This window comes from Cataglyphis hispanica, chromosome 7 (genome assembly GCF_021464435.1).
Source record: "Cataglyphis hispanica isolate Lineage 1 chromosome 7, ULB_Chis1_1.0, whole genome shotgun sequence".
In the NCBI taxonomy this organism is placed as follows: Eukaryota; Metazoa; Arthropoda; class Insecta; order Hymenoptera; family Formicidae; genus Cataglyphis; species Cataglyphis hispanica.
In genome coordinates, this window is record NC_065960.1 from 6332033 (window position 1) to 6475061 (window position 143029).

The 143029-nt window shown below is 37.8% G+C and overlaps 9 protein-coding genes across 16 annotated transcripts; 5 read left to right on the forward strand and 4 right to left on the reverse strand.

Annotated features, from left to right (window-relative positions):
• Window positions 1-572: 572 nt before the first annotated feature.
• On the forward strand, window positions 573-9323 carry LOC126850822 (alkaline phosphatase 4). 2 transcript variants are annotated; one of them, XM_050594186.1, is made up of 8 exons: window positions 573-1001; window positions 2692-2794; window positions 3722-3922; window positions 4424-4616; window positions 6500-6666; window positions 6903-7214; window positions 7655-8078; window positions 8454-9323. In XM_050594186.1, exons 3-8 carry the CDS (start codon window positions 3809-3811, stop codon window positions 8672-8674), a joined length of 1431 nt encoding a protein of 476 aa, XP_050450143.1. In that variant the 5' UTR covers window positions 573-1001; window positions 2692-2794; window positions 3722-3808; the 3' UTR covers window positions 8675-9323. The 2 variants fall into 2 exon arrangements, with proteins under 2 accessions (XP_050450143.1, XP_050450142.1); XM_050594185.1 differs by having other exon boundaries at window positions 574-1001; window positions 3702-3922; window positions 8454-9322.
• A 328-nt stretch (window positions 9324-9651) lies between these two features.
• Window positions 9652-12238, reverse strand: LOC126850831 (uncharacterized). Its single transcript, XM_050594203.1, has 2 exons — window positions 12004-12238; window positions 9652-11384 (listed from the first exon to the last, which is right to left on the reverse strand). Exon 2 carries the CDS (start codon window positions 11369-11371, stop codon window positions 9869-9871), a length of 1503 nt encoding a protein of 500 aa, XP_050450160.1. The 5' UTR covers window positions 11372-11384; window positions 12004-12238; the 3' UTR covers window positions 9652-9868.
• Window positions 12239-14213: 1975 nt separating this feature from the next.
• LOC126850826 (solute carrier family 41 member 1-like) lies at window positions 14214-19026 on the forward strand. Its single transcript, XM_050594191.1, has 7 exons — window positions 14214-14436; window positions 16150-16582; window positions 16845-17316; window positions 17410-17557; window positions 17646-17848; window positions 17918-18066; window positions 18249-19026. Exons 2-7 carry the CDS (start codon window positions 16187-16189, stop codon window positions 18432-18434), a joined length of 1554 nt encoding a protein of 517 aa, XP_050450148.1. The 5' UTR covers window positions 14214-14436; window positions 16150-16186; the 3' UTR covers window positions 18435-19026.
• Window positions 19027-20275: 1249 nt separating this feature from the next.
• On the forward strand, window positions 20276-39940 carry LOC126850821 (solute carrier family 41 member 1-like). 4 transcript variants are annotated; one of them, XM_050594182.1, is made up of 9 exons: window positions 20276-20803; window positions 21323-21784; window positions 30962-31365; window positions 32074-32434; window positions 33124-33303; window positions 34827-35266; window positions 35415-35635; window positions 35700-36036; window positions 36475-39940. In XM_050594182.1, exons 3-8 carry the CDS (start codon window positions 31271-31273, stop codon window positions 36029-36031), a joined length of 1629 nt encoding a protein of 542 aa, XP_050450139.1. In that variant the 5' UTR covers window positions 20276-20803; window positions 21323-21784; window positions 30962-31270; the 3' UTR covers window positions 36032-36036; window positions 36475-39940. The 4 variants fall into 4 exon arrangements, with proteins under 4 accessions (XP_050450139.1, XP_050450140.1, XP_050450141.1 ...); XM_050594183.1 differs by lacking the exons at window positions 20276-20803; window positions 21323-21784 and adding an exon at window positions 25098-25435; XM_050594181.1 differs by lacking the exons at window positions 20276-20803; window positions 21323-21784 and adding an exon at window positions 28062-28533.
• Window positions 39941-40702: 762 nt separating this feature from the next.
• On the reverse strand, window positions 40703-46448 carry LOC126850796 (RNA exonuclease 1 homolog). The gene is made up of 9 exons (XM_050594134.1): window positions 46029-46448; window positions 43868-45546; window positions 43179-43542; window positions 42916-43079; window positions 42349-42813; window positions 41884-42181; window positions 41611-41773; window positions 41243-41502; window positions 40703-41145 (listed from the first exon to the last, which is right to left on the reverse strand). Exons 1-9 carry the CDS (start codon window positions 46126-46128, stop codon window positions 41060-41062), a joined length of 3579 nt encoding a protein of 1192 aa, XP_050450091.1. The 5' UTR covers window positions 46129-46448; the 3' UTR covers window positions 40703-41059.
• An 807-nt stretch (window positions 46449-47255) lies between these two features.
• Window positions 47256-52761, reverse strand: LOC126850804 (uncharacterized). Of its 2 annotated transcripts, XM_050594150.1 has the most exons (11): window positions 52024-52761; window positions 51024-51305; window positions 50740-50943; window positions 50100-50654; window positions 49832-50007; window positions 49675-49753; window positions 49289-49612; window positions 48712-49205; window positions 48399-48631; window positions 47948-48213; window positions 47256-47846 (listed from the first exon to the last, which is right to left on the reverse strand). In XM_050594150.1, exons 2-10 carry the CDS (start codon window positions 51228-51230, stop codon window positions 47948-47950), a joined length of 2538 nt encoding a protein of 845 aa, XP_050450107.1. In that variant the 5' UTR covers window positions 51231-51305; window positions 52024-52761; the 3' UTR covers window positions 47256-47846. The 2 variants fall into 2 exon arrangements, with proteins under 2 accessions (XP_050450107.1, XP_050450106.1); XM_050594149.1 differs by having other exon boundaries at window positions 47256-48213.
• A 124-nt stretch (window positions 52762-52885) lies between these two features.
• LOC126850838 (mannose-1-phosphate guanyltransferase alpha) lies at window positions 52886-55525 on the reverse strand. Its single transcript, XM_050594224.1, has 5 exons — window positions 54881-55525; window positions 54082-54658; window positions 53707-53983; window positions 53360-53624; window positions 52886-53278 (listed from the first exon to the last, which is right to left on the reverse strand). The coding sequence occupies exons 1-5, from the start codon at window positions 54918-54920 to the stop codon at window positions 53178-53180; spliced, it is 1260 nt and encodes a 419-aa protein (XP_050450181.1). The 5' UTR covers window positions 54921-55525; the 3' UTR covers window positions 52886-53177.
• Window positions 55526-56756: 1231 nt separating this feature from the next.
• LOC126850798 (uncharacterized) lies at window positions 56757-70305 on the forward strand. The gene is given in 9 exon segments (XM_050594137.1): window positions 56757-57831; window positions 60811-60843; window positions 61504-61569; window positions 62985-63229; window positions 63331-63598; window positions 63840-64224; window positions 64333-64536; window positions 66996-68823; window positions 68825-70305. Coding segments are annotated over 9 exon segments (3141 nt in total). The 5' UTR covers window positions 56757-57753; the 3' UTR covers window positions 68859-70305.
• An 18856-nt stretch (window positions 70306-89161) lies between these two features.
• LOC126850854 (LIM domain only protein 3-like) lies at window positions 89162-142200 on the forward strand. 3 transcript variants are annotated; one of them, XM_050594256.1, is made up of 6 exons: window positions 89162-89367; window positions 91277-91662; window positions 132668-132779; window positions 133064-133327; window positions 139109-139349; window positions 139618-142200. In XM_050594256.1, exons 3-6 carry the CDS (start codon window positions 132691-132693, stop codon window positions 139771-139773), a joined length of 750 nt encoding a protein of 249 aa, XP_050450213.1. In that variant the 5' UTR covers window positions 89162-89367; window positions 91277-91662; window positions 132668-132690; the 3' UTR covers window positions 139774-142200. The 3 variants fall into 3 exon arrangements, with proteins under 3 accessions (XP_050450213.1, XP_050450212.1, XP_050450214.1); XM_050594255.1 differs by lacking the exon at window positions 89162-89367 and having other exon boundaries at window positions 91174-91662; XM_050594257.1 differs by lacking the exons at window positions 89162-89367; window positions 91277-91662 and adding an exon at window positions 120653-121007.
• Window positions 142201-143029: the final 829 nt, after the last annotated feature.

Sequence of the window (143029 nt, forward strand, 5' to 3'; positions counted from 1 at the left end):
TTAGTTACGATAATATATTTCTAAAGACATCTTATCTTATTTTAAAGAACAAAAATGCAACTCTGAAGAAATAGACGTAATAAATAACGAAGATAAATCACTATTTTGTATTAACACACGTGCCGGCAACAAAACTGCGCATTTTGTAAACTAACAATGGAATGTCAATTATAATAATTTTCGCGGAGAAAACTAATTTTAGATTTAATCTTCCGCATTTCAATTATTAAAAAAATGTATTGTTATATTAAAAATTATTAATAAACAATGATTCATTTCAAATTTTCCTTAAAGAAAACTATATTTGCATATCAAAAAAAATTTCAAATGAACAAAATTGATATATTATGCAAATTGAAATTTGTCCAATTAAAATTGAGATAAAAATGAAAAGACTACTACTTTCTCTGCATTTGCGTTACTTCGAGATAGAGGAAGATCTCGCGATAAGGTGTCTCGTGCTCACGAATTAATCCGTATCGCGGACATAAGACAAAATAGCACGGAGCCTGTCAATTACGGTCGGATTAGCAGCACACGAGGGGGATCTCTCTGCCCCCTCCCTTTCCGCATATAGAATCCGCGTACTCAGTGTCCCTTGCACGCTTCGCCACCTCGTGCACACATAATCTGCCACGGCCTTTGAAACGCTATATAAAGTGACAAAGCTGGCTCGCTCCGGTATCTCGCTTCGACTTTAAACTCGCGTTTTCCGGCCGCGTCGCGCAATTCAAAAAGAACCCAGGCAGCTTTTGTCACAATTCTATCGACAGCCAATCGACCCAGAGAGGCAGCACGAGGTGATTAAGCGACGAGACTTAAAGGACGCTGCCAGCAGTATCGCGCGCTTCATTCCCGAGAATGTCACTTCAAGTCGCGCATCGCCGAGGCGTTGTTGAATTGATGTATCGGCAATCCTAATCCGGATTGATTTCACACCGTCGAGAAGTGCCATAGCACATTAAATACATCGTATCCATATATTTCTTCCCAAGACTCAGGTATGTATAACTTTCCTGTTTGTCACACGTAAGATTAAAACCGCATTTTGGGGTGTGAGAAACACGTGTAAAGAGCCAAACGGTCAGTTTTCAGATGTCGAGAAGATGGGAGATAAAAACTAGGTCGACGAGCGACTCTATCCGCATATACACACAGATATTATAGATGCTTGTCATGTATCATTCGAGCGACATTCTGATAGATTAATAAATTATTAAGAATTAATTTAATAAAACTTTTTAATTGATTTTAGATTTAAAAAATATGAAAAAAAGAAAACTGACTCAAAAAGCAAATAATTAATAGAAATGAAAGTAAAAATGATTGAAAATTATTACAAATATTATAATATAATAATATAATATTTTACTGTAGGAATATCTAATATATCGTCAAACATATGTATTTAATATGTACTTTGGCACAAAAATAATAAACTTGTCTCGACTTGTTAGTAAACATACAACTTTTCGAGATCTTCAAGCTGTCGCGTATAACAATACCGTATGTAACCGTCACCGTAACCGCGTAATTACATCCAATTATTATGCACAGTAATCAACCAAGTTTCGAATCTATCTATAATAATAAGCGTAAAGAAATTATAGAGTTATACAATAATTGTTTTGTTTCAAAACAGAGACATAGAAAAGAGTCATACACATAAGTATTTAAATAGCTTATATAAACGTGAAGAAATTATGTGAAACAGATATCGACTTAAAATTCCTTGATGTAAGCAGGATACACATTTGGTGAAATAGTAATTTTATTAACTTGGTAATTGACCCCTGTATAGTTCCCCTTGTCACGTCATAATCGCAAAGCTAATGGCAAATTAGGAACAGCTGATCGCATCGGATGAACCGCGATTTATACCGACTACAATATCAGTAAACGCGAATCAGTAACGGCGAACATTGAAGAAAACGAAACTGACGGACTAATTTATTATTTAGCACAGACGATGTGCTGCACGTAAAAAATGCCAGAAGCAAAAAATAGAGCTATTATAGAACATTTTTTTCCGAGATATTTCCCAGAACTAATTATACACTATTTACTTAAAACAAGGAACATCAACAAAACTTACACTAGCATAATAAATAATAGAGCAATAATTATCAAAGTTTACAAAATATCATGTTTTTTTGCTTGAAGTTATTTTCAAATATTTCATATTAGTATTAAATATTATAGTATAGTATTAAATATTATATTAATTATTCATTTTGCATTATTTTTTTGCAAAATATTCGACTAAATAATACAAAATAAAAATAAATTTTAAATAAAATGAGTAATACATCGCGATAATCGATATTATTATTGAAACAAGAAAGGTAACGTTACAATGTATGTTAAAATAAGTATTAGTAAATTAACATTTATGTTTGAAATTTAATTCGACGAGTTTTTCACAAACCTATTAACCGATAATAATAAATACTATTCGATCTGTAATTAAGCGGATAAGAAAAATTAAATTGTTTCTCAAATAAAGATAAAAAAGAAATTACTATATGATAAATTTTAATAATAGATATTTTGATCCCATTTTGGGTCATCTTCAGTGCACTGTAATACAAATTATTATACAAACAATAAATATATATCTCGTACAAAACATTTTTACTATTGAATTGTTTCTCTACAGAAAGTAATGGCGAATTATTTATCTGGTTGCAGAAAGAAAAAACATACATAATGAAGCAATACATCTTGTTACTATGCATCATAGCAGTTTTTCAAGATTCTAAAGCATTACGAAAAGGATCTACGGACTACGAAGGTTTGTTATAATTCATATTTTATAAAATAATTGTTATCTAAATTAAATCCCAAAGATTTTGAATAAATATTAAAATCATGAGTGATTTTCAGTTAGTGTATATTGTAAATGGATGTGTAGAAACGTGCTTAAGATTTCATATTTTTCTAATTTTTTTTCACGATTACATTAATATTTAATTAATAGGCAAGTGCGCCACAAATTCTAAATATATAATAAACACAAAGAAAGAAAGAATTATGAACATTATGTGTGAAATTTGTCTTAAGAAATTAAAAAAAAAAAAGAGCAGATTATTTTCTTAATGCTTAAATCAAACTTGCGCAAAAAATGATAAAACACTGATAAAATGACAATCATACAAAGTTCACTTTTTATTAATCATTGTCAATATATAAACCGATAACTTTGAAATTTTTTCACGTCGATGTTCCACTAGATAATAAGTTATTTATATGTTCATAAAAATTAATCAAAATATTGAAATGCACTTTGTATAAAATAGCTTTTGTTAATACAAGATTGTTCTCAACGAATTTTGTCAAAAATGCATAAATATTTTATTTCTTAAATTTTCCTCTGATATTTTAGAGAATCAATATTCAAATAAAATAAATGTTTAAAGTCCGTTCAAAATTTTTACTTATTACCATTAATTTTGGTTGCGTAAATCATTGTATATGTATCACAGATAAGATTACAATCTTAAAAAGTAAATCTCACTTGTAAGATATTGTTTGTTCAACCGTTATTAATACACAGCCAAGGCTAAAAATATTTTACCCTAATGATCCTGTGAGATATTTTCTTTGATGCTTCTTTTTTGAGTTTTGGTTGCTTACGAATATCACGATCAACCGATTAGTATTAGTCTTCGCAACGAGGCGAAACTTTGATCTCTCATCAGATATGTCCTTCTGGATGAAGTCTGGCCAAGCGACCCTACACAAGATCCTGACACACCAAAACAACGAGAACCGTGCCAAGAATGTGATCATCTTTATCGGGGACGGCATGGGTTTGTCCACCATCACGTCTGGTCGAATCTACGTAGGTCAGCTCAATGGTCAGACCGGTGAGGAATATCAACTCGAGTTCGAAAAGTTCCCCAACACCGGTTTCGCCAAGGTAGATATTTAAATTGCATCGATCATTCTTTTAATCTCGAGCTCATGAGACGATATTTGAAAATCCTGTCACGTTAAGCCGTTTAATTCCGTCGCCGCGTTTGATAAGGACATGCCACGTTTATCCGTGTCGAGAAAATATAAGAAACGCGGTGTTCGCATTACAATTATTTCTCATTTCTAATTACTCACTAATAATAAATGTGAAAGTTTTATATCAATTTATCTCATGCATTAACATCAACGATGTGATTAATACATTTTATCTTACCGGAAATGATAATGTAATGTTGATTTTAATATATCGATAAAAGATTGTACTTTGAAAATTTCAACAGATTAATTGTCAATAATATCGAAACATAATAATATCGAGACACAATAATAATGAGACGTAAAATCTGCTTACTTAAACGTTACATTATTGATTATCAGAACCACATTAAATAATAAATATAAATATAGTTCGCATAATTGTCTCATGATTATTATGCATTTGTAGACTTATAATGTGGATAAACAAGTGCCTGATTCCGCTGGAACAGCTACTGCAATATTTTCCGGTGTAAAAACTCGATATCACGTTATCGGATTGGATGGCAGAGCCGATAGCAAAAAATGCGATAAGAAGATCAATGAAATTAGCAAACTATCCACCATAGCCAATTGGGCACAACAATCCGGCATGGATACAGGTGAGAACTTTGATTCTGACTACAACATTTTATTAATCCTAAAAGATCTTAAAACTTATATTTTACATAAATGATTTCTTAAAACATTTTGCAATTTATGCAAATAAATTTTGCTCATGCTTTCAATTTGCTTATAAATTTTAATTCTTTATATATTATGTAATATATATTATATAATAACAAATACTTATAAATATAATAACTGCATTGAGAGTACTTTAATGAAAGCTAATTTAATGGCACAATGCTAATGAAAGCTTAAGATAATAATTCGATTAAAAAGTTACGACATAGCGTAAAAATACCATTTTCTATATCTCTGTTAATTTAAAATTATTTATAAAGTTATAAGGAATTAGTTTTAAATGAGAGACTTATAATTTAATATATATTTGTTTAAGTTAAAAACAACTCTATTGAGAAAGAAAATATCTAATAGAGTTAATTGAGAATTAATTAAAAGTTATCACTCAGTGATAACAGACCTGTCCTTCGATTGCCATTTAAAACTTTAATCGACCGACGAATAAAATAGAAAATTCTATATCATATGCTATAATGCAATCAGGCCTTGACATAAATTTGCACTTGAGATTTAAATATCTCAAAAATTCTTAGGACTGAAAAAACAGATTTAAATTTTTCTTATATCGTCGATTATTGTCAGTTAATTAAATATTTGACTCAGCACGATATATATATATATATATATATATATATATATATATATATACATATATATTTTGCGAGATAGTAAATCTATCAAACATTTCTTTTTTTCATGATACGCAATAAGCTTACGTGATAAAATTAAATTTTATATATGATTATACAGAAACACACATAAATTTAATAATATACATATATTAACAATATTTTGTCAAAATTGTAATAAATTTTTCTGTATCAATACACACGTACATAATGTTTATATTATATCATGTTTTAGACACAGTAAATTTATACGGTCGTTTGATAATATGTATTTTATATTTAATTACAATTTACATTATACAAACAAATTCAAATCGGAATATTATTAATGATTCCAAATTAATTTAATAGTAAAAATATAATTTACATTTTTTATATTAAAATTTGGAGATTTAGTGAGTTAAAAACATTATTTTTTTATTTTTTTATTTAATGATTTATTTTTCAAATGAAAGCTTAAAAATTCATTTCAAAAATGCCACATTTAATATGAAAAAATTTTGATCTTTTTAGTGATTATTAGACATTTTTAAAATTTCCTTTTGAATATGAATATTTTACCCACATAGTGTACGAATATGGTATCAATTCTGTAGAGAACACATGTCACGCGTGATCGGCTATTCCATTAGCGTAAGGTTGGTACTGAATGGATCTTGTTGAAGTTATATACAGTGAAAGTCTTCTCAATAAACGAAAAGGTCATGTGCCGACCTTCTATCTTGTCGAGGACAATCGGTCGCCCATGACTGATTTCTACTTTGGTGAAATAATGAAAGTTTTTTATGACAATCTGATTCGCCGATTAGTCTATATAACACGTTTATTTCTCATTGCACCTTGGCACCTCGCCAATAGCTATTTTATGCAAATATATATAAATTAGTATTAAATATCTTTTACAGACAATAAACGTAATAAAACATACACATTTTTAAATATATATTATATATTTTCTTTTATTCTCTCTTTATTGTAATGTTAAAAACTTTATTATTAATATTCAAAATAATTAATTTTAAATTTAATAATTTTTAGAAGTAATCTCTTAATATATCAAACCTAAATAAGTCATTTTTAAATTAATAAAATTTTAATTTTGCTTTCTGCTATCATTATTACTATAATAAAAAAATTTTTTAGATAATTCATATTTGATTGCTTAACAGGATTTGTTACCACCACTCGTATCACCCACGCTACTCCCGCGGGACTTTACGCGCATACTAATCATCGTGACTGGGAGTGCGATACCCTCGTACCAACGAAACAGCAAAATTGTATCAAAGATATCGCCAGACAACTTATTGAGGATGAACCGGGAAATCAATTTAAGGTAATTTATCGTATCCGCATTTTTGCATGCGTATAAATCAAAATATAATCTCAAAGTTAACAGATTTATAGTAAATTGAATCTTACATATCTAAAAATTTTGAATTAAAATTATAATTGATTATAAAATAAATAATGATATATAAATATATCACAATTTTGTCTATTTCATATTTTGAACTTGAAATAATCTAAAATCGTGCGATTTGCATCTAATATTGCCGATATCTTTTAAAGGTTATTATGGGTGGCGGTGCGCAATACTTGGGCATGAACGTGGAACCAATTGATTTCAATTCTTGTGTGCGATCCGATGGTAGAAATTTAATAAAAGAATGGCAAGCAAATCATGCCAAAGGAAGAGTCGTCAACAATACGCAAGACCTCATGTCTATCGACATCAACGACACGTCGCACATCCTTGGCGTTTTTTCGCCTAATCACATGCCCTACCATGCTGTAAAAAGCGCCGAGACTCCTTCGCTAGTAAATATGACGACGCAAGCAATAAAATTGCTGAAGAAGAACAAAAATGGATTCTTGCTAATGGTCAGTAATCGTCACTGAACGACAGTGAATATTTATATCAAACACAAGTTAGATTACGACGCGAAACCGAGCATTATAAGAACAACGCTCGATAAATATTAAAATGTCATTAATAAGATAAAAACGTTAATCGAGACTATACACTAAAAATTTGATGAATTGATGATGATGCGATTCTTATTCGTAAATTACACGATGATGAGCATTTTCGCATAATAAGCTCCTAAATACACGTTCTTAGGGTTTCGTCTTCTCGGATGTTTGTCGAGGTCGTATTACTTGAACGCATTATTCCATGCGTAATTTGAGAGCGGTGCAATCTTTGCCTAAGTTTAAAATTTTAGAAGATCATAATTCCGAACTTGAATATTAACAGAATTAATATAGAAAAAAAATTAATGCTTTTTTTTCTTTAACAATTTTTTTACATGATTTTCTAGGTTGAGAGCGGCAAGATCGATATAGCTCATCATAGCAATTGGGCGCAACTAGCACTGCGCGAACTGTACGAACTTGAAGAAGCGGTCAAGGCAGCTCTTCGATTAGTAAACTTGGAAGAGACATTAATCATTGTCACAGCTGATCATTCACATTCGTTCACATTAAATGGATATCCTGTAAGAGGCAACGACATTCTCGGTTTTGCCAACAAGACTGATCAACAACCTTATGAAACGCTCTCTTATGCTAATGGTCCTGGATTCTTTTATCATCGGAGAAACGATAGCAATAACGTTAATGAGACGTGGAGAAACATCGCTGAGGATCCGACTCGATCGAATGATCCTTTTTATATGCATTTTGCTGGCAAATACCTTAAGGATGAAAGTCATGGCGGGGAAGATGTCGGAGTTTATGCTATCGGTAAGAAAAACAATTTTTTTCTTAACAAAGTTTTCATTCGCTAACAATAAGATTTCTATATTGTTAAAAGTTATACCATATTTTTAAAACAGTTTACTTGTTATTTACTTTTCTTGTTATTAACAGTTTACTAGTTATTTTTTTTTTAAGGAAGCAGTTTTATTCTATAGCTAAAAAATAAAAAAAGGCTTTGCGTCATTTCATGAATATAAATTTTGATTTTCTCTATGCAACATGCTACGTTTTAATTGTTCGGATCAATAAAATTAACTTGAGTAAAATAAAATAGCAATTATTCATTTTTATGAATAATTTTAAAACAATCTTGGATAAATAATCCAATAATAAAATAATAAAATAATAAAATCTTTACAGGTCCTTACGCGCACTTGTTCCGAGGTACTTTTGAGCAGAATTACATTGCTCACGCCGTGGCATACGCGGCTTGCTTTAAAGATTGGCCGTCTCATTGCGACAACGCTTATCGCCATCGTTATTTTTACGGTGTCAATGAACTAAGCAGGTTCAATTCGGCAGCACAAAATATTATACCGTTTATAATTCTGATAATCTTTTCCTTAATAATGGTTATATGACTCGGATAAAAAACGATAATACATTTTATTTAAATGATAATACATTTTTTTAGCCAAAATGAATGATTATACCACTGCAAATGATTATATCACTGCGAAAAAAAAATCATTTTGATAAATTAGTACAAATTATATTTATTTTACGGATCTTTTTCTTGCACCTACCGAAGAATATTTTAACTGTAAATTTTATTAATAACGCGACGTTTGTGCTTTTTTTGAAACACAAATGTATAACATTTTGATAAGCTAAACTAATAATGAGTCGCAATCGCGAATATCGTATACGATGTTTTCATAATTTACCTCGCTTATTTCTCGTAGATGTAATTATATTATGATGTAATCATATTATGAGGATATATTAATTTTCTAATAATTTTATTTATTGTGATAATATTTAAGGTGTAAAGAATGATTTGATTGAATGATGCAGATTACGAGTAACGCGATAATTATTTGTAAGACAATATTAGTTTCACGCAAAAATACCATTTAATACTATAAGAGAATCTTTGGAAGAAATTTTTAATAATTTTGTACAGTTTACTTTTACGAAAAGATATATAGATAATATGATATAGATGTATAAATAATATGATATGTATAGATGAAATTATATAAAATAAAGAACAAATATAATAAAAAAATTATAAATATTGTTTTCTAAAATGTAAAAAAATAGTATACTTTAACACGTTACTTCTATAAAATAAATACAAATCAATGTAAATATTAGTACATTATAAAAATATATATTATGTTTTAAATTGATAAAACAACTTTTGACCTAGATGCTTTAATTATAACTATGCAATTATACATAAATTATTACTGAAATAAAGTTCCTTATTATGTCATTTTGTAAATATTTTATGGTGTAATAATTACATAACAGTACACAATATCTTATCTTAGTTATTCTATAAATAATAATATAATTTAGCTAGAAATAGAAACACTATATAATTTGATAACAAAAAATATTTTTATATTACCACATACATATTGAAATTGACAATTTGCCAACTTTAGTTATTATATTACATATTTTTTTATTAAATTTTGCAGACATTGATTTATTCAAGCCATGATGAAAAATTTATAGATAAATAAATTTAAAATATCCGAAAAATATTTATGTTGAATTAAATATAAAAGAAATTCGAGAAAAGAGATCTTACATAAATCTATTTATGATTTTCCTTTAATAATAGTGAGATAATAATTTTTGTAGATAAGTGGTGCCGCATCATCGCTAACGAAGTTTCTATCGGGTTTGATCGAAGCAAATGGATTTCTTCTTGGCTCCAGAATTGTCTCCACATCAATAATCGATTTTATTCTGATTATTTCTCGAGGAATTTCATGTTTCGTGTAAGACGTCACGCAAACGGGAACTTTTGTTTTGCAGAATTCCTTTATTGTCTCTGACCACGTATCTCTACCTTCAAATCCAGTTTCCCGATAAAGACCCGGATTAAAAAGACATACTAGATGCGGTTTTATAAATTGTTTAGAATGACAAAAATTGTGATAGAATTTTCCGGGATGAAATGAAACATTCACTCGTCGACCGAATGATTTGCAAGTCAAACAAATCTTCACAGCGGTCAAAAGATCTAATGGCACTGCTGGTAATCTCAATTCCGGGCCAATAAATATTAATCTGAGATGCTTTAAATTCGGAAGAAGATGTAGAAAGAGTTTTTCCCACACGTGCAAATTTATGCACTCGAACTGAAACTCGGCGCCTATCACGTGGACCACAAAGGTATCGATAGTTTCCCAATCCTGACAAGAAATTTGCATGGAATACAGAGCTGTCAATGGAATAGTCGATATATGAGAAAGACTACAATATGTGTAACAATCCATGTTGCAATAATATGTTGAACGATTGTAAAGTTGTGCCATTAACGAGTCAAAATTATCTGGTAGATAAAGCGGACTATTTTGAAAAGTATTCGGAATCTCGGGATCCACGTGACCATTTCTATACTGCATAAATAACACTCTTCGAAACACTTGCAAGTCTCGACACCATTTTTCATGTTTATCATCATGATTCTCGCAGAATAACTCGATTTCGCACGTCGGACAGTATCTCAGAGTCTTCGAAAAATAACGGCAGCTGCAACAAACGCGAGGATAAAGAAGAATCTCTTTCTCCCAGAGGTCGAGAGGTCTTTTCAAACGGCATTCCACAATCTCGATAAGTTTTAACCGATAAACGCGATAATTGTCCGCGGTGAGATCCGGCAAGAATGACAAGCCTTCTTCGTTCGTGCAAACTTCGGTAAGAACTTTGCACAGTTCGCGATGTTTCAGCCACCCTTGCTTCTTGTGTTTAACGGTGCAGTAAGAAACCATATTGCAAGATTCGCAGACTTCCTCCGATCGTTCCATGCAGATCAAGCACAGGTTCGACACAAAGACAAAACGTGGCCAGAAATTTAGCTCGACGGCGTCCTCCTCTTCATCGCTATCATCCGGCGATCGATGCTGCATCGAGTGTACAAGTGGCAATTTCAAACGTTGATAAACATCAATTGCATCTTCAAGAATAGAAAAATCTCCTTCTCTTTTTTTCATTTCCTCTTTTTCAGCGGAATTCAATTTTTCCGATATTTTACTCTCGCAGATTTTCTGAGTAACGTCCGCAAACTTTTTTGAATTTTTTTTTCTCCGACCCATCTCGTCAAAGAATCTAAAATAATTAAATGGAATAAGAAACGTGAATTCTAAAACATTTTTATGAGAAAAATATTAATTTGTTTTAATTAAATAAATAATTGTAATTTTATTAAGTTAAATTCATATAATAACAATACTTCAAAACATACGAAATAAAATGAAGACTTGTAATTTAAAATAATTTCATTTGTTCAAAAGCTGCTGTGTATTACATAATGTACTGTATAAATACGAGTATTTCAGTATACGTAACGGTTCAGTATACGTAACGCAGACACGATTGATTACATAAGCGCATCTCGCCAAAGAATATGTATATGGATTATCGTTTTAGAATACAGTAACATGGAAATCACGTGCGCGCATTCTGTAATTGACACAAATCGCAATCGCTAATAATTAAATCCGACCGCGACAAACTTTACTTGCGTTTGACTTATTCTATTTCTATTAAAAAAAAAAAAGCAATTATCTCCCAATTTAGCATGTCACATGTTACATTATTAATTACAAAAAATTTATTTGCAATCTTAAAATATTAACATTATTATTTTAAAAACATATATATTTAAAAAAATTAAATTAAATTAATGTCTATATAATTAAATATTGTTAAAAATTTGAGTACTTACCTCAACAAATTCTTCAAAAAAATATTTTTTATTCTTTATTTATCCTTAATTAAAAATTCTTATATACACACAACACGCGAAAAATATTGTATTAAAAATGATATCACTATACAATATATTGCTCCAAAATTATTTTAATCTCGATAAATTCTCTCGTGATTTAGAGCGATTTAACGTTATATTAATTTTATGACGATTAAAAATCAACCTTCGACGCCTCGACTGTTCAAGGCGTTGTGCGGTATTGTCAATGTGAGTACGTAACGGGCACTATGCCTAGTCTTGCCCAGACATAAAGTATTTCAAGCACTGAACAGTGGCAATGGGATTCAAAGATAGTAGATAGACGGATAGTCAAACTCAAGTGACGATTCTCTCGAGTTTTTTTCTCGAAAAGGCCATATTTTGAAGCAACTGATACGTCAACTAATACATCATAAGTAATAAAATAATTCTAACATAATATTTGTAAGTATAATACGTTTTATACAATTATATTTACGCAATTAATATAAATATTAAAGTTTATTTAGTAAATATATATATATATATATATATATATATATATATATATATATATATTTATTTTAATTTAACTATTAATTATACACATAATAATATTGTGTCGATTGATATATATAATAGATGTGCGCGCCCTACGTCTACAAATTATTATTAGAAATAATATTTTATAACGAGATAAATATATTCAATGCAAAATTTATTGTTAATAGTCGCGAAACACATATTGCGCAAATAATCGGTATAAGAAAATAATATGTGTGAACAAGATAACTTGGCTATACCGGTAGTAAAATATTTTTAAATTTTTGGCACATTATTTTTGAGTGTAATAAATTTCTGTCGCAACTTTATAAACTTTGGTTATCCGTTACAGCTAATACAAAATTTTATATTACCACAGAATTTTTATTTTTATTTTCTCCTCTCTTTGAAAATTAATAAAAAATGCAATAGCAACTCACCAATCGCAGTAACGTTTTAGTAGATGTAAAAACATGATGAGAAGTAGATGTAAAAGCCTTGAATTTTGACATACCTAAAAACACAGATACATATATTTTTAATTTTATTATCTATTATATATATTTAACAATATAATTTCTAATTTAATATTATTTTTATATTATAATTTTATATAATTTTATATATATATGTATATATATATATATATATATATATATATTTTAAAATTTAATTATTAATTATATATAATAATATTTTTATATATAGTATTAATTTTACATTTAACTTTATTATACATATATTTAAAAATTTTAAATTATTAAATACTTATTCTTATTAAAAATTTTAAATATTTTTTTCTTTTTCCATAACTTTATCTATTTATAATAACATTAATAATATAGAAAAAATATATATTCAAATATCTTTTATGTAATTCAATTTACAGAATCGCAAACGCCGACGCAAGATATTTGTTTTATTTCCTGAAATATGTAAAACATTTTTTATTTCTTTATATAAGAGTAATAAATAAAATATTCGTTGTTTAAAGAGAGAACATTCTATATTAAATTGTAGAAAGAAAGAGATAAATAGAGAGGAGGAGAGGGGGGGAGAGAGAAAAAGAGAGTAAGAGAAGGAAAGAGAGAGAAAGAGAGAAAGAAAGAGAGAGAAAGAAAGAGAGAGAAGGAGAGAGAGAGAGAGAAGGAGAGAAGGAGAGAGAGAGAGAGAAGGAGAGAGAAAGAGAGAGAGAGAACACGCGTGTGTCTCTCTCTCTTTTTGTCTCTGTGTAGTAATTACTATTCTGTTTATCATATATTATATAGCCTTCTCAACTATTAAATCTCAATTACATAAATTTGGCTTATATTGCTCTCAATCTCTGATTTTATACTCGCTTTATCTCATATAACGTATAATTCATAATGTACGCACCTGCGAACGAAATCGCACATCGTTCATCCACAATTTACGTTACAATATTCGCATTATTACACTCGACCGTATTTGCCTGATTTATCGCAATGTTTGTTTCATCAAAAACATTGTACTTGAGCACATTGACACGAATTTACACAACAAAAAACAGAAAAAGGTACTGTATGAAACGAGAGCGGTTGTGACGAGTAAACGGACGCGCAACGGTTGCAACTTCGAATATCGCAAGCGACGTGACGTCACAGTGACGTTCGATAGTCTCGAAACTCGAAGCCTCGAAGCTGCCTCAGCTGCCTGTGATACGCGATGATTCACACACATAAATGCGATAGTATTGCGCTGCGCGTAAATACTGATGCGGTTATTGAAGGGTTAGAGGGAACACGAAGGACTATTTTTGAGGAATACATGTGACTAATCCTGAAAATTACATATCTTGCACGCGGAAGCCGCGCTTATTATCGGCCGATGGACCCGAACGCGAAAAAAGACCGCTGCATATTCGAGGTACGTGGCACATTTTAAGGTTATTTCGGCCGGGCTGTCAAATACTCTTGAAGGGGCAAGAAAATTCGCTTTTTTGCTTTAAAAATTATTTAATAAGGATTATTTCAAAAATATGATATGCATTTATGCTTAGAACGTATGTGCGTTTGTACGATATAATCGCAATTTTATTGTGAAGGTTATAGTATTTTGAAGGTTGAAAAATGGACTTCGTTTCAATATGTATGATGGAAATAAATTAAAATATTTTATTTAAAGAAATTTTTTAGGAATTTGTAAAAAAAATATGAAAAATTGAATCTTGAAGAAACTTTAAGATTATAGTATGGCAAGTGTCAATTTAGAGAATACGAAATAAGATATAATAATTTAGAGATTATTATATACATTTTAAAATATTTCAGATATCTGATAAAATGTGGTGATGGAAATTTCGCATTGGTCGAATTTATTTTGCATTTTGCAAAATATTGTAATATTTCTTAAAAACTAATTACGTTTTTATTAATCATTTTATTTATATACATTTTGTTTTTATATCATTTTATTTACATACATTTTGTTTATATATCTGTTTTAAAGCATAATCATAATTGTTATCTATTTTTCTCATGATGAAATATAAAATTGTAATAAGATTTATATACATATATTGAGCAAGAATTTTTTATGCAAATGATTATGATTATCAATCAATCAATATAAATTTATGCAAAGCATATTTGGGTATAAAGATAATATGATATACTCTTTACTTTTTACATATATATATTAAACTTTAATGATGAGTCATGTGTAACACATACATACATACATATCATACTATGATCTATAATAAAAGATCATTATATTATATAGATTATCATCATTATTAATTTTTTAATTATTACATTTCAATTATTTTTTATTATTTCTATATAATTTAAAATTTATAAAAATTATCAGCAAGATTTTTAATAAATAGATAGAATTATTATAAAAGTAATAGAATAATTAAATTTTATTATTCATAACTGTTTTGTTATCAATTGACGAATTCATATATGATTTATAAAAATTGTTTAATACGAGTACATTATTATAAAACCTTTACACAAATATCGGGATGTATTATGGCTAAAAAACGGAATTTTTCTGTGATATTAAATTATTTATAGTATTAAATCGATGTACTATAATATAAGTTTGTGTACAGCATTGATATCTATACAATTTGTTTCTGAGTAGTAGCATACATATACAAGATTCCATAATACGACCAAATAAAAAAAAGGAAAAGAAAAGGAAAGAAACAGCTTGCTGCAAAATTAACACCATCTAATGGATCTAAATTAGAATGGATCTAAATTAGAATTAGCTCTAGAACAGAGCCAAGAGAACGAAACATATCTGTCGTTTATACAACGGTCTAGTTAAATACTCACGTTATCAGCAGCGTTAGACTAATAATACTATCAATATCATAGAAAAAAAATCGATTTTTTACAAATTCTGATAATTGATACAAATGTTATAAAACAATCATATTAATTTTTGTAATCTTATTTATAATATTAATTACTATTTACACACATAACATTTCAATAATTCTTCATTTTATTTTCGAAGAAGTCTCTTAATATAATATATATTAATTTTTTTGTATAAATATTAATTTTTATTAATAGTAAATTAAAATTCATAAAAGCGGGACGATTTTATTTTTGATTGTAGGATTCGCCGGTGATTTACAAAAAGAAAGCTAACGAGGATGAGCCATGCGAGAATACAAGAAGATTACTATGAATACAATAAAATCCGTCATAGAAAACTACGAAAGAGTAGTGCACCGTTAAATAAAATGGTAGGATTGGGCAGTGACGAGCTATTCGTTTCGAATATCGCCGATATCAACAACATGGAATTGGAGATCAGTTCCGAGGATGAAAGTGATGACAGCGAAAACGGCGATATACAACGATTGATACCATCGGTAGTGAACAGCGATAGCATCATTTACAGTAGTGGAAAAAGGGACAGTCAAAGAGGCGAGGTGAAGAATGCAGACGACGAAAGCGTTTGGTCTATATCCATCCAAATGTTCATACCCTTTCTACTTGCCGGTTTCGGTATGGTCGCTGCTAGTTTGCTGCTAGATGTAGTACAGGTATTGAAAAAAATATCTCTGAAATTATTATAAATATATAATAAGTTATACACACACATATATTAACTTCATTTCATAACTTCATATATATTTTTCAATAATGTTAAAACAAAATATAAAATACAATATTAATAATCTACAGTTTATTAAAAGTTCTTTTATTTTATTTCTACCAAGAATTAAGGATGAATTTATGGGCTGATTTAATATGAATCAAAGAATAACTAATTTGATTTTTCATAAATATCATATTAAATTTTAGCATTGGCCAGTATATCAGGTTGTATCTGAGGTGTACATATTAGTTCCTGCGTTATTGGGCCTAAAAGGAAACCTGGAGATGACATTAGCCTCCAGATTATCAACCCAGGCTAATCTAGGTCAAATGGATACAAAGAAACAGCAATGGACATTAATTGTCGGAAATTTGGCTTTAATTCAATGTCAGGCTATGGTGGTGGGTCTGCTGGCATCTTTAGCCGCCGTGATTCTTGGTTGGGTCCCGGAAGCTCACTTCGACATCCACCATGGACTTTTACTGTGCGCCAGTGCCTTGGTCACTGCTTCTGTAGCCAGTTTCCTGCTAGGTCTTGTGATGGTTGCAGTCATACTATTGTCGCGGCAAATGAACATCAATCCCGACAATGTCGCTACCCCGATCGCGGCCTCCTTAGGAGATCTAACTACTTTAGCACTTTTATCCTGGATTGCTTCTTTGTTATATAACGCAATAGGTATATAAATAATAAATCAATTTATCTTCTCTTACTTTTATTATACTCGAATATTCCTTGAATATTATAAGGAACATATATAATTTTCTTCAGGTTACGCTCCATGGATAGCTCCAATGCTAATAGCATTTTGTGTATTTGTGACTCCTGTGTGGGGTTATATAGCAGCCAGAAATCCATTTACTAAAGAAGTATTGGATTACGGCTGGACTCCTGTGATATCTGCAATGTTAATAAGCAGGTGATTTTTCATATGCGCTTTCGCATGCGCATTTGACATAAAAATTCAAGAGACGAACGCGCAATTCAATGAATAACATTGATTTCAGTCTCGGTGGACTAATCTTGGATTACACCATATCGAGTTACAAAGGTATAGCGGTTTTTCAATTAGTAATTAATGGCGTTGGAGGGAACTTAGCCGCCGTCCAGGCCAGTAGAATATCGACGTCCCTGCACAAAGACTGTCACACGGGTGTTCAAAGAACTCTCAATGTTTGCATCAGTCCGTTTCACGCATTTTTTACAAAAGGTAAGTTTTTTATAAAGATCCATATAAGATTCAAGTGTTGTGAGTTACAATAAGGAATTTTTGTTATAGGAGGGCACGCGAGAACGGCTAGGGTGTTATTAATGATGGTAATACCAGGGCACTTGATCTTTAGTTATACCATTAGTTACCTTCAGGCAGGACATACCTCATTTACACCTATATTTATTACGATATATTTAATCGCTGCAATGTTGCAGGTACAATAAATTCAAATCTGTATAAACTGTGATATATAAAAACTGTTTTATAGTTATATAAAACAGTTATATATATATATATGTGTGTGTGTGTGTGTGTGTGTGTGTGTGTGTGTGTGTGTGTGTGTGTGTGTGTGTGTGTGTGTGTGTGTGTAAATAAATGTTTCATTTTATTTCTCTAGGTTATTCTATTGTTATATATCGCACAATTGATGGTCGTTTGGATGTGGACGAGGGGTATGGATCCGGATAGTTCTGCGATACCATATCTAACGGCAGTTGGCGATCTTATAGGAACTGCGCTTCTTGGAATTGCTTTTCATATCCTTTATGCCATAGGCGACGGCGATTCCGATGTAGGAGATTGATCGGTCCAAATATTATATAATGTTTTGAAAGAAATATTCTTCATAATATTTCAGGTTATAATCTTCGAAAGTATTCTTCAAAAGACCACAATGGAAAGTTTGACTTAAATTCGTAGAGTTCGCGACGGGTGGCACCGATTGATTCAAGATTATCAGTGACATTTTCATTACTGTGAGTTTTGTTTTTTCAAAACAAAATATATTTTACTCTCAAACTATTCGGCATCTCTTTATGTAGAAAGAGTATGTTAAAAGTACAAATTAAATTAAGCATATATTTAGTAAAGATATACTGGATGCGAAAAAAAAATTAATAATGAAGATCACAGTATTATGATCAGTTGGAAATAAGTACACATATATTATTATTTTATGCCATATTTTGTTTGAGGGTAAAATGCCATAAGGAATTATTTTTTTAAGATTGATTAATTAAGTCATAAAATAACTATACAATTGAATTATAATAATTTGATTTGATTGTATAAAGTATAGATATATACAGAGATGTAAATCTACATATTCATTTACAAATAAATGAAAATTTCGTACTGTTTTTTTATATTACTTGTACGAAATCATATTTATCTTACATCATATTACATTTGATACAATGTTGAAATGAATTTGGGACATTTAAAATTTTTGAGATTTTTTCAATACTCACTGCATTTTATAAAACTCTTGCCAAAAAAAAACTTTTTAGAATATTTATTCTACAAACGTTATATTCACAAATGTTCAATAGAAATAATGCAAGAAATAAATTTATTTTATATCTAATAATTCTTTCTTACACATGGTTGAATAGTGTGTAATTTCTGTTTCACTTTTTTTATTGATAAATATAAAAAAAGTGTTACAATGTTTTGTATTAGAAAATTCATTTTTGTGGTATTTAATATTATCTCAAAGCATCATGTATATGTATATATGATAGTTATATATAAATATATCGAATTTTTTTTCTTTTTTTTCTTGTTATTGCAAAGAAGAGGAATCACTATGTATAAATGAATTCTTTTGTTATAGAATTATTATATATTCTAATTAAATAATGTTAGATTTTAAATGATATTTATTCATCATTTGAATTTGCCATGAAATTGAGAGAAAATTCTAATATATAGAATTAACATATAGAATATTTTGCAATATATTATTAATAATATTTTATTGGTATACAGTATATTACACAAATAAAAAGGAGTTCATTTTTAAAAGTTATTGCTATAGAAAGATTAAGTAATAAAACTTTATTAAATTTACTTTTTAGTGCCTAAAATGCGTATGGACTATAGAAATCCGAAATAACAATGAAAACATATATATATATATATATATATATATATATATATATATATATCACAATGTACAATATATAAATAATAGATTTTAACATAATTTGTTACGTTTGTATGAGAGAATAAAATCTCTTCTTGATGGATGATTTATTATATTATATTATTATTTATCTTAAGAGTAAAATATGTGGATATATGAAAAATTAGATAATTATTTTTAATTAAATAATGATATTGCATAAATATCCTCAGTATCAAAATTAATATTTAAGTATGCAGTAGTATTGTAAAATATTAAAAAATAATTTGTTACAGATAATTTCTCTTTTTCTCTCTTTATTTATATAGTAAGAATCTATATATCATATTATTTAACTGGTGCGTGTCGAATAATTTAATTGATATTTATACTTACATTCTATTGTATATGAATTTTATCATATTTAAAATCTTATTCATTGAAATATTATAATTTGCAGACAATATGGATAGTTTTCGCGAATTTCACAGATCCAAATAATTTATTTCCAATTCACGCATCGATGCGTGTCATCCACGCATACATATACTATATGTACACATATAAGCGTACTTAAGTGCGTGTGCACCGGTCACGACGCAACAGGATCCGTGTCTTCTCGGCTGCAGTTTAGAGCCCCGTCGCACACATCTCGCTCGTTCTCGCTTCGTAACCACCTACACCGTAATCGCACCGCTCGCGCTCTTCGTTTCTCTCGTGTGCATCGGTTCATTCATCTACGTCGCCATGTCATGCGTAACGCATCTACACGCACACGTACACGACGCTTCGCGCGGTCAAGCCCGACGACGACGACGACGACGATTTACGCGGTCAAGCCCGACGACGACGATTGTGAATGAAATAGTTAGGTCTGTCAGTACCAACTATCACGTCGTTCCCGGCGTACACGGTGCCTCATTCTTAGATTTTATCTAAATCGTCGTGCACGTTATGCGTAAGGCATAGTAAGTGGCCGCGAAAAGCGATATTAGTCCGACCTAAAGGTCGCGGATCATTCAAGGCTTGAAATCGTTCCAATCTTGGTGAGTTCGATTCTCGATGCTGTGATGTGTAAAGAAGCTCGACAGTGTTTGCAAAATTGATCAACAGAGAACATAATTTAAAAAAGGATATCTATTTCCGAGCACACAAAGTGTTATTAAAAAATTGAGAACAATATTCAATTATAGTACAAAAACTACAAAATACGTAACTCAATTGAATAAGCGAGAACGGCAACTTCTTTACAATCTTTGTTTTCCCATTATTTTTATGTAAAATTTGAAATATATGCTTTTCTATTTTATTTTAAATAGAAGATTTTTTTTATTATTTTAAGTGCGGCAAAAGGATGTTAAAAACAAAATAACTCAACATATGTGTGTTCTAATTCAATTCGACCCTGAACTACTTTTATAATCGCTGATTTATAAAAGTGACAAGGGGGCTACTGTTTCTAGGGACTCATTGATAAATCAGTTTCAATTCTCGTGCGATCCCTTCTATTTTTTTATGTAATTCTTCTTGTAACTTATTAATATTCTGGAAAATTTTCTGTCAAGTGATAGCGTGGAGAGACGACCGATAACGAATATGAAGTAATCGACCTTGCGATAACAGTAATGAACGAAAGATGCGCTGTGATCTAAATATAATTACAATATATGAAATGCTGGATTGAAGAATGATTCCAGTTACTGCAAAGTTTCGTCACTTCGCGAGCGTCGAATTTATTGCGCCAACTAGTTTTGGACGCTCGATGTAATTTATATCTGCATTCCAATCGTTCGAGGATTCTTCTTTCAAGATACCCGGATAAAAGCGGAGTGGTCGTTCCATTTCGCTACGTCCACTTCGGCGAGTAAAAAGACATAACAAGCAAGTTTATCGCAGCATCGCATGAATCATCGAGTGAAAATCGAATGAGTGCTCCACGTGCGCGATTGTCAAAATGCAAAACAGCACCGCGGACTCTACGACCGCGACGAACGAGCGCGTCATCGTCCGGTGCAGCTGACCATCGTGTAAGTATATAATAGCTAACATATCAGAGAAAGAGACCACCCGCGCGCAAAATGTTGCACCTCGCATGCGATCTTCATCCGGCGACGAAAATAAAATAATCGTACAGCGCGCGCGAGCGAGCGACAGCCTAGTGAATAAGATACACGGGAGAGGCGAGGTATCAGAGCGGTATGTTAAGTTATTGCCCGTCATGGTCGAACTTAAACACGTGGAGTAATTTATCAATCTGCGAATATGTTACGGAAGCGCTTAGGCGCTCGTGTCGCCCAGAGAAGCAGGCTTGTCGATGGAAAAGCGTCCCGATGTAAAACGCGAAAATGGGCTCTGGAAAAATTCGCATTCTAATAATAAACTAATTGGGAAGCTGTGATAAGAAGTAGAAATTTTACGTAAAATGTTGAATGCATTTGTACATGTATAATGTCTGTGATATCCAAAGATACGGAGAGGTGTCACAATATTGGACGGTAGGAATACAAAAAAATATTTACGGTCAATCATGAAATGTTCAATCTTTATTCGAAGAGATTGAATTAATTAAGCGATAGTGTAAAATTGAAGGTTCGTAGGGTTTTCGCAACGCGAAAAATTTGCACGTAAAAATTATCTTATATGTACCATCCGCGGCATATAAGACTGAATATAATCGACTTATACATGAGTTCCTGCATTTTGATATGGTTTTCTCGCGGAAAAATGAGAATTTATTTTCTACCACAGTGTGTAGAATGACGATGAGGAACGTGGCCGAGACGAGTGTAAAAATATCACAATGAAGATGGCAGTGCCAAATCGCGTGTGGTCCATCCCGTCGAGAGTTCCTCTTGAATTTCACGCGATAAGATTTTGTGTAAACTAATCGCGAGTTTCATCAAAAAGACACCGACCTACTCGCAATTGATATCTGTTGTTACTGGTCTAGTTACTACCTATCGTGTTATGATATGCTCTCGAGAAAGCAATTAGAAAACAAAAGCGTGAAACGGGCTCGATTAATCGGTATTTATTAAATACTTCAACTTCATTTTTTACTGAAATTTTGATTAAACTTTTAAGTGAAATCACAATCGAATGATTTTGCATTATCCATAGCTATATCTTTAGATTTGCACTTGTCTTATATCTGTAAAAAACTGATTGAGTATTTACAATGATACTGTTACTTAACGGAACAATCATATTTCTCGTTTAGTTGCTCGATCGTGTGTTATTATACGGTATAAGGGTCCGTAATTGAAGAAGCAAGTATAAGGTAGCACTTGCGTAATGCTCTCTCAGTGATGCTTTTATTGTTGTCCGCTAACATGTTTAAGATACGTAGGTAGTGCATATCAGAGCAATAAAAAATACACCTATTATACAATAAAAGAATTCAATATCGCTATAATCTTCTCCGCATTACATATTGAAAATATAATTAAAAAAGTCTCAATATAAAAGAATTAAACGAGCTGTCGGCGTTAAATATTTGTCTCCACGTTTCTTGGAATAAATCATTTATTGCCGTATAAATTTTTCAAAATAAATTTTAATTGCAAACACATTTTAATTTGTCTACAAGTAGATTAATTTCTTATAAATTTCATCAAATTATTATTAGCACATTATTTTGTTGTATCATAAAAAAATTCGAAATAAAATAAATATAACTCTGCATAAAATAAATATAATCCGGATAAATTACAAAATAATTAATGACAATTTAATTCAAGTTGCGAGACCGAACATGTGATCAATTAATTGATATTGATAATGATGCTCCGTTAAAAATAAATAATTTTTGTCATGACAAATCTCAAGTGAAAAACATACGCGATTCATCGATGCTCGGGAACAGCCTCATGAATTCAGTAAATTAGTATGTCAATTATATTATAAAGTCAACGCAAAATGCACTAGCGTCAATATATGTACTTGGCATTTAACTCGTCGCCATCGTTTATTCGAATTGCACAATAGCAGATTTTTTCAAGGCATATTATGTCATATTGTTTCTCACTTTTTATCTTTCTTTTGCGATTTTATTAGAATTTGCACATGTTTACGCGTATCATCACAGTATATATGCAATAGTTATTAGCAAATTAGTTACTTTTTAAATTAATTTTTTATTTAATTATTTATTTAATATGATGTATGAGAAGATTTATAATTGTAAATAACATTGTAACATTAATGTGTACACTATTTTTTCATATCTATAACGCACGTTGATAACGAATGAGAAGCGAGTGACATACTGACCTAACGAGACAGATCAGGTGTCGGGATAAAATCTCATATATCTATACAGACAGGAGAATCTATGCGCGCAACTAAATTACACGTGGGTATACGCTGTTTTATTGAAATTGCCGGGGAAAATCGTCGCGTATTTGAATGCGTTCTAGTTACACGGTTCATTCAGGTCCGGTTTCAATGTCGACCTTTGCCGAGTCAAGAGCGGATCTTACGTAATCGGCGCTTCAAAAGGAACCACGAAAGGAATGCATGTGCGAGCAGATTATATATCGCTTTAGTCTAATATAAGTCTAAACCTACACTTACAAAACAACTAGAGATTGCGTTAAAGAATAATGTCTTCTGCGAAATAACCCAATAAAAATTTGGCAAAGGGCATGATAGTAACGTACATAAATAGAATATCTCTCTCAAATTGCCTCAAGATTATCTTTATTCTCCTTTTTTTTCTTTGACTGTTTAATTAATTTGAACTCGAAATATTCTCCACAAGAAAAGAAAACATTTTTAAAAAATTACAAAGAAAAAAATATATCGAAAAAAGGTCTTAAAATTATAAATGATTAAAAATGAAAAGCCTTTAGGGCAAACTGATTGTAAGATAGAAATATATGATTAAAGCCGATTGGATCAATTGTAAATTAACTTCAATAAAACATGAACTTGGCTTGTGCATCATACTCGGAACAAATCGTTGAATTAAAAATAGTACAAATTAAAGTTTTATTTTAAATTTTAAATAATTTAAATTGTAAAGAGAATGGAATTTCTTGATTATTTTATTTAATTTTACTTTTACTTTTTCATTTAAATATATGTCTACGCCTATTAGGATATATATGGTTTATAATGAAAAAATTAGCCGAACAATTTCAATGACGGCGCATTAAATTGTGCGACAAATGGACAATAGAATAATCGATAACGATCGGACGCAGTGCGTCATAAAAATGTTATCAATAATGTTTCTCTGCTGTCCTTGCAACGCATTATCAACTTCACCATTGTCGGATATAAGATATCACGCTCAAATCGTGCCTATAATAAGTACACGGAAGCGCGATTGTCCACTACATTGCTCGATAAGGCATTGACATACGCTATCAATTCAATTGCAAATTTCAGTGTGAGACAAGATCGCGAGGAGAAATAATGGTCCCATTGAACGAATTTTTTTTTATATAAGATGAAGTTATGGGGACCATGTATGTGATTTAACTAAACAGATATAGAGTCAAAAATAGCCAGAGAGCGATATCTGATCACGAGAAGGAAACTTGATCGAAATTGTAAGGCGATATCTCGAAGAATAATTGTATCATTAACAGCACCGATCGTGTCAATTGCTGGATTTTGACGATGTACATCCTCACCTTGTTGATCGAAGCGATCACGAATCGACACTTCAAGTGAGTAGTATTCTGCAAGCTTATCACTACTCGATACCGTATACGTTAGCTGGAATTGGCGTAATTAGACGAGCAAACACATTAATCCGTCATGTTCTCCGCAGAATGATCGACTGTTATTTAGCAAGGTGCGAATTGCAAACATTGTGTATCGTTAATGGTGTCGTTAGAGATGCAGTTAGCAAGCTTTTAGCATTCATCGATTTTATCGTAATTTTTATGTTATTATCTTAAACGGTGTAATTAGTCTTTGCGTCAATCTTAAGCACGCGAGTTTAAATTCAAATTGAAAACATTGATATTTTTTGCAATTTTATTTTTTTATTACATTATTATTATACAGTTTTAATGTTTTTTCCTTATATTTTCTCAAAGATTTTACTCGCACTCTAATAATTAGCCATTGATTAATCAGGATCGCTTCCGATAATTCTTTTTATTCATTCATGATACCGACGTGCATCTTTGATGTCAAGAGCTTGTACGAACAGGAAATACACAAACATTTCAGCGGAGAATTAATTAGAAAAATGAGACCGCATAAGTGTGACCTAATCCTCAAGTTACCAGAATACAAATTGTCGTGTCACGAACTGTCGGAGTGCTGCTCCTACACAGGATACGGTCATAGACGGGCCAGTGAATCCTATTCGCGCGTCATTGACCGACTGACTGTTATAAGCGAATTTTTCCGCTCCACTTTAAATAAGGATTACGTTGAATGACAGATGCAGCGCTTAAATCGATAAAGACTGTAATTTCAACCTTTTCGTGGAACCCAAGAAGAAAAATGTATCATATTTTTTTCTTAAAAAAGAAAGAAATTAAATTGATTCAATTTATAAATGTGCATACGTGTATCTTTTTTTCAATATAAATTCATTCAAATCTATTGCACTATCTAGTTGAATTGAATCGGTGATTTCCTTTGAATTCAAGTTGTTTACATAAATTATCAAGCACAATCAATTGTATTTAATTATGCATCGCGCAATTATGTATATGCTTTTTTTCCCATAGTGTTCATGGTCAACACATTTTATCGACGTAATATTAACACGATACTGCGTATATAAAATCGAAATTAGAAGGAAAAAAAAAGATATGATGAAACAAGGATATTATAAAGCGCAATAAAAATATAGAGCACACTAATTTGACAGTTATGGTTCTCGAAAATAGAATCTAATTTAAAATGATGTAATCGCGAGCAAAAGAATCAATCTAACCCTATAGAAAACATAAAAAATATATATATTTAAGCGAAAGATAAAACACTATATGATTAATGCATCTATATATATGATGCCTATCGTTTCTTTTAAAATACTGCTGCCTTACAATTAAAGATAAAATGGGAAAAAAAATATATAAATCGTGTGTCGCGTGTAAAAGTATATTACGTAAAAGTATACTTAACGAGCTATCTTTGCTCTCTAAGGAGTAGTATCGGATAAATTTAGAAAATCAATATCAATCTCCTTGCATTGATGGAAGTTACCGTGCATAAACGCATTGAATACGAGCGTTTCTGACAACTTAAAAATAGTCTTCGACAACTTATGCATTTGTATCACGGTAACTGGACCTTGATATGCGACATTTATAATCTGTATAACTGATGTGTATTAAATTAAAAAAATCATTGATTATCATGTTGGCTTATAAAATTAAATTAAAAAACAAAAAATGCATAAAATGAATAAAATAACAACAAATAATTAAAGAAATTATCAATTGTAATAATCATTTAAAAAAATTTATTGAATTTATTCATCAGTTATAATTGAAAAATTTGCTGCAGCAAATGTAAAAAAATAAGTTTGTTCAATATTGCTTCGCAGTCTACGTGATATTAATCGATAGCTTAATTAGTATATAATTATGTCTTACGTAACACTTTAAAGAAGTGTAAGAGAAAATTCACGGACTGTTGTTGCTGAGATTAATTAATGTTATCATCGGAAGCAAATCGCTAAATCGCGGAAATTATGCAAAATGAATGTGATTGTGCAACTCGCGCGTAATGCGTCGTGTATTTCATGAATGAACCAGAATTTTCCACGTGTATCAGCTGGTGATTGATGACATAACCGATGCTTGTATGACCGCCACATGTGTGACGTCACTCGCAAAGGAAGATATCGAACAATGCTCATCACATTGTGTATCACCCACATTTAAGAAATTTTCAGAAATAATTAAAAAAAAAAAAATCAAGCCTGTATATCCTAAATATATGCAAAAAAGATAATAAAAAAGAAAGTATTAACCAGTTTAAGTCGATTTCCAACAATATCATTGTCATTTAAAAGAGAAAATGATTTTGAATAAATGTTTTTTTAAAATCGAATCTTTCAGATTATTAAAAAAAATAAGAACAAACCATAGCAAAAGAATGAGAGTACAAATTAAATGCATCGAAACGATAAGATAATTACTCGCGATGGAGCATTTCTAGACGACATCACTAGGATTTTCAACGCGAAGACGGTCCTTTCTGATTCATAGAAAATGATAAAAAATATTGACAAAGCCACACAAAAAGCGTAAGAAAATCATTGATAACACAACGCGATTCGAATGTACTGGAACTATGACGCAACCATCGACGATAGGTCGTCCCAAGTGACCTCACGTTGGGGCTTCGAGCACGAAGACGATCCTTCCAGACGTCTGGGAATGACGGTAGGGGTTCGCTATTGGCATATAGACACCAGAATAGCACCGAGGAGTTGCGGACTGACTGGAAAGTGGCTCGGATCGATAAACGTGCGTCTGCTCCGTCCGGCTCCCACCGACAGACACACACGCGCTCACACACAAAGACACATGTGTCCCCAAACTAGTTTTAAGGAGGCATGCATATACGCGACCACGATGCACGATCCCGATCAGTCGCAATGTAACCGCAGCGTGAGACGGCCTCGCACCAGGCCATCGGGTGATCGCCATCAGATGCTCGACATAGGCTGATCTCGCGCTGAAGATCAGATCACCGGTCGCCAAAGCCGGCGATCAGTGACTTGTGATACAGAAGGGAGTCTCGTCCTTGGGAATCATCGAGGATCTGTCTGCGACCACGCCTGAAAAACCAGGTATGGGCGGAAGGAACGGAAAAGCCATTCGAAATCGAAACTTACTGGTCTAACGAGAGATGTTTTAGTAAGAAAATATTTATTCTAGAGGCCAGGTTTATCAACTGTTTTTTGTTCAGCGATTTTCGCGGACTAATATTCAACAGATTTGGATTGATTTTCAAAAATCGCTGAAAGTTTTATGTCATGAATAGAGAATGTAACAGTTGTAAGTGAAGAAAATTTTTCGGAGCTTAAGAGAATCAAAGTGATTGAGTAAAAATGATTGAAAAGCCCCGCAATCCTTAATCCATTAAAAAAAAAAAAATCTTTTTCATAGAAGAATCCTAAAATTTTAAAAATTAAATTTTAATTGAGTTTCTTAAGATGTTAAAAAATGAATTACGTTGCTGATGAATTTTTTTTTTAAACAGACCTTTCAGCTTCTTACAAACACCGTGATTTTTTCCTTTCAGGCGTTACTTCGATATTGTATTTGATTGCACAAGGCGAAAGATATATATTCGGGATGTATAGTCGGTATCGCGGATACACAGATAATCATTGATAAGCCTTCATTAATGCATTCTGAACTTTTTTTCGAAGTCAAAATCGCGTTCGACCGATTAAAGGCGTTCCAAACAAAAACACGCGTGCAAAAATGCGCTTGCGTTCGAAGAGAAATGTTTTATTCGCGCATAATCAACTGCTATACCTGTTCACTGTTGATTCGGAAAACGGTGACGAATGCGAGATGTAGAGATAAGCGACAGAGAATTCCGTCGAGGTTGTCCAACGGCTTGATTGTGCGTAGGTTAAGGTTACAAGAACTCGTATAATTCACGCAACGAAACATGCTTTTCAGACCCCGCTACCCGATCGATGCGTGACGTAAAGAGCAGCTGATCAGACAATGAAAATCAAATGCGATCGGGCGATCGGGTAGTTCGTGACATTTATTCATCTTTATCAGGAACTGCAGCCTGTATCGATATCATTATATTGATATCGATCATTTCAGATCTTCTTTCTTAATATGGGGATAAAGGAAAATTAAATATTGTAAAATCTGCAAAAATATATTGATTAATATCGATTAATAAAAAAATATATCGATTAATAAAATTAGTAAGAAAATTAATTTTAAAAGAATTGCAGATTTCTAAATTTTACATATCATATAAAAATGAATGGACAGAGAGCAATCGGAAGAGACAAAAAAATCAATAATTTTAAAATCAATTCCAAACAATTAAATATTTAATTTCAAAATAAACAAAATCTATGTCTGTTTATTACTGTTTATAAATATTATAACTCAACATAAAATTTTTTCCTTTTCTTTTTAATTCACAACACAATATTAATTGTTTCGAGATATTGATTTTACAGTTACACTTGTGAAAGCAAAATTACTTTTTTAATCGAACAGCCGCACGGTCTGGCCTTGATCGAGCAGTTTACAATCTCAATTTCCGCGCGTAAGGTTGCCACGCGATTGAAGATCGTTATCGTTATCGTCGCGATGCGACGTTTTCATTAGCGATGATATCGAATCCATTCCGGATTTCGGATATTGATAGGAAAATTTGACGCCCGCGTAAAAATTAATCTGTAGTTTGATCGTCATTGTTAGTAGACAAAGATAGGAAGAAAAAATTAAATTGATCATTGCATTACGGATGACTTATCAAAATGAATAATTATCCAGACGACTTATTACATATAAACAATTTAACGCGTTTACGACAGTAATATCGCAAAATAGATTATCATATCAACTTGTTCCGAGACGTAATTCAAGCAGGAGGAAATTGAGCATGTTAGATGTTAATTACGCGGCACACGTGGCGTGTATAAAACATTTATTCATGATATTATCTGCTTGATATACGCTTGTGACTTTATTCACAAATACAACGTAAATCACGCAAATCACGGAACTATTCGAAGAGTTTTAGCACATATGCCGAGATTGTTTTATAACACCTTGCGCATAGGCAAAAAATTTAGATATAACACATAAATAAAAAATCAACAATGCAGGAACGATTCTCGCTATGAAAAAATTAAATTCATTAATAAGAAAGAATTGTTGATAATGAATCTTCAACGTAATGTAAAGCTATTATGATAAATGGCTCTGAGGATAATTATTTGATAAATATGTCAGCTTTGACATATTAAAGATTAAGATATTATGTGTTGAAAATATCAACTTTCTCTAGAATTATGCAATTATATACAATAATGCAATAATAATAATAACAATAATGCAATAATAATAATAACAATAATAATAATAATAATAATAATATATAATTTAATATCCTTGCATAATATTATTAAACAAACTTTGAATTTTCTTACATAATAAATTTATTTCTGATTAATATTCCACGTGGTCTGTTAAACTTACGATTAGATTAACATGACGATTCTTTGGCAGTGATCCTCCACAGGAAGTTACCTTTCTTCGACTGGCACATCGCTGGATTCATATTTCGATTTTTGCCGTGATTAACCGACAGCAGTTCTTCAGAGAATCTAATCAACGAGAGAAAAGAGGGAGAGATAGTTGTTTTCTCCCGGCATAATTATATAATTTACGTTATTTGCGTCCTGAAATACAACTCTCGTCGTCGTTACCGTCGTTGCCGTCGTCGTCGTCGTTGTCGGCGGCGCGAGCCTTATCATTCTCAAAGAAGAATGGCTATATATTTACGGCAACGAGTTTCACGCAGCCCTCAGTAGAAAGATGATAGAGGGCCAGGTGCATCAACATCCGGTACGAGTGCCGCCCGACAAGTCACAATCATCCCAGACTGCCAATACCGGCATCAAGTTCGAAAAGTACGTTGAAAAAAATCATTGTGCAGAAAATATTCCGTGGTCTTCACGTATCACGTAACGAAAATTAAGAGTTTCGAATAAAAATTTTAAGCAAGACGCAACGATCTATGTTTAGCGCGTGGATGATCCAGAAATAGTTAGGTGACAGTGTTCAACGGAATCGTGAATAAAATTACTCGATGGAATTAATTGTGGATTTATGTGCTTACGCATATGACACGATTAATCGCATGCGTTCATTCATCTAGCATCAATTTGTCTTGCATCATTTAATCCAGGCTTTGGTTTTCATTTTTTCATCATCCGACTGTGTATACTTCATTATCATGCATTTTAATCCTTCAACTATGAAATGATTTGATGCGAAAATTTAAAAAATAAAATAATATTATTGAAATGACAAATGTTTGACAGTTGCGTTAAAAATCTTCTATGAAAAGTTATCTTAGATCTATATCAATTTTCTATTTAATTATCATTATTTTGTGTATCGAAATCAGAAAGACAAACGTTCTGCATAATGGCACGATGTAATATTTATCATTCTGTTATCGAATCATAGAATCACATTTGTCGATTTCATTCAAAGATATTGATAAACCATAATGTTCCGACTTTATCATCTTGACGACTATAACAAAAGGTTAATGACTATTCTTAACACCTGTTCGACATCAACGTAACGGAAATCTGTCTTTCTGTCGGCAGTGAGCAATGTAAGGAGCCTCTGCTTCTGGAGAAGCAAAACTCCCACAAGATGACATCGACCGATGACCGCTCGCGGACCACTTCAGAGTCGAAGGACACTAACAGCAATGGACAGGCGACCACGGTAAATTCCACTATCAGCGGTGGACACAATATCGAGGACTGCTTCGAGGTGACCATCTTCGACGAGGGTGCCGATGGCGGCCGGCTGCCGGATGTTGTCGCCGAGAGTAAAATCTACGTAGCTGATGAGAACGAACCGCTCGAATCGTACTTGGCGATCACTATCCAAGTCTTCATACCTTTCCTCATCGCCGGCTTGGGCATGGTGGGCGCCGGATTAGTTCTCGACCTAGTCCAAGTATGAACAAAATTCACATGCCTATCATGAGCAGATTCTTTTTCTTTTGTCTCCTCCTCTTTCTACCCAGAAATATCTTACAAGGCGCGATGTCTCACACACACAATAACATCAATATAGATTTCACGCGACTCATGGCAATCAATCAGATGGCACACGATAGTATTATTATTAAACGAACTATCTAGCTTTTACAATCTCTCTTGATATCTATTGTAAAGTTTTTTCTTCACTCTTTTAAAGAGAATTAAATACTTTAAATAAAATACGAATGGAGAATATTTGAAAATAAAAAAAAGAAGAGAGAAGAAAATTACGTAGAATTTTTAAATTATACGAATTAAATTATATGAAGAAGAGAAAAGGTGAACCAACGCGGTAATTTGTGCGCATATGTTTTATTACAATCAAATTATATTGATATTCTAACTAAATAATAAACACTATCACAAAAAGTTTACGTTTCAATTCTTTTTTTAATTTTTTTTTTCTCTTTCATATGATATATTCAATAAAAATTTTTATTAGTTTATTTTGAACTTAAAATTAGATCTTGGCAAAATTAAATCTTTAGATTTATTTATTTTAACTATTTATTAATTAGGCTTTCTCTCCTATCTAAAAGGAGATGATTTCAAATTAGCTTAATTTTAATTAACTTGACAAATTTTTATTTCATTTGCTTATAGCACTGGGAAGTTTTCGAGAAAGTTAACGAACTCATGATTCTGGTACCAGCACTTTTGGGACTGAAGGGTAATTTAGAAATGACCCTCGCATCACGTCTTTCTACTCAAGCGAATCTCGGACACATGGACTTGCCGAAGGAACAATGGCACATGATCATTGGGAATCTCGTCTTAATACAGGTGAGAATGACTAGTTCCATTCAATCACAAATTTAAGAATGGAGCAATTTTTTTTTTTTTATGTAACCATAGAAAATTTGATTTCTGTAATGATCGAATTCTGCAATTGCAGTTTCGTTAACTATTCGTTGCGAATCTTGGATACTAACAATTGTAATTTTAATTATTATTAATAAATACGAAATGAAACACAGATCGTCAATCAAAGCGTCTGCCAAATATATTTGTATTATTCTGATAATGCATATTCTAATACTGTAAGTGTAGATCAAACCATGATATAACAAAATGTACTCCGTTAGTCCTTTCGCATTTAGGTTCAGACTTTGCTTTGGCGAAACTGGTTCTAACTAGATATTCCACAATTAAACGCCGATATTTGCCATTCGTCATTCGAAGGAGTCGTAACTTAATTCCGTCGAATACATTGTGAAACGCATATTAGCTTAATTCGATGCCATATATTTTTCCCTTGACTTCTACTATTTCGTTTTAATTGGCGTTCTGATTCTTTGATAGACTGCATCTTTGCAACTTCTTGTTTAACAATTATGTGACAAAGTGTGCGAAAAAGTTCTCTGCTATTAATCATCCGATTCCTTATCATCTAGCATCGTAAATATATCCGCGGATGCACGCGGTTACGTACGGTTTTTTTTTTATTCAAGTTTAGCCTCGCGAATTTCCATTAGTAAATCAGTGGTATGAAATTCTTGTGATTTTGCTAATTAGGAATAAATTAATAAAATTCGCGCATTTTAACGAATTGTTGCTATTTGTCAATTATGAAACGATCGTCGTTGTTGATATATTCTGACTGTCGTAAATTGTCAGAGGATATTATGTCGTGAGGTGATAATTTGACCTCTAGTTAACAGTTAATTGTGAAACGAGCCGGCAACACAATTCTGAGAAAGTAAGCAACGTTTTTCCTAGCCGTTCGATTTAACAAATTGAGCTACGCTCTCCGGCCGTCTTATCACATTGGCGCCACGATTTTATTTGGCCTTCGGCAAGCCGACTGTTTGCCGTACGATCTTTCGCACGGCACATGGCTGGTTACTTTATAAAACATCACGCTTTAAACGATATGTGTGTTTCCATATCGTGAATCAATATCTATATAAGATAAGTTGATTTATGTTTGAAATTTCTGTTTGAAAATTAGAAAATTCTTCTCGCAGAAAATATAAAGAATCACCCCGTATCAAAATTCTACAAACTTATAATTAGCATTTTTCTTTAACATATGTTTCACCACTTTTTTAATTTTTTCCGTAGCATTCTAAATATCTTATATCAAGTATTATTAATTTATATTAAATATTATTAAATTTTATAATAATTTGTCAAAGGTCCTGCATTTTCAATGCAATTTTATATAACCATCCACGCTTCTCCCTTAAAACAAGCATTAAAAAAAATTCAAAAAATAAACAAGAGAATCTTGTTTCTCACACTTCAAACTTTTATTGATATAAATCTGTTGCTTTATAAAAATCAAAGTTACCTCAATTTTATAGTGCCAAGCAATAGTGGTAGGCTTCCTGGGTTCCGTGGTGGCGATCGTGATGGGTGCCTTTCGCAACGGCACAGTCTCCCTAGATCACGCCTATCTGCTATGTGCTAGCAGTCTGGTCACCGCGTCCCTCGCTTCCTTTGTTTTGGGTCTTATTACCGCGGGAGTAATCGTCTTCTCCCGTCATTGCAATATCAATCCGGATAACGTGGCTACGCCGATAGCCGCCAGTCTCGGCGATATCACATCCTTGACACTTCTCTCTTGGATCGCCACCGTGCTCTACGAATCTATAGACAAACAAGACTGGGTAGCGCCCCTCGTTATAGCCTGCTACATCCTTGTGACACCACTCTGGGTGTGGATCGCTAAGAAGAACAAGTACACCAACGACGTGCTTTATTTTGGTTGGACGCCAGTCATGGTGGCTATGTTAATCAGCAGGTAAAAAAAAAAGAAATCACATTATTTACAATCTTGCAAGTTTGCTGATGGATAATGTGTTGTCTATCAAAGCCTATTGCTATCAGTATATTATATCATATTTCAAATAAAGTTTAAAATTCTGTAATGTGCGAAATTTTCTACACAGTTGCGGCGGTCTTATACTAGAATTTATGGTATCGCGTTTCGAAAATCTGACGGTGTTTCAACCGGTCATCAATGGAGTTGGCGGGAATCTGGTGGCCGTCCAAGCTAGCAGAATATCAACGGCGCTTCACAAGCAAGCCGAACTTGGCACGCTTCTAATACCACCGGGACACACGCATCCCGTCATCTTTATCACTCCTATCGCTAATTTCTTCGGGAAAGGTATCTCTTTGTTCCTCGATAAATAATCATATAATTTTTCTTCATCGTTACTTGTTTTCTTCAGGTATACATGCCAGGACGACGAGAGTCTTGATGACGATGGTGATACCGGGCCACATCATCTTCATTTACTTGATTAATTACATGAAAGACGGCAATACGTCGATGACGCCGCTATTCGTCTTCGTTTACCTCTGCGCAGCAATGCTACAGGTCGCGGCGCTCCTCTATATCGCTTACATAATGATCCACTGGATGTGGAAACGAAAGATCGATCCCGACAACTCAGCGATACCGTATCTGACCTCGATGGGTGATTTGCTCGGGATCAGTCTGCTTGCGATTGCCTTTCAATTTCTGTACCTGGTCGGAGATCAAGATTTCGACGCGCCCTGACCGTAGTAAGACTAATTTTTGTATGGCTATAGTGCAAGTTAACAACGATCATAGTAACTGGCACGCAATTAGACGCGCGCTTACACGCATAATTAAAGAATCTATCAACTAATTAAAACTGTTTTTCTAAGAATTCATAAATATTAATCGCATTATATAATGAAGCGATTATGTGTATATCAGATATTGCGATCAAGAAAAGATTTTTCACAATATAAAAATTCTCTAATTAGAAATTTTTACATATAGACTGCGTTCTAAAATTCATTGCCGATACTAAAATCTATAGTTCACGTTATGTATATTGTAGATTTTAAACTGGCAGTGAATTCAGAACGCAGTCATAATATTTTTATTGAGAAACATTAATTATTCAAGCGCATGCAAGTTCATATTAGTAAAATAATTTACGGATACTCAAACGAAATTATATTTTTTTGCAGGAAGTCATAAATTATATAATGTTTTCCGGCGAACGACGGGCACAAGTTAGAGAGCTGTCGGACTGAAAGGGCATTCCTATAAGGCTGTGGTCGTCTGAAAGTATATTCCACCGAACGCTATCTTCGATCTGCCAGTCCACCAATGAGTCTCACAAGGACGGATGGTCGCGGTATTTATTTGACAAAGTATTAACAATTCGTCATTTTTTTATCTCGCCTTTTTGTCAAGAAATTAAGATTAATCATCAAATATATCGAGAATCCCTCTTCATATTTTGCGAAAACTTATTCGTCGAATTATTTTCAACAGAATCTTGTCTGATATCTCAGTATTTGATAATTGATAAATTTCTAAATGCAAAATAAAAGTAATGGATCGTTAATGCTTTGTCAAGTCAAACGGGCATACTCAGGTTTTAATTAGGTACTAATATATCAGAAGATAAAGGTTGGTATACTGATTATAGCTACTAATATATTAAAAGATAAAAGATCAGTAGTACGTGGCAAATTAATTCGTCGAATAAAAATTACGATTGAATTTTTGCAAATAATGTTATCTTCAAAGTTTAAGTCTAAAATTTGAAAATTAATTTCTGAAAAAAACGGCCGATAGATAAAGATAATAAATAGCATTAAATTAATTATTTACTAAATAACAACAATAATTTCGTGAACGAATTTTTCGACAATATATGTTTGGCAAAATATCTCCCGAGCATAACTCAAAGCCTAAGACTTTGTTAATCATAGCTTAGGTATATTTTAAAATTTAAGAACAAAATTCTCGTAAACTAAAGGAAAAAAATTGAAACAAAGATTATCGTATTTTCTGAAAATGGAATGGAATAGAGTCTACAAAAATATACATAAATATATAAAAAATTGCAATCGTGAAGATTGCGCTTAATATTATATAGTTCCGTAGACTCTCATTCATTTTTTTGAGCTCAGCGAGAATTCTGATTCTTCCATCAAACACGTAAATAAAAAAGTACGTGTAATCATATTACCAATTGTGCATGTGTCTTCGAATAGTTGCCTTCGTATACGACGAAATTTAGATAAGTATTTAGAAGCTGCCACGCGATCTATTTTTGGAAGCTTTAGAAGCGTTCTCGGATTTGCTCTAAAATACAGGAATACTCGCTACATAAATTATCTTAACTTTTGCGGTGCAGTTAATTAAAATTTAGTCTTCCTTGTGCATACAAGCAATTCTAATCTCCATTTTTTTTATAATTTTTGGAATTATTTGTTTAAAATATTCAAAAAAGTCTTGTATTTCTATAAGAATAATCGCCTATGAAAAATAAAATGTATTATCGAGTGAAAAATTGAGTCAATAACATCATAAGTTCAAGAGCCAATAAAATCACACGGAATCTCATACGACAATGATCGATGGTTTTTCAGGCTCAGTAGTATTATCTTGATCAAGTAAATGTATTTTCAAAATGTTTTAAACGGATTAAATTTTGCACATATTGATGTACCATAACTTATACAAAAAAGGGAACTATTGCAAGTTTGCAATACTTGAAAGAACACGATAATTAAAGCTTAACATTTTAAATTGATATAAAAACGAATGCGCAGTTGTTAAGAAAAATATAATCCACAAATTATACTCGATTAATCGTATTAAAATATCATTGCAAATTTTACGAAAAGGGTGCAAAGACAGGTTTTTTTGTGAATCTTAGTGAAATTGTGCACGATAGAGTAGCATCTCTTCGAGGAGAGAACGACGAGTAGTATTTAGTAACATAAGAAATGTGCATTTAATTAATGCTCAGTTGACAATTATCTCTAACATTGTGCGAATAATTTAATTCACACATTAATTACGACTCGTAGTACAACACGTTTCTTTGTGTTCAAAGATAAAGAGGTTTTAACGCATTCACAGCGACCCTTCGGTCGAGATTAATTTCACTCGGTCTGTTAATTTATGTAAGTATTATACTGTATAGTATTGTGTAAATTACAATATTCCATAAAGGAAGAGCGAAAAGAGAAAACATCGTTATATCCCCGTGTACATATTACTGTGTATAATGTGCGTATTTTTATGTACATTAGATATATTAGAGGCGTCGGGTCGGAGACTAATATTTAGTCTATGTGATAGGAAAAGGGATTTATATCCAAGATGATATCGCCTTTCGATACATACATTCAGTATTATCGTTTTACTATTGCCTGGAATTGCTATAAATGCGACTCTATCAAAGATATCCGGTTCCGCTGAAAGAATATCACGCTTCTTTTCACGTATGTTTTGTAGCAAACTGCGTTCGAGTCGATCCGATTATGATAGCACGATGCACTCTTGTACAAGAAAAAAAAAAAGATATTACAACGTTAACGTCACGTGATGAGCATTAATTCATTCACTGTCAAATTATTTCATTCACTTCGACTCGCGGTAGTTGCTTTACGAGTTTTATCAGCGCGATAAAGAAGATATTGCGAGATTATGTGAAAATGCGAAAATGTGCTCGCGTATTAGCGAACAAAAATTCTCTTAAGCCGTATGCATATATTTTGTTATGCAAACGAGTACTTTAAACAGTGTTTATTGATCGTAGCATCTATTGCTCGTAGCAAATTCGTTTTATAAGAGCGACATACCCTTTTTCTTTTTTTTTTTTATATACATCTGTTTTATTTTTTTCTAACGAGCACAATAATTGTATTATGGAAGGAAACGTGCTATAATATAAATACGCAGACAATAATACGCAATCTCTGAGAGGATACATAAAGTATTTTGTATGTAAAGTTGAACGAAGTATATAGGATCCCTTGTATAAAGCTGACTTTTATAAATAAAAATGAAAATGACATATATTTTAAATCATTTTTTTTCTGGAAGAAAATAATGTTGTAAGGAAAAATGATGCTGCCACTCGATCGCCGGATTGCAAACTCTTGTCTCGATGTACTGTATTCCAAAAAATATAGTCGTCTTTAAGCATTGTCTATAGTTTAAAATATATAATATAGCGTTTGTTTTCCGTAAACTAGAATGACGACAGACAATAATAGCAAAGGAAAAGAGAAATATTTTATATACAATATCGTATTAAACTTATAAACAATAGAACTGGATATTTTAACGGAGAGATCGAGCAGTGTACTTCGGAAATATGTTCCTGTGTCTACATTAAAATACATTAAAAGCAAGGAAGATGGGCATTTTGAATCGTTACAATCAATTCCGCAAATACACTAGCGATATCTATAATTAATTGCGGCATGAATTGTTGAGTTTTCTGACGACGAGCGTGATATAGCGCAATGATATCCCGATGTCTAACTGGAATTATGCTTTTATCTGTTAAATACGAAATCATCAAAATCAGCATAATATAGTAGATAAATATTTTGATGTAGATCTCATCGAAATGTAATTTTTGTAAAATATGTACAAAGAAAAAAATAAGATGTACAAAAGGAATATTCTGGCTTTCTTTTATGCAACAATTATATATTTATTTAATACATATGGCAAAATATTAAATATCGAAAGAAATAGAATAATTGTGATCATGTAATAAGAGTAATTTGCATATACTATCTTGCTTTTATTTGATTTTTTGCTCCTTCCAAGAGAGATACCTTCTAATTATATACATACATATATATATATATATATATATATATATATATATATATATATTGGATGATTTTTTTATAAATAAATCTAAGTAATATACAAAATATACAACTTAAGTTTTCACTTTTCATAATTAATACACACACTTTTATCATTTCTCTTCAATATTCATTTTGCAACATTGTCATCTTTTAATTTATCTCTAAATTGTTTTGCTACATTTTATTCCTACATTATAAATATTCATACCTAATATATATTAATAAACAGTCATAACTATTGTTAATATCATAATTGCTAGATTAATATCACGGAAATATGTATGCATCATATTGATACATCTCCACAAAATCCTGAGATATTTTTTTATTACAAAACATTATCATGATTGTAGCAATATTTATATAAGCAAGTTTTCATGATGCATAGGTGATTATCACATTTATATGATTCGTAAACTTAATTGTAGCATAAAAAAATATTAATATATTTGTTTGCCACTTGAATCAAACGTGTAGTATCACTCTAAGCTGTTCTATTGATTTATTATAGATCCTTGACATACACCTATATTGCAAGGTTAGGTCAATAAATAAACAGATATAACGTATCTCGTTTTTTTAATGCTATAAATAAGCAATAATATAACGGAGTATAAAAATATTAATTGAAATATCGTGATGCACATATCGAAATTTCACATCAATCCTCTATTGACTCTTTGCATACAAATGAGAATTGATGTTACAGATGTGTGATCTTATTAATTATACACGATCTCGAATTTAGTGTCAAAAGAAGTCTTAAATCGATGCAATGAATGTATATACATATTACATATTTATACATAAGAAAGTATGATACACACATACGGCAGTAAAGTATGCGTAATAATATAAGCGCCGCTGTAATTATACAGTCGCGATATTTGTTCATAATAAATTACAAGCGCAGCCTTATTTACTGTAATTTCGCTGCTTCCTTCACTTTCCAGCGAATTAATTCCATGCAAGCGACGGCATCTTCTTTACTGTCATGACCACCAACTACAATAGAAATTATTATTAGATATTATTTTATCATATATTTTATCATTCTCTCTCTTTAAACATCTCTCTCTTCTTTTAGAAAGATTGAACTCACTGTCATTTTGTATGATTTTTCTGAGATATTCAGAACAGAGATTTTTCAATGCCCGTTTCTGCGGATATCCATTCTTATGTGGAAACATAACACTGGTGTCCACAACAGTATCGTGAAGTAGTCTCAAAGCTTTAAAATCGCTTTCAAGGCTATGACCCACCAGGATTGTTTTATCTGAAAACATTGTGAGAAGTGTAGCTTGTACATCTAAAATAGTCGTCGTCACATCCTTCATATCTTCTTCTGTAATCCCTGAGAACCTACCATAACATAAAAAATTAGTTATAGCCCACATACATAAATACCGATATTTTAAACGATATATATAAATATAAATCAAATCAATTGTAGATCTTATTATCACTTACCTTGTGTTATAATCAATTATCGGATTTTGTGGTTTGACCAAAGTTTCATATATTACGTTACAATCTTCATCAATCACAGTCACTCTAGTCAATTCTAAACCATGTGTAGTATAACACATTTCACAATCGAGTGCATAGACACCTTGCTCATCCATAGAAACATCTTTGTTTTATGCATAGAATGCAAAAATTATGTCATAATATAATACATAGTATAATACATTGATGTATTTGAATATATAGGAAAAATATAAGAAGCTAAAAATACCTTACCTTTCGATAAAGTTCTAACATAACCGCGAAGATTTTCATAATCTGTGTAATCCCACACATGTGTCTTTGCATCACAGCAACCAGTAGCTGATCCATATTGCTGGCAACAACTGTATTTGCCCTCGCCTTTAATTGTAAATTTTCTTCCCCAGTGATATATACAGTTTTGTTGCTGTATAGCAAAGCCCTGTTTATCTACCATATATGCTTCACCGCAACGACTGCATATTCTTTCATTAGGCACTTTTGACAAAACACTTTGGTTCCGCGTATTTATTACATACACCTTTGCTCGTCCCTGCAAGATGTAAAATGTATCTTATTGTAGATAAGATATCATTTTTATTAAAGAGGTTGTACATCGCAATTTTATTATTCTTTATCTTATCATTTAATTCTAATAATCTCAATAAATTGTGCTAATTCTTTTACTTATACTTTATTACCTCTAAGATTTGACTTTACCTTTGTACCATCCGGATGTCTTCGTGGGAACCCATTATCTCTGAGTTGCTCCTCAGACATGATCCATTTTTTGAGCATATTGTAAAGCGCTGGTCCTTTAAAATCTACCACATTCTTTTTACTCTTGACTATACTCCAAGAGCCTTTCGATTTACCAGCAAGCATGGCTTCGTGAGATACCATACCATAGTTCAATCCAATGGACTTTTCATTCGATTTATTCTGATCGACTTCTTTCCTCAATCTATGAATCGCCAGCATACACGAACTTTTGTATACAGCGAGCGCTTTACATTTTTCGTGACACGTGAATTCCTCTTTAACAGCACGTTGCGCTGCATCATCACTATTCGTATAAATTTGCACACATATATCGTGCATTATATTAATATAATACTGACGAACATTTAAAGGAAACTTTTGTGTAGCGACTTGGAGCGGTTCTGGACGTACTAGTTGAGGTACCTGCGTATAAATAGAAGTTGAATGCACAGTGTAAAGAGTCAGAATACATGTTATACTATTAAGTTATACTAGAATATTTAACAGTTTTTAATTAAAACTTACTATTTGTGGAATGTGAGCGACGCGTACACTGCCCTTTGTAGTTTGCGCTATTGTTTTGTTATTTACTTCTTTGTGGTCCCCACACTTTCCTGCTGTCACCGCGACTTTTTTCTTTTCCATTGCAAGAGAGTGTGCATATGGAACATGAGCAATTCTAACACGACCTACAATATATTAAAAAACATAAACATACGTTAACAAAAAAATCTTTGTCCAAAAAATAAAACATAATATTAATTTAATTACAACATTATTCAATTTACCATTCACAGTAGATTGCAGATCGCTATTGTTTGTTGATGAAGCGGACTCGATATGTTCTTTTTGTAAATTACTCGAGGATTGAACTGCTGACATAGATGTAACTTGAGTCTTCACTTCAGCTGTCGCCTTCTCTGCAGTCTTTCCGATAGCTACTTCCCTCATCAAACGCCATCGCTCATACATTTTCTGTTGTGGTGTTATAAGCTTTTTTGGTGGCTGACTAGGTCCTAACTGTCTAGTGATGCTTGTAGCCGCTGAAGGATGCGCGACTCTTTTTTTACCAACTTCTTCTACATCTTCGGTTTCGTCTTTCAATGATTTTTTGACTGATACTAATTTTGGATGATCAGAAGCTTGATATTCCTTAAAAATGAATAAATATAAACAACATTAAATAATCAATACAAAAAGAAAAAGAATTAAATTTTTTTTTTTATTAATACAGAAATTTTTATTTTTTATCAAATAAATCAAATTTTAAGTATTTGTAACAGATGTATATTTTAATTAATTATAAAATGCAAATCTAAAAAAACCGAAAAAAATAATAAAAAATATGAATATGTTGAATAGAGAAAGAAAGAAATTGCATGTGTTAAACAGATTTTATAAAAAAGAGATTATTTCTAAAAAAATATCATAAATATATAAATATATAATATGTAAATATTTTTACATAAAAATTTACCTGAAATATTCTTAGGCATTCTTCTTGTACATCATGATCAGAATCTGATAATTCTAAAATCTCTTCGTCCATAAAAGAATGAATACTACCTGCAGGACTATCAGAACTATCAGATGAATTTCTTTCACTATTTTCTTTATATTTTCTAGATTTTCTGGAAGAGTCACTTGATTCTAAATGCTTCTTGTTGCTTCTGCTGGATGTATGTTTATTCGATATAGAACTTGATGAATTTGATCTTGATTTATGTTTATCATGCCGGCTAGATTTATGATGATTGTTTCGATCTGTTTTTGGAGAATGCCTATGTTTCCGTGAATCCGAATGGTCTCTACTTTGACGCGAAGAATCTTTATTATCACGATTGCTTTTTTTCCTATCTTTATCTCTATTAGAAGAACGATGCCTATCTCTGGAATCTGATTCATGCCGAGATCTTTCTTTGTCTCTCCTCTCAGAACTATGATGATCTTTTCTATCCCTTTTTTTACTTTTACTATGACTCTTATGTTTTTCTTTCTCTTTATCAGTACTCTCCTTTGTACTTTCTTCTCGTCTCTGTGATAATTTACTTGTATCACTTGCTTTGTGTTTAGATTTATCACTACTTTTTATAACATCTGTTTTAATATCATAGTGATTATTATGCATTTTTTTATCTTTATTGCTGGTTTGTTTATCTACAATATCAGCTCTTGCATGTTGCAAGTTTTCCTTCTCTTTTTCATTCACATCCTCTATTTGCTCAGCCTTTTTAATGCTTGCATTATGTTCATTGTTAGATATGTCTTCTATAGATTCATCATCAGAAAATTTAGGTTCAATATCCAAAGAGTAATCCTGAGAATCTTCGCTGGCCGATGTTTTGACTTGTTCTAATACATTAGAAGCAATATGATCAGCGGTAAAAATCTCATCTATCATATCAAATTCTGGCTCATATTGATCCAAAGTAGAGGGATTTAATTGCTGAACCGTTTTTAATGGCGCTTTGACATTTTTAGGAACATACTCCTCCCGTCTTTTTTTAGATTTCGGATAGTACACTTCCTTAAATTTAGACTGATAATCGTTCGAGTTACTGTCATCATACGAATTTGATGATGATGAATCTGATTTGACTGTCGGTATGTAACTTTGTACAGTATCTTGATCAGTTGAATTGACTATTGCAGTAGGTTTATATGTAACTTCAGAAGATTGAGAGCTGCTGGATTCCTGTATAATGTTTAACCATGGTTTAACCCTTTCCGGCGAAAATTTACGCTTCACAGCTACTCTACTCTCCCTGGTTGGCATATACGAGACCACAGGTATGTGCCGTTTCTTCAATTCCGCTATTGGTGTTGGATTGTAAACACATGCAACTGGCTTTGTAATGGGCGTGGGAATTGCTATATGCTTTCCTACTATATCTGATGCATTGCGCATAGGGGCAGCAGAACCAGAGCTTAAAGTTGGCTTGAGTCCTTCCACTACTTGTGAGACAATGTTTTGCGAAACTTTCTCAGTGTCCGTAACTTCCTGATCCGCAAGTACTTTTTTGACAGCTTCTGTCACTAAATGTTGTAGCATATCAGGGTTTGATGCCACAACATCGATAGATTTATCCTCCTGCGCTTGCCCCGATGCCTGGGCCTCCACCACTCCAGCCATTCCTGCTGTGTTGCCTGCATCTTCTGCGTAAATTATACATTAGCTTTTAATCATCTACAATTTATATATAATTTTTCAAAATGTCGAAAAAATCTATAATATTTTGCATATTTAATAAATTTTCATTATTTAGAATCAGATTTCAAATCCACAAATACATTATAAATTTGACTGTCAGATATATAAAATAATTTATAAATATAAAAATATATATAATTGGATAAATAAAGATGTTTTAAAAATCATTGTTAACACATAATATATATCGTGCAGAGAATGTCAATTTGAATGTCATTGATATTGTGAACAAAGAAAATTGACAAAGGACCATCCCAACTGAGATATCGTCTCAACAATAATAATTTCGCAGTCGTTTCTTCAACGTACAGCAATTTCGTTCAATTGAGACAAAAATCGACTTCAGAAATATATGTTTTATAGAGATTAGATAATTTAAGTGTGTGATCGCGTATCCGAAGAGGATCCCGAGATCACACATTCTTACCTCGCCTAGCATGTTTGAAATGGCAATAGGGTCGATCGCACGATCCGCTGTCATAAAACGGGCAATTTATCGTTTTGAAATAACCGGTGGAAGGCAACATAACTGGTTCATCGCTCTCCGCGCTTCGGAGAGGCCATTCCTCGCGACCGATGCGTGTGTGTCGTCGTCCTCGCGTTATTTATGTACGCCGTGTTTCGAGATTATTGCACGCTAATTGAATCGTCGCGCGATGACAACTATTCCAGACATGACACACTCGTCAATCGCGTCATGCGCTAGAAGAAGAGATCGATGGGGCAAATGAAAAAATCCGGCAATTTCGCTCAAGTCTAAATATAAGAGGTTACGTTACACCGTCGTACGGGTCGCAAATGCGACACCATCATCGTCGCGCAACGCGCAACAGCAACAGCACGCATCAATGAGCTGCACGTGCGCCCCTTTAAACGATGTACCGGCATACAAGCGGCACATTTGACAAGGCGCATTCATTATCTGATTTTTATATATTTACAATTTTTATTTGATATACATATTTTTATTTTAATAATATTAATTTATATATACAGGATGTCCTGCAAAAATTGTGCCAACGCTCGTGAGCGGGTAAAGGACAGTAAACTGAACAGAAAAGTCCTTTACCATTTTGCAATTTCCGCAATAATTATTGACATATTAATTAAAAGGTATTGGCAAATAAGCACGCGTTCGCGCGGCTATCGCGCGGCTAGACCATGGGACGCTCGCTCACGAGCGTTGGCACAATCTTTGCAGGACATCCTGTATATATATATATATATATAATCATTGAACTGAATGATTTGAACTTTTTAAACATTGGGGCGTATAGATTTTCACTGCAAATTAGTTTTAATATTCAATTTAAAAGAGCTAACATCTTTTTGCTTCCTCATAGAGGAAGCTTTGTTTTCAATAATTCTTTTTAAATATTGCTGGAAATCTTGCTAGAAAAATCTTACTAATCTTGCTGGAAAAGATTATTACTTTTTGATTATGAAATATATAAGTTAGGCCATCCTCTTTTTGTATTTGCGAGGGATATTGAGGAATATTATCCCCCTTTCTCCTTCCCCGAATAATTTATTGAAATAGTTTTAATAATGTTAATTTACTCCATTTATTTATATCATAGTTTCACTAATGTAGAAGAAAAAAAAATAAATATAATAGATAGGTATGAATATGCTTATTCATACAAGTGCCTCATTATAGTTTATTTAACTTTTATTGTACAAAATATTACATATATTACAGAGAATTATATTGCAGAGAAGATACAAAAAACAATATAAAAAATTGCTAGAGAGAAGATTGTATGTATAAATGTAAATGTACAAAATATGAATATATCTCTTTAAATAACATCTTAAATTTAATATTACTTATTTATCGTCTTTTTATATATATGAATAAAGACAATATGATTTCTAGTATATTCAGGTAACTTTACTTTATATGAAACATCTGCTGCATATATGATAATTTTAATAATAAAGCACTTATAATTCGCGTTCATTATTTATTTTTTCCTAAAATGTATTTAAAAATACTAGATTTATATCGAGATTCCGTATTTGCACAATTTTATATATGCAAAATATTGTAATAAAGTAACAATATTAAATTAAATTGTATTATAGTGCAAGTAACATTAATATTCTCACTTTAAAGAAATCTCTTTAAATATATTCTTGTGCACATGTTTGTATGCATATGGTGTATTTGTATGTATCATTATATATACTGTACAATTAAACATATCGTCATTTCGCGAAATCAGCAGTTTTACTGTTAATACTGTTAATATAATAGAAAAGATTAATTTTTAAATAGATTTGTAATTACTGAATGTGTATGTCATGGTAAAATTTACAATTACATATTACAATATAACTTACTTAAAGTTTTGTTTCGTGTTTCACTCGTGTTCTAAGCAATTGACTCGGTCGAAAGACGCTATGAGAATTACTTGAATAACAATTGTTAGACATAACATTAGATGTGTCGCATTCCAAACTAGGATCAGCAATATCATTATTCTCATTATTTTCATACATGTGACACCTTTGCAAGATTTTATTCTGATTACGAATGTGATTGGTTTTCGTTTGAATTTGCACCTCTGAATCTGTCTCATCTTCGTTATCAGCGCTATCTACATCACCTGAAAGCATCATTATTAATGATCAGTAAATAAATGTGTAATCCACAATTAATTATTAATTGAGCTACAATTAATAAGCATATTAATTAATCCATAATTATTAATTAATCTAAATTGTAAATACCTAATATTTCTGATGTAATATATAGCAATATAATTGTACAAGAAACAAAAAGTATATTTACCGTCAGAACTATTAGTAGATGGTAAATAAAAGCGCGAAGGTGGCAATTTATTATTTCCCGGACGACGCTCTCGTTCTTTCGCGACACTGTTAGGATGATTATATTTAAATTCGCGAGGAAGTGTGTAGCTTCTAGGCAACGAGATTTGGCTACCCTCCATATCACTAACTTCCGCCTCTCCTTCACCCTCACATTTGGGACTTTCTTCGGCACCGTTTTGATTTGCGTGTAATCTGACGAAATGAATGAATTAATCAATATATCGATATATTCTAATTAGTACGTTCAACGCATTTGATAGATTTTTAATTACCTGTGACTAAGATGTCCAGATGGAGACCAATGAGAATAGTGATGTGGAAGACATCGCGGCGCTAGTAATATCTCTGGTGTATCTGCTCGTTGAGGCATTGCTCTCCACGAATTCGAGGAATGCGGATTAGGATAGTACGAGGAAGAAGGTGGCGGGGGTAACAGGCAGTGCATTTTCACAGGTGGCCAAGATGACAATGTATTTTGCTCAGAAAATGATGGTGGAGACGTGAATAATGGAGAGCTAGGGGAGGTATGCAGTTTCGTGTTCGGTGGTGGTTGCTGATTAGACGCGGAAGGGGAGGATGAGAAAGAGGATGTAGAAGCGGATGGAGGTGGAAACAATTTACCTTCTTTGATTTCCTCTTGTATGGCTCGCAATTCCCGTAGTTGCTGTTGCTTTTTCTCCTTCAATTTTTCCCGTATTAACGTGACATTTAACGAGCCACCAAGTGTCATATCAGTCTCATCTTTGCGTTCATTGGAACCATCGTTCTGTGTCAAGAAATCAATTGCATTGTAACATTGTAATAAATACAATTAATGAATAAATTAATCATAAATATTTGCCTGTGTACCTGCATGACATTAGAGGATATAGGTTTTCTCCAGAACGGAATTAATTGTCGCGAACCATTACCCACATTGAGCCATTGTTTCGAATCTGTCACCGTTGTCAAGGAATTCATTACTGTGCCTGTTTGCGATTGCGGCGGCGGTGGTGGTACAAAAGTGGTCGGTTTCTTCTTTTTGCGATTCGGATTCACAGCCGTTGGATTCGCGAAGCGGCAATTGAAAACGCCTGGTATGCCGCCATTGCTTAATTTTACCTTTCTCATGCTGATATTGATGTTAACTTTTTTTTCCTCATTATAATCTATTTGCTTCTCTTCCACATTGTCCTGAAGATTTAAAAAATAAATAATAATCTTTCCCTAAAAAAAAAATCTATTTTGCATTATACCTGATTGGACAATGTAGTGAGATTCGAACCAGTCATTCTTCCACCGGATTCATACCTCAACCTTCTTACATGAAAAAATCTAACACAAAAACAACGAGAATATGATAAAAAAAGCATTAATATTAATGTAGTAAAATAGTTAAAATATTGCATTTACCTATAATAAAGACCCATAAAAAATATTCCACCTGAAAATAAAGCTAGAAGAATTAGTACTAGAGTAACTGGTTGTAGATGATGCTGACGAGTTAAAAGATCAGCGCGACTAACGCCGACCATCCACACGCCAATGAGTAAACTATTTTCCAAGAACATTACAGTGTAAAATATCATCTGTAAAAAACATAATGTTAAGATAATATTATTACATAATATAGGCTTATTGTTTGCAAAATTGCTTTCATCTGTCTATATATTTAACTAACCATTTTTTGACGATGATTCGTCTCATGTAGATTAACATATGCAAATATATATACAAAGGCGAGGAGAGAAGCGAGGAAAGTCTTTCTAAGAAGAGGAAGACGCTCGCCACCATGGAATAGTCCGTCTGGTGTGAGTAGCAACCATGTCAACATTGTTAACCAGTGCAGGGCCATTACGATCAATAGTCCTTGTCCTCCGTACAGCGAAGCATACGTGACTAGTACTCCAACACGAGCGCTCACTGTCCCCAAACGCCAGAATAATTGCGCCAGTACCCCCAACCATGTTAGCACTAAACGTTCCAGATTACGTAGACGCGCAGCACCCTTGCTAAAACTGGCCACTGCCCAACACACGCTCCACAAAGAAAGCCCCGCCGACACTAACGTTAGTTTCGCTAATTTACTGTCATCCTTGCTCTCGTTTTCCTTTGGTTTCCCGACTTCTGTTTCACCATCGTCGGTAGCGCCAAACAAGACATATAATTGTAGAAGTAACATTGGAGCAGCTTCACAGAATGCGTGTATCAGCCTTAATACACACAGCTCCCTCACCTAGAACAATAGACCTCATGAAAGACAAGAGACTGGCAAGTTTTCTGTCTCGGATCGGAGATTTTTCTTGAAAATACACATGTACCTCGTGTTTCACATAAGTTAAATTGACTGGTATAAATAGCTTGAAATATCTCCATAGTACACCGATTTGAGTGGAATGGAGTAATAAAACACAGCCTATAGTCCATTTGCCAATCTTATTTACTGAATTTGCATGGTAATCACTTGATGCATTATTTGTTAATTTACCCCTAGCTCCCCAAAGGTACCATCGCAAACTAACAATCTGTAAAAATAATATAAAGATAACAATAAAAAAATAAGTACAAAGATAGTGTAAAATTCAGTTTTTGTTCAGGTACTAACTTGAGAAATCAACAGAGAAGTAGCTATAAATGTGATACTTAGTGGAAACAATACAGGTGATGCTACTGTTTGATGAGCAAGGGCATATACCATTGCAAAATCGAAGACAACATCGCAGAAATAAGATGCTAATGAAATAATATTAAACAGTACATCACACAAGGGCAAAAATTCATGCTGATGTTGTGATTGATGACTCTGGGCCATAATGGGCTTTTATTACCCATTTGGAATATTTAGCAATATTTTATTTTATTTTTATCAATCCATGGTCTTTCCTCTCTGTAAAAATAAATAATTATATATATCTATATATATATAATTAAATTATGCAACACAAACAAGACATTTTTTATAAAATATTATTACTAATTATTACTAATAATTATTAATTTATTTTGATTATTACTAAAGATATTAAAATTCATAAAATAAACCAAAAAATGAAAAAAAAAAAAAAAATTTCTTTATGCTCTAAATCTTTATGCTCACAAAGTTAGTTTTTTTTCAAGGAAAAAATATTTATCATTAGTTTACATTTAATTGTATTATCTTTTCATTTTCACTATTTCTTAGCAAAAAAATTTATGAAATAAATCATATTAAACACTTTAAGTTACTATATGATACATTCAACTGTAATGTGGACTAAAGATTGTTATTCCATAAGTCTATGTTTCTGTTGGACATACCTAATTAATTAAAATTTAAATAATTTAATTAATTAATTAATATATACATATATAATTTTATATAATTTAAATATTTATATAAATATAAGAATTGTGCTAATTTTTTTATTATTCGAACAATAATAGAAATTATCAATAAGGAATTTCTAAAGAAAATTATAAATGAGTAACAATGTGGAGTGTTACAAGCAAATTTAAATATCCGTTATGTATATGCACTGCTGGGTCAAACTAACTCTCGCAGCGTCACGAGATCCGTGTTTGCCCTGCGCCGCATTCAAAATTCACTGCACTCGTGTTTCACTTACATCGGGACGTGTTTAGACGATTTTTTAAAGGCCAGCAGTACAAAGATACGCGCAACAATGTCAGCGCGTATAGCGCAGCGTGGGATCGCGCGCTCGCTCAGCGCATTCCGCGCGTGTCATTGACGAGAGCGATGATCACAAAAATCACTCTCCCGATCTGGACGCAGCCGCCGCCACCGCCGCTGCGCCGCTCGCGGGGAAGCTGGATCAGTGGCGTTGGTATGCGCGGAATCCGCCCGTACGCGTCAACTACGGAACAACACGTTTAAGAGAACGCACGTTTCCACCCGGAGCGCCGTTCTCTTCTAATGCCGATCGGCCGTTTGTCGTTCTTTAATAAAACTCCTCGTCGCCGTCGTCGTCGTCGTCGTCTTCGTCGTCGTGCCGTTTCGTCGCGACGCTTGCTCGCGCATCGCATCTTTCGCAAATCCAGGCGCTATGAGAAACGTCATACGTACGACGTCGTCCCACGCATACCGCCGATCTACCTGTTGATACAATGCAATTCAATGCGGCTATTTTACGCGCACACCGTACGCTCTTTCGTTCCTTCTTCTTTTCTCGTGTATTCGTTTATTCGCTTGCTCGTATGCACCGTAAACACCTGGCGCCGCCGGTGAGGAACGCGAGAGCGAACCTCACCTTAGGCGGCCCAAACGCGCTCCTCCATCAGAGATTTTTTTCCGATTATTCTTCTTCCCGCCTCGATATGCGAGCGCTAACGCAAGTTCGAGAATTTTATGATCATTATTCTAGAATATGTGTGCATGCACATATATAATTTTCAATGAAAATAAAATATCAAAAAAATAAATTTATCAATAAATAAAAATTTTATTGGGAATAATATATACTTACGAAAATATATATGGAATTATTCTATATATATATATATATTTTGTGTACCTGGACATTATTTCTATGTACATTACATAGTTGCTATACGATAACATATATATAGTACATATAAAAAATTTTACATTAATTTTATTTTACAAATTATTTTAAAAATTTTAAATGGAACAATTTAATGTTTATAAAAAAATTATTTCAGAAATTTTTACTATAAAATTTTGTAATATACTTAGCATTTCATTATTTGTGCGACTCGTGTATTTATATGTGAATCATTATTATATCTCGAACATTAGGCATTAAAGAATAATTTCGTTCTTATAATTTCTCGTAAGTTCCTTATGTGGCAGAACAATCGAATTCAATAAGATTTTTTCTGCAGCTAAGCTTACACTGGTACCTGAAAAATAAGGTATTCATATGATTTCAAATTCAATAGCCATTATTAGGAACAGTTTTATAATAATTAATTTTTCCTTACCAAGTATTGTGATGGATGGATTGAGCTTGCCATTGACATTAAATAATGGCAAGTTTTCCATTTTTGCAAATGGCTTATTAGGATTAGGATCGCAAGGAGTTCCTTCAACGCGTGCCCATTTGCCTACGCTGGTACCTGTTCCTATAATACTATGTAAAATCAGAGAATGAGCCTGTATATGTGCATTGGCCAACACAATTGACTCCCTAATTCTTACACCAGGCCCAATAGTTGTATTTGGACCTACACTCACGTTAGGACCTAGCTATAAGGAATATAAATTTTGTGTTAATATGCGTGGACAAATTGACATAAATCATACTTTTAAGAATAATTTATCTTCGTACAATAGAAGTTGGATGTACAGTAGCTGATGAATGAATATATACATCTCCTATAATGTTACAAGAACCATTACTCGTAGAAGCAAGACGATTTGGATGTTTCTGCTTGTAAAGTGACAAATAATGTCGATTGGCATATATTGCAGAACCAGCAGTTTTTACTTGCGACCACCACCTGAAGACAGGTATAGCGAACAATCGTCCAGATCCTGCCAAACGTGTCAATATGTCTTGCTCAAATGAAATATGTGCTGGATCTCTACCATTACAGCATAATTGCCTGTAATAAATTCCAAAAAACAATATGAGAAAAAAATAGATTATTTTATCTCTCTCTCTCTCTCTTTCATTGTATTTAAACTCTATAACAAAACTTACATAATATGCTCTTGTTGCTGGTTAGCATTAAAGGCATCTGCCATTGTTTGAAAAATTTCAAGAGAAGCCAGATATACTCCACAGTTAATAAGAGTTGACACAAATGTCGAAGGCTTTTCGACGTAATGTGCTACTTCTCCTTCTTTACCCAAGACCATACATCCATAATTTAATGATTGCTGTCGAGTGGCTTCCGTTGCCATGATTGTAAGCAATGCCTGCTTATTATTGTGAAAGTCTACCATCTCTTGTAGAGGGAAATCAGCACAGACATCTCCATTCATAATGAAAAAATACATTGGGCTGCCTGAACGAATCTGATCACGAAAATGGTACATGCCTCCTGCTGTTCCAAGAGGAGTAAATTCTTGCAGGTATCTAATAATTATGCCATAGGTACTTGACATCTCTTGTACAAACTGAGCTAAATCATTCTTAGAATATGCGCCAATTATCAATATTTCGTTGAGACCAGATACTTTGGCGCATGCCTCGATGTGATGTTGTATCATAGGTACTCCAGCTACTGGAAATAATGGTTTCGGAATATCCAGAGACAGAGGTCTAAATCTCGTCCCTATGCAAATAAAAGCTCGATTAATAAATAATAATATATAGAACAAAATATAAATTCAGAGAGTAAAAAAAATATATTTAACATAACATAACATATATATATATATATATATATATATATATATATATATATAATTATGCAATTAAAAAAAATGTATACTATTTTTAATAATTTTGCTTTTTATATATTTAATTATTTTACAATTTTGAAATAAATAGAAACCTTTCAAAGGGCCTCCAATTAAGATGACAGCCTTCAACATGATTGCACAAATTAAACGAGTTTCGTTCCTTAGAAATAAATTAAAAATATTTTTATTTTCGTAAAAGGACACCAATCATTGAACAAATTCTTCGGAAAACATTGAAAAGTTTAGCATTGAGCACACCACGTAGACATATTTGTATACTCGGGACGTGGACAGACGTGTCATCATTGATATCAGTGTAACATTTACTTATCGATAAATCGACTTTGTAACTTGTAACAGCAAACGGCGTGTATCGGAGAAATCTTTTTCTTCGAGCATCAGGTTAAGCGGATCTTATTTGTCAACATAGATAGCATCTTGTCTATATTGAAAAACTCTATTGAAATATTTGAAATGTGACTTATAATTTAACATAGAAATAAATTACAAAGTTTCAATTGTATTTTTAACTTTTGCATTCATATTTCATAATATTTCTGGACTTCAATATTTTTATATAACCTTCATTTATATAATTTGTTCGCGAATATAACTTTTCGCATCTCGCCAACGTTGATAAGAAAAAGATGAACGGAGATCAGCTGATATGTGTTGGTATTTTATGTGAAGTATATGTTTATTAGCTACATTTTCTAAAATGTATCTTGAATATCAAGTATCTTGAAATTGAAGATGCATCAAATTTTGGCACATTTGCAGACATACGCATATCTAGATATTCATGCATCATGACTGTTGCGTAGAAACCGATAACGGATCAAAGAAATTGTTCAGAACAAAGAAAATATCGATTTTTATAGTTCCATATGAAATCATTATGTCGCATAAAAAAATTAATGTCACTTTCACCCTGTTATGCTATAATTAATGCTATAATTAACTATATTAATATAGTTACAATGTGAAAAAAATTTCATTTATTTGTTTTTAAGATATAAAACTATTGTTATTCTTTTATAATCAATTTTATTTGGTCGGTTGGTCCGGTTTTTTTTTTTTACCTCGTCTATTACTATCAGGTTATTATTTAATATATAATATATATTAATGCATCCTACCAGCTAAATGGCGTTTTTATCATTTAAATTTTATCTAGTAAATTTCGAAATATTAAAGAGAGAAAACGAGACAAACTTAAATTCTGAATTTTGAAAGATATATTCATCGTTTTCAATAAAATAACAGATTCGTTCATATGTTCCAAAAAACTATCATAAATCTTCTTTTGTTATGGATGAGACAATGGATATGGATCAATGATTATACTCTTTAAAAAATGATTAAAATAATTTATTGCCGTAAAATAAAGTGAAAGTAAAAAGATCTCTCATAAAACGAAATGTATATACCTTATTCCGTCAATGCTTTCGAAAAATTTTCACTTTTCATTTCTTTGGACGTTGTAAAACTGCAAAAATTTTGTTCAAAGAATAATGCATGTATATATACACTAGTCTCAAGAAAGTGCAATACCGTGCTGTTTACCCAAGTTTATTAAAATTTTTATTCATCAGCGCGGAATTTCATATTATTTCACATTATTAATACATACTGACATTGATATCTTTCTCTCGATCAAAAGTTAATATTATCGTTTATTCTTTTCAGTATTAAAAATTTAAAATAATTAAAGATTTGTATACGCAATGTTATTTGTTAGATTTTATATAACAGATAGTATAAATTTTTATTAGGTTACAACTAATTGTTATAATTTATTAACCAATTATAAATATATAAACATATATGTATGTATACTGCTACGTATATACGTATGAAAAATTCTCTGTACATGAGTACGCCATATTGTTGACACCACGCGTCATCCAATAGCAACGCAACATGTAGGCACAAGAACCAATCGCTCGCTGTCGTTACCAGTATGCCAACGTTTCTCATCGCGCGATCATCCACTTGAGGGCAAATTCATCAAAGTAATTTGTCTTTATCGAGAAAGGGTAGTGAAAGGACGGGGGAAGGGGGGATCGGGAGAGGAAAAGAGAAAGAGAGAGAGAGAGAAAGAGAGAGATAGACAGAGATCGCGGGATCTTTGTTACGAGTTGAACCGAATTCCGCTTGGCGCGGGAAAACTCCGTTTCCTCGCTCGGTTGCCGTCAGTTTGCGAAGGGCACCGATTGAGAAAGTGTGTAGGAAAAGCAGGGAGAAAGGACGAGGAGGGCGCCCGCGCGCGATCAACTTGGTACGGCTGTACGCATTTGAGCGAGGGCCAGCGCAGCGTGCCGATCCGATGGCAGCGTAAAACACTCGCATCGTCGCCGTCGTCGCCGACGACGAGCGAGGGATATACACATTTTTTTTTTCTGTTGCGCGACGATCTGTACGCCGACGTAGTTCGCGATCGGGAAGTGCAAAAGGGAGTTGTGCGTCGCGCGAGACGAGCATCGCGGCATCTCTCGTGCTCGGCAGATTCGTACTTGGGCGAGCCGTGTGCGAGAGAAGGAGGAAGTAATAGAAAAGGAGAGGGAAGAAAAGCGTAAGAGGGAGCGAGAGAAAGATAGGACACACACACACACACAGCACATACGCACACGCATACACGTATACATGTTTGCGGCGCGTTCACGGAGCGCAATCTCGCTTGGCTCCGCACAGCTCCGCAGAGACGAAACGGCCGAAGTTCGGAGCGGATGAGACGGACGGGACGAGACGCGCCTCGCCGCCACCGTTGACGGTCGTCGCACGTTGTCGGAGTCAACTCGCCGTACGAAGAAGAGAGGGAGTTTCACGCCGCGTCCTCCTTCGCTCCCGCCTGAATATATCGGATATTTCGGATATATACATCTCGGGGTTGTACGTCGTCGCGCGCTGTTGCTGGATTCTAGAGGACGAGGATTTTGCGAGTTGACCACCTGCCGGAGGAAGCATGGAGATATCCGAGGGCTTGCAGAAGGAGATCGTCGCCGTGCAACGCAAATTGCAATGCGCGATAATGGAGCATCAGGTAAATGAATATAATACGCGCGAGTATACGATGTTGCGTGCATGTATATGCACATACGCGCGTGTGTCGATAGCGATCGAGACCATCGAGAGACAGACCGTGTATAAAGGGGATTAAGAGAGAGAGGAAAGGTACGCGATGAAGGAGAGAAGCTTCTTCGCGAGGCTCTTCGAATCTTTCGATTGACGAGAAATTTTTTCTTTTTTTGTTATTCCACGCGAGATTTGCAATAGACCACACGGGAACATCGGACCGGCCACCCCCTCTCCCTCTCTCGTAAATTTTTCCGGCTGATGCGATTGATCGATCGAGATAACTCGAACGATAGATCTCAGCGTCTTCTGCGGATAATTTAAGCGCGCGCGCGCGAGTACGCGATCACACGCGAACAATTTGGGATTATTTATATGAGGCGAAGGGCGGCGTGCGAAGAGCGAGTCTGTGTCAAAAGTTTCATTTATGGCTAACCATATTTGTTCCTTTTCTACCCGAGGCGTCACCGTGCGCCCTCTTTCTCTCTCCCTCGGCTCTTTCGTTCGTTTCTTTCTCTCTCTCTCTCTCTCTCTCTTTACGCTCGTACGTTACGCGCGTTGTTTGCTCGGCGGAAGCAGTTTCGGGTCGAGGAATTTGTCGGACGTCACAAATTAATGCTGTTTCGCGAGCGTATTAATTGCCGGCCCTCGTCGCCGAAAACTTGTTGATTGTTCCGCTTGTCTTACAAAAGCGGTGTCGAAAGTTGCACGTCTCTCTAGCGTCGTTTACACGCCTCCATCTTTGTAAATATATCGATATTACAGACAGAAATCTCTTTTTTATATTGTCGCAGCCTGCAGCTTAGAGACAGAGGTCCGAGAAAATAATCTCGCTTATGAAAAAATATATTATACGTATATTATACATCGAGCGATGTCGTCGACGTTTCAGTACAGATTTCCAAAAATTGATTCTCATGACAATCAAATGCTTATTAAATGCGACGGCGCCTCAAAGTTTGCGCATTCAATTAAACGGTCACCTCAAACTCGCGAGCGACGTCCTCGACGGACAATCGATACTTCCTGAATTATGCGACATACTTTTCACCGTGTTCCACGAGGCCGAAAAGAATTTTCTCCGTGACTACATGATGAATGATGTGTGACACATTAAAATCGGAAATGATAATCGATAATACAATACATCGATATAAGATGAGTATCGATGACGATCAGACATGAGTTTTTTTTTTTCTTAATTTTTTATTACAATTTTCTTTATTTTTGTGGATTGCGAACGGATAAAATTATTATACAGATTACAACGAGAGGAGACACAATGATTGTGTCGTAGTTTCGTAATAGTTGAACGCGATTTATGTAACTAAAGTTCGCTTATTTTGTTTGTGGAGGAGGACAGGTGCAGTCGATACTTGCGCCGAGAAGCTTCCCAGAGTCGTCGAGTCACGCTTGATTGACTTTTACTGCGAAAATATTGACGAGGTCATTCTCTTTTACTTTTACACGCGTGCCGAGTATACCCCGTTCGGTTTTGATTAAAGCTTTCATTCAAAAGTTGGGAACGAAATAAGTCCTGTCAAGTTACTTACAAAATTGTTTATCGATAATTATATCGAGATAAAAAGATCGTACTCAGTTTTCTTATGCACGAGGGAACGAAATTGTAATTTCATAAGCGGCATTTCTCGTTCTTCGTAAAATTACTTTTAATTATATATACAGTCAACCCTCCTATAACGCGGTACTCTCAGAACGCGGTTTCCATATAACGCGGAGCTGAAAATGCGACAGCCCTCCTATAACGCGGTACTCTCAGAACGCAGTTTCCATATAACGCGAAGCTGAAAATTCGAAGCCCTCCTATAACACGATACTCTTACAGCGCGATTTCCGTCAACAGCATCCCATAAGTTCCTTCCGCGTAGCCTAAGAATGTTTAGCCTATGTTTAGTTCGTTAGGGCCTATTTGAATTATAAGGGAAAAGATGGCGCCAGTTTCATGTAGGTCCAGGCAGTCGGAAGCTACAATCGAAAACCAATGTGAAGATGAGCCAAGTGAGGAAGACATTTTGCCTATTAAAAGAAGACGAGTTAGGCGACTCATATTATCTGACAGCGAGGATGAGTGTTGAAAGATTAAATTTTACAAAAGTCTTTCTTGTTTTGTTGGAAAACAGTTTTTCAGTTTAGTTTTGGTATCATTTCTTTATATAAACTCTTCAATTCAATAAAAATAATTTATAATTTATCTTGTCCTTATTGGTCTCCATATAACGCGGTACGAATAATGTGATTTGTACTAATTCTGCGTTTCTTATAGCGCGGTTTCCATACAACGCGGTAGACGGTTTCCATAGAACGCGCTACGAATTAGCCTGGTTTGTACGGTTAAATCCGAGTTTCTTATAGCGCGGTTTCCATACAACGCGGTACGCACTCACCGCGTTATAGGAGGGTTGACTGTATATATATATATATATATATATATATATATATATATATATATATATATATATATATATAATCGTCATATTGCGATCTAACATCAAATTAATTAACTGCGAATATGTAATATTATTTGTTAATTTTTCAAATTACCTTTAAATTATACATATGTAATCGTCATATTGCGATCTAATATCAAATTAATTAACTGCGAATATGTAATATCGTTTGTTAATTTTTCATATTTAAGTTTTGTGACGACTGGTTTCTGAGACAGGAAAGAAAATTAAATGTAAATTGCGGGATAAATTGACGGGATGTTAAGAGCGAAATTTGAATTTGCATCTTTATTAATTAATGAAGGTATTAATGGAGTTGAGAGCGTAATGGCATAATATGGCGCATTATGCTCCAGTTGTTCATGTACGCTGGTGGTTTTAGCAGATACGCTTGATTATTTATCTTCTTATAAGATTCTGTAAAATGTACTACCTACTTTTTTCGCATCGATATTAATGACATTTTCGTTAATTTTCAGACTTATAAGAACAGACTGGAAACTGAGCCGAATGTAAGTATACGCGGTATACTTTTTGAATAATTTCCGTATTTTAATTCGAGTTTCGATAAAATTTATTACGAATTTATTACGATTTGAAGTACTTAAGATTCAGACAATAGGCAATAACAGAGCGAGATTTCGCAGAAGTTGCGTGGTACGTGTGTATATGCATTTGAAATTCCGTAAGTCACATCGCATAACAAACTTTGGCCAAACGTTTCATCTCGTTTCACCTTCGTTTCGCCGCAACTAGCGAAGGACATGCGTATATCAAAGGAAAATTTTCTATTTAGATTTTGCGCGTTTAAAACAAGATACAATCATAATATAATATATTATTTGCTGAATTATATATATTAATTGCTGAATATAATATATTCAGCAATTTTTTTATAAAATAATTCTTAATATATTACATAAGATATTAGTTTCTCTTATTAGTAATTTTTAAATCACATTTATAAATCAAAGTATATTTTAGTTTTCGTTTGCCATTGTCAATAATGCCATCAGGTGCGCGCGCGCATAAATGTAACAATAATATTGCGTAATTTAAGTATTCCACAAAAAGATTTCAATGCACACAAGTTGACCTACTTTTAACAGTTATATACTTTTTCTTCGAGTCTATTCAGACTCGATATAACCACATGATGCACTCTGTTATAGAATCCAGACATTCTCGGTCAGATGAAAAGGATTCAGGTGTACATTTCTTCTTTGGGAAGATCTCAGGTAAGCGGATAATTGATTTTCTTCCATGTCGCATGCATGTAGAATATTGCGATGAATGTTTATGTATCATCTTTTGTTCAAATTCTCGTTAGAAGATCTTTCATTTCCACAAACATTCTTTTGACGAGTCGATTGTATAACTTTAAACATATATATATATATATATATATATATATATATATATATGTATATGTATATGTATATGTATATGTATATGTATATAATGATGGCTTGAAAACTTTTTATAACGATAAAAATTAAAGAAGATTACAGTTTTAAGACTGATGAATGAATGAATGAATAGTGAATAGTTTTTGTAATATTAGCTAAAATATCAGAGAAAAATTATAATTCTATATAAGTTACATTATCAGTCAATATTATTATTGATCCAAAATGTCTACTATAAAGCAAAAACTCTGAAGTGTTTTGCTTAACTCTTGGAAAATATGTACAAGTCTTATTGTTATAAATATGATATCATTCGCATGACAAAATGTAACGTCACCAAATATTGATATCGATCATATATTATATAGGTGCTACTATGCTAAGTTACAAAATCTCTAATAAAAAAGGAAAAGATGTAAAATAAATCTTAAAAGTAGTTATAAAATTTTTAATTTGAGTGCCTTATATCATTTATGATTCTTTTGTACATGTAATTGTGCATCTGTTCGTCCTTTTTCAATGTGCTCGGTATGACACTCTTTTTTTTCTTTAATGGCTGATAACAAACAAGATAAATAATTACGATGCACTGAACGAACACTGATATTACGTATAGACTACGAGAATGAGAAAGTGTGATGCGGTCGCGGGTGAGCGGATGAGAGAGAAGAGGGAGGAGGCGACAATTCAGAAAGAAGAAGCGAGAGCAACTTAGAGCGAAAGAAAAGCCGAGAGGCAGAGAGACGAAGGAGTTTAAAATCAATAAAATGTCCCGCGAAAACGTTTTCGGCTCTTTGCAAAATCTCGGCGTCTTTCTCATCGTTTACATCTCTTCTCAACTTTCTTCGTAGCTTCTCTCATTCATTCGTGCCTAAGCGATTTTTTCCAATGATTATCTGTTCCTTACTTACTTTAAAAGTAGCGGAAACTTTCTAACTTTCGAGCATGGGGTAAACGCGTATTTTGTTTCGTAACTCCAATCATAATTGTACGTTGTTGTTGTATTTTATCACATTATCAAATATACATATTTCTTGTTATGTATACAACATTTGTATTAAATCATATTTATTGGAATACTTACATGCGAGCATTATACTTTCGTGAAATTACACATTGAAATTAATACGTCTAGTTTCTGCTGCTTCTAAAGAAGCTATTACTAAAGATTTCTTTTTTTTATAATTACCAATAACTATATACTATATATATATATGTATATGTATCTTGTTGTTAATATACAGAGGCAAGTCGTGCAGCGACTGCGCACAGAGGTAGAAGCGTTCACGACAGACAACGCAAATGGATCGAAAGTTTCCATAGCGGCTCTCTTGGGCCTGAATAACAATCATATTACGAACAACAACGAGACGAAGCATGAAACGGCCGCTAATGGTTTTGAGACAAAGCCTTCAAAGGAGAACTATGAAGAAATTGTCAGAAATGGTGATGTTCATCATTCACCGGCGCAAGATAACGATTGCGCAAAGTAAGCTTATTTAAAAATTAATTAATTAATTAAAAATAACAAAAGTGTTTATTGTTGAAATAAAGATTTTGGAATTTTTTAAATTGAACTTTTCTTTACAGATTACCTAGCCCTAGCTCAGTGGAAACTATTTCCGGCGAAGACGATGTTGTTGCGGTATCAATGGACGAAAATTCTGATGAGAAGCAAGAGGAAGAGAAGCAAAAAGAACACAAAACTGAATCAATGGAAAAAGAGGACTTTCTCGATTGCCTCGGGCTTATTACTCAAGCAAGATGTACAGAACTTCAGAACAGAAGAGTGGAAAGGAAGCGTCGTAGCACAGCAAACCCGCATTTTATATATCCTACATATAATCAACAACCGTCTGTAAGTAATTAACTTTTCTTATTTTTGTTATATATATTTAAGTACTTATTTTGATTCACATAGAATAGGATCCGATTTTAGTGCAAAGATAACACTGCAACATTATATATACGAAAGCATTATATACTCTAAAAAAAATTATACTATATAAATATGACTATAGAAATAAATTTTTCATATACTATTTGATATTGTATTAGAGATATCTAATAATTGATATTTTGACTTATTTATTTTTTAGAAACGGAGAAGATTGTATTCATACTTTCAGTCGGAAAACGCACCTCATACTCGGCAGACGACTGCTCGTATGAATGGCCCGTCGCCACCACCTAACAAAACTCAGCCAGCCAAATCTACCTCGCCACCGGCACAAACGGTAACGAAGTCGCTAATTCCAGTACAAAAGTCCACCACCAGGCCAAATATCCTCAGAAACGCGGACAGTAAAGTTTTTGTGAACAAAAACAAGATAGAAGATAACCAAATGCGATCATCCGTACCTAGTGCCAAATTCGTTCAGCCGATAAGCAATAAGACTGTTCATATTCCCGGATTACCATCTAGCTTGACCATCGAAAGAATCGGGAATGAACCTGTTGTGTGTATCTGTTGTAGAAATCCAGGTGAGTAAAAATATTTATATTTTAAATACATTGCTATCTTTTTAAATAGCTTTGTCACAAATATAACGATTGCAGATAAGTAAGTAACGATTTCGTTATTCTCTGTAGATTCATTAACGGTATGCAAAAATTGCTCAAGTAACTATCATGTCTCGTGTCATACTCGATCATTGGTTCCATCCAGGACCTGTCCAAGATGTGTATTAGCAATGGATGAAGAAGAAGGCGTTGGAAAGGACGACGACACGGAGATTAAAAAGGAAGCAGAAGCAGAAAACAAGCTTCCGCGCTATAAAAAGAATGAAAAACTCGGTAAAACATTTTCGACTTCACGAAAGAGGAAATCCTCTTTTAAAAAAAGCGCTAAGCGTGTGATTGACAAAAAAGTTCTTGTTTCAACAATAACAATTATACAGTCGCGGTAGGCTTATCTCAGTTGCGGCAGCAATTCGGCCGGGAATCATTGATGTTTTTTAATCGCGAAGAAAATCGGCAATTTTTTGCTGCCTTCTCAATTTATGGATTGTAAAAGTAATGACAAGATGCAAAGCAATGCGAAAATTTACTTGAGATAAAATCACAAAGGACCGGCGCAAGCACAATATTTTAAATAAGCACAGGAATTTGTATAACATGAGTCCATAACTTCTAGATTTAACATACAACGAGGTATCGCAGCGTTGTCGCAGACTTAATTGAGCGTAAGCTCACACACACACTGAATAAACGAGAGAGGCAGCCTGCCGGAAGAAGTGCTCGCGTCTGAGACCGGCTTCTCAAATACGGCCGAAGAATTTGCAATTAAGAAGAACTTTTTGGTCGATCGTCCACGATAGGGCACAAAAAATACAACGTGTATTTTGAACGCAAAATATCTTGCAGAGGAGAAAGAGAGAGAAAGATATGAGCTGCGCGAACGAAACTCGGATCTGAGATTGCAGGTTTACGAGTTGGAAAAACGTTCACAACTACTCGGCCAGTCACTTCAGGTTCGTCCTGTGGCCTGCATAGAGACAAATTACAAAGTTCACTTTCATTTGGAATGCCCTTGAGTTATATGAATTATAAATTGCAAACGGTTTTCGTCCTTTTGTTTTTTCATCCAGAGGAACCTGCAAGATCTCTGCGTTTTTATCGTTATCTTTTTTACTTTTTTATTTATGCGATGCTTTATAGGGACAGGTCGATTCTATTATTTAAGATGTAATCGTGATTATGATTTCTTACAAATATACATGTGTACATAATATATAATAACTTTTTTGTACATCAAAGTGTGCATTTTTAGAGTGCACTAATTTTATCAAGAATCGATCAGTCTTTGATATTTTTATTCATTAATTTTTGTAGTATATGTATGAAAGAGTTAGCTTCGCGTCTCCTTAGTCGTTGATCTCCTTTATTATATTAATGATTTATGAATTTGATTTATTTATTTATTATACAAGTGAGAACATAGAGTGCATGAAATATTTTTTAAATATATAATTTTTATTTCTTTACTGACATTATTAAGAACAGACAGCAACTTTGATTTAATTAATATATTTGATATTTATTGTTTATCATTTTTTTTGTTTAAAAATCTCTAGATCTAGAAAACAAATTTTTTATCAGATATCAGATGTATATTTGGAACATCACTGCAAAAAATATTTTCCATCGTTTTAACATCAGCTAGTGTAAATGAAGAAAAGAAATATTGCTATTCTCAATTCTATTGCCGATGAGTAATATAATTTATCACTAACAGTAATGATAGTAATATACCGTCACAGTATTTGTGTGATATTTTATCTAGTGAGAATATAGTGTTATTTTTATATATATTTATTATATTTATATACCAAAGAGATAACTTCTTTGCAATCTATTGAGTTATACTGTGATAGAACAGTTATATATATGTCATAACAAAACATTGTTTTATCTTAGAAGTATATTACTTTTTTTGTAGAATTTCTTTAGTTTTATTGCATCATGTTAATTTTTATAAATTATCATAAATCGACGACTAAGAAAAATGCATGGCATTTAAAATTTATGTTAATTAAATCTTTTTATATGGAGTGAAAGTTTTTAGCAAGTCACTATAGTGGCTCTGTATGTAATAAATGTATACGAAGAAAATCATTAGAATAACATAGTTATTCAACAAGTATTATTCTTACAAGGAAACATATGAAAGTGGTTCCCTTCACTTTTATAGGCTTTTGGATATGCTATTCTATATAGAATAGCTTAAAATAAAAGACAAAATTTTTTTAAATGCTCAATCGCGCATTTAGGATTTGATACAATCCTTCAAAGCTAAATTGGTGTAATTGATTTTGAATAAATATCGTCGAAAGTGTATGACGTGTGAAATATGTTTTGGATATAAGTTTTATTATTTACTTAATATACATTTCATCACATAACCATGTATATAATTTTTTTCAAAATTCTTTTACGCTTTGCATTATTGTTTTTGGCTTTCAAAATTTTTATAAGAATAAGAACATAAAAAGATATTTGATTCTACGTATTCACAATACAATATATGGTTGATTTTACTAAATAGCATATATTCCTATGCCCAACTATGTATTTATTTCTCATGTTACTGACCAATCTCGTCGCAATTTTACATATAAAGTAATTCAAAACCAGAAGCAGACACTTAATGTTTCCTTGTTAGTTAGCGATGGAGTTAAAAACTTACGCTACATATTTGAATTGAAAACATTTCACTATAAATATGTTTAACATAAACTTTCTTTTTTTAATAGCTGCAACAGCGCATGCGTCAGGAGCTATTGGGAAAGCAAGAGAAAACGCAGAAGTCTATAAAGCGGCTGGTGGACTTCATAAAGTTGATGCAGCTCAAAAAAAGCGCATCCTCTCCACCGCCTTCAATCACCTGCCTGCCTCAACCTTCCTCATCCCAATCACCTCAAACAATACCGCTATTTCAAACGTCGAACAATCAGAAGACAGTAAATTCATCGATATCGAACAACGACAAAACATCGCATCTCGTAACCCTTACATCGTCGACCAACATCCACGATCGAACATCACCTACATCCAAACAGAGGAACAAGTGCCACACTCCTACCAGCTGTCCGGCACCACTATCCAGCCAGAAAAACACCAATCATATCTCATCATCAAGAAAATCACCGAATCGGCTGGAAGGTCCGATCAGCCTCTTAGCGGTGAAACCGAAGACCAAAACCGCTCCACAGTTTTCAACTATCAACTGCCGACCAGTGGCAGCACTACCCTTCAGACCGGCTTCCACCCCCTCTCCAACTCCTTGTTCTACGATCGTAACATCCGCAAGAAACAGAACAATCGCGCAGCTTCCCTCCACTGTGTCACCGTACCAAAATTGTCAAATTCTCTTAACCCCATCTCGAACGACTATCAATTGGACCGAGCAACCCTCAACGGCAGAAAGCCCTGGGCCAAACTTTCAGGCGGCAAACTCTGTATCAATCAGTCAACCAGATCAGTCGCAGAAACCTTATTGCCTTTCTATGGCGACGCCGAGAATAGCGGCAACGAAACAGAATCAGTCGGACCAGCGGAGGAAGCAACAGCGAATCTCGACAGTCGTAGTAAGCACGGGTCAAGAGTCGGCACTTTCATCCACTCATTGTTCCCAAGCCATAATAAGTCCTATACTATCACCGGTCATTCACGCGAGTTACGAGGCTTCGGCCCAAACGATCGAGACTGTCCGCTCCTGCGACAACAGCTCTGCCGTGCGGAGCACGAGCTGGAATCGCGCGAACAGCCAGACAGCAAGCCAGCAACAGTCCAGCTCCAGCGGCGCGCCCTCACGAGGTTCTTTGAGCACGTGAAATTGGAAGAAGCGCATATATCAGCGCCACTTGGAACAAAGCTAGCACACAAGGACGAGGTTAGTGACAACGAAATTGTCCGGGAAGACGCACCCGTCCAACGATACGATGACGATAATGCCATTGCTGAAACTCCACTGTTGACATCATGCGACGAGTTGGACGAGGATCGCTTAGTTGTTCGCTTTCCTTGGGTAGAGCGCGATACAGTCTCGGAAAATTCTCATGACGACAATGCCGCAGATAGGTCGCCCGTCCATTCTATTTCGGACATAGCTATGATAAAACCTGATGATCTTTCCGACCAAGTTGAGCTTACTTGTGTTAATGCGCAATCGTCATGCGCAATGGCTTTCCGACAATCGATTGAGAATGATGATCCGGCGGCGAGCGTCCTTTCAATTAACACCTATCACGCAAGGCAACAGCAAGATAACGAGGCGACGGCAGCGGCGGCGGCGGCGATGCGTATCGCACAAAGCAATCTTTCGGATCTTCATAATGAAGTTTCAGTTCCTGACGATAAGGCTGATACCGAGAGACAAGACTTACCCAGTGGTAGGCGATCGAGAAGTAGAAGCGGCAGTAGTAGCAGTAGCAGCAGTGGCCATAGCGACACTCCAGAACAAGCGATGAACGCGAACAATTTCTCGGACGATTTCGAAATTCTGGCCATTGGTATCGTCTCTTCACAGGAAAAGAGGGAAGAGTTGAGACAACATGAGTCGGCGACAGCGAACGAAACTGATCGCAATGACGCCGCCACTGGCTAGACATAATTAGGCTAATTACATTGACATTAACGTTGTTGATTGTGTGCTCACCGTGTTACTACTTCATGCACACAGTGTCTCAACACGTTTGTAACTTTTTTGAATCATAGCAATTGTGTCAGTATACGATCGCGTTGTACTCTAGAGATATTTACAACGATTTAGTTCAGCGACATCCTGGAAATTTCTATGCGAAGCATCAGCATGATTGCGTATCGCATCTCTCACTATATCGTGGCCTACGAGATGTAGGATAAAAGACATTATTATTATATTATTATTATTGATACAACAATTAATCATTTTGCCTCTCCATAGATCTGTTTAGAACTCGCTCGAAATGGTTTTACATGATTGAAATATTAGATCTCGAGACGAAATATTTTTTCATAAAAGTATTTGTTTTTATTTTTTTCTCAGAATGCGATATAGAAATTACAGTTACATTACTCTGACGATTATATTATTAATTGAAAAAAATACGATATTTTTGTGACATAATGAAGAGTGACTTGCGACAAGAAAAAATTTATTTCATGTACAACCGATGGATATATTATCTTTATATTTTTGTGATCTTGCGACTAGAGAAACGAACACATATCCGAGATGTCGCGCAATTACATTCAGAGAGAAGATACAGGAGAAAGCCTAACTATATTACGTAAATCAAGTCACATTACCATACTGCCTTAATAGTGATGTAAAAGTGGTACTTTTTAAAAACCGGTAATCGAAGAGTTATACGTATCCCAATAAAAAAAAATACGTATCGCGATACAGTCGATGATCGGCAGTCAGAAAATGAACGATCACAGTGAAACAATACAATTAATCAAATCCTCGTTACCATAATCGAAAGCATAGATATTAAGGGTAATCGTTCGTAAGTTTCATAAAGCGACGCGTTAGAACCGATCGTCCTATTTCTTACAAAAGTCGTATCCTTGCCACGAAGACAGTTTTGCGAAGAGAGAAAGAGAAAGAATGTATGTGTGTATGTGTATCTATAAGCGATTACTATGTTTTGTCGAAGCAAACTCAAAATTCGACGATATTTGAATGTTACGTTGATTTTAATTTGTTTATAATCGTTTTACGCTCGAATAGAGAGTAAAGCTGTGATTTTTTGCAGCGTTTTACCTGCAAGGGAGATTGAAAGGTGATCATTTGAAAGATGCAATTACTTTGTCACGAAACGTATCGATGACATCATTATTATTATTGCCTGCAGTTAAGTTATACAAGTCAATTCATCTATTTATTTCATGTTAATGTTAATTTTCGCGGGGCATCATCGCTAGCTTGCCCAATATATTTACACTCTCTTATAATAATTGTAAAAAATTAAGGAAAAAGTTGTTATGCAATGTAGGCAACGAGATATTGAGATCGAAATTCGTATTTTTTATGGAATAAAATCACTAAAAAAAAAAAAAAAAAAAAAAAACCAGCCATACTGATCTAAGTATATTCCACTTTGCCGAATCATCTCATCACCTCTTTTTTTCACGCGATATTTAATAGATAAAATTTCGTTATGAAAATTTCCGGAAACGAATGAACACTCGTCGTGTAACATTTCGTTCAATCATCGGGTAGATTCCTGTTGAAAAAATGGCTGAACTACGGCGCGAGGGAAACGCGGGTGGAGTTACCGACTTGGACAAACAATCGGCTAATGACATGTAAATATGGCGAAGCTAATCAAGCGGCTGTGCCAACAGGGCACGAGAAGAGACCCTGTGTCCCATTCGTTCCTGCGCGCGCGCGAGGGAGAGAGAGAGAGAGCGAGAGAGAGAGTATTCGATACTCTCTCGATGTATTTGCGCGCCCGACCTGCGCACATGCATCGTGCTCTAGCAACGCGCGCGTACATATTTAATGGTTGCACGTTAATTGCGCTCTGTTTGCCCATTCCCCATTCTACGCTCCATCTACACGTCCACCTACATTCTCTTCACCCTTTCCGTACCGCAATTCTCCTTTGTTAGCGTGCACCGTGCGCGCGGTTCGATTTTAATCAATTCACTTCGAGCACCTAGTTGGTTTACGCTCGAAATCCAACGGAAACCTACTTTTGCGTATTCGATATATTTGTAACAAATTTCGAATCTTTTGACAAGAGCGCGAATTACACAAGTTTGTGGGTAAGCAATTATTTTTTGACGATGCGATGCAAACGGGAGCAAAATTCTTGACAATTTATAAATCTTTTCGCCCGTCTGTCAAACTTTTTGTCTATGGCGCAATCCTTCGCGACCTATATTAATTTTGAATCATACAAGCACTCTGTTTTCATTTTGTCAGAACTGCCTAAGATAATAATCGATTCTCTTTTATTATTCAAAGCATTTTATAAAGATTTTAGAATAATATAATCAAACCAATCATGAACGTTTACAATATATTTACTATCCATTTTGACATAGAAAAACAGAAAGGTTAACGCGTAATTGTTTGAGGGTTTTTAATTGACTTTATATTATTAATAAAAAAAAGGGAATAAAGTAAGTGCATTTTTGTGTCAATAAAGAGAAAGAGAAAAGGGTCTTGTTCTTCTTAAATATACTCTTTTACGTTTCTTTCTCTTTCTCTTTTTAAAGCATGAGCATGAGCTTGTTTTATGAAATGTTCTTAATTAGGAAATTCTTTCTAATATATTTTCTATTTTTCTTTTTCTTCTGTACTAAAAAAGAACGAATTTATAGAGCTGTCTTCTTATATATTCTTGTGCTGTAGATACAATTAATACAATTGCATGCATAAAATATATTATGACATTTTCCAGGACAATTTCGAAACTCTTAGAAAAAATGTGCAAACTTCAGGCAAGTTTAATTCTCGCAGTTCGCAGCTCGATGGATCAAGGACTAAATTGGAGTTTCTTCGGTGAGTTTATTTCCTGATATCGTAAATGAAAAACAACACTTTATTTATGTTTTGATTGTATCAAAGAAGTTTATTTAAATTTAGAGCATTGTGTCTTTAATACATAAGAAAAGCAATCATGATTTTTGTATAATTGTGTCGAAATAACATTGAGATTCGAATTCGATAGCAGATTGTAACGGTCTCAGGGCTCCGCGCCAAAAATATCAAGTAATTCGTTTATCGAAAACAATAAGCCGTAAAATTGATTCGATTGGTTTTCCACGACCTTGCGGTGCGTAAGGATTCAATTCGAAAGGTCAGGCTTTTCGCAATCGAGAATGTTGACGTCGAGCAGATACCGAATCTTTTTCGGAGAATTGTGTGTGCTCGTTACACGCCTCGCTGGAATCTCAACGTTAATTGTCCGTTAAGCGGGTCGAAACGCGCATCGTTGTCCTGCAGGAGCCCGCATGTGGAGGTTGATAGGTATTCCCGGATTGAGAGACAAACGAACGCTGTACGGGATAAGGGGGATGGGGCAAGGGACTCGAAAGAAATTTTAATCAAGCTGCTCTCCGCGCGCGGGTGTAGGTGAATGGGTGAGTGCGTTCGTCGCGTGTGGACATGTGTACATATGTGTATGTGTGCGTACACACGCAACGCGCGCGCGCCTCCAGTTCCGTGGTAAATTACACATACGGGTTCCATTACCGGACCTCGTTACTTTGGAATCGAAAGCCTCGGCGTCTCTCCCGCGATGTTTCCCCGGCTACGAGTAATCGATATCCTTCCAATAGCGGGGACTATCAAGCATCATTTAGTGACGCTTGTCGTTTTTCGGCTAAGAATGCGAATGAAAGATTTTCGCGAAGAGAACTTTTTGCAAATTTTGCATGAAAATTGATAAAAAATTCTTGCTTATTAATCATACATGAATCTTTCCTTTTTTGATAAATTTAAATTGGGATTATTTATTGCGTTTAATAGCACAATATGAAAAAAACGTTCATTCGCAGAAAAGTTTGTCGAGAAAAGAAAAGCATACGAGGCGTAACGGGAAAAACGAAGGGAGAGACAGCTCCCTACATCCTTTACAATCCTTTAACGATGACACATTACTTCCGAGCCTTCCCAATGGTCGCAATTCCGGCTACGTTACTGTCACTTAGCCAGCCGAGTCGCGAATCTGTCTCGAAGGATACCGGCACGTAATCTCTTCTCGAGATTTACCCTGAAAGACAAAGTCTCGTATGGCATATAGAGCCTTGATATTTATCTGCATTTTTTTGATATATTTTTTGATTAATTTATCTTACGCAGTATGACTTCATTATCATGAAAATGGAGAAGGAGGAGACTTAATGCTTAATATATAAAAAAACCTATTTATTTATTTATATATTTCATAGAATATTTTTTATTATTACATAATAAAGTTATGCGCAAAATAATTATCTTTTCGAAAGAAACTATATTTCGCAACATTTTTTTTTATATCAATTACATATTGAAATGACAGAATTCTGGGAAATATGTACACTCTATATACACACGTTTTGATAAGTTCAAAGGAGCATTTTTTTCATTTATATCCTTTTTAAATTTTTATGTTCTATCTTATTAATTTAATCTTATTACATTAAAATGTATAAAATGTACTCTTGTTGAATTAAAATGTATGTTAAATAAAATTCATTTAAATAAAATTCATTAAATTAAAATAGATTAAAGACAGTTAGATTACGAAAATTAATTTGCGGAGGGCCTTCTCAATGACTTACAAAAAAAAAAAAAAAACAAAAAACTTTTAACATTCAACATTTTGAAACAGAGCCGTGAAACTTTTTTCTCTAAGTTTTTGAATTCTCAACACAATTCCAAAGTTTGTACATATAGTTTTTTAGCGTTCTATATAAGGCGAGAGTTCTACAAAAATAGTACTCGCATACTTTGCACGCGGCTATTGCAAATTGCGAGCGATAGCCGAGGTGAGAGCATACCTGCGACGTCTAGAAGCTATTCGCGAAGTTTTTCTGAGGATAACCGTGCAACCGTGGGGACAGTGGGGAGGATAAGAGCGACGAGAAGATAAAGGTATGGGTGAAGATACAGTCCTTAGTGGTGTTGCCGTCCTCCTCCTTGTCGTCGTTGTCGTCGCCGTCCTTCTCTCTTTCTCCATCGTTTTCTTGGTGCAGGCAAGTGCGACCGATGAGACGTCCGGAGGACCGGCGAACGGTTAGTTAAGGAACACGGGAAAGCACTTCTGGATCACTCTCGGCGCTCGCGTCCCTCCTCCGCGACCACCCTCTCGAATACGGAGATACGATCGACTCTCCCCATAGATATCATCTCGTGCATATAATACGTCAATTTCACACCCTCGTCGGCGCACCGCCGTGACATATGTGGCAAAAGATTTCTATTGTTCTTATTATTCCTTAACTTTTAGCGGAATGTCCGCGTTTTCGGAGTGTTTTCGCTCTGACCAAAAGTTACCTCTTCTTTCCAGGACGACGGAATCGAAAGACATCGCGTTCGATAAATAATCAATACTTCTATTTTTATCTTCAATGAACATATCTTCGAAAAGTTTCTGGAACATATCTCATCCATTACTTTAGACAGCGAATCAATATTACTTAAAATTATCTTAGATATCGCGTCATTTAAAATTCTACGACGCAATTTTCGAAATTCTATATTTTCTCATAACTCTATATCTATATACTGTGATTATTATGAGTACCGTCGAGTTATACGAAGAAATAAATCGCAAAGATTGATTCCCCGAAGAAGGATTTTCTAAGAGATTCGAAGTAGAAGAGATCCTCCTCCGTTTCATCTTTTCTCGTTCTCCTACGGCGGATTTTTTAACGACGCGCGCCTTTTTCGCACGAAACCGAACTCAGAAGCGATGCATCATAATCAGGCGGTCAACTTACTTAGCCCGGAGTGCTGCGCGCTTAAGTTAATTAGCTAATTACTAATTTTAATCGGATGACGTATGCGCATCTCGAGGGATACAAGCAAACCCTCTTAGCTGGGGATAGCTCACCTCCCCCTAACTCCTCGTATACTCTCGCACAAATGCACACACATACACACGATTTCTCTCTCTCTCTCTCTCTTTCTCTCTCCCCCTCCTTCTCCTTTTGACTTCAGACTATCCCCTGTCGTATACGTCCAACAGGGCAATCCCACGGTCTAAGTAATTTAACTAAAACTTCTCGGACATTTTTTCACCATTTTCGACCGTTGGGGCTTTCTCTTTTTCTATCCTTCATTTTCGACCGAGTGCGAGCGCTCGTTTGCAAACGCGTAATTTCTCAGGCTTTGTTGACCGGACGTACAAGAGCGTTTTATTCAGTAACGAGCACTCTCGCGTGTATAAAAGGCAACGGATGTAAAAGTAAGAACAGTCGCGTTTCGCGGAAAATCGTAGTAATTATGTCACGCTTAAACGACGAAAGAACGGAACTCCCGAAATAAGACGTCTTAAAATAAAGCGAAAATCGGAGCATGTCGTATTTTTGTTTGAACGATCATGGTATTATTAATTATCATGGAGCGTCAAAGTTGCAATTGAAAATAATGTTTCAATTTATTAAGATACAAGTATTATACACAAGTTTTCCAAAAAACATATTACGTGAAAATATTACGGCCTATAATTAAAACGGTTAGCATAATTCCGAAATTATTGCGAGACGATTTTTTATACAAATCCAATCTTTACAATTTGTTATTAATATCAATATAGCTCTAACATAATGCGTTAGAATCTTACTTCTCCTAAATGTATAGCGACACAACGAACAGGGCGATAGTGTTCCGAGATCAAAAAAAAGAAAAAAAAAAAAAGAGTCGGTCGCCGGAGAGCTCGCGCGAGGAGATAGTAAAATCTAGACTCGTTCCGTTAACGAGACACGGGTACGATTACAAGGGGATAACGACCGCCCTTGGAAAAACATCGGGGTCCAGACCGCTGGCCGGTTGGAATGTCGCGCAGCGCGGTCTTTTATCACCGGGCGCGCCGATAATGCGGCGTTGTTAACGCGGCTGAATTCAATATCTACGCCGACAAATTGGCAACGAGCGGATAGAGGAGGGGGAGGAGAGGAAAACAGAAAAGCCATCCGCAAACAGTTGTTATTAATAATATACAATATGTGCCGGTGGCTTCCCCTCCGTTATTTGCGGCGCGTAAGCTTCGCGATATCTGTTTGCCACTTACGGCGTGCGCAGAGGAGGAGAACGCCGGCCGCGTTCGCTAATGAGGTAGGAATTAATTAATCGAGGCCTGCGCGAGCGCGGGAGTAAAGAGAGGAGATAGAAGGGAAGAGAAAGGGAAAATTGCGAAAAGGATGGTCCAGCACAGCCGCGGAAGAGGAAATGGCGTTGTACGAGTAACGCATTAGGGGGATTCGATGCTCTCTTGCGAATTCTCTCGATGAATCCACAGACAACTCTATGCTCCGCATTCAGCTTCATCGTTGAATTCACTGCGATCGTTGATCAAAATTATCGGATCTGAAACATAAATAGATGAATAGGGATAGTATTTTGAGTTACTTTTTTTGCTAATAACTACAATAAGAATATAAAGAATAAACGAATAATTTCTTATATAATAAAATTACAATTTAAAAAAATTCAAAAACACTGGTTTTTTTTTTCTCTTGATGCTTTGATAATGTGAAAAATTTTGAAAATTAGACGATTGATGACATCTTTTCTCTAATAACAAGCTTTGATATTCGCGCCGTTTTCCATTTTTCATTAGAGATGCTTATAGCAGAGATACGGTTACGACGGAGCTCTGTATGACAAGGCGATGCCATAATTACAGATCTATAATTGCATGGAATTATGGAGTCAGCTAGAGACGCGTGAGCCGACCGTTTGCCGTCATGCTGTTCGCGTTCGTATTACCTAACAATCTAGCCACGTGTCCGCGTTAACTAGAGAGATGCGTGTATGGCAATTGTACCTCGGAATTGTACACAAAATACATTCGATCCAGAATATATATGTAAGATTCCGCGCGACGAATTTCACGAATAATCCTTCTCTTTAATGAGAACTAGATAATAGAATATACATCGCGCGTACGCTCGTGTCTGTCTTTTAATTAAATATCTCGACAATTAGTAGCACGTAGATAACTAACGTACATCATTCCGACACGTTACATCGCGTAGGAAGCTTCTATCCGTTCCGTTCCGTAATGAGGCAGATTATTCGCGCCGGCTCGACTGACAAGAAAACTAACGAGAGTGTGCATAGGAAATGGTTTGTCGTTTGCATGCCGATAACATGGCGGTGTCCTCAAATCGAAAGATAAGTGCATCTGTCAACGACGGTCTATCCCTCCTCCTTTCCTCTTTCACTCGAGTATCGATACGTTTTTCAGCTTCGTGAATATAGATGTCGGAATTTATAATTTACTGGTTTAATGCATATGGAAAAAAAGACGGAAAAATATATTCTAACATTTTTACTTCGCAGAGAGCATTACGGTATATAGTCATCTATATGAATAGAATGTCTCGAAATAAATAACTTTAATTCCCTAAACACTGATGTAAAATATTTGTACAAATAAAAATTAGTAGTATAGGTATCTTGAAATAAATGAGAGATACTTTGTTGCACATGGAGCTTTTATATTCAATATAATAATAAAAACGAACAGTGCATGATTTTTATATAGTATTTATCCGCATTTAAGCATATTTTAAAAAACTACATTTTTTTCCATTTTACTCAGAAATATGCAAGGACCCATTATAAAATATTACGAGAAAAATGATAACGCTCTAAAATTAAATGTGTTAAAATTAATAATATGTATATATGAAAGCAAGAAGCAGCTTGTAAACGAGATATATTATTCGTCATCCGTCAATCAAATGGAAAATTATTCCAAGAAGACATTTACGAATTTAGCCTAATCTAAAGATGTCCAAGCTCTCTCATGTCTCTGGTACGCAAAAAAATAAAATTGTGACCGGTCAACGTCGGCAGAGACAGAGATAGAGAGAGAGAGAGAGAGAGAGAGAGAGATAGAAAGAGAGGGCTTTCTCGCGCGAATGGCGCTTTCTTCGGGTTGGCAATCCTTCACAGTTAACGCCCCTAATCGTATTCATTAAAGTGCTCTCAATGCTTTTACACGGCTCTCAAGCTCCGCCACCGCGCTTTCTCGCTCCCGTTTCTCGCAAACGCTTCTTTCTCGTTCCCCGCATCTCCTCGCCCCTTCCACCCCCTACCGCCTTCGCTTTCAACGTCCAAGATTTCGAGCGGATTCCCTCTCACTTACCTCATCCCTCTCTCTCTCTCTCTCTCTGCAAGTTAAATAAAATCTATTCGTCTCTCTTTCTCTATTTTTCTCCTTCGCCAGCGCACATTTCGCTAGGCCCTCTCTTGGTCCCTTCTCTTCTCTCTTACAGCTCGGATCTGATCGTTCGTCAGGAGAACTTTTAAGTTGGCAACAATGCGCGGATTTATAAACCACTGGCACCGGGCATTGTTATCGGCGAGTGATTGGAAGGCGTCGTTTCGACACCGGCCGAATACCAACCATCGGTTTGCCCGGCCCATTGTTGACCCCTTTATCTTGGAAATTCGTGGGTGCTACAGTCTCTACCTTTTGCGTGCCCGTCCGTCCGTTCGTCTGTCCGTCCAGGAACTCGCTAAATCACTCGGGTTTTATTGATGGACCGCGGGGGCAGAAAGGCGCACGAGCCAGAGCGCGAGCCGGTATCACGACTCCTGATAAACGATCCATTGTGAACCGTCTTTTCTTCATGATACCTTAGTGTGTCGCGTGCGCGATAGTTTCGACCGTTTCTTATTTGAGACCGCCGAATCGGATTTACTCGTTCGCGGTGATCGAATGCCCTGATGCATATCGAGTACAGATTGATATAGCGTAGATACACCACCAGCAAATGCAAGTCTTATTAAGGAGAGATGTCATTAAGTTTGTAATAGTATCCTATTTAAGGGAATAGAAGCACGTTTAGATCAGAACATGATCTTTAAAGTTCGAGAGAGTTGTAGTTGTTGATTTAATAAAATAATTAATAGAAAGCATAAAAATAAAAAAATGTATGACATTATTTAAACTTTTATTTTTATGTCATGCAAAAATATTTCTTTGAGATTATTTCTCTAAATTAATATCTATACTGATTAGTATGAAATATACTAAGTAGTATGAAATAACGATATAATAAAAATTAAGAATAAAAAATATTAATCTATTATTTATTTAAAATTTTATTTGTTTTTACTGCGAAAACGTCTCAATTTTTGATAAAAGTACATGGGGAAATAGATTCTGAACACAAGATATAGTTTCAAATAAAAAGAGTCAAACATCGCCACATTTCAGACAAAAAAAACTGCAGAGAATAGCTACATTTCTTTTTGATACTATAATTTTTGGTCGAACGATAATACTATTTTTTCTATCAAAATTGATAGAACTGTCATGTCAATCAGAAATATCTTGTATTGCGAATTATTCGCCTTCCCCTTATTGAACATTTGCGATCAGGACCGGACGTCGAAGAAAGAAGCGTGACCGCTGCCCGGAATATGTAGATGGGATTTCGAGTCCGCATTTAACCGCTTTAAATTGGCATCGACGTGTGTCGTGTCGTGCGCGACGTTCTCACCCCACTGTCTATGTTTCACGTTTTCTATACCGCGGTAGTATAGCTTTAATACGGAGCACGTGAATGCGCGCCGATCTCACCGAATTATACGCGTCGGTGACAGTCGTCGTTACAATGGGGTACCGGGATGAATCGCGCGTCTCCATCCCTCCTCCCTCTTCTCCTCGGTTCGCAAGCTGACTTTCCCATGATGTGCTCGTAATCAGATCATCTCTATCCTACACACCCTACCAGTACCAATACCATACATCGCGCTATATATACCATCTACCCTGTCCTATACCCTACCCTACCACATTATGCTGTCCGCCACACACCTCTGTCAGCTTCGTTTCCATCCATCGGCTGTGTCGCACACGCACGCACATAATCCGCACGGTAATCCCTGCGAATTTTCTAACTAACTCTGCTTTTTTAGGCGCCGTTCAGTCGAATAATCGATCTAATGATTAGTCTTTGTGTTACTGAAGGGTGAATATAATGGCGAATATATATTGTATTATCGTGCGCTTTGTATTACGTGTCCGTGGTAGTTTTTGCGCAGAGTGCGATCTCTTTTTCAAAGTCCCGTAATCGAAACTCGAATACTTGGAGATGCAATTTTAGTAGCGACAATTTAAATTTTTTTTTAACATCAACTCTTTTAACTTTATTTATCTTTTAACTTTACAATATTTATATTATTTAATTATAGACTGTTAAATTAATTTTCTTCTATTCTTTTATCGATTTTTAAAAGTCAATATTGTAGCTTGATTTTAATCTATTGTAATCTATTGTAAAATTTTAAATTTTTTCCCAAATTATTATAATTTATAAATGGCATATCTGTCAGAATTCAGTTTCTATCCCGCGTAAATACCGGAATTGTGAAGCGATGATGCAACGACTACTCGTTCCAGTTCGCGGCGCATCGCGTGAATTCTTGTAGGTGCTAAAATAATATAACGCGAAGGCACAATGCGCCGCGTACAAAGAATTATCGATTTTCAAGAGCAACCGGCACGTGTCCCGGTATTTGGGCCACGTGCCGGATCCGTGCGATTTAAGGGAACCGCGAGAGATGCGCAATCGGAGTGAGGTATATCGGTTTTCGCACGCGTCTCCGCGGTGCGTTGTTGCATCATGCGTGTGTACATTACGCGTGTATAAATGCGTTTACGTATCGACCCCCGCACGCGCTGCGAGATTTCGAGGTTTCCCCTTCTCTGTCCTTCTCTCAGCCCGCCCGTGTTAGAGAGAAGCAATCTCCCATCGATCTAATCCGTAATTACGCCGCTGAAAGAGCGACCCGGGAGTCACGGACACCTCGATAACGGAGAAACCGAGTGCCCCAGTCATTTTTCAGGCGGATAGGCTTTCTCCCTGCCATCAACACTCTCCCCTCTCTTTCTCTCAGAGAGAGATGACATCTTTTACATTGATACTATTAATAGAGAATTACATACTACTTCTTCTCTCTCCGTTAACTACTATTAATAAAATATTAATTTATCTTATTATAAAGTTACTGATTATATTTCAGACACATTTTTCAGACGCTATTAATAAACAATTTTATCAAGTGTAAGATTGACTTAATGTTTTCAATTCTAGTTTTAGATGTCTCATTTTTTCATCACAGACTCGTTAAGTATTCGCATGATTCAGATCGAATGCGTGTCATATTTTAAATCCTACATTAATTAAAATGAATTAAATACCAGCATAAACTTTTTATCGATCCTGACGTATTCTGACCTTACGGTAATTTGAATAAATTAATGCACAACATATTACGTTAATAATATCATGAAATAATATCGGCTATGTATTTATGTTGTTGCTATTCAAGACATTTTTCGCAGATTGATTGTAATTCGCGTAATTCTATCCATAATATCCGCCCAAAACGGCCATTAACGGTTTCGTGTCTAAATACACGCTCACACGCTTCTTTGCCGCGCTAATCTGTCCCTAATCGTCTACCGACTTTGTCACGGCCGTGCCGTTTTCCCCGGCGATTCAATGCGAACTACTACCGTGAAGGATCCGCACCCCACAACGGCTCTCTCGCAACACGACGGTAAACAACCAGCCGGGTTTTTCTTTGCACAATATGTTGCAGGACCATTACTTAGTCGTGGCAACCTCCGTTCTCGCGGGGAGAGTGGCTCTTACCTAAATAACCACTCAGTCACTCGCAGACTTAGCCAGAGAGGATGGCGGAGAAAGAGAGAAACAGAGGGTGAGTGAGTAAGAGAGAGAAGGAGAGAGAGAGAGAGAGAGAGAGAGAGAGAAAGAGAGACAGAGAATGAGCGATCGAGGAACAGGAACGGAAGAGGATAAAGGATGTGAGGCGAGGGGAAAGCGAGCAGCCCAAGCAGACGGAGGTGGCCCCGATACTATTACGTGATGTAAGAGTAACCGAGCATCCAGAAACCACCCCGTCAGATTAACGAGGCCATTCTCCGATTGATTTCTCGAGGAGCGCGCTTCGACTGTTAACTTCTATATCGCACTCGCGAAGGTGGAACGACTGGCTTTTTGCGCAATCCGATACACAGGGTGATGAAATGCCTATGGCGTGGTGCGTCAACCATTAAATGAATTATTTGATGAATTTTAAATCGATATTTTTCTCTTACACAGGAATATTATTATTATGATTGTTAGTATTATTTTATCATTGACATAATATATATTTATATTATGTTCTATGATAAATTGTTCTCGAAGCATTAAATAAAAGTACAAAATACATAATGTAACATTTATAATATGTAATATACAAAATTATATTATGTAATATACAAAAGTTATATAAAAAGTAAAGAGATTATCTATAATAATGACTTTAAATATACATAAAGGAAATAGATGTGGATATTACATACTCGGAAGATAAAGAAAAATCTCATAGATGTTGAAAAATTTGAATTTCATTTAATAACATTTGTAAAGCAAAACCATCTAAAAATATCAAATAAATGCGAATGAAAAAAACAATTTCTAACAAATTAACATTCAGAATTTAAACGTATACCAAATATTCGTTCTTTAATCATTTTGAAGTGATGTGGTATCTCGACTCACCGATTTCGCGAAAACGACGTAACGCAGCACGCGAAATGCATCGAGTGACGTTATTCACGCCACAGAGAAGCGGAATTCGAGACACAGAGGGGGCCGGGAGAGCGTGCGAAAGGAGGCGAGACGATGAGATGAAACGAGACGAGACGAGACACGTAATGGCATGTCGGAGTTAATCTGTTGATAACCATCGGCTATAATTAACTCGGCTGAACCGGTGAACGAGCTTCGAACCCGCTAACTGCACCAAGCCGCAACACTATGAGTTTACGATACATACGCAATACATTTGTATGTATGTGTATATGTTTACGTATATACGCGCGAGTATGTGTCGGGACTTCTTGCCCTTTCGGCGCGATCGCGGAAGGTCCTCCTTGAGGAGGTTGCTCGCGCGCCTTGCAACCCTCAGCTAAGAGGAGAACCTGTAACTGTAATCAGAATTACGTTCAAGTGCACTATGCGCAGAGTACACGAGCGTATACGATAATGTCTGTTTTACGGCCGGATGGCCTCGCTAACCGATGATAATACGTTACTCGAGCGTGAATGAAATCATCAATTAAAACCGGAGAGCGAGAGATGTTGTTATATTCACGGAGAGAGAGAGAGAGAGAGAGAGAGAGAATTCTCCTCTCGGAATATAAAAGATCTTGGAGTGTTGAAATTATTTGTGCAAAAATAATGAAAATTAAGCAATTATTTATGAATTTAAATTTATGAAATATATTTTAGTTGTTTGTATATATGCAATTGATTCTGTGCATTAAACACAAGAAATATATTCTTGTAGAGCAAGAGAAGTGAATATTGTTTATATTACAGATATTTTTTATTTTATATTAAATATACAGAAGAATGAATATACAAAATTGGAATTTAATTAAATAAAATAATTAAGCCCAATATGATTTGTCCTATTTTACAATACGAATAACGTGAAATAGAAACGTGGGGTAAAACTGTTACTCGGCTGCCAAATAGGGAAATTTATTCGCGGATATCAACTGACTTTTTCCATGGATTGCATACAGCAGAAAACCAAATGCAAATAATTAGCAAGTCACATTTGGTAGCTGGATGGCAATCAATTTGCAATCGAATCCGCAATTTTCGTTAAGCAGCGGTCGCTTTTCCTCTTTTTTCCTGCTCGCGGGAGTTCGACTCGCCTCGATTAAAGGGAGTTGCTCGCCGCTAAGAGGAAGGAAGGCTATGCCACGGCGCGCAATCATCGGCCAGTCTTTTAATTTCCTATATCAGCGGGGGAGAGAGCATGTGTACACATGAATTTGGTAAACTGGTGTGCGAACAAACGTACGTGAGCGACGTGAGAAGCAGTAGCGAATGTATTACAAACAGTGCCTGAGGCTTTGCATTATGTCGGATGAACCTGAGGTTTTATTGTATGATTTTTCACGATCTTTAATTCAAAATTGTCCAAGGAAAAAAAAGGAATATAAGTATTATTAAAAATTGATCTGTTTATTCTGAGACATCCTATAAATTACACCTTGTAGATTATAATATGCGCGCCTAGGGTGTCAAATTGTCTCGATCCGCCACTGATGTGAGGACGAAAGATCGACAGAGGAAGAAAGGAAGCAGGATGGCGGTGAGTGAGATAGAAAGGGTTAGATGAGGTACCAATGAAAGAGAGCGAGATAGGAAGGGAAAGTGAAGGGCAAGGAGAGGAAGAGAGAGAAGGAATGATGGCTCGTGCGCGAGGGTCGGCACGGAGTGGTAATTGGCTGTCAGTGCTTCCCAGTCCTACCAACCGCCCAACAACCCCGAGAGATTGGTATCGCTTATAATTAACTTCTCCGTGCCACGAAGCCACCGTTTCCATCCACGAAGGAGGAGAAGGAGGTAGCTGGAAAACACAAAAGTATAGAAAGGTCGTGGACTCGCGGTGGGATGCGAGGAAGTTGTCTTGTATAAGAGGGTGGATGAGTGTTTCTAGACGGCCCGGAAGTCCGAAAGATGACTAGATGCGGGTAGCCGGATATCCGTGGAATCTCGCTTTTTTCGACGTATTCGTGACACGTAGGGGGTGTTTGGGAAGAAAAGTATAAGTCAGAAATTCATTGGCGGTGAGTGATTGAATGAATGTTTGAATATAAATTTTGGGTTATTGAATGTACGACGTTCTTCATTCTATTCGATAATACAATGCGCGTTGTAAAAGATTAACATAGATCTTGTAGCAATTTTGTTTATATTTTCTTAATAATATTTATATTTTACACTTTTTCTTCAGAATGTATAATAAAATTATATAAATAATATTTAAAAGCGAGAGCATATTTTTTACAATTTAAAACAAATCTAAAAAAATGTTATACTATAATTTAAAAAAATCTAAAAAATGTTATTGTATTTTCAATTCATTAATATATATATATATATCAGTTTTATTTCAAAACTACTCTTTAATGAGCTAATTTCTCAAATCGAGAATCCAAGTTTTATCTCTATTTCAATAATCTTCTCGTTTCCTTCCCTAAAAATATCAGTATTAGCTTTGCGAATCTCGCGCATCGTGATAACAGTGTCGCATCGTCGTGATGCCAGGCGACATCAACGGCAGACCAAAGCTAAACGCGTGCAGGTTGCGTCAAATCAGCGGGCTAACGAACTCGCAGCATCCGCAGGTCGGTTACCGTCGTGGAATACGACGTGAGTCCGGGGCATCAACCGCTGCTTCGAGCGTGTACCACCCGCCACACATATCTGCCTCTCCCTTTCCCTCTTCTCTCTTTCTCTCTCCCTCTCTCCTCCGACCGGCATATAGGATCCACGGAATATCAGTGCAACCCTCCGGTAACTAGTTTCTGAGCAGGTCACCCCAATTAACGTTTCCACGTACAGCACCACCGCCCCTATCGTCTTCCTCTCCTCTCTCTCTCTCTTTCTCTCTCGTAAGCATTTCCCTTCTGGTTCCGAGCCCTCTACGTTCCACTGCTTTCCGCTGTGTGCCGTGCCGCGGTAAGTCTCCCAGAAACTTATAATTGCGAAAGGAGTCGGCAATTATAATTGCCTCAGACCGACGGAGACGGCTGTAATTATCCAAAAAGTCGGTGCGCGAGAGGAGTGCTCGACGCGAGCACCGCAGCCCCGCGCGCACCAGCTAGAGCTCCGCACGTAGTTTTCTCCAAATCGCGAGGATTAAGGGGAATAACGGACGTGAGGCAGAGGAGCGCGTCGTTTGCGCTCGACGGAAAATCTCGCGCAGCTCTCCGGCCGTAAACGCGGCGCCAGCGTACGCCAGACAGAGCGCGCCCGGACTCGAAATTAAAGTTTGTTAATTATTCGCATTCTTGATATTTAACGTCATCCAAATCGAACCCAATTCGAAGCTATATTATAATGCCGGGAATCACGAAGCATTGTTTCGGTCGTATTTTGATCAATCTGTTCGTTAGCGCGATCCAAATTTTCGCCAAATATGCACGATAACGAAAAAAAAAAAAGAATAAAAATACATGTTAAGCGTCGTTAAATTGTTGTTCGATCATTGCCTATATCACTCAGAGATACATGGAAGCCGGCTTGTCGACAAAAAGTATCGACACGCTGAATCCTCATCCGCTCGGCGGGAAACACTCGCAATAAAATTCGTCGCGCCAAATCGAGTTTCTCCCTGTTCCCGCGTTCGACCGACGTTTTTGATTAAGTTCGCTCAGGCGGAGGCATTTAACGGAAAGGCATCCTGTTCCGGCCGCAATCGGTAAACTGATTAAAATATAATCCCCAGGCCCGACAGACAAACAATCGACACGATCGCGGGTATCGACTGGCCGTCGGGCATGTAGGCTCGATTCTTCCGCAGGCGAGGAAGAAAATTTAGCCGGCGAGATATTCGATTTCATCGCTGACCTCTCGATACTCATCATCGACCCAAAGGGGATGGGAGAGGTCGGGAGAAATTAAAACAAAACTCAACTAATTTAACGCCATTCAATCAACGCGCCTTAGGTCCGCGTCGCTATTTAGCCGCGCATTTTGCGCTAATTGCGGTGCATCTGAATACCGCATTTCATTCATCTGATATGAATATTGCATTCAACGTTATCATGGTCCGGGAATCAAATAGCCATATTTAACGCTGGTTGCGCGTCGGTCGGATACGTCTCTATATATGTAATTTCTATATTTCGTCCGAGCGTAGACTTGTTTGTCTTACAATTAGTCATATTTGCCGCACATTAAGAAAAAGATTTGTTGTATTAAAAATATACTTTTGAAATTTTTATAAAGGAAAAGAAACAAAGTACGGAAAATATAAGCAAGATACGTGGACGTTATATTTCGAACTCCATCATCGTCTAATTGTACCGGCATTTTTAATCGTGCCCTTCAAAAAGTTACTCGATCTCGTTAAAAGTTTCGTCGTAAGGGCAGATTCGCCGGGACACGTCTTATGAATTTAGCACGCACTCGTGACGTTGCTTTCGAAAAATCATCGAACGCCTAGGAAGAGGAGAATGCCGCCCGCCGCCTGCTCGTTGGCCGATTGCGGATGCCTCCTTCACGGCCCCGATGTAATTTTCTGAATGACTGCGTAATTAAAACTCTAATTTCCTGCGCTTAATTGACCGGAGTCTTGGTTCCCCCTTTGCTCGGTGCCTCCTGTCCTCCGCGGCCCTCCCCGTCCGGCTCGCCCACCAGTCACGACGCCGCTCGCTCGCCCCTCGTAAAGTAAAGACGCAAGAAAGATGAATGTAGATAAGTCTTCGTGCCATTTTTCAGTCTTTTTTGCAAAGATTCGACGTGTGTTTTTCAACGACAATACCATGCTCGTGCTGATTCGCCAATTATTTCTACGAAGAAATACTCGTGTAAATGCTACTTTAACAAAAAACATAATTGTTAAAAAGACCGAAATAATGTTTGAAATCTCGCTGGCGTCACGTCAGATGGGAAAAACGTTTATGTTAACCGCGCGCGTTTGCCAAGACAGAGATGAAAATGAAGAAGGAAAGTCGGGGAAACCGCGGCACAATTACAATTAGGAAAATAGATTTTAAATCCGGAATATAGCACTCTGAAGGCAGACGTCGGTAGCGGTAGAGAGGGTCGATGCGAACAGCCGCGAGGGGGGTAGCGCGCGACAGAGGAGACAGGGAAGGGGGAACAGAGGTGGAACTCCAATGGAAATTAATTCATTACTCTAATGCATTGAGAGCGAGAGAGAATGGGCCAGGCGCTGAAGCGTTTCGCTAAAGATGGATGTCTCGTTTTCATTTCGAAAATTAACACTCTTCGCCGTTACTTCCCGAGCCGGCGAGGATTCCCTTGTTTCGCGTTCTCTTAAACGCGAATCGCGCGAATCCCTAAGGACGTACGGCTTCGTATAAAGTAATTTCTTATATTTAATAAAAAAAATTTACAATATAAAAAGAATAAGATAAGAAGAAAGGGATGAAAAAATACTATAAGTAATTTTTATTAGAGTTCCGCGAAATTAATTAAGATAATGTTTATTAGTAATAATTATTACCTTATAGTACTTATTACATTAAACGCAAATGAGATTTATACGAAAAGATAATTATTTTAAAAAGTAATTTATATTCCGAGATATATAACGTTTTTGGTGCTTTTTGGGTCGAGCCTTCGACTAACGGGGTCCACGTGCGTACTTCCTTTTCGCGCTTTATAAATTTCGTTTTCCCGTAGCTGTCGCAGCTCCTTGGCCGCTGGCGATGCTCGTGAGATGTGTAACGCGCTCGTTAGCGTATTCATAGGTTTATGGGACAATTAACCCTTTGAGGGACAGTTTAATTACAGAAGTGATTAAACATCTTAACGTACAAACTCGGTGGGCTCCGGACGACGTATATGCATTCGCAACGCGATGTGGCAGGCAGCCGGGTCGGCTGGCATGGCATAATAGAGGCGAGAGTCGGGGGAAGGGCGAGGGAGGCACAAGCCTGGCTGTTACCAATTAACATACTAATGACACGAACCGCTTTTCGAGGGCCGGTGCGAACCGGCCCGAACACCCTAGTGTGGGTGCAAACGTGATGTTTGCGTGCATATATTTTTCGTGTGTGTATGTATACATCTTAAAAATTGTCGCAATTGTCGGTGATGTTTGTAAAGTCGGTTTTTATCAAACCGATCGATCTACGAAACGACGTTTTTACTCAAATTATATATTTCTATTTCTACATATAAAAGTTAGAAATATTTAGAAATAAGTTATTCGATTGTACATCTGCTTTCTGTTTGATTTTTATTTAATTTATATATATATATACATGTACAAAGAAAGAAAAAAATATTATGTCAAACACTGAAAAACATTTAGTATTAATAATATCATTATATTTAATTTGTCACATTAATTTTGTGAATCAGAGGTACAACCCTGCTTAATTATTTTTCAATAACAATATTTGTTAATTCAGATTGTTATTTAAATGAGAATAAAAGCATTGTGTGAGACATTAGGTATGTAAAAGATGTAGAGAAAAAAACATAAATTTTCTAACGAGATAAAAATGTCAACATATAAAGAATAAAAACTTGTAAATCGGAATCTTATAATCAAAACAGAAAATCGCTTCGACAGAGCGAGCAATAACACGAGAAAGTATGAGCGTTTGTTTTGTTTTTTGTTTGACGCATGTTAAGTAACATCGTAAACAAATCAATCAGTAAGTCAGGTGTGTTCGCGACAAGAAATGTATAATACTCATAATATAGTGGTCTTCCTCTACTAAAGTTGAATTTTAATTAAAACCTCGGACATGTGTGTGTGTGTGCGTACATTATAATATGAGACACAGATTACAAATCGAGTGTTTGTTATACGAAAAGCTCGTGCGCGACACGTGGACGCTCTAAAAAAGTTGTCGCAATGAAATATCGTGTCATGCGAAGACGGTATGTCTAATATAATACTTTGTCAGATAACATCGTCTCGAGACACATACGAGAAATGTGTAAATATTGCTAAATCAAAAAGCAAGCTACAATGTCGCCGTACGAAAATTTTAACGAATCGCATCTCAAACTCGCATCCGCGTTTACTTGTGGGGTTCGGCATTCAATTTGGAAAGTAAACATGGGGCGGAGTACGCGCGCGATTTTCTCGCAGTTTTCTCAGAGATATTTCTGCGGATGATTTGCGATAAAAATCCATAGACTTTTCCTCGCAAAACTTAATTAAAGGTTTATCGGCAAGCAATTACGCGTGGGCCGCTCGACGAGAAACGCCGCGACGAGAAGCGATTCCCGATAGTAAATCTTGCTCGACACGATTGAATTTCACGATATTGTGTATCTTTACGGTGGAGAGAGAGAGAGAGAGAGTGCGGGTAGAGGGGGGAGGGGGAGTGCGACGGGGCACAGGCAGGGCGTAGGGTATATAGATAGGTAGGTTGAGTGCGCTAGATTTAATTAGCTGATTATAATGTTTATTTAATTAATATAATTGGCAAAGCCCCGCGAGCGTGTGTAGAGACTTACACAGGCGTCCCGCGGCCATTCCGCCGGCGTTGCATTTAATGACGTCCATTAACGAACATTTACATTAGCAGTAATTATTATCGCGAGGGCGACGTCAGTGCGCGCGAATCGACCGAGGAATTTTCGGGCATTCATTACCGGGTGTGGAGGCCGATAAAAGCGACAATTATACACACCACACACACACACACACCACACACACACACACACACACACACACACACACACACACACACACACACATACACACACACACGTGTGCACATGCACATATATGTGTGTCATGTGTGTGTGTGTATGTGTGTATGCATACATACACACTCTCTCTCTCTCTCTCTCTCTCTCTCGTATGCGCGTGATTATTAACGATATTTTGTTAAACTTTCCTCGCGCGCTACGCCATATAAAACCCGATCGGCGCCAAAATCACTGTTTAACCAATATTCGTTACTTGATATTAATTGAGCGTTTACATCGACGCGATGTTTGTTGTTCGATACCGCTTCCGGCAGCAATATGCAATGTAAATATATATATATATATATATATATATATATATATATATATATATATATATATATATTTATATGCTGGCGGTACAAGTATTTCCATGTTGTAATTTTTGGCGTCGTAAATGGTCGTAAACTTTTCGCGATACATAACATCCACACAAGTTGTTTATGTGTGTCATGTTTACCCAACTTTATGTCAATCTTTCGACGCGACATTTCAAACATTTTCAATTAACATGTTTATAAGACTATCCATTATTTTCAATGCAAGAGAAAAATTTTCGTAATCTAAAATTTCATCATTCGCAAGATTCATACGTGGATTGCTATCGAATTATTATTGTATCTGTAAAAAAAAACAAGAAGCTAGCAATCGACGAATTACACACGGAACGGACCCACGACGGGATCAGATTTCGCTACGCGTGGACGGGCCCGCAGCCGCGCGCACCCCACCGCGTGACGTGATCACCGCTATGACGCAGGGGGGGGAAACGCGGTACACAGCATCCATGTATCGCATAGAGAGATACATATACGTGCGGATTAAAGAGAGAAAGAGAGAGAGAGAGAGAGAGGCCGCGAAAGCGAGACAGAGATAAACACAATACTGCGCGATCGCGCCGCGTCGGGCGCTGCCGGCGAGCATCGGCAGCGCGTCGCGCGTCGCTTCTTCATTTCGCGTCTGACTGCCGTCGCGGACGGACGGTGGAACGAGTCGTCGCCGGCAGCGCGTTTGCGCGCAGCGACGCTGAACGGGTCGCGGCCGGGGGAGAGGGGTACGCCTTGTCTCAGTGCACGACTTGACGCAGCGGCGGACGACACGGGACGACGAATTTCGGACGGCGAATTGAGAGGGGGAGAGAAAGGGAGATCAAAGGAGCCCCGCAAAGTGTGTTCGCGCGCGCGGTCGACTCGACCGAATCTTCGCGTGCTGCGGATCGATTGGCGTGACACATCGGGCCCGCGGAGCAAGTGAGTCCGGATATCGCGGGAATCTTGTTCTTGTGTGAAACGTTACTTCCGCGAATCTCACGCATATTCGCACGGCGACAACGGCGAGGACGTCGACGACGACGAGCTTGTGCTTTATAAGTGCTTCGGACTGCGACCTCGCGTTTACTTCGAGTGGACGACTACCTGTCGCCGGGGATTTCATTGCGCGGATCATCGGCCGGCGACCCTCGTCTTCGCATTGGTGAGTAAATTGAAATTGTGTATCTTGTAACATGAGGAGTGTTTCGCATTTACGAGAGATCAATCTATCATGAATGATCTGACGTTAGTAAGTGAAGGAAATAATGCGATATAATTCGCGGAAAGAATAACGATAATAAGTGATGTAACGGGAGCGATAAACGATGATGAATGGATCCCGGTTATGATTATTTACGCGTAATTCAATCATTAGAACGAATAATATATTGGAATAAGTCATTGCATTTTCAGCTTAATATAAGAAAATTAATGGAATAATCGGAGAGGCGGATTTTATGAGTATTTATTTATATTTTTGCCTTTCGCATTCGCGTAAAGTTGTCTCGACTTGACAACGATTGCGCGCGACTTCAAAGCATTCTGCCGCGCAAGAATCACGTTTCCACATTTTTCATTTTCGCGCGTTTTTGGTAAACATTTATAATTGCATCTTTTTCGTCTCCAAATTGTGATAAATGTTTAAAAAAAGGCGAGTCTGTCGACACATCGATTAGTGCAATGTTACGTCGTAAAAATCAAATTATCAGTTCATGATTATCGTGAATGGATGGACATCGACGGAACGCATTGATTCGCGATATGATCCCGAAAATCGAGACACTCCGCATAATTTGCGTTAATTTACGCTCGCAGCAAGATGCGTTGCATCAAATTACATTTTCGACATTCAATCGATAACGTGCCGCATTTCCTATTGCCCGTCATGAAAATTATATCGAAACGTTTCTACATTCTGATAAAAGTCTACTGCACACTCGTGAAATTTTGACGACAAATTGAAATTCAAATCGCGTCAGCAGTGGTTCTCAATTTACTGCCATATGTATTTTTGTACTTTTTAAACAAGCTATTGTATAGAATGCATACTTAGGCAAAATTTATTGACGTGGTTTTATTTTTAAACTTAGTTCCATTTTTTTTTAATGGAAATTAATTGTTACAGGAAAGTTATTTTTTTCTAAAAACTTGGAAATTTAAATTACGATTAATTTGATAATTAATGATTTAATACGAACACTCAAAAGTATACTTCAACCGATAAACCAATAAACTCTTCAATTTTTACTATCATTACATGCGAATAATACAAATAGAAGTAAACGCGCGACGTGATAAGATCAATCGCGAAGCGCGAGCGGCTCTCGATAGCTCTCAATAAGATCGAAAACGGGCGCACAGCCGGATGAGGAATCAGTGGCGAAACAAGGCACTTACGAAGAGAGGGTAACGTCGGGAGAGAGATTCGCGCGCGGGTTAGGGGGGAGGGGAGGAGAAAGGGGATGATATAGGAAGAATCAACGCGCTCGTGTGCGTGCGCGAGTATACGTATCCGCGCGTGAATCGACGCAGGCGCGTTCGCCGAAATGGAATAGTATGACCGAACTCGAACGAGAAAAGGGAAATAGCGATAGGAAGGGTGAAGGGAATGAGATGGAGGTGCGGTGGTGGAGGTAGAGGAGGAGGAGGAGGAGAGACGCGGAATAGAACGAGGGTGAAAAGGGGAAGGAGGGAGGAAGGCGGAGTGGGCAGAGAAGCAAATGCGGCGTAGGGAACGGGCGTGAAGGGGACGGGGGGTCCAAGGCGTTGCTTGCTTAATTACTAAAAGCTAATCAATTCCGGAGGAAGTAAAGTTTAAATTGCAAACTAAAGTATAGCTACCTTCTCTCCCTCCCCCCCGGACGTAACCCTGCAAAGCGATATTACCGCTCGCTGCATTCTGCAATTAGCCCGTGGTAAATCATTGAAGGAAAATTATGGTCCGCGTATTTGCTTCTGAGCGAGCGGCAGTTTATGCAATTGGAAAAATTAGCGGCGTGGTTTTATCGCTGTTCACAGTTCGATATCCTCTCTTTTTTTCTCTGAAGAATTCCTTTAAATAATACTCTTATTGTTACCGATTTTCTTTTTTATTGCCATACGAGAATTGCAGGAGCGATTTTGAGGATGTATCTAGATTGCGTAGAATATTATGATTTCCTTTTTGAATAAGATCACTTTTTATGCCGAACGATATGACGGTATCTTTTGCACGAAAGCCAACTCAAGTAAGGGTTGTCGGGTTGGCAGCGAGAAACGTGTCGCGGTTCTGAGTGCGGCGAGAGGGAGAACGAAGGAGGGAAGAGGGGGAGTAGGTGAAGGTTGGAAGATGGAGAAGAGGGTAGAATGAAGTATACAGCACTGGAAACAAGCAATAAAATCAATGTCGTTTCCGGCGATTCAATTCGCAAGACACATCGCACAATTTCACATACAATTTTACGGCAGAACGACCACGACTCCTATTTACTTCACGGTCGCCATCCCCCTTTCCTCCCGTTCGTTTTACCGTTCCTCAATTTTGCCTTTACTCCTGTATATGTGTTTTTTTTTTTTTTTTGCAAAATAATTCGAGTTTGCTTATGTTGATCGGTAAGTAAGGGAAAGACTTTTCGAAAAAAAATATTTTATAAGAAAATACATAAAAAATATGATAGGGAGAGAGAATCACTTCATTATTTGATTGATTGATTTATTTCATTAATAATTGATCGCAGACGAATGGTAATTGAGAACGGCATGAGTATCAGAATATTTATGGTTGCTGTTAGTTTATTTCTTTTTATACCGCCTATTTTGCTAAACTCACAGCGAGAAAGCTCATTCGTGATTCTCGAGTTTGGATTATCCCTTGCTCCTTGGCCGGGATCGGATTCTTAATCGGTGAGCACTGGCCGGAAAATAGCCACTTTGCCCTGGCACGAACGGGCGCGAATCTACAAGCGCTTCTATCGCCTGTACTATTGGTTACGAAACAACGGAGAGGACGAGTGGAAAAAGATTTTGATTCGCAAAAATTTTTTTTTTTTTTCTTTGTTCTTTTAAACGAAAAATTAATCGAGCATGGGAAATAGCGAAAAGATCGATTCTACGGTGCGATAATTTTTGAGTGTCCTGTACGATTTTTCAGTGATAAATTTATATTCGAAAATTGGTTTATCGAGCGATTAAAAAATCCTCTTCTGTTCTCTAATTCGTCGGCTTTTTCGTTGTTTGATTTTTTGAGCTTTCTCGCAAAGTGTTAATTTTTGCAAATTAATATCACACGGCGCGCAACGTGATATGATTGCATGTCGTTCAATCGGTCGGTTGCTCTCGCTCTCGTACGTGATAACTCGCGTGCGCATGCCAAGAGAGAAAGAGTGAAAGAGAGAGAGAGAGAGAGAGAGAGAGAGAGAAGCGACCGTGTGCCCCGGACCAATCGATAATATCGGCGGGTAATAAAATTTGAAAGAATGTAATTCCGAGAAAAGTAGAAAACGCAATAACGCTTAATCGTATTTGCAATCTGCATCCTATACTGGCGGAGTCGCGTCGAGCGCGGACGACCACCACCGCCGCGACCGATTCGATCTGCGATGCGGGTATCATAATCGCAGCGCCGCGTAATATCATTTTTATCTGGCTTCGATATCGATTACGTACCTATATACGAGCCCGCATCTCTTCGGACGGCGATCGTCGAATATACGTGTGCCGTAATAATGTAACTGAATACGTGCGCATTACGTGGCATCTCGCCATTTATCTCTCTCTCTCTCTCTCTTTCTGTCTTTTTGTGAATGCAAAATATTTTTATACACATTAATTATCGTACATCTCTGTGGTATATTATGTCTCTGTTCTCTCTCGAATTCCACCGAATCTTTGATAACGCGCGATGGTTTCTTTTTCACACAGCGCTAATTAAACGCACATAAATAACGCTAAGCGAACTATTATTACATTCGCGATATTAGCGTATTACGGTATTACGTATCGCGATATTACAATATCGCAATATGAATATTAATCGCCGACGTATTGTTCGTTCGTGTAATTAAAGTGGACGTTCCATCGAGTTTGAATATTGTATCAATCAATACGGAGCTCGCCTAATTATCTGCTCCCGTTTAGATGATTTTTTGTTGCTTTAGATCGTATTATCACGCATCGGCTCATCAATCGCATAATGATGCAACGCCATTGCGAATGCTTTCGATTGATGTTTCAATATAATAGAAATGACCGATAATACAATTGTCCTGCAATTTAGCATTATTATTAGAGAGATAGAGAGAGAAATAACTCGTACCGAGAATAAATGGCAGGCGGCGGCGGCGATGGGATGAGTTTCCGAAGTAAATTTTCGGGATTTCATTTGGAAAACATAACGTGCCCCGTGCGGTATTTACGGGTTCCATTAGGAAGCTGTCAGTCGGTGATCCTGTGGCGCATCTTCGTGCTGCACATATCCGGTGGTCCGGGGGGTGGAGAGGCGCAACGTACGATGCAGCAGCGGTGCACAGTCCGTGCACCGAGCCCGCTATACGAGACGACACTGTACGTTCCGATGGAGGACAAGCTTATGGGATGGAACGTTCATCCGCGGTGATCCTCAGAGTATCGTTTCTTTCGGCTGACTTCCCAGTTTTCTCTCCCCCGCATAGGCGTCGATCGAAGCGCGAGATGGGTTCGCGGTCGCAACTTGTACATCTCCTGCTCCCCTTTATCTTCGCCGTATAATTTTTTACGATCTACGGCAAATTCCGCGATAAAGAAAACACTAAAAAAATCTATTTTTCGGCGCTTGGATTACGATTCAAATCGCGAGATTCGAATGACGATGCGACTCTATGTTGCCGAGCGTTCTCTATGAATGAAACATCTCGACTGCCGATGGTTCACGATTTTCCTGGAATTCGAGAGATTTCGGCCCGCTACCAATTTGTGCTACCAAATCCAATTACGGTTACGATCGGGCAAAAAATAACACTACATGATGACACGTGTGTTTTTGAGCGTTTTTCGCCCACCTGAAATAACTCGACTACCGCTGCCCGGGTTGTTACGAAATTTGATATCCCGCGGAGAGCCTCGCCGCAGTTCGACGTCACGAGATCGAAGGCATCACTAATAAAAATGTTTCCAGGAATGGCCCCAATTCGAATAGTTTGATTGTCTATTATGGCTTCGTCTTTTTTTTTTATTTTTATTTAGCGGCGTGTTACATACGCGAAGAGTGGCTGCACTACTCGATTGAACTTAAATTAGTCGCAAAACAATTTATCGCGCCAATGGATATCTCTTTTTCGTTTGACACGATTGTAAATAGTGTCCATAGCTCTGCTTTGTAGACATCGATTACTCGATATCGTCGGCTAACTGCACGATCTTTATTGGAAGTAATTGATCATTGATACGAGAGCACATCATAAGAAGATTTAAATTCACTTTTATTAAGAACATCATTTTTTAAAGGTTTCCATAATTTATAAAAATAACGAGCTCTAAAATTTACAATTTATTTGACGATTCTTTTTTTTTTTTTTTAGATATTGAGTTAAAGTTGTATTTTGTATTAAATGTTTATGTGTACAATAAGGCTATATTTTTTATTCAATATTGAATAAATGTTAGAGAGGATGTAGTCTTTTTTGCTGCTTTACCGCTCATGCCACGTCATTTTGTTTTCAATTCTCTTGTTTTAATTTGCTATACACAAAAATATATATTTATCCGCGAGATGGAAAGTACTGTAATCGGTTAAGTCTTCTGAAATATTCACGAAAACGCGATCGATTAGCTATCGAGTGTTGCGTTATTACCGGGCAGTGCGTATTCTGGATAACTAATAAGTAATTAGGAATTCACACGACGAATTGTTACGCTCATAACAAATGATCTTCATGAGATGGCGCTTTTCATGCGCGCTCGACATGACTTTATTAATTTACGTAATGATTAATGCGACCGTGATAATTAGTTGATATTACCTAGATCATTTTATTCTTGTAAACGCGTGTAAGTTTCGCGAGCGCGTATATGATATTACGCAAATCGTCATCGGTTTCCCACCGTCGTTAAAAAAAAAAAAAACTCGCTTTTTGTCGCATCAGAGTTCAGGTCGATCGTCGACGTTGTCGGATGCGATGGCCCGATATAGAATATTAATTTTCGCTAACTCACCAACCTCTCACCTCTCCCTCTCGCGTCGATCCGTTTTCCTCCTCCCTACTCTCCTCCTCTTCCCCGCCACTCCTTCGTCACAATTCCGTGTCCCGTCCCGTCCCGTAGTACAATGTTTTCCAATTAACTTTATTCGAAATCGAGCGAACCGCCGCGCCGTTTCCCCCTCTTCCCCCCTCCCCCCCCTCGCACCCAGTCGCACCCCCTTATTCGCTACACTCGGTCGTAATAGCCGGATTCCATGTACAGAAAAATTTACGAAATACTAAAATATCGAAAATCCAAAGCGTGGTATTTCGTAAAAATGCGCTTGATTTTCGTCCTACGAAAATAAAAGCGAAAGACCGATTTTTTTGTATTCTGTTGCTTTTCGTAATGATTTAAATAAAAAAAAACAAAAACCACCTCGGAAAATATTACATTGATATATTTATTAATATTTTCTTTTGCAAAGAGTGCGTCTCTCTAACTTTTATTAACGATAACTGACGTCAGTGAGCATTCAACAATCGACCTTAAATTCATCAGTTGATTAGCACGTCCCACCCGACAGAGATGTGTCATAGTTACCTCGGGCGGAAGTCCTGTATTATTTCACTCGCGCGAGGTGATATAAAGTTAATGATATTTGGTGCCGTCACGTTCCAAAAGTTAATTCGTTCTCGGTATTAATACGGCGAGTGCATCCCCGATAATGAGATTGCGTTGTGTGAGGGGACGGATATAAGAGGTAGGTTATAAAGCTGGATCGTAATAACGTATTGTCTGGCCAGCCAGCGCGCTTGTCTATCGAAAACGAAACAACTCGTTGCGTATTATCGTAATCCAATACATCAAAAGAAAAGATTTGCAATTCAATCTTGTATTAGTAATATTAATCATACATAATTTTTTAAGGCTAAATTATATTTGGAAATCTTATTTGAATTTAATATCTGGGTTGATATATCATATATCGTATATACTTAAATTATTAAATGAAGAATACGTGTTTTATATATAAAAAAAAAAAAAAAATTTATTATATATAAAGTATTAAATATAATTTTCAATATAATTTTATAATAAATATCTGTAAATAATCTTTGTTCAATCTTTAAATGTTTTAACAATAATAATAACGTTTACATTAAAAGATTAAAGAAGCAAATGTATATATGCCACGATATTCACTTTCTATTATTACATTTTACATAATTTGATATTCGATATTTCGCGTTATATACAATGATGCAATTTTTAGATATAAAATTTTTGGATATCAAATCAACAAACTTGTTTACTTGATAATTTTAATATTTGAGATTTAAAAAAATATAAATTGTATGATATTGACATTATAATTATAGCGAACGAATTAAACAAGATGTTCCCCAACTCGATGGCTCTCGAAACATGAATGACTCATTTGGAGCGTTGTCAACACTCCGCGCGCGAATAAAGTATTAATAAATCATAGCCGCAACTCGTAATCGCAATTTCTTTCGGAACCTCTATGACGCGACTGGTGGACTAAAAAGCGCGCCTTTCAAGTCTAATGCACGGACCTCATAAATTGAGGCGGTTTCTTGTCGGTGGGCCAGGCGATGCGACGGTCCGGCCGTTTTTAGTTCCGCTCCGCTGCTATTATTGCGCCATGCTTATAGGTCAGAAATCCGCTCTTGTACGGGAAGATATTTATACGCTATTCCATTTGGGGCAATCATGGATGAAACAAGTTGGAGAGGATCCTCGCATTGCGACACATAAATTATGCGCGTTTGCGTCGTACATTCTTCGCTTCCGGATACCTTTATGCAAAAATTTTCATTTCTTCTATTCCATTTTTTTTCTTATCTACTAAGAAATTTTAACCCGCATATTTGAAAAAATTCATCTGTCATAATTTCAAGTTTTTATGATCCGATTGCATCTTATACGTAAAGTAATTTTTAATAAACGGATATTAATATTCTTGCATCTTATTCGCATTCTTCTTTTTATTTCATTTAGAAATTAAAAATCTTGTCATATGAAATTATATGTAATTTTTCAAATTAATCCGGAGCATCTCTTTATTTGTTGTACAAGAATTATGTGACATTGATTGAAAGCATTGCCCGATTTAAAATATAGCCGCGATGTATTAGTCAATTATGCATGATCCGATAAAAAACGGTATTGACGTTGCCGGTATGTATTGTAGCCAATGTGTTAATTAGACAGGTTTTCTTATACGATCTGGACCGCAATTACCGGTTTCGCTCCTCTTCTTCCTTCCCACGGCATCGCGAAACGATCCATCGAAGCGTTTGTCGGTCTCGTCCAAGAACCATTCCGCTTCTTCCGTGAAAAAGAGAGACGTGACCGGCCGTTCGGAAAGATTCAGATAATTACTTTCGCTTCTCGGGCGCACGCTTCGACGAGTCCGAATCCGAAACAACCGTATCTTGCGGTCATGAATTTAATTAAATATTTTCGTGGCCGAATGTGTCCGTTCGGTCGCGATTATCTCGCTGTTCTTTCGCGCGCGGAGACGAGGCAATTTACTTTTTTAATCTCCGTAATGAATTAAACGCTTTCTCTCCCCTCGGTCTGGCTGCTCCCGCGGTGGCGGCCTCACTCCAATTTTGTCGCTTCCTCCTCTCGCCCACTGTACGGTACTCAATTCCGTTCTGCCCCCCTCTCCCTCTCGCCACGCTACTGTATTAGCTTTTCCGATTGATTCTTCGTTGCCCATTGAGCTTTGTCGGTCGCGATAGATATGCACGCGTGCAGCTGTAGAGCGATATTGGTTGAAAACGCGATCATACGCGCCAACCGCAATCTGGTTAAGAGAAAAAAAAAGCATAATTTTTGCGAAAAGGAAGAAAAATGAAACGATTTCTGCTTAAATTTGTGCACTAAGAGATGGCAAATGCAATTTAAGAATTGTCAAAATAGGATTCTGAATAGTATTTGTATAGAATGTTTGACGGATCACGATATAATTGACGAATTCGTTGATCGATTTTCAAATCAATTTTTCCTTAACAAGAATATTAAAGGAGTTTTTAAATTATGAGCGATTGAAAATGAAGAAAACTTTTTGAAAAGCGAGTTTCAAAGTAGTGTGAAAAGGTAGTAAAAACTTATTTCTCATTTAATTTCAAATAAACTACTTAAACAAAATTTTAATTTGAGAATTAATTACAAAATTATTTAATACTGAAAATTGAAAACTTATATTAAATGACTTTTCTCGACACAGCTAAGCAAAAAATTGGATCAAACACGTTGATAAAAATATCTATAAAAATATCTATGAAAAATAATCTTAGATGTATAAATATTGCAAATTTAAAAACCCTTTTTAAAAAAAGATTCCTATCTTTTTATTTATCTTTTATCATATAATAAATATATAGATCTCTTTCTTCTGTCATTAAGGTTTGACTAATTTTTACAATGAATCACGATCTTTATTTCATCGATTGTAAAATTGGCTCTACATCATAGTGTTGCCGTTACTTGCTCGATTAATCTCCCCAACGCGAAATCGGTACTTTTCAATGCACTCGGCGATGGAGATAGAGAAAGAGAGAGAAAACCGTGTCGAGTATATACGTCGCAATGTTCCCTTCCACTCTCTCTCTCTCTCTCTCTCTCTCTCTCTCTGTACTCGGGATAACAATCGGAGTAACCAGCGGGAAACCACGAGGGAAGACAGTAAAAGTGGCTGTGCGTCGAGAGCGCGCGCGTTTCCACCCTCGCCGCGGAATCTAATTTTGTCGAATGTCATCCCGGAGACTCGGCTCGGCGCGGTGGTGCAGTCGATCTGCATTCGAGCGCTCGAATCGCTCGATAGCGATTTTCAGCTAGCGTCGAGGGAAAGGATGAGGATGCAGGGAGAGGCGGGTGTATCGGGGACTTGAAATGGTGGAGGGGGATGCGCTGTCCGTTTTCCCGAGGAGAGCGCGCCCCGTCGAAGTATCGAGCCCACGGATCGTGGTGCCGGCTATAATATATTTTTTATCTGATCGAGGGGATCGTCTTTATGGAGGGTGTTCTGTGCAGGCTCCGGGCAGCGACGATGTGTACCGGGTAGCGCAGAGGTACGTATTATCGCGACCATTTCGCGTACAGGGAAAGTTTAAAAATACGGATGGCTGATTCTAATATCGAGCGCAAAAATGTCAATGTCAAAGAGTACTCTTTATCCGGGAAATATCAATATCTCGGTAGTCTCGTTACATCATGCTTGCGCTTTCTAACTTGCGTTAAAGCATGTGGACGTACTTTAACTCCGATCCGTAATCCCGCATCCACTCGGGACGCGCGTACTCTGTGGACTTTCGTGAGTTGCGCGTGTTTGCGTACGCAACCGCGTATTAGGGATGGTATATGTACTGATGGCTGCTGTTTCCCAAGCGCTAATGCGGGTGAGCAACCCTTTGAGCTACGAAAATTCGTCGCGAACTTAAAAGCATACGAGAGTGCTCGGCACGGATGAGCTGAGCCGTTTGCAGAGATGTGAGAGCCAGATTTATTAAAAGAAATTGCAAAAAGAAAAGAAATGAAAGAAAATAAAAACACAATGTTGTTGCATATCGCGCGATAAATCAAATAATAATTTTATCTTTTCTAACGAAGTCTCTAAAATATATTGCGGGTTCGCTTTTAAACACGTGTGTCTCGTGAAAAATTGAAAGGTGCTTTCAAGATTCGCGCGGATTTTGTACTATTAGATTTCTCGCATAAATCCGACTTTTGAGAGCGGACGCTATGGCAGCAATGACGTCGACGAGAGGAATCTACCGGGTGATACGCGAGCGTATAGGAAAACCCTGAGGGTGAAACAGAATGGGCGGGGGGAGGGAAGAGGGGGACACGCGGAGGACAGACGGAGATGGCGGATAGCCGCGGGTGGGGATCGCGGCGGCTTCACTAAGGGGGTAACTGGCGGGAGAGGGGGACGTTCGGTATAGGGGATTGAAAAGCAATTTCCCCGCGACGGGGATGCGCGGGATGTGGGCCGAGCTTTATATTAATGATCCAGATATATTATCGGACGTGACCGAAATTGCTGTCAAAAAACTCGGATATTGGAGCGAGTCGAGATCGCGAGACGGCCGCTCCGCTCGTTCTCTTCCTCTACGTTTATGTGTACGTATATATATACACACACACACACACACGCATACACATATAAGACTTACACACGAGCGACGCTACTTGTGGAAAATAGCATCGATCAAATAGCGCGGGAAAAGTCGGGACTTCACGGCCGTTTAGGCGTTTTTGCTCGTACTTGCAACAAAACTGTCACGACAGCGATAGATCATTCCCAAGCATTCTATTGAGAACACTCAATCCTACCCTGATTATGTCTCTATGTTTTATGAGATTAGTATCAAAATTTTATGACAAGAAAAATATATCTATATATCTTTTTATTATCAATAGCGTAATAATGGCTGAGAAAAAATTTCCTCGGACATTATTTTACATTTATCAATTTTATTGTACAATTAATTAATTTCTCGAAAGTGTTCTGTTTTTATTTAAAGAAGACAAACATTTTTTGTAACGCGCGAGATACTCTTATAATGCTTATCGAATCCGAGCGTGCGTGTCGAGCATGCTGGAAGGCTCATTTCAAGAGACATCGCTTATGCGGGTACGTTAAGTAGGAAAACCTGTCTTGCCACATGCGTATCCGGACTATGTCTCATGCGAGTCTGTGATAAGCAGCTGCAACATTCGCAGCGCTTGCGAGAGCCTCAAAGAGATAACGCTTACGCATATGTATATCCCCTATACGGCATAGGGCTTCGTAACATCCATATCCCCTTGCCGGCGAAGATAGCCCGACGATTAGCGATTAAGTTCATTACGCTCGTTAATGAACTTTTTAACGTAATGAGAACGATGTGGGGCCGGTAATTGACCGTCGTCAAAGAGATAACATTTGCGCACTCATACTTCGAGAGTATTATGTCTTTGCCTGTGAACGTATCTTTGTAAATGTTAATATAAATTAATTACCGAAAGTTTATTTTAATCAATGTTTATGTAGCATAATCAACGATTTTTATTTGATATATCTATTGTATACATTTTTCTGAATACTATTAAAAAATGTACGAGCATAGATATAATTATCGCTTCAACTCCATTACGCTTCCATCAATTTTTTAACTGCATTCGAAAAAATTTTACACGATATGAGGAAATCGGATCAAAATCATGTAATAACGAACCTTTCGACATAATAAATGTATTATATATATTGACGTTTCAATCTTTTGAAATGCAATAACACTTGAATCAGAATATAAAAATATGTAAAAAAAGAAAAAATAATCAGATTTTAGTCGTTATTACATAAAATGTATCATTATACGAGACACATCTATGAAATCTTTTACGAGAGGATTCCGGTACAATGCGGAAGCGTTTCTAAATGGTCGATTATTCTATAATGCGGTATCGATTATGTCACTATTGGTGATATTATGGGGATTCGATTTGTGGGTCGGTCAGTCGGTCATTACACGAGCGGATATAATCGCGTCTGAGTTAGTAACGCCGCAATCTCGATTCCGGATCCCAAAGATCGCTTTTCGTTGGTCCCTATTTACATAGCGGAATACACGAACTTGTTAATACAGTCCCCGTTGACCGCCGTCAGGTCGTCGGTTGGGTAACTGGAGCTCGTCTGTCCACCCGGTTGAATCGGACGCTCCATCCATGGCGTTCATCAACACGCGGGGGGAGGGATCGACGAGAAGGGGCGCTGCCGTGAGTTAACTCGCGGTCCACGGTAAGATGCTTGGATAGGCGTAGCTCGGGAATTTCCATATCTCGGGGTGATTGTAATGCACATTTATTAGCTGGTAACGAGAACGGGCCGGAATTAACATTTGTCAGGGCCAGGTCGCCCCGACAAGTATTTATATTTATGGCCGCTGTCCCTTAATGCGATTAGCACGACTACGTGTTCCTCCCTTTGTCAGCTTGTCGTGTTCGTGTGCGTTGAAAGGCTTCCGTCTATTCTAGCCAATCAAGTCTTGGCAAGCTGGACACACGCGTATATCGAGGTACACGCTTTTAAGAGGTATCGTAAGTCGAAAGGTAAGTCGACGTTAACTAACGTCGTCAGCATTCACGTCTTCATAAATTGTCAATCGCGACGCTTTTATTATTTCGTTAAGACATATTCAACGAGAGAGAAGATTGATAAATAAATTGCTCTTCCCTTCTTCAATTTAATTCATCGGGTCTTTTGCATTTAGGCGATTCATTCGTAATGCAAACGCAAAAAATTTTCTAATCATTTATTTTTAGACATCAAAAATTTCTTTGTTCGTATATATTTTTGCGTGATTTAAACCCTAATTCCTAATGGATCCAAATAAACTTGTTTCGCGACGGACGCGTCTAATCCGATTGATTGTTTCCATCAAGCAAAATGCATTCCGATGGAAGCCTCCCGTCCGTGATAGCTATAGCTGAAATGTACGTCGAGTCGACGTATCACGGGCGACAGTAAACTTCCACTATCGTTGAGTGCACAAAAACCGATCCTGCCGGGGCGAAGTAGTAAGGGAGACTCTTCGACCGGCACTTTGCGCGACGTTCTGCAGCAGCAGCAGTAGCGTCGTCGTCCTCTCGCGTGGAAATCGAACGTGGCGTGGCGAGGCTGAATCGAATGACGGAGGAGTGTGAGATACTGGGGATGGATGGATGTGTCGGTAAGAGCGGATGGGAAAAGACGGAGGGACGTGGGGATGAGAGTGGGTGAAAGTGGTTTGTCGAACAGTGCGAGCCACCAGACGCGGCTTGGCGCAAGCGGGGTAAAAGGGAGAGAGGAAAAAAAAAAGAAGATAAAAGCTACTGTAGAAGATAAAATAATAATAGCGCGATAATGTAAGATGGGAGGCGGCTGAAAAGAACGCGTTCCGGCTCTTACCGGATTGACAGCCCGCATTAAACTCCGTACTCTGGTGACTACGATTATTAGAGAAATGCAAGTTTTCGAATTTTCGGAAGAAAAATATTAGAAATTTTTTAACGAGAAGGAAAAATGTAAATTGAAAGAGTCGGTTTAATGAAAATTTAATATCGTTGTCATTTTATGTTATAATTCGCATAATCGTAAGAATTTTTAAATAATTAAGCTTTAAATTATTTAAAAAAATCTGTTTTTGAAATACATTAAAGATTTTCCATTACCATTTATCATTTACGAGAAAACAACAACAAGAGTAATTTTATACAAGTAACACAAAGAAATAATGTAACATTATCGAAGATAGGAAATTGGTACATGGTTAAGTACGTAATCGCCATAAAAGGGAAGGGAACTACGTGCATCGCATTAGCCAGACCGGAATTCAAGTGCGTTGCTACTCGAACCTCAAAGGTTCGCAAATTCTGAACGGGGGAGCACGAAGCAACGGCTCCGTAGAGCAGCAACTGAGAATGGAAGTGATTCTACGTGCAGTCGCACCGAGGGGCACGAGAGCCCTCGGAGATCAGTAGGTTGGTTAGGTGGCCGAGGGCTGTGGGTAGGGCTGCGTCTGTACTTAGTTAGCGGACAATGCGGCCTCTAATGAACAGCCGGGGGCGCCCGACAACACGCGCGGCTTGGCGCCCCGACGACGGAGCAACCAGTGGTGCGCGTCGACCGGTTGTGCGCGAGACCTTCCGAGAGATCGCAATACACGTTATTATACCACGACGTCAACGCTCGTTAATGTGAGACACTAGAGAATCGTAACGCGAATCGTTAACGTGTGTTCCGCGCGGAGCATAATAAAATCGTCTCGCCCATTTTTGTGCAATGTTCACCTCGTTACACCTCGTTCACTGTCACCACATTAACGCAACGATCGTTCGAGCTGTGTCTCTAGTGGAGATATGCGTTTAATCGACCGATGCGCCGCAGGTCATGGATTAATCAAAGAGTTGGATAAGATTCTTAACCCACACGCATTACAAATTCTCTATTAACGTTTTAATAAAAAACATTCAAGTTTAATTTAATATCTTTCATCAAGCACGCAATGTATCTCTGATGGAAATTTAGATACTGAATCTCATTAAAGACTTACAGTCTCGTTTTCAATCTCGCGGCTTAGCACGTGCCGTTACGAAGTCTTTTAATAGTTACCCATAATGGAGAGAAGAAAATTGACGGGCCGGGAAAAATATTACCGTTGCCGTGGAGCTCAGCGTGGAGCGCGCGCGCGCAATATCGACTCGATAGAGAATTAGAGAGACGGAAAAAAGCGCGACGCGGAATGGGCGGGATTGAGTATCACTGGCTGCCGCGACGGTCGTAATTAGATTCAATTGTCTCGCGTTAAATCAGTGACTGCGCCTCGCCGCGTCGTCGGTACCCCATCCCGCGCGCCTGTCCGCCGTCGTCCTCTAACTCCTACGTCTCATTGAAATAACTCGGCCGCGATGTTACGTACGTACGTACGTACGTACGTAACGTACGGAAAATCGAGCTTTGGCGCACCGAAGACTTGAAAGAAGGTTCCGTCGTCCGCGCGTCAAAAAGGTACCGATTCTTCGCCGCGCTTCTTTGTTACGACGTTCGATTTCGTCCGCTTGCGAATCGCATTACGTTTTTCCATCTGGTGCGTAAATAATAGCGCGGCAATGTCCTCATCAGTTGCAGCTATCTGCAACTTTCTCTTTGTCGCAAGCGACTGACGCGCGCAAAAGCGATCTCATTAAAAACGATTTCCGATTAAAATAATAAATGTTAATAAAAGAAAGACGGTAAAATATAATGTAACGGTATAGTAATGTGTAAAAGTATCGAGAGATTCTTGAAGATTGTCGAATATAAAATGCAATCTTTACGGATTATAATTTTAGATGAAACGCGTAGATTGGCACATACCGAAACGACCGTCGATGGGGCTTCATGCGGGTCATTTAAGAACCCGCGTCGTTCTCCTCCTCGAGAAAAATTCTTTTGTACGGCAATTTAACGGAAATCAGCGTTAACGATCCGAATTGAAGTCATCAGGAGAGAAACGCCGGTTGGGGGAAGGCGAGGGAGGAGGAGGAGGGAGGGGAGGGTCGGGAATCGATTCGACGACAACGTGCGGCGTCGAGAATATGCCATTCCATTCGGATCTCTCGAGTGGAATTAATAAGAGCGAATTAATAACGAAACATACCCCCCGCGCGTAACGGAGGTCCTCGCCCCCTCAGCCCTCTTTCGCCATCCATGTTTTTATCGGCTTAATCTCTTTACGTGCGGCCACTCGGCACTCGTCTACAAAAGCGGAAGACTTTTGCAACGAGAACTCGCCCCGAGTTTAATGAAAATAGTTCTTACGTTTTTACCTCTCGGGGATCTCAGTCGGCCGTGAAGAACGAAGGAGAAGGGGATCGAGGGACGAGAGGGGACTTACGCGTGGCCTCTTAACGAAGATTCTAATTAAGCGAGTCTTTTATTAGCCACCGTTCTCTCCTCGCGATTCCCGATTTTCTATACACAAACTCTTATGGTAGTGTGTGGAAGTATCGACATTTACTACTAGAATAGTATTCTCTGAAAGCCGCAGATGAAAAGAGTGTCGAGGAAAAAAAGAACGGAAAAGCGTTTCGAGATACTGTATATTTTTATTATAAATCTGTCTCGTTCGCTTCTTTTCGATTACGTGTCGTACAAGTGTGTCGTATGTTTACATCAATTTCGATCTTTGCGATTTTAAAAATGTTATCACGATATCTTGAACTTCTGATTGAGCGATTTTAAGAAGATACTTTGCGTTGGATATTTTGTTAAAAATTGTAGACTGTAAAAGCTGATTTGTTTCTTACTTTTTCTCCTACATGTGCTCTATTCATCTTACATCGCAATATTTATCAATTTATTACATCGTTGTATTATCTGTCACGTATAACGTTTTTCTGAAAACGCAAAATTAGCGCGTTACTTCCGCCTCGTCCGTGTTTTTTTCGCGAAGGGAGCCAGAGAAGAGGGCAGCTGAAAGAGAGAGGGACGCTACTAACGGCCACGACGGAATTTCCATAATTCCAGCTTACAGAAAACGACAGGTTTTAGCGTTGATGTTCAGTTTGTACCGGGTGTATTATTTTAAGTGGTGCAGTCTGTATAATTCAAGACTTGTGGTGCACGGACAAGATGAAAGACGAGAAGGACGAGCGTGAGAATTGGAGAGAGAAAGAGAGACAGGATAGAAAGTAGGAGAGAAAGAGAGACCTAGGAATGGAAAAGGGAGACAGAGAGAAAGATCGAGCGAGAGAGAGCGAGCGAGAGAGAGAGAGAGAGAGAGAGAGAAGAATGGAGAAATTGAGGGTGTGGGAGAAGGTCGACGCGATAATGGCATCGTCGTGTCGCCAGCCTCAAGCCCCAGTGATCCTCAATCGCGCGAATTCGTTCACCGGATGCGCGTCATACGCATAGGCACTTTAACACATGGAAGTAAAATCCCGGAGCGCGAGGGAATTGCCTCGTCATGCGGTAAACATGGTTGTCTCGATGAAGCAAGATTCTAAATTAATAGACGAACGCATGGAAGAGCGATTCGAAATAAACACGTTCGAACGCGGGAACGCCACGTGGTGCGCTTTCGCAGGATGCCTCGAGATCGACTAGTTCTTGTGCAGTCGTCTTGCCGGATACCGAGACGCCAGCCTTTTCCGTCTAATTGTCCGCGTTCCACTTTGTATCCCGATCCCTCTCTCTCTCTCTCTCTCTCTCTCTCTCTCTCTCTCTCTCTTTCTTTTTCTCTTACCGCCTCATTAAATCGAGCGATTAAAATCGGGAACTGTGGCAACGCCGCGTGCAGTTTGCAAGAACTCTGCCATTTTCATCGTACATATGGTATTTTATGAAGATGATACAAAAAAAAATTTTTTTTTAAAAAGCAAGAAAGTTTTGTATAATATTTCTATAACGATCATATGAAGTAATACCTATGTCTCGAGTAGGAACAAAATTCAAAACTTAATTTTAACAACAGATTTTCTAAAGTTAATTTTATCAGAGATTATTTATCAAAAAAATTCAAATATCTTTTACGTACAGTGTGGATACTGTGAATTCAAATCCGATAAAATTCGACAGCTTTCCAGGATTGGACGGCATTAACTGTGAACGCGGATGAGAGAAATCGAGTACGTGAATCGTTCCGTGGAACCGCTTAGTCGCTCCTCCCCGATACCGCGCGCGGCGATGGTTAATTCAACGGAATTTACCGACGTTTGTGCGCGGGTTGAATAGCGTATAAATTTTACTGAGCGAGACGCATTACTTTCTATTGTGCCGTGTTGCGGTCGTCCTCGCGATACGAAAATCTCACTCGACCTTTCATCATGGTCGTCTCGCTTTGATCGCGTTGCATATTGGCGATGAACGATGAACGCTGAACTGTAAATAGTGATTATAAACAGAAGAGATAAGATTATTTTTTTATTGATCTTTTCAGTCATTGATAAATTTTTTTCGAAAGACATATCTTATTTTAATCAGAAATAAATACGTTTAAATTTCACTTCTTTTCGTTAAAAATATCGAATAACGATATTATTTGGTTTAAAATATGATGAGAATATTTTAGGAAATTTGCAGGTGGAAAGAGATTATAATATTAATTAATAGATTAATATAAATTATAAATTATAATTCCTTATATTTTAGGGGATATATATTCTATCTTTTATTCATTGCCGAAATTTGTTAATTGGAAACATTTTTTATAAGGATGTAATTTATGTAATTCCATGCGTGCGCGCTTATATTGTTTAACAAGCTCGAGCTCATTATTTTACCGCTCACATATCTCTCCTGCCTCATCGCTTATCGCTTATCAATGTGCACATGATCTTCATCTCGACGAGGCCGTGCAGGAACGGAATTCCAAAAATCCGTGACGGTAGCCGGGCGAGTGTATTTAGCGATAACTGCCACGATATTTAAGGAACGATCGGATCGCCGTTGATCGGACGCCCCCGTTAATGCGAGAGATGGGAACTAAAGAGAGGACGAGGGGAAGGGTGACGAGAGGGGAAGAGGACGAGGGCCGATAGACGTAGGCGCCGTCCAAGTTGCGCCGTTGATTGCACCACAAAGGGTGCAATTATGCGGCCCTTCAGCAATCACCGCGCATTCTGCCCGCCATTTGACCCCTCCGGTTTCCTCCCGCCGTCTCAATCCCCTTCATCCATCCTCCTCCTCTCTACCCCCTCCTCCTCCCTCCCCCCGGGATTCCCAGTTCTCAAACCAACCAACCAACCAACCAACCAACCAACCCGATTTTGTCCCATGCCCGCGCGAGATATATCGCCCGGGTGAATGGGGGCTATCGTGTCTTTTTATTTAAATGCACCCCGTGAACGCGTCGACGTTGGTGTGTGCACCGGCCGACCTGAATGCAATCCGCGGCGCTCGATGCGATTTAATTCGCTGCCGTGACGGCGGCGCGGCGCCGCGAAGAAATCTGTTAATGAGCGATTGTGAGCGCTTCCGAGATCGGAATGAAAGGCGTGTCGAGCTGAAAATTGGACCGTGCACAGAGTGTGGCTCTGGAATTATCGCGCTTTCTTTCGTATGCCGATTCCACGTGCAATTTGCAGTCGATTTTTCCGAGGCAAAAATTTCATTGCATTTTGCATAATTCCTCTTTAGTTTATATTTTCAAGTAAAAAATTAAAAATTAATAAATTAAAAAATATGTAATTGTGTAAGATATTTCCGTGTATATATCTAATATTCGTACTACTATGACGACATAATTTTAACTTGTATCGGTGGCGTAAACGGCAAAACGCAAAAAGAAAGCGAAAATAGACAGACCGTGAGAGAGAAAATAAGGGAGCAAGACGAGAGGAGGATAGCGCGCAGGAGATACGTTCCAGATGTTTTCCTTGGTTTCTCAAACAAGTTCAGAGTCGAGTTGCCAGACCGCGGGTCTCATGGCATGACCAACGTAGGCAGGAAGTACCGCATTAAGGTCGGTTAATCCGCTTTGTTCACCGCACGTTATTCCGGCCCATAACCGATTTATCGGGTTAATTCTTAATAAACGATCTTTTTATAGAAATTTCAGAGAAAAATTATCTGGATTGCATTAACATAGTTTTATTATATTTTTTTATTACATAGACAGCGAGATATACACAATTAATATATTAATTCATTATATAAATTTATTAAATTAAATACTCTATTTTAATGAATAATAAATTATTTTTTCATAATATTATAGCGAGTATTAGATTAATAGTCGCTTTATATCAAATAACATGATAATCAATAACTTTATCATTAAAAATAGTCAGGCTTAACTTATTATTATCATATATCAGCACGTTGAACGATTTAATATTAATTTTAAAATTTATGATGGGCGAGAATTCTTACAACCGGTCCGTTTACTTTATATTTTATCACGAAATGTCTCTGAAAGGCGAGACGTTCGCAATAACGCGCAAGCGAATCGAAGGGAGATTCGCAGGCGAGACGGAACGGAAAATGCGGATGTAGCGCGTCGCGCGGCTTAAAGTAAATTTTGAAAACGGCTTCGACGGTCCTCGACGGAAATCTTTCCCTACGGCCCGCTTCCGTAATCCGAGAACATTAATTTGTCGGCGACGGTAAACTTACGAGCGCCAGCCGTAACGTTTCCCCCGGGGGACTTTTTGTATTTTCTCAGGTTGTCCTGCGGGAGCCCCGCGCGGAGGAAGAGGAGGGCGGAAGACTTGCGTCCTGACAAAATTTTACGGTCCCATACGACCGTCGCGTTGTGTACATTGCACAAAATCCTCTAGAAATATCATCTCGATAAGTCTCGAATGTTATCGTCGCGCTACAGCTCGAATTAAGAGGCCGCGCTTAAATATTCGTTCATTAACGTCATTGATCATTTAGTAAAAATTAAATAATATGTGGCGATTATAAAAAGTGTGCCACTTTGCCCATAACTTGAGTCGACTACTTTTCTAAAGGCTGTACGTATGTCTAAATTTGTGCGCGCATATACATTATACTGGCAGCAGGTTAATATCGCGCGTCGGTTAATGATGTTGCCATAATTATGGTAATGCTATTGCGTTTATTATCGTTTGATCGTCTAAGCGTCATTATGTCCTCTCGCAGCTGCCGTGTCTTCGTAGCGTATAATCCGACGACGTAAAACACTAAACGCAAACGTTTGCAGAGCGTTTGATTACCATAAGCGCGACAGAAACGAAGATCTTACATTCTGTGCACAGTAAGAGTGTTATACCGATTACTTCGGCGTACACGTGCCTATAACGTCATAATTTTTATACATGTCTATATGAAGTCCCAGCGGGTTAAAAGTGAAACTTGATCGATTTCGCTCTCTCATTCGTTCGCGGGATTGAAAATTATTTCTTCGAAGAAATCTATATTTTTTCGAGTGCGCGAAGCAGAGAAATATTATTAACTGTTTGAGAATTCTACAATTGTTAAAAGAAATAACGAAGCATTGATTTGCAAATTGTCGATAATTCCAAGATGTGTCACATAATACACATTAAAAAATTTAAAAAATCGTATAATATTACTTTATAGTTTTAAAATTAAATATGACGTTATAAAAATAGTTCTCTTTTAAATTCCACAGTTAGAAAACTTTATATTAACAGAGATAGGTTTATTAGTACAATTGAATATATATGTTTTCGGATATAAAATTAGAAACAATTTAATGCAAAAACGGTCCATCCTGTGAGGATCAAACTTTCGTTAATTGGGCTATGATCGCGGATTAAGTTTAGCCTAGGACCAGCCGGCTCAGCCGGAAGCAGCGTGAAATCTCGCAGCCGTCTCGCTTTCTCCCAGCTGGTGTCCGTCGCGGCGCTTAACGTCGAACGGTATCGCGTATCAGTGCTGTCGGTGGCAGCAGAGATCCGAAGGTGGGTAGCTAGTCGGCGAACGAGAGCGCAGTGCTAGGGGGGGAGGGAGGGGGAGGGGGATGGACGGGCGGTTATTGCCTGTTGGGTGATTTATCTAGTAATACTAGCCGACAGGCCGCGCGAGAGCCCCGGGGCATGGGCAACGGAGCGAGCCCGTGGGCTCCTAACCCCCTACCCGCGAGAGGAGGAGAGGGGCGGGGGAGGGCGAGGGAAGAGGGCCAACCACCGGCACTGGTGGAAATTAAAAACTCACTTTATTACACGTCTCATTCTGTGCCCACCCCGCCCGTCCACCACCCTCTTCGACTGCTTCTACCCTCGATCCTTCCCTCCTCATCCCTCCTTTTCCTCCTCCGTCGTGCCGCCTCACGCGTCCTCTTTTCTCTCTTCTCTTTACCCTTCGCCCTCCACTCATCATATCCCGCCGCTCCGACGGCGCCTCGTTCGCGCGGACCGACTTAATATGAGGCCGGCCATACCTGATGGAACGAATATTATTAAAGTTCGCCTGCACGCGAAACCGGTGAAATATCGTCGGTTCCCTCTCTTTGACCCCCTTTGCAACCGCCGGTTACTGCGTCGACCTTTCGTTCCCTCGCGACGGAGGGCCTGCGGCATCATCCTCCCTTTGCTCTTTCTCCTCGCCGGTTTCTTTATTGTCTGGCTTGTAACTGCATCTGGTGACATTTGAGCATTATGAGGATGTTTGTTACGATATCTGATAATGTTATCGTACTTCGAACATTGGAATAATACTTGGGAGTTTTGATCTACTATGCTTGTTGTAATTTAATTAGTTACGTTTTCAAGAGAAACTGTTGCTGATTTTAACTTGATATCCACAATTTAAATTGATACGCAATATGTATATTAAAACAATTTGGAGCGTTAAAGTAAAAAAATCTTCAACTCGCGTTAATTCGATATGCAATTTCCTGTACGAGAAGTGAGCGCGTGTACACGCGCAACACGGACGGACATTTATGGGGCTCACGATGACATAGCCGTCGGTATCCGTTTTATTAATGTCAATAAGGCAATTATTGCCAGCGGCTGGATGTGGGTTGGTATCTCGTTCATATCGTCGGCGAGTTACCTGCTTCGACTGCCGATGGCTTCGAGCGTGCGTATAATTTTGTACATTCTACGTCAAGAAGAGATGAATTATATTAGCCATACGATTACGCCTAATCGTGCCACGATAAATCGATCCATTGATCCAGTAATTCGTAATAGCGTCAAGCAAATTCAGATTCGTCAAAGTAATAGGGTTTTGCGATCGCGTCGAATTCAACTCCGCCGATTTCGTATTTATGACGTTTGACGTTGCTCCCTCGCGAACCGGATAACGATCGATTAGGAATTATTGGAGAACAGCTGAATGTGAATTATAATTCGGAACATTATCCTTGTTCCGTTTTTTTCCGTTACGGGACAGAATGTCTGTATAGATACGCCTGGAGGAACAAAGTTAACCCGAATTTACGGCACTTGAACGCTCGCGCGGCACTCGATGCAGTCACTGAACGAGATCTGAAGAGGTTGGGGAGGGGAGGGGAGGGGGGAGGGGGAGAATAATATAGGAAAAGAGGGGTTTCTCTCCCTCTAGTCTCGCGGACTAAGCAATATCCATCCGCCCACATGCTTGCCCGCCTGTCTGTCTGCCTGGCTTTTCGGGTGCCGTCGCTGCTGTGTGTACAGACGCGCGCGTTCAACAATTTATTCATTACTGTCTCGCAAATACTCTCGGTGCACGCTCCATTATTCCGCGTTTCGCGACTCGCACTCGGAATCTCGACGAGGCAAGGTGCCCGCGAGTATCGTTTCTCCTTTTTGACTTGTGGAAAAACAATTTCACGTCGATTTAAAGATTGGCATCTAGTATATTTCGCAGCGATTAATCCTCTCCGGAGATCCCCGCGATGCGGAGTCGCGTATTGCCAATGATACCGCGATTAAGAATCCACGATGCGACGCAGATACTTGGCGGATATGTAATCGCGTGAGTGCTCGTATACTCTCTCGCAAGTAATGCATTAGCCGGTAAGTGATTGCCGGAAGGACGGACAGGCTAGCTGCTGTTTGCGCGAAGTATTTGTGAACCGGGACTTACATTTGAACAGTCATACTTATTCTTTGGGAAACTCACTTGTTCTTCGTTTATTCTTCACTTATTCTTCGCTCGTATGTTCTTCGTAGAATGAAATAAATAAAACAGGACTATACGTATGTACGAGATGTTTTATCGCTGATGCAAGAGTGATTTTTTTAAATAAAAAGAAATAAAGTCTATAACAAAATATTATCATATTTCCGAATTAATTTTTCTCTCGTGTGTACTGAGAACAGTATCGCGAATAAATTTAATATCTTCGAGGATACATTCAAATATTAATCCGTTACTCGAAATGAATTCGTAGTCAGTGCGGCGGAAACGTAGCAATTTTGCAGAAACGTAGAATTTCGACGGATTTTACTTTATTCGAAAAGTAGTGCCGGCTCAGGAATAGCTCGCGGGAGACGCGGTAAGCTATCCGGGAAAGTCTCGAGATGGCCCATGATGGTGCCTCGTGCGCATAGCAACTCCAAAGACGTATGTCGGTTTGGGGCAGCGAAGGCTCTCGCGCGGAGGCCCGGTGCGGAGGGAGTAAAAATTTCACGGAGTGAATAAATCAGGGGACGCACCGCGGCGGAGCGGCGCTCTTAGTTTAAGTACATCTGGCATGGCATCTCTCCTCTCTGCTACGTTTGACTCTCCCTCTCTCTTTTTCTCTCTCTGTCTTCTCACTTTCCCGATTCTCGTTCTATCGCGAATAATGCGCCAGGGAAAGAGAATCTTGTCTACCGTGTTTCGCAAACGGCACATTCCGTTACTTACGAATAAGATAGCCGATAACGCTTTTTTCACACATAGAAGTAAATATTTTTTATTAAATTCGTATGATGCGTACAAGAGTCGAGGAAACTGGCGATTTTAATTTTGACTGAAATTATTTGAAATTAAGATTAAATTTAAAATAAAGTAAATTTCAATTTGGCGCAAAAAAATTATAAGCATAAGGTATATATATTGTTTATATAGACAAGAAAGAAAGAGACATTGCTTATACGCGTAAAAAACTTAAAAAGAAAAAAAAAAGAAAAAAACTGATCCCGTGCAAAATTCGAGTGCGATCGATGCTCGTTCGCATTCGTCGACTCTTCAGGAACGCGAAGCCATCTTTTATGTCGAAGAACGGGATTGATCTTTTAAATTGCATCGTGTTTACGGTCTGGCATGATATATATATATATATAAAGAGGGAGAGAGAGGGATGAGTGTGTGGGAGAGCGAGTTTGCGTATCTACGAGCAATGTGTGTAGGTCGCGATGTGTTAGTGAGGGAGTTGGAAAGGCTGGTGGGTAGGGAAGGTCATTCGGGAGGATGGCGGCTCATCTTGTAATGGACTCAGAAGACAGGCGAGTCGGCTAATGGAGCCCTGCTCTTCCAGAAAAGCTCTTAGTATCCGCGCCGCGCGAGCGTCGATGCTGTCGGGCTGCGTCATTCCAAATCCGCAGCATCCCCCGGCGGGTTATTTGCACGCGCGCGCAGGTGCGAGAGACAGATGAGAGCGTCGGATTTTTAGAATATTTTGGGCCCCCGAGGAACGGCGAATGTTTCGAGAGGCTTTTGTAAAAGATAAGATAATTTAAATAAAAGATATATGCAAGATTGTAGAGGGGAAATATTATATCAGAGAATTACAAGATAGTTTAATATTTTATTATCACTGTAGAGATTTTTTCATCGACTTTATCTTACCACGCGTGAATCTGTGAATTGAGAGAAATGATAATCTTTTTCAAAATAATTCCTATTATAATTATACAGGTTTTTGCGAACACACACTTGCGTATGTCCCCTTCTTCAAGTTCAATACGGAATTTATCGTTGCGTCAGCACGACGCGTCGCGTCGTTAAATGCTTTTTCGCGAGATAAGGGCATCGCGAGAACGACGGTCAGCGAGCAGAAGAGAGAGAGAGATAGAGTAAGAGAGAGTGCCGCTTAGTTTAATACACGTAACGCTACTTTCCGCCCGCTTTTTCTATCAAATGCTCCACGCCGAGCTCCAACGGGGTTCGAAGTAGTATAAGTCGTGGACAAAGTAGACGGCGTACAGAAAACCTCCATTAAAGTCCGTAGAAGTGATTAGTACGCTCCCCATCCCCCTCTTCCGTTCCCTTCTCCCGCCCGTTCCATTCTTGCCCTTCGTTCTACACACATACACACACACATATACAGGCGCACGCGCGAGATACCCGCTTTTCTCCTCTACCGCCTGTATCTTCCTCCCTTTCGCTTTTCTATCTTTGTCTGATTCCTTGCAATTTCAGAGCGCTCTCGCATTTCGCTTTCTTCCTCGCAGGGAGTACGCGACAGACTTTGGAAATGCGCGTCTCGCGATACTCGTGGGAGAACTATTATCGAACATCGTATAACGATTTTGGATCTGACGACGGTGTGTATAGGGTATCGCGCATTCACTCTCTGACCACGGATTCTGCAGAGTTGACTCTCTAGAGTTGTTATCTGTTTGATGAAAATCGGGATGCACATTTTCTTTTTTTTTCTTTTCCGTAGTTCTTTTTTTCGATATTAAATATCTCGACGTGCGTATTTAATTTACGAATATTCAAAAACTCGATAATTAAGTCATGAATTAAATTTCTGTTAAAGTAGCAGGGTATTAGTTAAAGGGCATCTGAGATCTATTGGCAAATAAAGTTTTATTACCTATTTACACTTTCGAAACTTATTCGTCGTAACACATGTCTCCTTCTCTCTCTCTTTAATTTACAATATTAACTTCTAACTAAATCTCGAAATTGAAGATTCGAAAAAACATCGATATGGAACTTATCTTACTACTCTTTAGATCATTCGTATAAGAAGCGAATTAACAGCGAATTTTTTACGGGAATGTCGTTGAAAATGTAGAAGCTACTTTTGATTTTTCTGATAATGTTGCCGAGATTAATACGGGGAGAGTAATATAAGCACGAAGCCGGATAAGATCGCGAGGCAATTTTTTTTCTGATAGCACTGCTATTTCCCGAGAGGTAAACCTAGACTTTCCGTGGTTGTGATAGGCCCGATGTCATAAATCAGCCGGTAATTAAAAGAGACCATCGACAATGGCGGCGACGATAAGCACGGCTTAATCCATTTCATCGGTCCGGTATATGGGAGTGGAAAAAAGGTCGTAGCCTTTCTAATTTAATCTGGCGAATGATTCCGTGATTCTCGAAGCTGGCGGCAACCCTTTCATTACTTACGTCCCTACCCAGCGCCGCGCACCCTCGCGGCTCCTTGCTCACCTCCCTCAATCTCTTCCCCCCCCCGCCCTCCCCTCCTCCTTTTCCTCGAATCCCTCCAACCCTCTCGTATACCACCGTGAATCGGCGCAGAACACTAAATCAGCGACCGGTGTAATTTTTGTAATGGGAGGTGTGGCTTCGTAGGGGTGGCGGACGCGTGTCCACGGGGGTAGGGGTTGCGGGCACGCGGTAGGGATGTGCCACCCCTGCGTCGGCTCGCGTGTAGGTGGAACGGTGGGGTGAAATTCGTAGGGGCTATTCTAGGGATATCCCGTTGAGCGAGACGCGCCACATCGGAGGTTAATCCTCCACAGCTATTTCACAAGCGTGATCGTCCTTTAGGAGGATCTCACGGGAAGGGAGAAGGGAAGAGCTTTGCTGTCAATCTATTCATCGATTCATAATTATGATAATATTATGATTTATCATTTCTCATATATATCATCTGCATTTTTATATTATATATTATCTACTTTATGTATTTACATACATGCCGTTTCTTAAAACAGGTGAAGTGTTTTCTGTAAATAGGTAATCTTTAGAGATTTATATCGTTTTCAATATTTATATACAAAAATTTAAAAATTGTGCTAAAACGAAGCAATACATTCCATTAATCAAAATAACTAATTTACCATAAATTGATTAAATTTTTTTTACTAATCTTGCCAAGTAATTTTCTGATAGTTTTGTTGATTTGCATTGCATTATAAGAAGAAATAAATATATAGGGAATTCATATTACTATAAATCTATAATATCTGATTCGCTAAATAGATTTGTTATGACTGCATAGAAATGACCTATATACGAAACAAAACCTAATTAATATTACTATATTAATGATAATGCTACGTAATGATATCGCTAATATGAAAAGCATCGAAAGAAAATCTGTAATGAATAAGAATAGAACAATAAATAATCTTATAAATTTAATTATATCAATAATTATCATATATTTTTTTTTATTTTTTGCATGTAATTATTTATATCTTCTATATTGTATTTGCGATTAAGTCATCATGGCGAAGAGTATCGATTCATTACATATTCATTATGATAAATCGTTAATAATTGAATCCCTCATTCGGTCGTGATAACGATCGCACGTCGCACCTTATCGGATCCCGGACAAAGTCGATTCTTACCCGCCGCGGGACGTCGACAGGCGCGAAATTAAAAAGAAACAAACACCGGCGCGCGTACCATAATCGATATCATCCCCCTCGCGTTTGCCGTCGTCTTCGCTTCGTGGCCGTCGTAGCGGGGCACGTTCTCTTCCATCCCTCCCGTCGATCATCTCCGCGCTTGCTTCTTTATCGTCGTCGTCGTCATCGTCGTCGTCGCTGGAAATCGAGAGCTCATAACTCGCTTCCTAAACGCGCCGCCTAATCGACTGGAGTGCGACCGCTATTCCAAATCGGCGTGATCCGCTTCGCGCGGGGGTTAAATTGTGCGATAGAACGCTGATAGTTGAAGGAAACAAGGAGTATGCGAGGGGAGTGAACGGAAGAGGCCAGAGAGAGAGAGAGAGAGAGAGAGAAAGCGTGCGTGCGAGGGGTAATATGAGGGGTAGCCGTTGGTGGTGGCATTTGCGATGAAGTGGGGAAAGCGCGTAGGGGTAGGTATAGCAAACTGACGGCGGGGAATGCCGATGGGGAGGGTGGAGGCTAGCTCGGTGGATAGTGGGGATTTATCACTCTCGGTGGCGTGCCGTGGCCGCACGCGGCACTCGGCAGTTTACAGCCGACCGCCGAAGCGGCGGTCTCGTGGTACCTACTTTCGGAAAATCATCACGCGCCACGCACGCACACGCTTCGTGCCGCGTATTCGCGCGTGACTCGAAGAGTCGTAAGATACGTTATTTCATTATTCGCGAAGTCTCGGTGAAGAGAAAAGTTTTGGATAGATCGTGTTCGATCGAGATACAAACTGGTCATCGATGAAGGAGGAGGAGAGCGCGCGAATGGGAGTTGGTGATCGTTTCGTTGTGCAGTGCCACGTGACGCGGAGAGCTTAAGGGTGTAGGAGAACCCGCCCCTCGCACGAAGCCTTGGCCGTTTCTCAGCGATTGTTGCCAGGTAAATGCGATTGGAGATTGCGATTAGATTAGTGCGCGCGAGACGGACGGGCGAGAAATAGAATGAGACTTTGACGAGAACTTTAGATGGCGTCGAGATTTGATTAGTCTGTGCAAAGGATCGGAATATAATTATGCAGTTCAGTGATAGATTGCATTTACCGATATCAATCTCGAGAATATCGTATAATGTAATACAAGATAATACTTTTATGAAAACATAAGATGCAGATTACAGGATGAGAGAGAAAGAGCGCTAGAGAAAATAAAGCACGCCGATAAGCTCGCAGCGTGTATAGATGGTGTATAAATGGACGTGCATTTGCTAAAGAAGTCGCGTGAGAGTTTCGCGTTAATTATAAACTGTCTTGCTTTTTAACTCGGCAGATAAGCACGCGCTGCTGGCATACTTGTGTATAGTCATTCACCCCCTTCTTGCACTTGCATCTCGCGCGAGCGTCCCATCTCTCATCGACCGACGTCTGTTCCAATTATCGGTGGTGTTTTAAGGCGATTCCGTTGTAGGGCTGCCGTTACCGACGCGGATTAACTGCACCCTTAGAAATGATTCGTATTGCTCCTTTACTTCGTAATTCCTTTGTCCCGAATCGTCATAACGGCGAGCGATTATCGACTAACGCAACTGCGAGGGAATGCGATTAACCGAGGCCCCAATCCTTACGATGTTTAATTAACTGCCGTAATAGAGAAAAAGAATATGACCTGAATAAAATTTTATATCTTTTTTCCAACTTTTTTCCATTATTACAAAAATTCTCTTTGATATGTGAAATGTGTGTCTTTTTTATCATCAAAAATAGCATATGCTTTCTTATAGCGGAAATTTGCGCGGAAATTTCTTTATATTATTCGTGCTTCAAAAATGGAAATTGTTATATCTAAATTTGATGAGGAAATTCCATCCATTTACGACAATGAAGGCACGTCTCTTTATTGAATAGTCTTATAGTGAAGTTTCAGACGGATGCCATGAGATAACATAATGCACTATGTATGAATCGTTTTCGAGATATCGTCATCCAATATGCAAGAGCGAGTCGGTTGTAGCGCGTGACAAAGCTTTCACGAAGATTAGCGCTAGGTGCAATCTCGCGAGCGATTCATCGCAATGGCACATTATTATATAGCCACCTCGGAATTTATTTCAAAGCCTCTTATGAGATAAACGAATTACAAATATATACTCTTACTATATTGTATATAAGAAAGCAAACAGTCACGATTTAGGATACAATGAAGATTCTATCCCTGAGCTAAAAAAGTAAAGAAGGAAATTAAACACTTTATTTTTTAAATCCCTAAAACAAAATTACTTCTCATACTTGTAATAAGTTTTCTTTAAATTTTTGTTTAAGATAACATAATGTTATCTCAACGAAAATTTAAATATTCTACCGAGATGAATATCTTTCTCTAAAAAAACAAGTACCTGTAATGATTGACGTGTTGCGCTCTCTATTTACTTAACGCAAATTTAATTAGAAGTTTAATTAGCGAATTATCGAACGTCAAACATCCGAAGGTGATTAAGAAACTTAAAAAATATTTTTAACGGATACAAATACTTCGATGAGTCTCTCCGTTAAAAAGAAAGCCGGAAATATTACCATCTTCAATCTTCTGTCTCCTTCTCTTCTTCTTCATCATCATCGGAGATAAGATACAGATGTATCCTTCTCGTGTAGCCACATCACGCGTTTTATTCCCACATATGTCGTCGGGCGTCGGTTGAAGTCGAAATAATGAAGCTAACTGTCCGTCCGGACAAGCATCCCACCCTGTTCCACGAAAGCCCGGCCGTCTCTCCTTCATCACCCGACCTCCTCTTTCTCCTCTTCTTCCTTTCTCCTTCCCCTTCCCTTCTCTTTCTACGTCGTCTCGACGTCCCGCCGAGAGAGCGTCTCAACTGTCGGCCACCCGCGTGTACTCGTCCGTTTGAATGCCGATAATTGGCACTAGTTTCAGCCGGCGGCGGGCTCGTTAGCCGGCCGGCTAAAGAGAATCACTTAATTATTTCGTTTGAAGTTCGCTCCCGATAGAAGAGAGATAGATAGATACAGCTCGCTCGCGCGCGCGGATCATTCGTAGCGCGGATAAATCGAGAGAGAGAGAGAGAGCTGGAGCTGGAGCTGGAGCAAGCGCGAGATCTTCGATCGGCGTTTGTTTCGCACCGACAAATTGCCGTGGCTAATTAGCCTCGTGGGCTAAAAGAGGAAGCAGCACCGCGGATATCCTAGCCGTTATTTCCCTGCTATTTTGCCGGTTTATTACCGCGGTTTGCTCAGCCGAAACTGAGTTGTTAGTTTTGCCATCGGTATGAAAAATTTCCTTGTTATGTGTGTGTATGTGCGTGCGTGCGTGCGTGCATGTGCATGTGCAAGTGTGTGTGTGTGTGTGTATGTGTAAATAAAGCGAGTCATTTTCGGTTCTTAATATGAGCGTTTCTTTGAAAAATGGGGCAAAATTATTAATACAATTTTTAATAGCTTGATGTATAAAATGAAACATTTCATAATTTGAAAAAATAATACACATATAATATACACGAACAAATAATAATAATTTAATGTAATCTATAATAAGAAATAATAATAATAATAATAAATATAGATAAGTAAACTTCTGTCCATAAATGCTTCTGATAATAAATATCTAATTCGTAAACTTCGAGAAGAGGCAAGGGCAGATACTCGTCGCGTTTAGAAAGTAATAGAAGTAGATGTAGTCTCTTTCACCAAAACAGATCTTTTTCGCAAGCGGCGCTTTCCCGTTTCCTGGACATTATAGCGTGCTAGCGGGCCGCTGCTATAATTTAATAACACCGAGGCGCGTGTAATGCCTTTCGACACGAGTCAGCGATAATTCCGCGGCGAATGTCCAATAAAAAGCCACTTTGCTCGATCGAAATATCAAATGTAATCCTCTTAAGTCGGCCGCACCGTCGAACATGTATCTCGCGAGCTGACCATCGTGCTCTGTCCTTCTCTCGCTTTCGCACTCCAACCCCCCGGCCTATCAACCCCTCTCGGACTCTATCTCTGTTTGCCTCACTGAACTACTAACTTTTACTTCCCCCTCTCTTCTCTCTCTCTCTCTCTCTCTCTCTCTCTCTCTCCTCTTTCTTTTATTCTGTCTTCTTTCCTTTATCGTGTTCCTTAAGTCGGAGGCGTTGCTTTTACGGCGATTGAAGTTTCTCGTGGGTCTTTGGGCACACCGCCAGGTGGCAGTCTCCTTCTGGGCGTCGGCCCTGGGTGCCCTTTCCCTTTTGAGATTTTTCTCAGAGCAGAGGTATCGCTGTATACTTAGGACAAGCCGTCCCGAAATCTCGCATCCGGTACAAAGTATGTTGTAGCGAGTGGGAACACTGAATGTCATAAAACTGAAACTGTTTTTCCAAAAAAAAATCTTCGAACGATCATGGCCACATTGTTTCATTTTAAAGCAAATAATTTTAATTTTGCGGCAAACTGAGGGAAAATTTTGCGAGACGATAGGATTGATAGGTGAATGCGGAGTTATCGGGTTACGTAGTTATTTTTCGCGTTTCGAGGGCACGAAAACATCGCGGTCACGGCACTGGCACAAATTCCGCAACATTCTTTTATCGATCGTTAAAAGTTTCATTGGCGTTCATAGTTGCTCCTTGGACGCGACGCTATTGAGAGCACGTCGTGTACAATTAGCTCCTCTCATTAAAGAATCATTTGCAGCGGCGATTCGAATGCCGGGCGATGTTGAATAATTAGTATTTGCTACCGACTGAAATCGATTTGTTAATTAATAAAGCGCTAACGTTCGCCGTACTAATAATACCGGTCAACAATTGAATAGAGAGCGCGTTCATTAACTCGCCGCGCGCAGCCAGCTAACGCCGGATCGACTTTGTATTGATTCGTATAATCGAATTTGTCGCGAGTTCTCCGAACGATCTCTCGCCGGCGTATCGTCGCGTAAACGATGTTATTTACAACGGTGGAATGCCGTTCGATGGAGAAAAAGAATCTCATTTTATCGTCGAACATTTCGTCGCAACCCTTTTCCTTTCTCTTTTCCCGTGTTTCTTTTTCGTGTCTCGTTTTCATTCTCTCCGTTCTATCGCCACCCCTTCTGCCAAGATTTCGTGCCGCGAATTTTCCTCTCCGCCCTCGTGGAGAGGAAGCCCGCGCGAAGGAAAGTTCCTTTTCCAACTTGGTACTCCAGCTCGGTTATCGGCTATTGGCCAGGATATCTTTCGATTATCAAGACCATCCGTACCTACCGCCTTAGCCGGTCGGCTTCCATTGTCTTCTCGGCTCTTTCAATTAATGTTTTGATTGATTTCGGACCCTCACTTGGAGAACGCGATCCTTCCTCACGATCAGCGTGCTTAGCTCGTTTCTGTCTCTCTCTCTTGCCCTTTTTCTCATTCTCATTTTCTCTGAGCAATACTCAAGTTGGTCGTCCATAATCGACATTCCGTGGAAGACGGACTGCGGAAACGTGCGAATTTAACGTACGAAAGAAGGTTATTGAACCTTCGTCGATTCTCTTTTTTTTTTTACGCAATAATGATACAATAATTGTGATTATTCGATTAAGATTAAAAATTGTTGGATTACATTTAAAAAACCTGTATTATTTTTTTATAAAAAAAAAACATATTTAATATAAAAAGACATAAAATGCATTTACTCAGAAAAACACGAAGTTCCAGAATGATATTTATAAACTAAATGAAAGAGAAATAACAAAATGTCTCACTGTACATATAAAATAATAACAGTAAATATTTACAAAGTTAGAGACCATCCTAAAGTGTGTTGTGCGACTTTTAGATAAGGCAAAGATTGAACAGAGCGCATTAGAGAGTTAACGATTCTAAAAAGCTAATTGCGGTCTCGGGCTCGGATTACCAGAGATTTTCCTCTTGCGGAATACTACGTGCCGCAGATAAATCCTGTCTCCCCTTGAAACACACCGCGGGGGGTAAGAAGGGGAGGGAGATGTACGTACGAGGAAGGCGCGCGACGTCGTCGACGACGTCGGCGGCAACGTCCTTACTTGGGGGATAGCGGCGAGTTGGCTGCTGCTAGACGACGACGACGACCATCCCCTTTTCCGCTCCTCGAATCGGTGGTGTTATACCGGTAGCTGTTTTATTGCGAGATTTGCGGCGTGGCCTCCCCGTGTAACAAGACTTACTGAGATCTTAATAGAATCTGAGACCATCCCTTCTCTCTCAGCGAATCTTATACCATGGCGGGACTGTGACTCGATTCTCGTCCGTGGTTTCGCGTTTTCCCAACTCTCCCCCGCATCGCTCTCCTCCCTTGGATGGACTTTCGAGGGGGGAGGACACGGAGTGAAAGGAAGTTGGTCGGGCGGGAAAGGGACGAGAAGTTGACTCCGGCACTGCATCCCTTCGATGGAAAAAAAAAAACTGACACTTATATTCTAAGCGTATATAAGAGGGGTCGGAAGACGCGGGGGCGAGAGGGCAGAGGATGAAGCGCGGCGAGGGAGAGCGGTCTGAAGGGTGATTTATGAATATTGCTTACGGAGAGAAGTGTATCGCTACCGTGCTACTACGTCGATTTCGCTCTCTACTTCGCGAAGACTTCGAAACGACTTCTGCGCGGCGATTCCTTTCGTATACATTCGCGTTGTTTCCGGGGAGAAGAATAATCGCGCGAAGGACGATCGAAAGTTTCGCCGAGGTTGTCTTGACCGGCTTCTGTATTGACGAGAATACATGCAAATGCACGACAAATGATTCATTGCTTAAATCCAAAGATCTGTATAAATCATTCCTTAATAATGAAAACCTCTTTGATCTCGAAGCATTTATGAATTCGTATTTAATGAAATTGGATATATTGTGATTACAGACGAAAAATTGCTCGAGAGACAATTTTTCGTGATAAATTTTTTAATATAAAAAAATATGGTATTTTATATATACAAATCTTATATTAGAACGAATAATATATGCCATGTTAGACACAAAAATCTTTTGCGATCGAGTCTGTCTATTCACCGCCGTATTTCGCTCTTTTGTCATTTCGGTTTCTCGCAGTCAGATCGATATATAATCCCCCCTCCTCCCTGCGAGCTACCGCGCTCCAAGGCTCACCCTTATCCCATAACGAACGCAATTGGCATCGTCAAGACGATCTCACGTGCGTCTTAATTATACCGTAGAGCGGCGCCGGCCCGGTCAGGAGCATCGGGTTGCAGTGAATATTTTATGGTAGCGATGCCGAAGAGAGAGAGAGTGAGAGAGAATGAGAGAGAGAGAGAGAGAGAGAGAGAGAGAGAGAGAGAGTCAGAGAGAGAGGGCGCGAGGCGTCGCGGCGCCGTGATAGTCGCCGCGTATAACGACGCGAGAGTAAGTCTGTCTCCTCGCGCTTTCACTCTCCCCCTTCCCTCTCCTTCTTTTCCTGCCGCCCACCTTCTCTCAGGAAGCTTGTTAGGCGACGCCGTGCTCCGCTATCTTCTAATTGGCGATATAATGATCCTGAAGGATGGAATACCGTGGGTGCTCGCTGAAGAACCCTGTGGAGGAGAGCGCACCCTCTCGCCGCGCCTCGTCCCTTTGTTAGGGACGAAATTTAAAATTTGGTTCTGCCCTGCCCTCTTATACATTTCCTTCCCGTCTTTCCCTTCGTTGGACCTCTTTGGCTTTATTTCGGTGTGCTTTCCTTTGACGCCATAGTATTTTCCCCATTTGCGGATCTCCGAAAAATGAAGGATAATTAAAACAATTTGTTTGTGAAAGAAAATCGAAAAAAAAGCACGGTCGCAACTTTGAAATTTAATATTGCTCTCAATATATATATATATATATATATATATATATATATATATATATCAATAATAATAATAATCATAAATACGTATATATTTGTACAAAGAAATCGCATTGCATTCAGTTATGGCGGTTTAAGGGCCAGTCGCGCAGAACGAACTATTAATTAATCGACCATTACATAGTTCGAAATGCGCAGCGCGCGGAACAAGTACTCGTTCTAATTACGCGCGCCCTCATTAACCATAGTAATATAGTAAATTTACAACTTGTAATTATCTCTCATCCGAGACGACTATGTAGCTTGCAGTCAGCGCCGCGACGCAGTTTCCCCGTGTTCGCCCAATCAGCGAAGAGCAGTATATCCGTATCGTTATCGCTGCTCGTCCATTCAGAATTTACGAACGGACCCTTGTATAGCGGTGTTGATAGTTACCAGGCCGGTCTCAATTAGTGGAACTTACGTCGCTAGGGTCCAATTAGACGTAGGCCAGCGCAGCTACACCCTGTTTGCGCAAGTTTGCCGTGCACCATCCTTACCATCGTCGTCCTCATCGTCGTCGTCGTCGTCGTCGTCGTCGTCAGTAGCATCGTCGGGTAGGGTTGCCCGCCGACCCGCAGCTGCAATGGCGTCTGTTGAAGGTGTCTTTTTATCTACGCTAATGACTAATTAGCAGTCTCTCCATTTCATACTATATAATGACACAGTCGGGCTACGGGCCTCATTATCAAGCCCCGAAATTGCAATCGTGCCTCTTCTTCAACTCCTCCTCACCCTCTGCCGTGTCTTAAAAGATTCTTCAATCCGGGAGTATTAATAAACGGATTTCTCTCTGTATGCATCCATCCCACCGTGCTACAGCGGGGCACCATATTTTATTGAGCATCTTCAATACGATGAGAATATCCCGACACAAGAAACGCTCACGATTGAATTCGGCGAGTGCAGTCGCTCTCGCAGTTTGAGTCAGCTGGGGATGCGTCGCGCGCTGACCTCTAACCGTAATAATATATCGAGTCCACTACTCGCGTTCCTCCTCCGAGACGGTTTCATCCCTTCCCCCCCACCCTTCATATATCGTTGCTTTTCTTCGTCCGTCTATCCGTCTATGTATTTGTCCATCGCGCTCGTCCGATCTCTTCTTTCCTCCCACGGAGAGACTTTCTTTTACATTTATTTATTTCCTAAACGTCCGTCCCCACCGGCTACTTTATATTTGACATTTTTATTAAACCACCTAGCGGCCCTGTCCGCTCCGACGGGATCTTCGGGATGGAAGGACGACGGAAAATGTGAGGGGAGGGGCTTGACGCGGGGGTGGATTTCTCTTATATTGCTGTTAGGGCAATTTCGTAATCTCGCAAGGGTGCTCCTTATATTGACCGAATAAAAAGTCGTATCCGTTGCTGATTCGACGATCGAATATCGCCCTGTATGTTTGGAAGCTGACCGTTCGCCGGCGCGTCGCTTCATACTCCGGTAAAACCATAACGCTCGAAATCAGTTTGCCATTTTACGATTATGTTATCTCGCTCTATGAGAACAACAGCGTAGCGACCGACGCGACGCGATGTGAGACTTGTGAGAGTGATTCCATCAAAAACAAACCATCTTCTCCGAAACTTTTTCGTCGACAAATAAAATCGATGGCCATTAAATTTTAATAATATTTAATAATATTCTTAAATGTGAAACAGCGAATATCAATAATGTTACACGTAATAATGTATAAATATTTGAAAAGTTTTTTTTGTAACGTTATTAATACTATCAGTGTTTCTTATCTCATGACTGAACACGTCCAAAATTTCCTACTCGGTGCAGCGTATGTTTATTACGAAACCGTTACGTTTCGAGGGATATCTAAAAATTCTTGATAAGATTCAGAGATATCACCACGATAAAATGTCTAATTTCCATAAAAGTGACAGTAGTAAAAAACGTCATATATTGCGTAGAGCAAAATTCGTCCTTTGTAATTTTGTTTTATAAGCGTATCCTAATAAAATATTAGCATCCGCAAAAAGAATATAATCCACCTTTCTGTTTTCTTATATAAGACTTTTGCACGAGTTTTTAAATGCATTTCATTTTGTAGCGATTTCGATCCAAAAAAACTTTCTCAGTTGCAAGTTATTGTTACTTTCGAAAAGTGAGAAAAAAGAATTAATTTTTATTTATTAGACGTAACATTTTACTGAATCTTCTTTTATATAAATTGTTTGCTTTTGATCAGATAAACTTACAATTGCGATAAACGAATAATTTCCATCAGAGTACAATGTGCGAATTTTCGCAGCATCGTAACAGGCTCGAAATTTTTCACCGACGCCAATGATTAATTTTTCCCGACTATTTTTGTTTGATATTTTGTTATCCATGCATTAAAGTTTTAATTTGCTCGCGAGTATCGGCAATTTCGATATCCACTATTTGCCAATGAAAAGGGTAAAGTAACATCCATTTTTTTTTTTTCATCGTATCTCTGCACAACCATCGCGATCAAATATAATACGTGCATAACTATGATGTTTGCAAAACGCGCGTAACGAAAGCGCGAGTTTTTCCCCGCGAGTCGTAAATTCATTCATCGGACGAACTATTTCATCGATCAGATTCATCTCGATCTGTTATTGATCGCACGAGATTAGCATTACCGAGTTTTCTCTTGACAAGAGAGCTTAAAAATCGTCATCGTTAGCCGTCTTTCCAGGGCGCGTCGCTGTGTGCGTATATTTCTTTTTTTCATTTTATCGCGATATGAATCGGACTCTATAAGGGAGAATCATTAAAAAAACTAGAACCAAGCAAAAACGGAGCGTACGAGTCGTTTGACGAATCACGAGGCGGCTCTAGCATATAGCGACGTGGGTGGGTGGCTCGCCGCGGGAGGGAACAAGGGGGAGGAAGGGGGAGGAATGATGTTTTTTTCCTCGGCGGCGCCTCTTTAATTTGCCCTCCAATTAACGAACGGGGTCCTATTTGAAAAATACCTGCCATGAGGGCTGGCAATTATACTTCTTTTTTTTTTGCGTCACGAGCGCGTTATTAGCGCTATCCGTCCAGCATCCCTTCCTCCCTCCCGCCTGCATCTCCCTTTCTCTTTCTTTCTCATCTCTCGTTCGCTCTTTTCTTCCGTCCAACATCTCTCGCACCCCCTCACACCCACCTCTCTCATCCATTTTGTCTTAGTGTGCGAGCGCGCGTGAGCGAACGTATCCGCGCGATTGTATGCGTTTTACATGTATTGCGGAGCACGCGGGTGAAGTGATGCGACGATAGGAAGGGGAGGAGAAGGCTGGAGCGAGATAACGAGATAGGGAGATAGAGAAGGAGAGGTGAAATGGAGAGAAAAGGGGATTGGTAGCGGGTAGTAGCGAGAGAGAAAATTGGAACCGGGAATGAAAGCGCAGGGGATGGCGGAGGAGAGGACTCGGTGTGCGGTACGGTGGCTGCGAGTCGCGCGAGGAGTCAGGGAGGAAAGGAGTGGCGTTTATAACTCGTGCCCGGGTCTCCCGGCTTTGAGAAGGCCAATTAGCAGCATAAAGCTGCAGCTCGGCCCCGAGGCCGAGGATGTTTGTATGTAATAATGGATTGTTACTCAAAGTATCCGGCTAATTAATTAAGCCCCCGCCCGCTCGTCGTCGTTCCGAACGGCGCGATAGCGGTGGCGGCCCACTTCTCTCACCCTCCCCCTGCCACCTTACCCCTGTCCGCGATGTTTACCTGGCAAGTGTTACGCGAATCGCCTCGTAAGAACGTAACTGCATTCTCGCCATCACACATTTTCGTTCATAACTCTCGCGCAAATCCAACGATTTAAGTCAGATGCAATTTTTAACACGTTCTTTAATGAACCGCTGTAGTATATCCGATAATCCGCAATCTCTCTTTTTTTTTTTTTTTTTTTTCTTAAAATAAGAATAAATCGGAAAAATTTTCATTTTTTGCTATAGGAGAAAGAAAGAGTGAAAAAGAAAGATCTCCGAAAATTAGGAATTTATCATTGCAATCAATTTTATAAATAACAAATTTATGTTTGAAAATTAAAGTAAAAGAAATTTCATGTGAGTTTATAAGGACAAAAACACAAACTCAATTGCTAAGATTTCCAAAAATGGCACAATACATAAAGTTTAAAGAAATAGTTCGCATTTTATAGAAAATTTTTATTCTCAATTAGGAATGAAATTTAACGAAGAGTTAAAGATAATTGGCGCTATAGAAAAATGTAATAGAAAAGTGTATTTCGGTAAGAATTTTGTTCGACATATAAATATTGAAAGACGTTGCTTCGAATGTCATTAGACGAGAAAAAAAATAAAGAAAAAAAAAAGGATATTTTACGACGCAACCTTTTCTCTCGCGAGAGATTCCGGCGGTTCTCGTGACGCAGCGCGCCGCTGCTCATTGGAGTCTGGGACGCGCGAGGACGAGCACAAGGGACGGTTCCAATTAGCTGCGCTAATTATTGCGTGCTGTCAGCCACTTACGAGACGCCGGAGACGCTTATAACTGCGGGATACGGCGTGTACGGCATGCCAGCCGTCCGCGAAGTTGCCTCTTATAAACACACGCGGATGTATACGATACGGTCTGAATGTGTACGGGTGAGGTCCTCATTAACTCGGGAAATCAAATTTCGGGCTACAAAATAATGCCACGTCATAATTTTCCCGTCGCGCAAGTACAACTTTAGATTGCGGAAGATTTTATTTTTAAATGTGTCAAGCACAATTTTAAACATTTATTTAATGATTATATTTTTAATTCTATGCAATAAAATTAAAAAGATATGTGTAATCGTGTTTTTTTTTTTTATCGCTATTTTGATTCATTTTTAATGTTTCAGACGGCGCCGTAGCCAAGATCACGATGACTATGGACGTGAGCAAATCCGAGACGAATAAAAATGGTTCGACGCAGCAGGAGTGCGCCGGTTGCGGGAAAACAATTACGGAGAGGTAAATGTCGGCACTTTATATAATCTGCATTCTTAAAGAAAGTATTCTCGTCCGTTTTTATTTTATTTATAACTCTGTTACGGTATCAATATTTTGTTTTAAATTCGAATGGAGGTAGTCGATGTAAATATCGATTCCTGTACATAGCTTTTTTTTTATCATTAAAGTGATTAGCCACGTTTTATCGGAAAATATATATTAGATATATCGAGATAAAAGAGGAATTTCCAAGGCTTAACGGCCGGTAAGAACGAAAGCTGCAGCGAATATTGTCGGTTCTTCAGGTACCTCCTCAAGGCTCTGGACCTCTACTGGCACGAGGACTGCCTCAAGTGCGGATGCTGCGACTGTAGGTTAGGAGAAGTCGGCTCTACCCTATACACCAAAGCTAATCTTATCCTCTGTAAGAGGGACTACCTCAGGCTCTTCGGGAACACAGGATGCTGCGCGGCATGTAATAAGCAAATACCGGCATTTGAAATGGTTATGAGGGCCAGGACGAACGTCTATCATCTCGACTGTTTCGCCTGTCAACAATGCACTCATCGGTGAGTGCGCACGATCGAATTGTCTCTATTATTAGATCTATTTTTTTTTTTTTTTTTCCTTTTAACCAGATATCTATTTTCACGCTTTTTTTTTATATTTAAAACGCGTGAACCCATCATTGTTTTATTCTAGAAATCGTAAACAAAGATGCAACGAAAAAAAGAATATATATTTATTATTTTGTAAATTATAATGAGATTATGGAAAATCTGGGAGTTATGTTATATCAAATATAGGCAGAGTTTCAAAGCGTAAACAAAGAATTGATTCTTCAGTTATTAAGAATTGACGACGATTTATTAATTATTAAAAATTACTACGCGCGGACACAAAAAATGAAATAGCTGATAGAAAATTCGAATCAGTAAATTTACTCTCGCGTCTATGCCCTTTCTTCTATGCTCTCTCTTTCTCTCTCTCTCTCTGTGCTTTATTTTCCGCCGTTCACGGCTTTCACGGAGATGCATCTTTCCCGCGTGGACACAAGGAGAGGGTAAGAAACGGTCATGGACTTAGCAGTCCGTGAGACAGAGGCCATTGGAGAGGTGAAAGAAGAGAGGTTGCTTTACAGGTCAGCTGGGAAATCACCCTGCGCTTTCCGCACCATGACCTCTTCTTTCACTCGCGCTGCCATTCTCCGGTCCGACTTCATCGTGAAATCCCGCGGCGTTCTCGCGCATCCCACGACCTCGGTTCTCAATCCGCCGAAAGATGCGATATGCCATCTGCTTCTTCTCATTGATTTATTCCTTGTCCATCTTTATATATTATTGCGATCTCTTTGGTTCTAAAGCGAGATTTGACATTCTCATCTTTGCTGAACTGATTAATGTTCTCGCGTTTCATTGAGATTATTTTCGGATACGTCATCGATATATTGACTCTTTTCCAAATTATCGCAGATTGTTATATGCGTTATGTAAAATACGAAACCATGTAGTAAATAAGATCTATGTCTACTAAAGCCACTCGTTATCATCCATTATTCTTTTTCTCGATCGTTTTAATTATCCGCGGGCCGCGGGACGACGTGTAGTAGTAAACAATATATGTGACAACGACAGAGTGGCATCGGCTTCTGTCGCGATTCAATAGCGGAAAACGTACAAACGAGAGCACAAAACCGCTGTAGCGATACAATGCTGGCTTACGAGCAAAGTGACTCGACGTTTCGGGGATAACAACGTTCAGAAGATAGAGTCGGTGATGTAGCCGCTCTATCGGCGGAGGGTAGCGAGAGAGAACGGAGAAATGGATATGATGGGGAACCGAAGAAGGATGTAGTTTCAAGCCAATAGCAATGTGGCTCGTCCAGGCGTGCGGCAAACGTTGCGCAACATCTCAAACAATGTGAACAAAAGAGCATCAATTTTACGTTTTTATCGTCCGGTATTGTCTATCTTCGACAATGCGCCTCGCTCGCGCGACTCGCGGTGACAGCGGGGCAGGATGGGTGGCACGGAGGAGGATGGTGGAGGAGGAGGTGAAGGACGTTGTGTCGTGCGTCAGGATCAAAATCGAATCCGAACAGGAGGGTTAATGTCATTCGGTTCATTTTGGAAAGAATCGCGAATGAGAGTCGTCGCGAGGCTACAAACGAATCGCGAAGAAGCAAATTGAGATGGCTGCACTCGGTTCGGTCGTTATATTTGTTGTAACAATTGCGTTGCGTGTCGTGGATGATGCACGGGCGCAATTAAAGCGCGCGCTCGCGATAAAATATGTCTGATGCGGAATATTCGGTGCGCGAATATCCCTCTCCCGCCCACCCTGCCGCCTGCGATCGTGCCGCTAAAAAGCAGGTAGGTAAATTTGAAGAGGGCAATTACTCGCAGCGCTGCGCGTCCTGTAACGAGGCGACTTAGAGTTTGCAATTAAACAGCAACAATTACACGGGGTAACTTTAGACTGTAATAACACAGAATAAAGGGTTGTGCCAGTGGCGGCGACTAGGCTCCCTCCCGGTTAGAGGATGATTTACCGATGCAATTAGCTCTTTCTCTTTCTCCCTCACTCGTTCGTCTGCCTTTCTCCCTTTTTCTCTTTCTCTCGCCCTCGATGCACACAAATATATACGAACATATATATCACTCGTGTATGCGCCCTAGCGGCAAGCGCGTATCTACTCTCCCCACGATTTCTTTGCTTCCGTCGAATCCGGTTAAACATAATGACTACTCGATTAAACTTTCGCCCCTACGACTTGGATTTGATATCCCATAGGATCGAAGCTCTCGGCGAAATTACAAGCGACGTGAAATTTTTCATTTATTGTCAGATGAGACTGCTTCGAAATATTATTATTAGCATTATTTTAATTGCACAATATATAATATCACACATTAAATGCGTGTTTTTTTTTTAATATGTACGATAATATGGCATGCTTATTCGTTTCGAAAACATCACGGTCGCTCGAATATATGTATATCTTCAAATAGCACTCTTGGCTCGCAATTTTCGCGGGTACAGGTCGCAGTGGAGGGGGGCGAGGTGCGTCAAATAAAGAATTTATCTGAGAAACTGGCGTACCATGTCCCGGGCACCGAAACGCGCAACGATGGCAGGGTCCGCTGAAACTTTGATGCGTCGAAGCTCATGTAGAGAGATGGTATTACTCTTTGAAGGATACGGCCGCGTCGGCGAAGCGGCCCGTAAAGTGCCTCTCTAACGGGGTCACGCATTGCCACCACGATCGTATCATTTATTGAATCGCAGTGGCTCCTTTCCGTCTTTGCACCTCGTCTCGTCGCATCGCGGACGTTGCGTCCTCGCTCTCGCTTCCGTTTCCTCGTGTCGGCACCGTATCCCCCCTCTCTTTCCTCCGCGTTTCTCGATTTCTCCCTGTCGCACATTGTCCTGTAGCCGGGGCTACCCTCGTTAAAGATTCAACCGAGTTTTCTGAGCGCTATCCAGATTGAAATTTTCCATGCAGACCCAAGAGTCATCCTCTTTGCGCGACTTTTATCCGCTCCTTCTTCTCTCCTTCGAACTATCTTCCACGCAAATCGTTTCACCAATTTCAATCAGTTGTTTCTCACAATCAATTATAAATGCGGAATCGATTTAAGACCATGGAAATCGAGGCGATTGCAGTCAAGAACGAGATTATGAAGAGAAATGTCACTCAATATTTATGCAAAATAGAAATCTAGTATTCTGATTTTACGAAACATTACAGATTTGAAAGATAGACACAGGTTTTCCGTTTCGCTGACAAGTACACGTCTATCTGCCGATCGGTGATACTTCTCTCGCATTTAAACGACGAAGAAATTGCAGTGCATCGCGGACTCCCGGGTGCCATGAAACGTGTGAGAAGGGCCGTAAACAACGTCGTGATGTATCCCAGCGACGCGTGCTGGTATGCGTACGACGCAGCGCGGCGGAGGAAGAGAGGGTGGAGGGGCGGCTCTGGCAGGCACGTAATAAAAAGAAAATTGAATGGAAACACTTACGGAATTGCGCCAATTACGTAGGTGTGCAGGGCGTGCAGGATGCGCTCGCGCTGTATAATAAAGCGTTTGTAGGCGGAGGCGAATTTGTTCTCATTGCGATGAGCGCAGAACAAGAGATAAATCAAATTTTAAGCGTTTATGAGTTGGCTCGCGTGAGCGTTACACGATGAGCTTTAATACGATGGGAATTAAAACTTTGTGAAAAGAGAGCCTTTGCCCGGCGCGATTTTAATATTTCGATCGTGACATTGTGGATAAAAATACTTTCGACGAAAAATGAAAGTCTAACTATTTCTGTAACATCAATCATTTTTGCTATTATATTAATTATATAATTTATCCACTTCACTATTACAAGTAAATCTCTACAATTTTCTGATGATTTTTATACAATTTGTAATACATTTTCTGTTTTATTGCAACTAAATAAATGACTATAATTATTAAATAATCTCACAGAGAGAGGGGACATAACGACACACTTGTGAGAGACATCGTAATTAATGTCATGTCAGCGTTACTTGCTTCAATAATATCGATATGTAACCAAGGCTATCCGTTCAATTAGATCCAGTACGCTCGACCCGAATAGAATATCCGTCCGCAGTGCATGACGTTGCTTGATGTCGCGCTGGTTTTCAAGCCGGCCGCGACGTTACAACTCGCCCGTATAAAAATGCCCGGAGGGGAAAATTACGGAGACACAGCATGCGCGCCGATATCATTCCACGGCAGACATTTGCGTCGATTTTCGCGGGAAAGGATCGGGCTTTGCGCGGCATTATTCGTGCGCGCATAATGGAAGGCCCGGAATGACTGCGCTCGTGCAACGCGATAATTCTATTGCCCGCGCAATTACGACGGTATATCTGCCCCTAGCCAGGCGGCCGAAAAAGATATTCCAAAGCGTTACAAGGATTATTTTCGTTTAAGCCGTCCAACATTGGAGTCCACCCGCCGGATATTTTAATTTTTTTTTTTCGCGCCTCCCTCCCCACTCGTCTTCTCCCATCCGCGCTTTGCTTCGCGAATCGCCCTGAGGGTTAATGGGAAATGACTAATGGTGAAATATAAATACGCTTTCGTCGATTTAATCGCGCTTATATGGTAAAAGATCGTAAGAATATCAATTAACGATAACGACGAATATTATTTTAATTAATTCGTTTAATTTGCCACCGCTGTAAAATCTTCTCCGACGCTTTTTATTTCTGACATATTGCGATTTGATATGTGAAACGCGCGTGAGTTTATGTGATTATTCTTTGTTGCGAACGAGAATCTCGACTAATTAAAACCGTCTATTACAATTTAATGAAACAAATAACTTTTTTAATATCTTATCAAATAGTGTGATGTACTTATCGTTCAACTGTATGCAAAGTGATTTAAGTTAAGGGTAAATCTAGATTTAAAATTCAATAGGGCTACCAACATTATATATATATATATATATATATATATATATATATATATATATATATATATAGAGAGAGAGAGAGAGAGAGAGAGAGAGAGAGAGAGAAGGGTGCAAGCGAAAAGAGGAGAGGATAGGTATCCGATTGGAGTGTGGCGTCATTTAGCAGACGACGCGTATAATGGGGGAAACGAGCGAAACCCCGGTATAAGCCGCGCGTTTGCTGCCAGCAACGGGCACGCGCAGCAACGCGATAATTCTATTTGCCGTGCGATTATGAGAGTATCTACCCCGAGCCAGACCCAAAGCGGCGGCGGCGGCGCCGCAGCCGCCGTGCTCTCGTATTTCGTTCTCGTATTTCCTAGCCAGGATCAAAGCGGATACGTGGCCGTTCTCGTGGACAGAGGCTCCGATAATAATTATTTGTTCGATGCGTTACGATATGCTCGTTATCCAGTGATTCCTTTTCCGATCCCCTCTCTCCTCTTGCCGCCCCCCCCCCACTCCCCCTTCCACCTTTCGTCGAGCCTCCGCTTTCTTTTCTTTCACCCGGCATTAAGATCGATCGGATTTGAAATGACGAGATCAAACAGGATAGATCGTATTCTAATTGTTAATCGCGTTCTTTCTGACTCTTTTCCATTCTTTTAGGAGCGACGAATCAGATAAACTTCGCGGTTCGACGAACGATGAATAACTGATATATGCAATCTTTTTATTAATTCCAAAGGAAAAGTTTCTTTTCACATCTAAAAATTGTATAAGATAAATTTTTCGTATAATTACTTTTAATTGTTTGTTTTATAATCATTGTCACAGGACAAAGCTTGATAACGTGTGAAATGTGTATCGGCGCGGATTTCGATGGCCGACAACATAGCGTGTTTCTCTTTTTTTGCTTGCAGGTTTTGCGTGGGCGATCGGTTTTACTTGTGCGAGAACAAGATTCTCTGCGAGTACGATTACGAGGAGAGGCTAGCGTTCGCTAATATGGCGATACAATCACCCGCCTCATTAGCATACATCAAAAGGCAACTCCCTCCTACACCGACGCCCCCGGGTCAGAACATGCATCCGGGACACAATCCGCTCCAGGCTCATCAAGGTCTGGGACAGTCGGTAGCTCAGCACAATCATGTGTCCAACGTAAGTTAACAAACTGTGCGAACGAATCTAATCGATAAAGCAAGCTCAAAAACAAGTCTACAAACCTAAGTAAAAAAAAATCGATAAATTATTAAAAAATATCTAAATATCTCACTTTCCATTCAATTATTAATTGCAATCATATAATTATGATACTGCTTCCTTATAATTTTTAATTTACTTTCTCGATGTTGACAAATTGAGACTCGCGAAGATGTCGCGACGCGAAAGCGACGTCTCACGCTTTGCGGATCTTTTATGACTTCAGGGTCAAATGTCAGGCGGCACGCCAACGGTGAACGGGACGGCTATAGGGGTCGGCGGACCGAGGGCGCCGGGTGACATGAACAACAACGGTCTGTCTGGACCCGCCCTCGGACCGGTAAAGCCACCCCCGATGTCTATGCAGGCGCCGACCAGCTGAAACGAGGCTTCACCACCTCTGAAGAAGCTCAGGTGTCTCAGCGGTTATTAAAGCCGACGCGAGAGTAGTTTCTTTCCTCGCTCGTGGAACATAATCGAAGATTCCAGACAGCGAAAGATGCGGAGGAAGCGTCGTTGAGAATATTAGGATGAAAATGGTTTGGAGGGACTGAAAGAATGACACGTAATAGAATTGGGTGTAGACAGGGGGGAACCAAGACGAGAGAAAAAGTCGTGGCAGGGTCGCGCGAAAGATCGGACGAGCTCGAAGTGAAAATCCGAGGTTTCGTGGACAAAGTGACTGGAGGGGATTGGAGATTGGAATCACTGTGATCGTGAAAAATGAACAAATTTAATGGAAGATATATAATTACAGTAGAATACGCGCGCGCGCGAGATACGAGCTGGAGCTCGATATACTGTATTTACTGAGAGAAGCACATACACAGGTACATGTATACACTGAATACACGAATACACGGACAACGCAAGCGTTCAAATGACGTCGTAAAATTCTCTAGATATCTTTCAGGCATCCCTTGGACTTTTGTGTCGTTTGTTGATGCATATACGCGTCTTGTAAAATACGATACGATACGACACCCGACACACGTAAAAATAAATTAGATGATTCGTGTAAGATATATTTCTAGCGAAAAGAGAGAATGGGAGAGAATGTGTGATTCTGCGCGAATACGAAAATTTACGTGTGCGTGAACGGCGGAGTCGTCTGTAAATATATCTGTGTCGTATCCGACTCCGCGTGAGAGTGTGTAAGAAAAGATGAAACAATTACCGTATACGCAGGTCCACCGAAATAATTCTTATCCCGCTCGTGATATCGCCGTCGTCCATCCATAAGGACGTAGAGCGCCGATTCAAAGGAGAGAACTTTTAGCGAAAAGGACGCGAGGGGTTCTGTAACACGTGCCATAATCCTGCGATCTCCTATTTTATGATCGAAAGTGCGCAATCATGAAAGGGAGAAAAGAAGTAAGATAATAATCATTTTATATTTCGGAAAATTGGAGAAAAAGATCGGGGGTAATGCAAACATTGAATATATCGTATCGAAATTTATATTAAGTTTTCATCATCGCGTAGTATTGATCCGATTAAATTATTTTTTTGTGAGACTTTCTAGTCTCGTGAAATTTCTCTTATGTCGCAAGTCAGATCAGTTTGCGACAGCTGATACCAAAGATTAATTAAAAACGTTAGGTTAAGAACCCCTCGGAGAGCGAACGCCGCGGAAAGATTCAGTTTTAGACAGCCCGACGCGCGTCACGGCGAATTATTTTCCGTAAGCTTCGTCCGGCAAGTTTTCGCGGAAGTGTAACGAACTTTCAGAGATCTCGGCTCATGGAAAAGAGGAAACAATTTTTTTTAGATATTTTATTAATCATACAATTAATATTATTTTTTATGTCCACGATTTTAAAGGTTTATTAGCGATAATGAAATAGATTCAAAGTAATTTATGACATTTCGCGAGACTGGGCCGAGAGTCGCGAATTCACGCCGGATCAGAGCGAGGGGCTTAGTCTCATTTAGCTTTAATGCTTTAATGCCAAAAATACAAACGGCGTTTATCTATACCAAACGCTGAACGGCATACATTCGTAATCGTATGGGAGCAGAAAGGAGATCGACGGAAACGCTCTTGCCACATTGGTTGCCACGATATTATTAACCGCGAACTCGTAACGCTATTAACTGTGAGCAATTTCCCGCGACGCCGGAAATACCGATCCGTCTCATTCCCGCGTATATCCGGGCTTTCTCTCGTTTCCGGCCGGTTGCATCAATATCGCGCGTTGGCGAAAATAACTATGACACTACTCACTTTTCTCGTCTGGCGTTGCGCACACACATACACACTCCCATACACAATAACATTTCTTTTTTATCTTATAGATATTACTATGGCTCAATCATCTATATGTTGCGAATCATTATTTCATTCTAGAGACAGGATTAATAATTATCTAATTAAAATGGTCGGCGCTGATTCAAACGAAGTCTATATCGGTAATCACTCCGATGATGCGACATATACGAAAGTTGAGAGAAAGTGCGCGTAACGGGAAATTAATTTATATTGGACACTTGTAAAATTTATCGAGCAGAGCAACGGATCGAGCGCCCGACGACTATGTCGTATTGCGTTAGTACAAAGATCCCACGACATGGCGAAGGGAGGGAGATCAAATACGATGGAGGCGAGCAGTGCGAGCGAAATGAACATTATCTCTCACATAGGACAGAGAGAACAGAGAACGGACTCTTTCCCATTTTTTATTCATCTGTATATAATATCACTCTTACCTAGGATTCTATTAATATATTAACGACCCTCCCTCTCTCTTTACGGAAGGGGAGGGACTCCCATTACTACCGAGAAAATATAACATTCTTATAAATACAACCTGGTGTATTCCAAGAGTGTTTTTCATTTCCAGCCAAGAGGATCCGCGTCGCTCGACTTTAAGAATACGAATATCCCACGGCAGATCCTACGCTACGTTCTACGTTCAAGACGTCTCTCCTATCTTCACCTTGATCATCACTCTCCGTGTTTCAATTCCTTCGCTCCTCTCTCTCTCATCCGAACATTCATCCGCGGTCCATCTTTCTACTATGCCAAGAAGCCGAAGTCGAGGTAAGTCGAAAGTTCGCCGATCAGATCGAGGGTGCCATTCAATGCGTGCTACGGGGATGAAAAGAACAGGAGGTAGAGAGAGAGAGAGAGAGAGAGACGGGTGGGAGGGGGGAGACGAGAGGAAAGAGGAGGATGACGGCTCGTGTGGCGTCGAGCTAATACGAGGAGGGTTGAAACGCGATTTCCCTAATGCCCGCCAGCCTGCGGAGCCGAATGCTATTATGCGCGGTGAAGACTTTATAATGGGACGTGGAACTCTTTAAAACTCGCGGATACGCGCCTCCGAAATCGCCGCGCGGCTCCGTTACGGCGCGCTCGCGAGACCCATAACTGGAAACTTATGCCGCCGCGATTGCCTTACGTAGGTCGTTTCGCTCGATGGATTGTTTCATTTTTAGCTATGCGCTGAGCAGAGCTTCGTAAATTGATCGCTATTACTTTTATACTCCGAATGAAAAAACTATCGCTCAATCTAATAAAATGCATTGCGATTAACTGTTCGCTCAAGGCTTATTTGATAAATTTCGCTGGTTGCGCGATTAAAGAGAGAAGCACAGTGTAATTACATCGAGCACGTAACATTATTGATTCTTTC

Coding starts and splice junctions, on each gene's coding strand:
- LOC126850822 (XM_050594185.1), top strand. CDS start 2,710: ATGAAGCAATACATCTTGTTACTATGCATCATAGCAGTTTTTCAAGAT. Junction 7,215..7,654: donor AAAATGGATTCTTGCTAATG/GTCAGTAATCGT, acceptor ATGATTTTCTAG/GTTGAGAGCGGCAAGATCGA. Junction 8,079..8,453: donor TGTCGGAGTTTATGCTATCG/GTAAGAAAAACA, acceptor AAATCTTTACAG/GTCCTTACGCGCACTTGTTC.
- LOC126850831 (XM_050594203.1), bottom strand. CDS start 11,371: ATGGGTCGGAGAAAAAAAAATTCAAAAAAGTTTGCGGACGTTACTCAG.
- LOC126850826 (XM_050594191.1), top strand. CDS start 16,187: ATGAGCCATGCGAGAATACAAGAAGATTACTATGAATACAATAAAATC. Junction 17,317..17,409: donor TTTGTTATATAACGCAATAG/GTATATAAATAA, acceptor AATTTTCTTCAG/GTTACGCTCCATGGATAGCT. Junction 17,849..17,917: donor TCACGCATTTTTTACAAAAG/GTAAGTTTTTTA, acceptor TTTTTGTTATAG/GAGGGCACGCGAGAACGGCT.
- LOC126850821 (XM_050594182.1), top strand. CDS start 31,271: ATGATAGAGGGCCAGGTGCATCAACATCCGGTACGAGTGCCGCCCGAC. Junction 32,435..33,123: donor TAGTTCTCGACCTAGTCCAA/GTATGAACAAAA, acceptor ATTTGCTTATAG/CACTGGGAAGTTTTCGAGAA. Junction 35,636..35,699: donor CGCTAATTTCTTCGGGAAAG/GTATCTCTTTGT, acceptor TGTTTTCTTCAG/GTATACATGCCAGGACGACG.
- LOC126850796 (XM_050594134.1), bottom strand. CDS start 46,128: ATGTTGCCTTCCACCGGTTATTTCAAAACGATAAATTGCCCGTTTTAT. Junction 41,774..41,883: donor TGTTAGAACTTTATCGAAAG/GTAAGGTATTTT, acceptor CATAAAACAAAG/ATGTTTCTATGGATGAGCAA. Junction 41,503..41,610: donor ATAATTGATTATAACACAAG/GTAAGTGATAAT, acceptor ATGTTATGGTAG/GTTCTCAGGGATTACAGAAG.
- LOC126850804 (XM_050594150.1), bottom strand. CDS start 51,230: ATGGCCCAGAGTCATCAATCACAACATCAGCATGAATTTTTGCCCTTG. Junction 49,206..49,288: donor TATCCTCTAATGTCATGCAG/GTACACAGGCAA, acceptor TTCTTGACACAG/AACGATGGTTCCAATGAACG. Junction 48,632..48,711: donor TCTGGACATCTTAGTCACAG/GTAATTAAAAAT, acceptor TCATTTCGTCAG/ATTACACGCAAATCAAAACG.
- LOC126850838 (XM_050594224.1), bottom strand. CDS start 54,920: ATGTTGAAGGCTGTCATCTTAATTGGAGGCCCTTTGAAAG. Junction 53,984..54,081: donor CAGCAACAAGAGCATATTAT/GTAAGTTTTGTT, acceptor AATTTATTACAG/GCAATTATGCTGTAATGGTA. Junction 53,625..53,706: donor CTGTACATCCAACTTCTATT/GTACGAAGATAA, acceptor TATTCCTTATAG/CTAGGTCCTAACGTGAGTGT.
- LOC126850854 (XM_050594256.1), top strand. CDS start 132,691: ATGACTATGGACGTGAGCAAATCCGAGACGAATAAAAATGGTTCGACG. Junction 133,328..139,108: donor TGTCAACAATGCACTCATCG/GTGAGTGCGCAC, acceptor TTTTGCTTGCAG/GTTTTGCGTGGGCGATCGGT. Junction 139,350..139,617: donor AGCACAATCATGTGTCCAAC/GTAAGTTAACAA, acceptor TTATGACTTCAG/GGTCAAATGTCAGGCGGCAC.